This window comes from Callorhinus ursinus, unplaced genomic scaffold, assembly GCF_003265705.2.
Source record: "Callorhinus ursinus isolate GAN/ISIS: 27379988/994484 unplaced genomic scaffold, GSC_fseal_2.0 scaffold16, whole genome shotgun sequence".
NCBI lineage: Eukaryota > Metazoa > Chordata > Mammalia > Carnivora > Otariidae > Callorhinus > Callorhinus ursinus.
The window spans coordinates 24,624,593-24,754,307 of record NW_027397078.1 but is presented as its reverse complement, the minus strand read 5'-3'; the positions used below and the strand labels follow the sequence as shown (position 1 = coordinate 24,754,307).

The following is a 129,715-nucleotide window of genomic DNA, read 5'->3' as shown; positions in this document are numbered from 1 at the left end:
CACCATTGCTGTGGTTAGCTCTATCAGAAAAGGAAGGACATCTCATTAGGCCAAAAGACCTCATGCAATATATGAAGAATTTGGTTAAGTGTAAGTTCTGAGACTACTCGATAGGATCAGAATAAATCCAGAGAATGAATAGTCTCTGCAAATCTAAACCTAGCTCCATACCACCTCTTGATATGACCACCTTCCAAACTGTTCTCTAACACCTTCCAAACTGATCACATCAACTAATGTGATCTTGAAAATACAATTCTGTCATGGGCCACATACACCCCACCAAAAAAGCCACAAAAAACAAAACAAAAAACCCAAAAATCCTTCCATGTCACCCACTGGTCATAAGGTATAGCTCCTTAAAGTAGCCTGCAGGTGCTATCTGGTCTAGCTTCTGCCAACCTCTCCAACCCTGTCTTGCACCCCACTCACTTTCTCCCTGTGTGTTTCCCCAACAACAGCCTTCTTTCAGTCTCTCATATTCTCCACGCTCCTTGTTACCTCAGGGCCTTTGCATATGATGCTCCTTCTAACTAGAATGGTCTCTTCATCCCACCCTTCACCTAGTTGATTGCTACTCATTCTCTAGTCCTTGGCCCCTATTTGAGACAAGTCATCCTTCATCTCCCTGATTGCCTTAACTCTCCCTATTACAAGCTCAGGTACCTCTTCTCCATGGCACTTGTACATATATCGTCTTGACTATTTGATTAATATATGTCAGGTCCTGAGACATAAAGACTAGAATTTTGTTTATTTTGCTGACTTTGTGTACACAGTCCAAAGAACACTTGTCGACTCATAGTAAGGGCTTCACAAATATCCAGGGTATGAATAAAGCGTTTCATGGAGCTTGTTAGTTCCTATGAGTCTTTGGTTAGCCTATCACTATGCTTCCATGTCACTCGCATAAGAACCAGGTATAAATAAATATATATTTTAAATAACAGTATATTATATTCCTGCAAGAAGCATAAAGGAAGGCAAACAAAAGTTGAGGATGACTTGCTACTCTAGTCATATAGCATATTCTAATCATCTTGGTTACTTTGAAGTACAGTCCAGTCCAAAGTCTTCCAGTGGAAATGAGAAGGAAATAGATATTTAGCTGCCTTAACCTAATGTTGGTCAAACAATTATCATATCTATAACTGCATGTGGTGCTTCTTTTATTTAAACCTAATGTGTTTGAAGAATGTTTTTCCCTGACAGGAGAAAACACTAAGTTCTTGCTATAAAGTACGAAGAAAGCAAAAGAAGAGTGGTATTCCAGAAGGGGCTTTGCTGCTGATAATTTATATTTTAGACTAGTGTTTGTTTTTCTCTTTTATAAAATTAAACATAATTATCTGTACGCTCTACCTGTCCCATTGGGAGTTTGGAGGAATTAATGAGATGATATTTGTGGAGTGCCTGGGGCCCCTTGGATACATTATTATTAGAACTGTTAGGCAAAACATTGCTTTTGGTAACCCATGGGGTGACATCCAGATGAACAAGGCTGACACCAGAAAAAAATGGTAAAGTGAAACGTTAAAGACAAATCGCTATTTGATGACTTCTCAGGGACGAAAATCATCCTTTCTTTCTGAACTTCTAACAGCACTCTCCCACTAGCCACCTATAGGCATTTAATTGAAAGTGAGAAACTGAATTTTAAATAGCTTCACATGGCCAGTGGCTTCCTCATTGGATAGTGAAGATACAGAGCATTTCCATCAGCAAAAAGAAAAAAAAATTCCAATGGACAGAATAAATCTTGGAGGGTCCTTTCCTGTTGACGCTCCGCCTGCGAATCCTGTTATGTGACACTTTTAAACCCTCAACCACGTAGGGGTTTGGAATTTTATCAGCTAGGAGAAAAATTACTCACAGAACTGAAGATACATTGCTCTTAAAAAAACAAATGGTTTCCTTTCAAACTCATTTGTTTTGCCTTTCATGTGCTGCCTTTGCCGGGTTAATGCTAAGAACGCGGGCACTGCAGAAGGGGCTAAATTGTTCTCGTTTTTCCCTGTGTCCTGTTTCTCAGTGTCCTGTCTACATATAAGCACTAAAGTCTGGGCAGACAGTAGAGTAAACCCATCGGAGTGACCATGAAAACAGAGTTTCGTAGCTAAAAACTGCTACATCCACTTGTCCCGAAGATAAAACATAGGTCATTAATATATTCTCATAGGGAATAAACCCCCTCTGATATGAAACACTGCTGCATCTCATTTTTCTCTTTATACTATTTTAATCTTGTTGGATTGGGGGTAGGGTGGGGAACAGAAATGAGCCCAGTGCATTCTAACTTTGTGTGGGTGTCTCCCCGGCTTGGTTACCAAAGAAACCATTATGTTCCATACTATTCAAATAATGGCTCTACTAGAGCTCTAAATACTTTCTTCTTTTCTAACCTGACTTCACTGCAGATTTAGAGCCACCATCTGTTGGCCAGCAGAAGAGAAGGGTTTCTGGAAATGCCATGGCCCTTCCCACACTGTTTTAAGCCTCGGTCTCAAGATTTCAACCCAAGAAGTCTGCTTCCAAGGCCAGTATTTCCCGAGCAGAGCCTGGATGCTGTCTCCATGCACCACTGCACCGCCAAGCTGCATAAGTGGAAGGCATTCGCAGACAGCCCGGGAGGCTGCCAAAAGCCTCCTGCCGCCCCGTGCTGTGAGGCTTCGCTCTTGCTGCAGTTGCGAGGGCACTGCTGCTCCAGCCCTGAAGCGTGGTGGGGAATCTGGCTGAGAGGAGCGCCAGCCTGTCATCCTGGGCGCCGGAGTGCATCATGTCCCCCTCCCGTGGACGCCCACCGCTGATCTCTAGAGCAATGAATACAGCAGCTGGGACCACCTGTTTCCACGGCTGCCTGGTCGGGCTGTGTCTTCCAGAGAAAAACTCTCACTCCAAAGAAAACCCAGGAGCCCAGGATGCTAATGTCCCTATGGAGGTTTTCTAGAAAAGGACTCGGTTTTCACCCCCTACTGACATTTGCCAGCCCCTGCCTGCTTTTTTCCTGACTTTATTGAGGTATTACTGATATATAACATTTGTAAGTTTAGAGTATACGATGTGATGATGTGATACACATATACATTGCAAAATGATTACACAGTAAGGTTAGCTAACACCTCTATCACCTCACATAATTAGCGTGTGTGTGTGTGTGTGTGTGTGTGTGGTGAGAACATTTAAGATCTCTCTTACCAACTTTCAAGTATATAATATAGTACTGTTAGCTATCGTCCCCATGCTACACATGAGATCCCTAGGACACATTCATTTTATGACTGAAAGTTTGCACCCTATGACCAACTCCTCTTGTGTACGCAGAGGCACGACGCACTTGGCAAGTTCCCCGTGAATCTGAGGCAGCCAGGAACGAAGGAATGAGGTCTTTCTGTAAACTTTCAGGTCCCTTTAACAAAGGGTTCCGAGCTAATCTCTCAAGCAGTGTGGCTACTCTTTTGGAGTTCTTACAAGTTAAAGAGCTTCCAGATTTCTCTCTTATAGGCATCTAAGTATAAATCTGGTAAAATTTTGCAATCTGTTCAACCACAAGAATGTTACTGATTGCAACTTAAGAACAAGCAGTTATTCTTAAAGCTAATAGTTGCTTCCACCAAGACAAACCCACACCCCTGCTTATAAGCGAGGGACCTCCAAACTATTCGGATCAAGCAAGCATCCTACCCAAATAAGAGATTTCTGCATACCCCTGAATATATGTACATTTGCTTATAAAGCACATGCATGTTCTATTACACTACTATGTTATCACACTACAAAACATGCTCCCAAAATTGAAATATTAAAAACATTAAAAATGAAAATGCAATATTTTTGAAATTATGCTTAATTTTGTTTCATTTATTAGAGGTACAAAAGTTACTCTTGCTCTCACTGGCAAAATATGAAATTTTTGAGAGCAGTGTGATCAAACATTTCTTCTTTTCTTAATTTAGTTTAGTTCAAAAGTTGGGCTAAGTTCCATTAATGCTGATTCTTGGTTTTCCAAGTTATGTCAGCTCACAGAGAGAGAGAGAGCCTACAGAAATACATAGATCCAAATGGAAGAAGTAAGGGTCATTTAAGAACCCAGTAATACCTGCTGTAAAAATCTAATCTTTAAAACTTAATATCTATCATGATAATATGTTTTAAAAATAGATAATATTTATAACTCCTTAACAAGGTACATGTAAACTTTAGTAAGTGGCAACTCCCTGAAAACCCATACATGAGCTATGGGACCACTGCCAATACCTCTTCTCCCTCAGGATGTATGATAGGAGACCAAGTAACATAGAGACTGAGGGTGGGCATTGGTGTCCATCTGGATATTAAATACTAGCAGAGTCACCATATTGTGAAAATAAAAGTACTGGATGCCTAATTAAATTTGAATTTCAAATACATGACAAATACTACGTTATGCCAATGGGGCATACTTATACTTCAAAACTGTTGTTTATGTGAAACTCAAATTTAAGTATGTATCCTGTATTTTATCTGGCGACACTAAATATTAGAAGCGCTTAATTTGTTTCTTCCCTTTTTTCCTTTTTTTAAAACCAAAAGTAAATATAGATTGAAGTTCTAATATTTCCTTCCTGCATGCTCAGCAGTGGAGACCCCTTCTAGAAAGCTATCACCAGCGTCCCTGGACAAACCAGTACCCTTCTCAAATAGCTAACACAGCCAATGCTGATTAAAAACACACCCCCTATCACTTCAATTCCTTAAACTATTCCCCCCCCGAACCTCTCACTATGCTTTAGTAGCATCCCAAGTCAATGCTATGAATGACTGATACCAAACCTTTCTTTTTCTGGCCAAGAAGTGTATTCACGGGCAGAGGGAAACTTACAAGTAAAGCAGAAAGAGGTTTGGGCCACAGGTATGGGTGTGGGTGTGAACTCACCCATCCCTGCTCCACCTCTGGTTTCCAGGGATAGCAGTGGGCACACTTTACGCTTCCCACCACCACCAATGACACCCAGTACGCCGCTGATCGACATTCAGAAATGCAGTGATTATGGCCTAAGGAGTTCAAGAGGACACATGGTTGGAAGACGTGTCTTTGTGCATGAACACTATAAAATTCTGAGAGGTAAATTTAACAGGACCCCTAAAATGACTTATCATTCACACTGTCCTGCATACTTTGTCCAGCATCAACAAAGCATGGGAAACAAGCTCTGGGAAAATCCGCGGCAGCCCGTCTTCGTGGCAGCGTGACGGCTGAGGCAGTATCACGGGTAATGAAATAGCCAGCATTAAATACAGGGTTCCAGGGAAAGGTAGGGCAAGAAGATCTAGGTTGTTCCAATATAAACAGGTTCCAGAGTCATGGCATTGTGAGTCTATCTCTCTCTCCTGAAGGAAGCAAGGGATGCTAGGTGACATTAGCCAGGAATGGTGCACTTGACAATAAAGAACACTAATTAAGTGGTACCCGGATCTGAACGAGAAGAGATGATGGCTAGACACAACAAAGAACCTTCACGTGTAGTGACCTGACAATAAACAAATACATAAACGGCACATCTCTGCTCATCCACTACCGTAAATCTTCATCAGTAAAATGCTATACCTCACATGCATCCATGAATTTTTATAATACATTTTTTTATTGAACTGCTTACATAGAGGCCACACACAAAATATTTGTCAGGTGCCCCCACACATTTTAGGGGCAATCCCAAAGTTCTCCCGTGCAGCTGTAATATGCAATTTCAAAATGGTGCATAGCCTCAGGATATTTTCACGCTCAAGGTCATTCTCTACATTATAAGGGACAATTACTGAGTTCCAGCTCTGTGCCTGATACCGTGTGCGGGGCTATGCACACATTATCTCATTTTATACTCACAGTAGGCCATGAGAAATAGTAAGCTGCTTTGTTTTAAGCCACCGCATCTGAGGATACTGTGTTAAGCACCAATATATCATTGAAAGAGGTTAATCTGAGCTTTCTGTTTTATTCATTTGCCCGGAGCTGCTGTGGAACAAGCAGATCTCAGATCTTTTCATCTCCCGTTTACAATGGCAGAACTTAAGTCCCAGGAAGGAACAGGAAAGACACTGGCAAGAGAAGGCCGGCAGATTTCCCATAAGGAGGGATGAAGACTGTAGAGCCAGAACAAGAGGCCTTGGACCCCAGACTAGATCCAGACCCTGCCTTTGGATGACCATCTTGTCTCACTAACAAACAGGGGAAGTTCTGCAGTGACCTGACTGCCCAGGGCCCCGCAGCCCCTTAAATGTGCCCTTAAATGTGCCCAGACCAGGAAAGCAGGTCTTCCTTGCCCTACAGCTGGACATGTAATGTCCCGGCCGGGATCATCTGTCAACTCTATGATGCCCCCTGTATCATCGAGCAAACGTTCATTCTTGTTTTTTCATGCCATATAGAGGCAAGAAAATAACAGAGTGAGTCTGGGCACTGCAAAAGCATCTAGGCCAACTAACATGGAACCGGGTGCAGGTGACGTGAACAGCGAGATCCTTGCAAGCTTCTTCGTGCATTCCCCCCAAGATCTCAATGCTACTTACTGCCAGCTCCCTGTGGCTAAGAATGCTGGATGGAGCCTTTCTCCCCTCTCATGTGACCTCAACCGAGACAATCCAAGAAGGTCATCATTGGTGCCTGGTGCCAGAAAATGGGGACTGCTTCCCAACAAGTTCACATCACACAAAAAGCTCCAGCATGACAAGAGACAGGGGAATATTAGGAACTTTGTTCTTTCTCCTCCTTGCCAATAAGTGTTTGACCTTTATTTCTAAGGTGTGTTTTTGATTCAGTAAGACACAGGCCAAAGAGAATGGAAGCCAACTTATAATAACAATGTACATGTATAGTGTGTGTGCGTGTGTGTGTGTGTGAGAGAGAGAGAGAGAGAGAGAGAGAATGAATATAGGCTAAAGGAGGAAAAGAAGTACCAGTCACTATTGGTTTCCCTGTTCATTTTCTACAAACTGAATTGTTTAGGAGGAATCAGAAGATCAGAGGATACAGCAGGGAATGAAACAGACAAAAATCCTCACAGAGCTTACCTTAGAACTGTGGGGAGAAGTGCAGGAGATACACAACAGATAAAACACAGAAATCATATGGTATGTTAGACACTGATAAGTGACTTGGAGAAAAATAAAGCAGGAAGCGAGGAGTGAGGACTACAGGTGGGGGATGTATTTTTAAATAGGGCAGTTAAGGAAGGACTTAGTGAGGACAGAGCATGCAGCATGTACCCAAGTTCTTTGCCCAAGGAAAGTGGCGCAGAGTAGCTCACAGAAATTAGGAGACGCCCCTTTGAAAAGTAGTTTCAGCTGGGGAGAAGTGTACCAATTAGAAATTGTATTTGGCTGCTAGAAAGTAAAGTATCAGTGGTTTCAATAAGACAAGAGCTTTTTCTTTCGCATAGAAGAAGCATGAGGATAGGCACCTCAGAGACATGGGATGTCTCCATGTTGTCATACGGGACTTGGGTCCTTGTACCTTTCTGCCTCACCCTCCTGAGTTCCTGGCTGCCATTTCTTTCTTTCTTTCTTTAGATTTTATTTATTTATTTGAGAGAGAGAGAGAGCTAGTGCACAACGGGGAGCAGCAGGCAGAGGGAGAGGGAGAAGCAGGCTCCCCGATGATGAGCAGGGAGCCTGACAAGGTGCTCGAACCCAGGACCCTGGGATCATGACCTGAGCCGAAGGCAGACGCTTAACTGACTGAGCCACCCAGGGGCCCCTGGCTGCCCTTTCCAAGCAGGCTTCAGGCCAAAGCAGTTGCTTTATCGCCAACCATCACACCTGTGTTCCAAGCAGACCTGAGTCTCTTACACTGTCTTCCCCTAAGTCCCATCCAGCATGTTTGGCCTACGTGTCATTGGCCACCCCAAGTTAGAAGGGAAGCTGAGAATGTATTTTAGCCAGAATGTAACTTCTCATAATAAGATTAAGCTTTTTTTTTAACTAAGGAAAAAGAATGGCTGTTAGCCTTATGACTCAGGAAAGGAGGGTAGGGTGGAAGGAGTGTTACAATCTACAAAACAACGGCTTTCTATTCTAACACAGCGGATAGCACCACCTCCCAAAGACCAGGCCTGTAGCTGCAGAGCCCACGGTACCTGCGGGAGCCTGTGCTTAAGGCTTCGTGGCACAGAGCCTCCCGGAACAAAATCACCACACCCCCATCCCCTGGGCCGGCGCCCCACCCAGCTCCTGTTTTGTCCCGCATCAAATCACTGGCCTTTAAGTTTTAAAGAACTGGAAAGCTCACCTGGATCAACCCCCTACACTTAAATCTTCCCTCAGGATTCCACAAACACTTACTCCCAGCAGTTCATACCAAAAACCTAGGAGTAATCGGGATTCCTCTTCTCTAACAACACCCTCTTAGGGTACCCAATCTCCATCAAAGATCCATCACCCTTTTTGACCGTCTTACCCCAGCCAGTTTCTATAAGCAGCAGCATCCTTCCCCTGGTGGCCAGCAGCCCAGCCCTGGTCTCTCTGGCTCCACCCTTGCACCCCTACATTCCATGCCCCACACAGCGGCCAGGATGCCATTTTAATCATGGTAACCTGGCCATGTCATTTTCCTCCTTAAAACTCTCTACGGGCTTCTCACGACTCTGAGAGCAAAATCCAAACACCATGACCTGGACGCTCCCTATCTCTTCCCCTCTTTGCCAACACCCTCCCCAACCCCTGCTCTGCTCAGGCACTTAAGCCACACTGGCCTTCTTGTTACATGAACACACCAAAGTCCTTCCCATCTTGGGGTTTTTACTGGAATGTTCTTCCCCACAAGGCTGGATCCTTCTCACCATTCAGATCTCCACTAAAACATCCCACCTCCTCAGAAAGACCTTCCCTGACTTACTCTAATGACATTCCATCCCTACTAGACACTCCCTAGCACTTCACTTTATTTTCTTCAAGAATATACACTAGTTAAACTTAACATGCTCATACATTTGTTTTCTTGTTCATTATCACCATTACTAAGTTCCATGAAGGCAGAAACACTGGTTCTTTTGTTCTCCTCCTATCTCTAGCACCATAGTGAATGGCTCATGGTAGGCCCTCAACAGTGCTGAAGGAATAATGTCATTTAAAATGCCCTCACTCTCCTAGTCACTCTTCCCTGGACACTCCGCAGTTTACCATAAGCCCTCAAACAGGCTCCAAGAAATACAGCTCAATTCTTAGAATTGTACCAGGAGTGAAGAACAGCAAAGCACTTTTGGGCATTACATAATGTCCCCTGCCCTGGTTCACTGGTTGATTTAGAAAATGAGTTTTTGATGAGGTGCCTGGGTGGCTCAGTCAGTTAAGTGTCTGCCTTTGGCTCAGGTCATGATTTTGGGGTCCTGGGATCGAGCCCTATGTTGGGGTCCCTGCTCAGTGGGGAACCTGCTTCTCCCTCTCCCTCTGCCCCTCCCCCTGGCTCGTTCTCTCTCTCTCTCAAATAAGTAAATAAAATCTTTAAAAAAAATGAATTTTTTCATATGGATTCATGGATCCATTTTGAGAATTTTCAGGGGTCAGAAACCCAGGTCAGGTATCACTGCCCCATATCCTGTCCTTTAATGATATCTGATTATGGGTCAAATCTCCAACAGCGCAGCAACTGAGAGAGTCTCCCTAAACCCAGCTTGAGATACACAGGTGTATACTGGGGGGATACCTCAAAGCCAAAATTCTTACCATATAACCATTCTTCTGATTTTAATGTTGACTTTTTATTTTTAGAAGTAATCTAGATTTTAGACTTTTTATTGCATATTATTACAATTTTTTGAGGTGCTACAAAGACTTCTATGCATTCACAATACATCATTTCTCTTCTTCCTAGGCATATAGCTAGATTACAGACAGGAGGGGCCCTGTCATTGAGTTCTAGCTAACAAAATGTGGGTGGAAGTGATCTATACCACATGATGGAAGGGGACTGGGTCCCTGAATGATTGCATGGAACAGAGTCACCCACATCCCCTACCTGAGTTGGAATGTGACATCAGTGAAAAATAAACTCTCATTGTACTAAACCACGGAGATTTTTTGAATAGTTTGTTATGACACTTATCCTACCCTGATTTACACAGAGGAATAAAATAAAGACCCTGTGATAATAATCATGTTAAATTTTCAAAGAGAAAACAATTCAGCATTTTACAATCTCAGCCATTGGGATTGTTAGAAATAATGTAGTTTTTACATCAATGGGTGATGAGCAGAAAGCTTGTGGCTTCTCAGATGACATAAACATAGGGTATTTGCTTTTCAGGTGCCGGAAATGTGTCTGACTAACACATGAAAGAAATATTTTAAAAGAGTGACTTGGGAAAATGCTCAACATGGAGAGAACAAATTTTTTCCAAAAAGGGAAACAACTCAATCCAGTCCCAAAGCCTTCCCCAGGCTCTCACAGAGGGACATCAAAAGTGAAATAAAATGCCTGCACTTGGGGCACCTGGGTGGCTCAGTCATTAAGCGTCTGCCTTCGGCTCAGGTCATGATCCCAGGGTCCTGGGATCGAGCCCCACATCGGGCTCCCTGCTCCTCAGGAAGCCTGCTTCTCCCTCTCCCCCTTTCCCCCTGCTGGTGTTCCCGCTCTCGCTGTGTCTCTCTCTGTCAAATAAATAAATAAAATCTTCAAAAAAAAAAATGCCTGCATTTATTCTGAAGTTTAAGGAAAATTTTCTCATAAAGGTAGGATGCTATGTAGTTATCATTTAATTTAATTTATTTTTCTAAAGTGATGTTTTTTTGGGGGGAGGAAGGGCAGAGGAAGAGGGAGAGAGATAGAGAATCTCAAGCAGGCTCAACGCCCAGTGCAGAGCCTGATGCAGGGCTCAATCCCACGACCCTGAGATCATGACCTGAGCAGAAATCAAGAGTCAGAACCTTAACCAACTGAGCCACCCAGGCACCCCAAGTGATTTTCTTTAATCAAGGAAACTGTCTGAAGTCTTTATCCTGAACTCTTTGGGGTTCATAGGATCCAGCTGAATCACTCTTCTGTATGACCATCACCCTTCAAATATTATTGCTGTCTAACACTATATATTCAAGCCATTAGATCTTCCTGCAAATCAGGAAATATTATGCAATTTCAGTTTTTCCTACAGACTTCTTACCTCTCCTTATATTTAGTAAGAATAATAGCAATGAACAGTAATAATACCAGCATCTGCACTGCACATCAGAGTTGACAAAAAGCTTTCAAGTCCATTATCAAGTTATAATACTTGGTAATATTCTACATAATCCATTTCTTTCTGTTTTCCATGTGTGGCATTTGTAAAACTGTAATTTCCTAACTTTGTAATGTTTCCTGGACTACCACAGCCCTACTCAGTAATTATATGCAGTAGTTAGTATGCATTATAATTTTATTCATAAAATATGGATGTATTTTACCAGAAGAGCAAAAGCATCAATTATCTCCATCAAAAATTTAACTTGCAATGTTTTTCTAAAAATATACTCACCGCATTTCTACAGTTTCCTTCTTCAAAGACTTTGTTTCTCTTATCATTTTCAATATGCCCCATTCTCTTGTCCAGTAGTATCAAGTTTCCAGGTTTCTGGCCTCTGTTGTGAAGTCCATGGCCTGCAAATGTTTTAAATAAAGCAGAACTATAGAAAAAATGATTACATGAATACAGACAAGAGGGCTATCTTTGGGTGGTGTGATTGCTTTCTGACTTATGTTCATTTGGGTTTTCCAAGGTTTTTTTTTTTTTTTTTTTTTTCATTGAGCATAAAACTCATTTTGTAAGTAGAGAAAAAGTAAAAAATAATTAACCATAAAGCACTTCTTTGAGCCATTTAGCTTTACTACATCATTACATATCAGAACTGGTTTGGGTTCATTCTGGTCTTAGTTGTCTCTTGTCCTAAACTTCATACCGGAAAGAACTGATACAGCAAAATGCACTGTCTCCAGCAGAATTCTCTCCCCTCCAAAGAAGACTGTTTGGAAATGAAAATTTTTTGAGGCACCTGCTTCCTTTCAATGGGGATGACAGATAAAGATTGATTGAGAGAAATGCCAATCGTGTCATGAGGCAGATGAATTAACTTTCTAATATTTCTTTCCTGACAGTAAATCTCAAGTTTTACTCTTATGCTTAGAAAAATATTTTTAGAAATATTGTTTGTTCAATAGAGATGATGCATTTTACTACTTTTTAGAGCAAACCATTGATCCCTATCACCGTGGCATTAGGTAGCCTCACAAATCATCCCAGCATCTGCCCTCAGCCTCAAATAAATCACTGACAGAGTGGGAAAGCAAAGGGAAATGCCAATCAGAACTAAGGAGCCAAGAGGAAAAGATTGTGCAGTATCTCTATTTATGAAATTTCCTTTCTCTTAAAGTCTTTGGGTATTCTAATTTCTTTTGCAATTTCCTCTTGAGAACTTCTCTCATGAAATATATTTTAGCATAGTACAAATTTTCCCAGCAGGTATTTTTGGGTTCTTTAAAAATTCTATACGGACTCACACTAACTATCACCCAGAGTGAATCTTTACATAATAGGTCAAGCAACAATCAACAGAATGTATGGACCTCACATATATGTGTGTGTACACATACACACATCATTATTTAGTGGCTCAATTTTAAAGTTCCTATCTTTAAAAATTATCCATTCTCCAACTGAAAACTTCTCATCTACTTTGTTTACATTCATTTTATTATCAGGGAGGCCTGGATGAAAATCTTTAAACACAGATGAACTCCCTTCAAGCTCCTTAAGATTATCGCTCAATTGCTGGAGACTTCCTTCCTGAGCAAAGTAACTTTCTCCCCATTTTCTCCCACTTTATTCCACACAGTTTTTCTCTCCTGAGACCAGGGGAACATACTTCCAGGGCTTTCTTAGCACAAAAAGAAAGAACAGGGAGAGGGGCTGGCCCTCAAACCCAGGACCCATGATTAGACAGCCCTGTCAGGGTCAGTCTCAGTTCTACAGTGGTCTCTGTTCCTAATCATAGAGATTTCTAGCTACCAATAACAATATCTTGCCTTGAGAAAGTCTGGCTAGAGCAAAAAAGGATTAGAACCCAATTCTAATAATTTCACTCAAATACAATTATTTTCTGTTATATTTCCACAGAATCCCACAGTAACTTTATTCCCAGCCACAAAAAGAAAGGTGGAAAAGAGAAAAAGAAATCAACACAAGTGTGATCCACAAATCAAAAAAGAAACAAAATTCTGATTAGTAAAGGGAAAAGTCCTACTGCAGTGGTATTTGAACTAGGGTAGGATAAACTGCTGTCATAAATAGTCCCCCAGACACATCATGGTTCAAACACAATAGAAGTTTACTTCTTCCTCACAGAATAGTCCCAACTATGTTTCCTGGTCAGTTGGTGGCTTCTCCCTCACATGGAAATTCAGAAATTCAGACTCCTTTTATCTGTGGCTCTGGAATCCCCAGGGCTTTGCAGTTATCTGCATCCAGCTGACAAGGAAAGAGAGTATGTTGGAGTTGCCTAAGGGCGGAAGTAACAAGTATCTTCTACTCACACTCCATGGGTGAGAACTAGTCATATGACCAAACTTAACTGCAAGGGAAGCTGGGAAATGTAATCGAGCTGTGTGCTCTAGAAGAAATGGAAATATAATTTGGTAAACAGCCAGCAATCTCTGATATAACTGGTCCTCATCCACCTGTTTTATTCATTTATTTCTATTTTTCATTATTCATTTATTCATTCTGGGATCCCTAACATTTTTGCTCAATACCTAACAGGGCAGACATTTGATAAAATGCTTGATGAATGTTGCGAGTCAGGAAATAAATCACTGTGATAGTTCGTTCTATTATTTATATTTTAAATATAGTATGTTATGTTTTCTTTTTATATAATTTTATATATTTAATATTTAATATTAATCTACTATTAAGACAGTCTAAAACTTAGCCTTCCCTATTTTAAAATTCCAATCTCATATTTGATTCAGTCTTCTTCCCAACCAAGCCGATTAGTGGCTCCGGAGACTTGGATTGGGGGAGGTGGTTCAGACCAAAGTGAGGGGAACTGCTCTCTCACACACTGCCTTCTTCCCTCCTGAGGGATGAGGTAGTGGGGTGGAGGGAGAAGAGAAAGAAGAATTCTTTTCATGCCTTCCCTCTGCCTTGTCGGTTATAATTACAGTTCCCTTTTGTGGTGAGGTGAGGTCACCGTCACTTTTCTATTGGTGTCACTATTATGCTGTATAACCCTGACTACCCTGAGTTCCCTCTGTGAGGCAGGAATTTAAAATGCTGGCTCTCTGAAGAGAGAAAGCACATTGGTTCTTCAGAGGACCCCATGGGAGGTCTCCCCTGAACAGTGCCCTAGAGTGGAAGATCCAACTAAGGTTGGCCTCTTTCTCACCCGTGCTGGGGCCCTCCCCATAGTGACTTGTTTATGGGACCCCTTCACTGAGGTGACAGCCCTCTGGAGGGGGTGGGGGCACACAAACAAGAGAGTTGATGTTCTCGCCACCTTCCATGGCATCCACCCAGGCACATCCAAGTCCCACACTCTTGCCATGCCAAAGGGGTAAGGCTGGCTGTGCCTGGCACTCTGCCTCTTAATTCTGACTTCTCCTCCCTGCCATTACCCTGTGCCCCAGAATCATCATCCCAGGAGGATGGGATGCAGCAAGCCCTCTGCTGGCTCGGGGGCTCAGACATCTTGATAGAGAAGATGATCTTACTCTCAGAATTGGAATGGGGAGGTTGTGGCAGTTCTGCTACCCTCAGTCTTGTAGAAGGAACAGACAAATTAAATGCTCCATGGCAGGGTGGGGGGCAGTGGTTGCCACTGCATGAATCTCTATTTGCCCCCCAAAAAGATGGCCTCCCATCCTATAGCCACATTTTGCCTGATGGAGGGCAAGTAAGCAAAGAGAGGCAGGCATCGGTGCCTGCTCTGCTGCAATGGAGCCTCTCAGCAGGCAGACTCTGGAGGAGGTGGCTGCTCATATGGATTGGTAATTCTGTGAACTTAAAATTCAGAGGATTTGGTGCCTTTTGTTCTCAGATGTGAGTTCTAGTCAAAATTCCAGGAAAAAGCCTGCTTTGCACTTCACACCATGACTCTGAAATGATTTCTTTGTCAACTGAAGCTTTGACATTTTGGAGCACTGAATGTGATTTCTGGCTGTCTAATCTGTGGGGTACCTCCAAGCAAAAGATAGCAGTCCCTTGTCGAAAAACGTAACTATTCTGTACAGATCATTCCTGCCATCCATCCAGAAAAATTGCTGACCTTTGGACATACAGCCCTGCAGAAAGCAAAATCTAGAGCATTTCCACTCACGATGCTTTATCTAGGATAAACATAGAAACGTCTATGTGTAATCCACCTAGCACATGCTTAGAAAATATCACTGAATTGGCCCAAATTATTAGGAAGAAATGAAGCTTTTAATTGCTGCATGTAATTTGACTATGAACGCTCTTCCCTTTAATCCCTTGGGAAGACACTTGCTTAAAAAAAAAAAAAAAAAAAAAAAGTGTTAAAACTTTGCTCCAAAATCAGTTCTGGGAAACCCCAAATGAGAGCCACAATTTGAGAATCTAATCAGAAATTGCTTTGGGAAATAACCATTTTGTAGAGCAACATAGAATGGGCTAGACAAACACACCCCTCACAGACATACATACACATACACACTATATATATATATATAGTTAGAATAGTTCTAGACAAACACATCCCTCCCATACACACACACACACACACACACATACACACACACACACACACACACACACACTATATATAGTTCTGTAAGTATGGAGTTCTATTTCAAATTTTTCTTTGTACTGCTGCATATCTTAACAAATTTCTACAATGAATATATATTAATAATAAGATTAATGATAACATTAATTAAAATCTTACATCTGCCAGTCACTATGATACATTTCCTTACATATACCTCATTTAAACCTCAAAACAGGACAATAAAGTAGGAACTAGGATTAACCCCATTCTATCGATGGGAAAACTACAACTTGGAGATTTTTCATTGCACAGCTGGTAAAGTGGAACAGCTCACACATGGCAAAGCCAATATAGGAGTACACATCTATCTGACTCTGCGTTTGTATTCTTTTCACTCTGCCATGTGACATAACCCATGTGGGAGAACTTTAGTTGGAGCGCAGATCAGAAATGGCTCAACCAGGATCAATATGTCCAGGTTTATCCTCATGAGATGAAATGAAAAATAGTGCTCTCCACCTGAAGGCAGAATAGGAGATAAGCAGAGAGGATGCAAACTAGGTGTCTGCAAAGTTGGCTCTCTTTCCACTACAAACCATATAAAGCAACATGGAGTGAAGGGAGATGAGTGATTTGGGTCCACGCTCAAGACTACACTAAAGCACAGCTGTTGATGGGAAGCCAACAATTCAGGAAAACCTCACCTAACCAGAGGTCCAACTTGCAGCAGCCTCAACCAGTTGTAACCAATGGGACCCCCAAGTTAAGGGACTTTTGTGCAGCAAAGATGCACCCAAAAGCTATTAACTTAATAATATTATAAATATGTGGAGAGACTGCTGGTCTCCTCCAGATGACCATGTGTGTGAAAGACAGTGCTGGATTAGATACAGAACACATCCACCTTAGCTAAAGAATGTCTACCGGGGTGAGGAACACAAGACCAACACTGCAGGGGGAAGCGTTCAGGCAAAGCAGCTGGGTGTGGGGGGACATTCTGTGAATGGACCCTGTGAGTTCTCCAACTTTCCATAGCAGCTAAAGACATCGCTTCATGGCAGCACAATAAAGGACCAATATGCGAAGCAGAAAGGATACTGGAGGTGACCGGAGGTCAGCTTGACTCCTCCTTATCTTACAGTTGAGTTGATGAAGTAACAAACTATTGCTGCTCGTAATGACAGTCCTGAGTCTTTAAGAGGCAGTAATGATTCTATCAAAAACCTATGTTGATAAAGGGACGCCTGGGTGGCTCAGTTGGTTAACTGTCTGCTTTCAGATCAGATCATGATCCCAGGGTCCTGGGATCGAGTCCCGCATCAGGATCCTTGCTCAGTGGGGAGCCTGCTTCTCCCTCTGTCTGCCACTCCCCCTGCTTGTACTCTCATGCTCTCTCTCTCGCTTTCTCTCTCCCTCCCTGGCAAATAAATAAAAAAAAAATCTTGGGAACTACAGAACACTCATGAAAGAAATTGAAGAAGACACAAAAAGATGGAAAAACATTCCATGCTCATGGATCGGAAGAATAAACATTGTTAAAATGTCTATGCTACTCAGAACAAACTATACCTTGAATGCCAACCTGATCAAAATTCCAATGGCATTTTTCAAAGTGCTGGAACAAACAATCCTAAAATTTGTATGGAATCAGAAAAGACCCCGAATTGCCAAGGAAATGTTGAAAAAGAAAAACAAAGCTGGGGGCATCATGTTGCCCCATTTCAAGCTATATTACAAAGCAGTGATCACCAAGACAGCATGGTACTGGCACAAAAACAGACATATAGACCAATGGAACAGAATAGAGAGCCCAGATATGGACCCTCAACTCTATGGTCAAATAATCTTCCACAAAGCAGGAAAAAATATGCAATGGAAAAAGACAGGCTCTTCAATAAATGGTGCTGGGAAAATTGGACAGCCACATGCAGAAGAATGAAACTGGACCATTCTCTAACACCATACACAAAGATAAACTCAAAATGGATGAAAGACCTCAATGTGAGACAGGAATCCATCAAAATCCTTGAGTAGAACATAGGCAATAACCTCTTTGACATTGGCCACAGTAACTTCTTTCAAGATACATCTCCAAAAGCTAGTGAAACAAAAGCAAAAATGAACTTTTGGGACTTCATCAAGATAAAAAGCTTTTGCACAGCAAAGGAAACAGTCAACAAAACCAAAAGACAACCGACAGAATGGGAGAAGATATTTGCAAATGACATATCAGATAAAGGGCTAGTATCCAAAATCTATAAAGAACTTATCAAACTCACCCAAAGAACAAATAATCCAATCAAGAAATGGGCAGAAGACATGAACAGACATTTTTCCAAAGAAGACATCCAAATGGCCTACAGACACATGAAAAGGTGCTCAACATCGCTCAGCATCAGGGAAATCCAAATCAAAACATCAGTGAGATACCACCTCACACCAGTCAGAATGGCTAAAATGAACAAGTCAGGAAACGACAGATGTTCTCTGGGATGTGGAGAAAGGGAAACCCTCTTACACTTTTGGTGGGAATGCAAGTTGGTACAGCCACTTTGGAAAACAGTGTGGAGGTTCCTCAAAAAATTAAAAATAGAGCTACCCTATGACCCAGCAATTGCACTACTGAGTATTTACCCCAAAGACACAGATGTAGTGAAAAGAAGGGGCACATGCACCGCAATGTTCATAGCAGCAATGTCCACAATAGCCAAACTGTGGAAAGAGCCGAGATGCCCTTCAACAGACGAATGGATAAAGAAGATGTGATCCATATATACAATGGAATATTACTCAGCCATCAGAAAGGATGAATACCCAACTTTTACACCAACATGGATGGGACTGGAGGAGATTATGCTAAGTGAAATAAGTCAAGCAGAGAAAGTCAGTTATCATATGGTTTCACTTATTTGTGGAACATAAGGAATAGCAAGGAGGACATTAGGAGAAGGGAAAAATGAAGGGGGGAATCCGAGGGGGAGACGAACCATGAGAGACTATGGACTCTGAGAAACAAACTGAGGGCTCTAGAGGGGAGGGGGGTGGGGGATGGGTTAGCCTGGTGATGGGTATTGAAGAGGGCACGTATTGAATGGAGCCCTGGGTGTTATACGCAAACAATGAATCATGGAACACCACATCAAAAACTAATGATGTAATGTATGGTGATTAACATAACATAATAAAATAAAATTTAAAAAAAACTATGTTGATGAATGCTACAGAAAGGTAAAAATAAATATAATGACATTTACACACAGAAACTGAGATGTCCTGAAAAAAATAGGCTTTTGTGAAATATCGCATTGTCTGATGAGGTCAGATCTATTGGTCATTATAGTAGAACCTGATAATAATGTTAGCAGAGGACATTGAGCTTTTGAAAAGTCCACCAGCGCTTTTCATCTTCACACCCTTCCTGTGAAATTACCAGGATATGTATTTGGTACAATTATCCTCACTTTATAGATCTGTCTCACTGAAGCCACTGAAGTTTGACAGAGCCACTGTTAAAACCTCAGTCTCCTAAGGGCTCCAGGTATCTTCTTCCAGGTTTCCTTGCCTGATAGCTTCTTCAGAAAAGTGATGCCAGAAAAAGAAAAAGGTACCTAAGAACAGTTGGCCATGCGATGACGTTTATGCCTTCATTCTTTCGCAAGTAATCATTAAGCATCTGAATCAGTTAGTCGTTGCCACAAAAATACTACAAAAACCACGTCAAATTAAATGGCTTTAAACAACCGCGGCTATGCTCTCCCAAATCTATGCGTTAGTTGAAGGGCAGATGACTCAGGCTGGGTCCCAGGGGCACCTCCACGGGTCTCCACTGCAGGCTGACTTATTTGGCCAGGGCTTAGCTGTGGGGGGTACAGCTCTGCTCCATATGTCTCTCATCCTCTTCCTGGGGCTGGAGAGGGAGCCTAGGCAGGTACTTCTCATGGCAACAACAGAGGTATAAGATAAGCCTCATTTTCAAGTGCTTTCCAAGCTTCTGGTCTGCCCTCCAAGCCTTTGGCCACTTAATATTCCATTGACCAAAGCAAGCCATATAGCCAAACTCAAAGCCAAGGGGCAGAAAAATAGATTCTGCCTCTTTAATGGGACAATCTGCAAAGTCAGATGGCAAAGGATGTGGATACAGGAAGAATGGAGATTGGGCCCATTAATGCAGTCTACAACAGCACCTACCATATTCCAGGCACTGTGCCACGCACTGGGGATACTGTGCTGATATCACACAAGCTGGCCTCCTGGAGCTTACACTCAAAACCTGAAGATTAAACTCCCACCCCCATGAACTCCCCTGCAGCCTGTTACAACTGTAACCAAAATTTAATAATGAAGGTGAGTCCGCTACCCCTTGTGGCATTTTGCATTTCTGGGAGGAATAAGTGCTTTGAGGGATTATCTATTATTCTGAACTCCTTTCACCACTGCTTCCCGTGTCTTGCCATGCATTATCAAGATGGTCTCCACTGATAGATACATTCAAGTGAATAACTAAATTTATTTGGAGAACCAGTCCAATAGCCCTTCTCGGCTCTTTTGGCAATGGGTCCGTGTGGTGAATCCTTGGGTAGGAGGGAAAAAGCCTGCCTTTAAGAAGCTGAAGATCTACATTCCAGGGCTCCACCCTTTAAGCGTCCTGTTTGCATCACAAAGTTGTTACTTAATTCAAAGACATTTCCTGAGGCCGAGCCCTCTTTGTACCAGGCTCAGCGATCAGGGTTTTTCCATCTAAAGATTCTTCTAATTCTCCTGATAACGTTGTGAGTAAAACTAGTGCAAGATTTATCGCATATTCAACAAATGGTTATTAAAGCACTAATTATATGCCCGGCACTGGGCCTGCCAGATGAGAAATATATATATTTCTGGCCATCCAGGAGCTCACTTTCTATTAAGAGTGACAGACCTGTGAACAATACAATTAAAATATAATGAGGTAAGAGTCTTTTTAGGAGACAATGCACTTTAGAACATTATGCAAATATAAGGTATTATAATTAAGCATAGCTGTAGGTCTCAAAGACCTCATCCTGTTTTCAGAAGTGCCTAATTTATCTACAAAGAAATCTGTGGTACTGAGACAATTTAAAGCCGATGGAGAAATAACCTGACCCAAAACCATATGCCACCACCGTTTCCATCTTTCTGAGAAAATATAATCAAAAGGAAAAAAAAAAATAGCATGATGCTTGCCAGCTCAGCGGATAAGTGACAATCTTTGGGGAGTCAAGAGAAGACTGAAGAAACGTATGTACACAGGACAGGGAATAAGAAAAGAGGAGGAGAAATTTCAGAAATCCCATAGATTGAGGGAACTCAGGGCATAAACCTAACAAATGAAAGTAAAGCATGGATTGATGTCATCTAGCTGTTAGTTCTAATTGCTTGATATGAAATCAAAGTCTGTGAGCTGCAGACACAGAAAAGTGTGTGTTTATCAGCTCCAGCACTTCACAAACAACCATTTAAACAAATAACCAACCCAAATATTTCTCCTTCTCCCTATAAACTTTCTCTCGACTTCTTTCATTCCTTCCCCAAGTACTTCCTAAAGTAAAGCATGCTAATTGATGCAAGGTACAGGAGGACATCAGCCACTGACTCAGCTGATCTTATCAAAAACTGTTACTGAAAAATAGGAAATGTTTTTAATAAAGCACATACCCTTAGACATAAACGGAGTTATTTATCACAGACTTAAAAACCCTATAAAGCGCAATCACTGGTGGTTAGAGATGTTACTTAGAATATCAGTGCTACCATCTCAGTACTGCTTTTTATTAAATGACTTTGCCAAAGTTATGAAACCTTCATAACTCCATGAAAAATGGGCGTCTCTAACAATACCATGTATAATTAAGCATATATTGCTGTGCGGTTGGAAAATTCCATTGTCACCTGCATCAGCCTCGAAGATCAATTTGCATACACTGATCAAAGGGAACCTTACAGCTTGCTGGTTCATTTAAAAGTGAACAAGGATGATTTTAAGACCTTATTAAATCCCTCAAATTCATCAGAATAAGAGTGTTTTGACTTGTAAACAGCCAAGTATTTTCGAAGGATTATGAGGGAGACGCATTCATCCACTGCTTCGGTTGAACTCTTCTGATGTGTTCATTTTTAATTCCTTGTCTCTCTCAGGCCTCAATATCCTTGGATCTTGTTCAAATTAATGATATATTTTCAAGTCAAATCAAAAGTCTATTGTTCCGTTCAGTCTAACATGCGTGGCTGCAGGAGGTCCTGTAGACGGGCCAGAGCGGAGAAAATAGTGAGGCTGTGCAGTAGGGACCAAGCCTCCTTAACTTCATTTCGTGCAACATCCTTCCGGGAGGCCAAGCAAGGGCCCGGCCAGGCTGGGGAGTTCTTCACGGAGAAGATAGAAGGATGGAAGGCAAAGCACGGAGCAGAGGAAAAGACAAAGGCCCACTCCTGTTGGTGACAGACGATCACCGTGACTGGCCTATACTACTACCGACCTACCTCCCCACCTTGCCGTGAGCCTGGAGCAGGGACTCTGCAAGCCGCGATGCCCCAGTGCCCGTGCTGGCCGGCCTCCTGTCCAGTTCCACCAGTGGGACACTGGACACGGAGGGTCTCCCAGAGGAAAGTGGAATGTGGGAAAGGAGGAGAGGGACTTCACCCTTCTTTCCCAGTTGCTGTCAGCATCATTCTGTCAGCAGCCTCCCCTTGCACCATCAGAGGTGCCAGAGGATCAGTCAGAGGACCAGCCATCGGCACTCTCTCACTCACGGGGCCATGTCACCTAGGCCTTCACAGGATCCACCGCACCGCCTCCTTATTGGCCCCCGGGCCCTGCAGCGGGGCACCTGCGCCACAGAGGTCCAAGCACCAACCCCCACACACTCCTTCCTGCTTTTGTCCTCCCAGTCGAGGGTGGGAACTGCTTCCAGCTACTACTCCTCTCGGGCTTCCCAAGACTTCCCCCATTTGCTCTCGGGCCTTGTGCCACCTGTGTGACAAGTTCCTGTAATGTCTCCCTTCCACTTACATTCCTAGTGTGGTTTTACTTTTCCTAAGTAGACCCTCGCTGATATGCTCACCAAGGCAGCGACGGTCAATGAAGGAAGAAAGTGGATTTTTCCATTGCAGATGAGGGATTTGGGAAAGATCAATCCCTTATTTTTAGAAGCTGTAGAGGTGATTTGGATGGCATCACCATCCCCACCATGATTCTCTCTGCCTTTCTTCCTCCTTCAACTGTAATGTAGTTTCCAGGCCATCTTACTGTGGACATCTAAAGGTGGCTCCAATGGAAGAGATATAGGGGAGTCTTCAAGGAGTCCCTTTACCCAACAAGCCCCTCGGTCAATCCACCCAGCGCACACATGTCGACAGTAGAGATTTGTAATGACATTAGACCATGTACGACCATATGTCCCTCACTAGTCCTCTCAAAGGCTGTCCGCACCTGCCAGTCGTGGCAGGGGCATAGGAGGTACTAACCCTCCCAGAAACCAGAGACCACACGTGTAATCAAGCCTATACTCGGCCACGAGGACACAGTCGACCCCACAGAGAAGAACACGAAACAGAACCTTAGCACAGGGCTTAGGAAAAGGTTCCCAGCCCTGATAGTTGACAACCCCATCCGTAAATGCACTTTCAAAAAATGGACAGAACACCTTCCACACTGGCATAGAACAGAGCCCAGAAATGAATTCAAGCTGAAAGAATCATTTAGAAAACTGAAGACTCTTTAGTATTGGTTTTTACACATGAATGCCATAATTATGTTGTATCTGTAGCATATCTTTATTTCTCTAGTGTTTTGGTCATGTTGTACTTTGAATATTAACCAACAAATATGTCAAGAAATGTAGGAAGATGATTCCCTAAATAAATAACTTTGGTTTTAAAAAAGATCCCATCTAAAAATTATTAATGCAGTGAATCGAGGTGAGCAATTCAAAACTAAGCTCAGGCAGATGTTGACTGCAGCATTTAGCTTCCCTTTCCGAGCGTCACTGAGCCCCTCATGCCCAGAGCTAATATGACCTCAACAAAATGAAGCCAGTCTTTGGCTCAGTGATTTAGAGCAGTGGGGGGAGTTGGGAATAAAGGCTAATGGTTTTCAGTCAAAACCAAAGCACGATACAAGCCAGCCAAAGTCAATATTTTTTTTTTTTTTGTATGCCACATATTTGTGGCAGGATAAGGCCTTACTGGGATAAATAATTTTTTGAATTAACGGCCCCTGCTTTGGCTTACCTTTTCATAGGGGGAAAACATATAAAGGAAAGAGAATAGAAGACAAATGTTTCATAGTGGTTCTATCTTATTTACCAGTTGCTTAAGCTAGCTGCTGGTTCATCTTCAGTTCTTGTCTTTACCTCAACCTGCCTCCAACATACATACACCCAGAGCTCTGCACATCAACATTTCCTCCATTATTTACCACTCTTCTTCTCAACTCTTCTTCATTATATGTCTTTCAAGGAGAGCTAGTACTATAAACCTTAATCTGTAGGACAACATTAGGTGTAACAGCTCTTTGACTTGTACGAAGCAGGAAGAAAAAATATTTTTGATAAGTTTATCAGTTTAAATGCACTCATATTGTCCCTAACAATTGGTGGAAAGTTGTACCGAAAGTATATAAATGTAAGGATGCATATTTTTCTGACAACTGTTTTGTAATGTCTTTGAGATTTCTTAAATCTGCCCCACACCCCCAAACCCTGCAAGTTTATGTGCAGAATGAGAACAGGGCTAGGGTCGACCGGTGTAACATACCAGTTTGTATTCAGGGTACATTCCTTCTCCATTTGTCTACGGGTTTGTACTTGCTGAAGATGTGCGTATGTCCTGAACATTTACTATATATTATATGTCCTGTATATCTGTCAGAGTCATCATCTATCTGAACTCATAAGCCTCCAGCAAAATGGTTAACTTTTTCGCCCCCCCTCCCAGCAATGTGGTACACACGCAGAGATGCTCAGTATCGCAGACACAGCAGAAGCTGCTGGTACCCCGTCCCTGTCCTCTTTGCCGTTCATTATTCTCCTACACACCCATGGCTTTCCCGACAAGCCCCTGGGGCAGCCTACCTAAAAGCCTGTTTTAGCCACAGGAGCATGCTCTGTCCACACGTGGGGGAGGCCGGAAGGGCCCGGAGCTAACACTCCCCCAGAGGCTGTCAACCAATGAAGGATGGGAGTGGGTGTATACACAGCCCTGCTTCCTCCTGGCTCAGGTAGAACAACTCTGAGCCAGGCTGCACACAGTCTCCCAGAGGCCCACAGGACTTTGGGGCAGCAACCCACAACTGCACCCTAACACCATCATTAACTTGTGTCTGTACAGGCTCCCTTCTCTCCCTGGTCTCACTCTGCCCCTCCCCTACCGGTGCTTCCTGGGACCACTCCCAAAGAGACTACTTGCATCCATAGCTCACCTCAAGGTCTCCTTATGAGGGACCCCATACTAAAACCACTCGACATGGGAGAATCAACATTGTGAAGATGTCAATGCTACCTAGAGCAATCTACACATTCAATGCAATCCCCATCAAAATACCATCCACTTTTTTCAAAGAAATGGAACAAATAATCCTAAAATTTGTATGGAACCAGAAGAGACCCCGAATAGCCAGAGGAATACTGAAAAAGAAAAGCAAAGCTGGCGGCATCACAATTCCGGACTTCCAGCTCTATTACAAAGCTGTCATCATCAAGACAGTATGGTACTGGCACAAAACCAGGCGCATAGATCAATGGAACAGAATCGAGAGCCCAGAAATGGACCCTCAACTCTATGGTCAACTTATTTTTGACAAAGCAGGAAAGAATGTCCAATGGCAAAAAGACAGTCTCTTCAACAAATGGTGTTGGGAAAATTGGACAGCCACATGCAGAAGAATGAAACTGGACCATTTCCTTACACCTCACACAAAAATAGACTCCAAATGGTTGAAAGACCTAAACGTGAGACAGGAGTCCATCCAAATCCTAAAGGAGAACACAGGTAGCAACCTTTTCGACCTCAGCCGCAGGAACTTCTTCCTAGAAACATCGCCAAAGGCATGGGAAGCCAGGGCAAAAATGAACTATTGGGATTTCATCAAGATAAAGAGCTTTTGCACAGCAAAAGAAACAGTCCACAAAACCAAAAGACAACCAACAGAATGGGAGAAAATATTTGCAAACGACATATCAGATAAAGGGCTAGTATCCAAAATCTATAAAGAACTTATCAAACTCAACACCCAAAGAACAAATAACCCAATCAAGAAATGGGCAGAAGACATGAACAGACATTTCTCCAAAGAAGACATCCAAATGGCCAACAGGCACATGAAAAAGTGCTCAACATCACTCGGCATCAGGGAAATCCAAATCAAAACCTCAATGAGATACCACCTCACACCCGTCAGAATGGCTAAAATTAACAAGTCAGGGAACGACAGATGTTGGCGGGGATGTGGAGAAAGGGGAACCCTCCTACACTGTTGGTGGGAATGCAAGCTGGTGCAACCCCTCTGGAAAACAGTATGGAGGTTCCTCAAACAGTTGAAATTAGAGCTACCGTTCGATCCAGCAATTGCACTACTGGGTATTTACCACAAAGATACAAATGTAGGGACCCGAAGGGGTACATGTACCCCAATGTTTATAGCAGCAATGTCCACAATAGCCAAACTGTGGAAAGAGCCAAGATGCCCATCGACAGATGAATGGATAAAGAAGAAGTGGTATATATACACAATGGAATATTATGCAGCCATCAAAAGGAATGAGATCTTGCCATTTGCAACGACGTGGATGGAACTGGAGGGTGTTATGCTGAGTGAAATAAGTCAATTAGAGAAAGACATGTATCACATGACCTCACTGATATGAGGAATTCTTAATCTCAGGAAACAAACTGAGTGTTACTGGAGTGGTTGGGGGTGGGAGGGATGGGATGGCTGGGTGATAGACATTGGGGAGGGTATGTGCTACGGTGAGCGCTGTGAATTGTGCAAGACTGTTGAATCACAGACCTGTACCTCTGAAACAAATAACGCAACATATTTTAAGAAAAAAGGAAAAGAAGAAGATAACAGGAGAGGAAGAAAAGGGGAGTATGTCAGAGGGGGAGACGAACCATGAGAGATGATGGACTCTGAAAAACAAACTGAGGGTTCTAGAGGGGAGGGGGGTGGGGGGATGGGTTAGCCTGGTGATGGGTATTGAGGAGGGCACGTTCTGCATGGAGCACTGGGTGTTATGAACAAACAATGAATCATGGAACACTGCATCAAAAACTAATGATGTAATATATGGTGATTAACATAACAATAAAAAAATTAAAAAAATAAAAAATAAAACCACTCGACAAATGCTTTCAGTGAGATGCATGGCCTTTCTGCCCTACAAACACAAAAGATGAAAGGTTTCATATTTAGGATTGGGGGGGTAAAAATGACCTTGGAGCTTTGGTTTCTAAATACGCCACTCATTCCTCCACAGGAAGTGTAGCCAGGTACCAAAATCATACTGTGTATAACTACTAATATAATCATGCTTCTGACCCATAGGCCACTACGAAACACCTCAACTAAATGGGGGCTTGGGCCAGTGGAGTGGAGTCAAGCCCCTAGCACAGACATTGGTAATACTGCCTGGACAAATTGTCCCAGCCCTTCAGCCCTTGTATCAATTCAGAGCCAGGAATTTACACGGAAGCTATACAGAGTCTCTTAGAAAGAGCAGTCCAACATTCCAACCCTTTCTGTGTCAGGTTCAACATTATTAAAACCACTTGGTGGTCTCGGCCAAGGCCAGATAACAGAAAAGTGCACTGAAGTCACGAGGGGGGCTGAGAGTCACCAACTGACTGGATCAGGCACCAAGGGCCCAGTTTGGAAGACGACAGTCTCGGAGTCCTTTGGGAAGCTGGCACTGGAATGTCTCTACCCACAGTGTGCTCCTGATTGAGTCTAACACTGAGGGAAGAAGTGTTCGCCACTGCACTTACTCAACATATATTGTCGTACTGGGCTGGGCACTGAGGACTCAATGGAGAACAAAACAGACCTATCCCTGCTTTTGTGAACTTACGGTAGAGTATGGAAGACAGATATTCAACAAGCAGGCAAACAGGTAGATAGATACCTACAAAAGGAATACCAAAACAGTATCAGGAGTCAGAGTTTCAGGGCAAAGGGGATGTGAAGGGGGCTGGTTGGAGGAAGTAACATGTGTGAAGGCCCTGAGGGGGCAGAGAAGGTGGGATCTTTCAGGGAATAGAAAAAAAAGCCAATGTAGCTAAGGTGAGAGTGAGACAGAAACAGAGATGGGAAGAGAGAGAGGGCCCTTGTTCAAGTTTGTGCTCTTCAAGCTAAGTGCTATAGGAAGCCACTTGAACAGGTCTTCAGTCTGGGACTTCCATGTAGAGGGATGCAGGACCCAGGAAGAAGTCCTCGCCAAGGCCAGCCACAGGACTGAAGCACGCAGATGAGTCTGAATCACAATTCCATGGATTTCCCAAATTTTAGGGGATGATACACACCAATATAGAGAGAGAAGAATATGGGGGGGATGGAGAGAGAGAGAGAAAGAGAGAGAATTTTGAACACTGTCTGACACATTGACACAGAAGTATGCAACAAATATTAGCTATCGAGGGACTCTTAATAGAAAAGCCCTTGTTTCCTCAAGTGAAAACACCAGCTTGGGGTACATCTTTACAACCCCTACCATTTTTCTAGAAACACTAGTGGCTACTTGATGATCATTAATTAAATTATAACTGTCCATCAATTTAACAGGAGTTCTCAAACATAACTGCTTGCTAGAAACACCTAGGGAGCTTTTAAAAATAATGATCCTTTGACACCCCGAACCAATCAAATCAGAAACCCTAAGGAGGTGGGGTATGGGTTTGAGTATTTTTTTGAACTCGTCAGTTGCTTTTATGTGGGGCCAGCTTGGAGAACCAGGGCAATATCTCCACATGATTTGGTTTATTAGTGAACATCTAGCCAGGCTGTCACCAAGCCAGGACCCAAATAGAATATGAGAGAGGTAAATTGAAATTGAAGTCGGGACAAGTTAGCTCAGAGCCTGCTCTGGGCTGGGCGCTTTTCATTCATTGTGTTATTCAGTCTTCAAAGAACTCTAAGAGGTTAACTCTTTTCATCCCATTTCATAGATGACAAACAACTGATATTCAGAAGCAAGTTGCCCAGGTGACACAAGTCAATGAGGGGGCCAGGATTCAAGCTCTAGTCCTTTTGTGTTCCAGACCCTACCCTCTCTCTACAACCCTTAAGCTTTGTACTGCTTTCTAAGAAAGAGATATATGCTTACAACCCTTGAGAAGCCAAAAAAGAAAATGGAGACCTAGAAGGTAGTGGTATTGAAAAGGGTCATGGAGGGGAAGTCCCAGAAGACACAAGACGAACCCTACAGAACTCACCATTTTTCCCATGGACACTGCTGCCAGTTATGGCAGACCTCTCGGTAGCCTTCCCTTGCTCAGAAACTTCTCCCCACGTTTCTGAGGAGTCATCCCTGATACCACTCTTCCTCTCATGCGTCAAATCTAATTTGACGCTATGTCTTATTGTCTATGCCTCTAAAAATATCTCCAGAATCTGGGCACTTCTCACTGTCTGCACAGCTACAACGCTAGTCCAAGGGGCCCCGACTCCCCATCAGGAGACTGTGGTCTGCCTCGTTCGCACTCTTGACTTTGACAGTCTGGGTAAGGACCCACTGGCCAGAGCTACGGTGAGAATCAGAAGTCAGAGTGTGCTGATCAAGCAGGCTGCTCTGCTTAAAAACCCTCCAGAGGCTTCCCATTTCAAGCTGGACACAATCCCTACTCCTCACGGTGACCTCCGGAGCCCTCCCAGCTCTGCACCTGCCTATCCCTCTGGCTGCAACTCCTGCAATGCTCCCTCTCACTCACAGTGGCCTTCCACCTGTCCCTGTCTGCCAGCATGGGCTACGCTCTTGGGGCACTGCTACAGGCCATTCCCTGTGTTTGGAGCACTTTTACCCTGATCTTTGTATGGCTGCTGCTTTTCCTCACTGGGCTTTCAACGACAATGTCACCTCCTCAGAGAGGCCATGCCTGACCATCACAGCTGAAGAGGCCCCCATCCCCACCTTGCTGGTCATGTGCCATGCATTCAATAATTACTTGCTTACTGGTGGACATGCTTTTAAAAGTGTAACTAACTGCATCCATGGCCAGAAGGATTGTGATTCTTTGGTTGGAAATTCTATTCATCACACTCTGTTTGTCATGCTCCTCAGCCTTGAACTCATCGCCAGTCCTCATTCTCAGTTTGCAAAATGAGAATAATGATTAACATGAGTCTTGAGGTGACCTTCTGACTGAGGACTCGATGTGTATTAGCAATTAGACTCCTAGTGCCATATTCAGAAAGAGGGACAACCCAAAGCCAAATCTTTTTCTTGCACCTTTCCCTTTGTGTTTGATGTTGGCTTTTCATTTGCATTTAGCACATTCAGGGAGGAGGCAAATAAACATTACATGGGCTGACACTGTGAACGCTTCAGATCCAGTCAAGGCAGGAAGCCTGAGAGCAAACCTTCACCAGAAGCCCTCCCAGGCTTGGAGCAGATGTTAAGTCCATTAATCTCCCGCAAGATAACCAAGTACACTGCCAATAAAAAATGAGCAGCGCCATTTCCTGGACTTGGCATGATCTGCGCGTCCAAACAGACCCAGAAAATGGAGTCCAGCTTCTACTCCAGGCCATTCGTGGAAGGATGGATAGCGCCCCCGTGGCTTCAGTGTGGTCTTCTGCACTGCCTCCTTAATTGTAGCATTAACCTGCCACTGTGTCATCTCCTCTTCCCTCCTCTCTGTAGCTGGGAGTTCTAAACCTGTGCACCCCCATGAGGTCTATGGGTAGAATTCAGGAGGCCCATGAGTTGGATGGGAAATTTTTACCTTTTGGGTTTCAACCCCTAACCAAAATTTGGCACTTCCTTCCATCCAACATAGGCAGGAAACTTCAGAAGTCCTAACAGTGCCTGTGACTTCGTCCCCAATAAAGCTCACAGTTGTTCTCACATTTCACGTCTTAGTTGTTGCAGACATCTCAAAACACTGTTAACACTCATCACCGTTTCAAAATTACAGCAGTTGTTAGAACTGTTGCTCGATCTTGCCATTTAACATGTGAATAAAGAAGCACATGTATCTGTCTATCACAGACCTGGGTATTTTTTTTAAATTTTGATATCCGTATTTCAATATAGTTGATTTTTTTGTTGTTGTCCTACATATTTTATTTTACACATGTAATATCAATTTTTGAGATGGACTTCAGAGGCTTCACCAGACTTCCAAAGCCTAGTTCCCCCAGTAGGTCACACATTAAAGCAGCCAAATCCTCTCACTGATACTCCAGGGAAGTTTTCGTCTAAGGCAACTTTGCATCGACGATCAGGTCTGTCTTGTCTCCATGTGATTCCCTGCTCTGTGTCACTGTCCCTAGCAGTGTTTCTTGGCCTTTGTGGGCCATGCTACCTTTTCATAAACATTCATGCCCACCTTTAATATTCTCTAAAATGCAAAATAAACAATGTGATTAAAAACTACTCCAGGGGGCAAAGTGCTGCTTGGTTTTAACCATCACATGCCAACTTCGCCAGAAATTCTGATTCCCTCATCTCGCCAGTGACCCTGGTTGAGAGTCCCTCCTAAAGGAATGCCCTTATGAGAGGACAGTAGAAACCACCCTTGTCCTTGGCTACATCCTCCATGGTATTAACCTAACTAACCACCTTATTCTTACCCGAATCTCAGGCTAGGACAAATTGGCCTCTCTCATTCCTGGCTGGGGAGGTAAGGAAGGGGGTCTCCTTGATGTGATGTGGGCAATTCCTTTTTTCTTTTCATTCTGAGATGATAAGGATGGGGTTTCTGGAAAAGTATGCCAAGAAACTAACAGGAAAGGCAGAAACCATGAAGAAAATGCCTAAGTCCAGAATCAAACTTGTCTTCAGAGAACAGATTTCTTATCCCAGGTGACGACAGTCTGGCTTCCCACTGACTGGCCTGGCACTGATCATTGGGCATTCGAACCCCTGTTATTTTCCTCCTCTCTGGCTGGCTGGGATTCGAGGCTTGGCAAATCCAAACCTTACCCAGAGGGAGCTCATGGTTGGCACAGCTTCTAGGCCTGGCAGGAGTCTCAGGCCCTGCTAATGTCGGTTTCCTGACTTCTCTCCAGGTGTGTGCAGAGTGAGAAGAGAAAGAGGCCAATGACAGCATCGAAGTAAAAGCCAACATCTGAGAGAAAGGGCGAGGATCTGGATTCAGGGCAGAGGTAAAGAAGCAATGATGGTGGAGAGGAGAGACCCAAAAAGTCATGAAATGAGCATTGTGTGGGGGCCCAGCCGCGTGTCCTTCCCTTTGGTTCCCCCTTGAGGCCTCTACTGGTACTGCACCTGGTCCCTGTACCCCAGCTCAGGCCACAAGTAGCCCTAGCAACTCCCCATGCATCCCCAGCCCCCCAACACACATATCCTAGTTCTTGCTTGGTCCTCCCAACACTCATTTACAATCTCCTTCTCCCCTTTCTGACAAGCTAAAAATCCTAAACTCTTTCTCAACCTCTCCTGATTTTAGGAGTGGCCATGTGCTAGAGGTCTAGCCATGAAGACATAAGGGGAAATCTCCTGGGGTGCTTCTGAAGAAAATATTACTTTCCTTATTAAAGGAACAGATATAACTTCCCCCCTTTTTCCTGCCCGAAGTGCATATCTGATGTCTAGAATTGTGAATGTTCTATTTCAAGCATGAGGCAACAAACTTGAAGGGAAGGCTCAGAGAATGGGAGAGATGCCATGTCTGACATTCTTGAACCACTAAATCAATGCCCCAGTGGCTAACTCCAGATTCTGAATTATGCAGGAAAAAAATCAGTCCTTTTCTTGTTAAAGTCATTCTTAGTTAGGTTTTGTCACTTGCAGACAAAAGCATTCCTAACTCATAGACCACAATAAATAGCCCCCTTCTTCCAATATCCATCCATTACTCCAGGTAACCACCCTGTTCTATTCCCAAACCCATCTGCTGTGAGGCCTACCCTTCCCCACCAACCCTTGAACCTACACAAATACTGATGACACCGGTGATAGCTCATGGCTAGCACTGCTAGCTGGGCTCAGATTCAATGTCAAATCCATCTCTTCTAGCTCTAACCTGTACAGCATCCCAGGCTTGTCTTATCACCCAACTCCCCACACAGACTTTCCACAATGCACAGTAGTGGAGTGGCCAGATATGTACAGTTCTTGACCTTAACCTACACAGTTTATCTCAAACCCCACTCCATGAAGTCACCCCTTGTCACCCCAGCATGATGTGAGCTCCCCAGCTTTGAATGCCACTTACACCTGCACCACCAACTGAGTGTAGAACACTGATGGAACATTGGTCTTAGTTATGTTCCACCTCCAGGAAGCCTGCCTGACCCTCTCAGTCTGAGTTAAACACCTCTAACACCAACTCTTGCCAATGCTCTCTTTGTTCCTCTATTAAAGTCTCCACCAGACTTTTTTCACCTTCTGTCAACCTCTCTACACCCTCCAATAAGCTGTGATCTTTCACATAGGATGATATCTTACAACCTATGCCAGTTCTCAAATTGGACCTACACATTTGTTTAAAATTTTTTTCCCGAATGAATGAATAATCATATCTCCCCACTAAGATATCAAGCTCGTTGAGAATAGGTATCTGGATTTTTGCCTCCTAGCAATCCCCCACCAGTAATGCATACAGTGGGCTTATAATATATATTTTGTCACTAATCTGTATAGAGAGACATCCAGATTTTACTTCAATAACTTCTACTTGACAACTAAGCAGCATGATCTTGTTTGTATATGCACATATATAAACATCTAATCATGAACTATGTAGGTATAAACATATACAACACTTAGCCTAAAGGTGCCAAATGAAAGCTTGGCCTGATGATTCTTTCCCACCAAACTGCCCAGTGGTTTAACTCAACCCTCCAGCTGGTCCTACAGCATGCATACATAGCTGCTATTATTGTCTTACTAAAAGCTTTGCAACAAAAATCATCAACAATTAAGAGGAGCTCCTTCTGAAGAAGTTTTCAGATGAAGCAGAGCAAGATAAGACGGTTTGTCACAGCTAAGAGAAAGGTGCCTTCGAAGGCCAGTTTAACACCGACATAAACATCCTCTGACGTTACTCACCGAAAGTCCAAGGCACTGCTGGAGATGTTCTCAGGAAAGAGAGAGCTTTGCAAACCACAACCCATCACTACGCCAAGGGCTGACCTCTCAGACATGATGGTTCTAACCAAGGTGTTTAGGATATTTAAGAGGATGCTCACCATACCCTTTCTTCCAGGTGGAAAACGCTAGCCAAGTAATTCTCTGAAATTCAAGGAGAAAGCCCCGCAATGGTGAAGATGGGGTGGAGCCGGCCATGGTGTTGGCTGGTGGAGGGGAGGGGGCAGGGAAACTGGGGCACCTGTTTTCAAATACAGTAGAAGGAAGGACTCTGAGAGCCCCTGTTAGGTTAAGAATATTAAAATTCTTGGGGAGAATACCTCCTGTGGGAGAGAGTAATTTTATAAAAAGTAAAAAAAGAAAATACCCATGAATCTTCAAAACTTCAAGCTAGCCTGTAAAACATAAGAAACACGCTAAGGAAGAATATTGGATTATGATCTTCAAGCCAAGGGGAGACCTGAAGTACCCTCAGAAAATGTGAGAGATTCACCAAGTTCAAGCTTCTCTTGGACCTCAAATGTTAAAGCAACTTTTAGTCCCAGTCCTCTCAAATGTGGAGAGGAAGTATAGAAGGGCATTAAGTGGGGGGGGAAAAAGGATTAAATGATCCTAGCATCCAGTTGACAGTAGATTTCTACTTTGCCCTTATCTTTACCCAAAAGCATCCAATCAGAGATGACCCTTGCCAGAGCTTACAGAGACCCCTGGGCCTCTGGGGAGGTGCTATTAATCGCTTACCAGATGTTCTGGCCTGAATTGTATCCCCCCTTCCAAAATTCATATGTTGGAAGTCCTAACCCCCAGGACCTTCTTTAGAAGTAGGGTCATTGCAGATGTAATTAGTTAAGATGAGGTCATACTGGAGAAGAGTGGGCCACTAACTAAACCAATATAACTGATGTCCTCATAAAAGAGGAGAAATTTAGAGACAGACAAACAGGAGAACACCACGTGAACCTGATGAGTCTCCACTAAGGAAAGCCAGATGTTGACAGCAAATGACCAGAAGCTAGAAGAGAGGCCTGGAACATATTCCCCTTCACAGTCCTCAAAAGGAATCAACCCCGCTGACATGTTGATCTTGGACTTCTAGCCTCCCAAACTATGAGACCATAAATTTCCATTGTTTAAGCCCCCCAGTCTTGGGAATTTCGTTAAGGAAACCCTTGGAAACTAATATACCAGATTAATCCTTGCAGCCTCCAATGTTCAAATTGCCAAGTGTCATCTCCTCCGATCGTACCACCGCTAAAGAATTACCACTGTCTCGGTTTTCAGAGTTATCTTTAGGTTGCCTTCTGCCTCTGGCCCCTTCTTACGTGTTTACTTCTTTCTACAGTTAGAAAAATCTGTGTTTACTAATTTCTAAGATGGGATTGATGCAAAGCCATCTGCTTAATGAGAAAAATTCCTGTATATATGAGATAATCAACAAATATGGCTCCAATTAATGATTTTTCAAATTGCTATTTAAATATTGACTTGGACTGTGCCCATATGATGTCAAAATAACTGATTTGCATGTGAATATTTCAGTCAAACCACTAGCTGTTTTGTCTACATAGCTCCGAATAATGTGGTTGATTGTTGTTCTATTACCAAATTAGATTGACCGGTGATTTTTGGCATCATAAAGCATAGCCTAGATTCCTTTATGAGTACCAGGAGATCAAGCCAGAGAAATAAAAAGGTATTTCTTTTCTTTAAACTTCCAAGGACTGTTAATAATGAAATATTACAGTGGAGGGAATTTTCACTAAGAAGTATCACCTAATAACATTAGTTAATAGTCCTTCCTGTGGGATTTTGTCACCACCTTATTTCACCTTTATTGTTCTATAGGGTAGTTCATTACCACGGCTTAGGTGATTCTACTGCTTTATAGAGATCAAAGTGTTAGTGCTTCAGGTGCGGCAAATTAAACAGAACACCTACCAGACTGATAATAAATAGGGAGGTGAAGAAGTGGGGGAAGTGTCATGAACACATATGTTCTCACTTTTCTTTTTCCCATTCCCCAATTTTCCTCACTACCCAATGGCCAGAGTGATGGGGAATGGATGGATAAATGTAGGGTGGAACTGGAAGGAGTAAACTGGGGAGAGTGGTCTGAACTGGAGAAGGGGAAGAAGTGAAATGAGCAAGCTTCCAAGGTCCAAACAAGACCCACTATTGTACCTTGGGCACTGGCCCTCTGCTAAGGTCAAAGCTGTAACGATAGTCAGCACATTACATCTTCATGGCCTTACCCAATTCCCTCTCAGTCTTTCACCTACTTTTGGCCCTCCTTCCTTTCTTTCTTCTTTTCAGTGTAAAATGAGAGACCATCATAGTGGTCCCCATATTCCATCTTTGCTGTTCCACAGGTTAAATGAATCTGCCTTTGGGGTGGGGGGAGGCGGTGCCTGGGTGGCTCAGTTGGTTAAGCATCTGACTCTTGATCTCAGCTCAGGTCCTGATCTCAGGGTCATGACTTCAAGCCCCATGTTGGGCGCCACATTGGGTGTGGAGCCTACTTAAAAAAGAAAAAAATCCCCCCAAGCTGGAGACTCTATGGAAGATTTGGGTTTCCACAGCAAGATGTGGACATCACAATCTGAAATTCAGAATCCCCAAACAATGAGCTAAGTAATACACTGGTCCAATCTAGTATAATTTCTAGATAATCTCATTATCCTAATTCTTACTAAGTTAATATGGGGATTTTCAAGTAACATTCTAAGATATTTAAAAAAAAAGTGTTTCACCAAAAAGAATTTAAAAGGAAGACAAATCAAGAAAGAGGGGCGCCTGGGTGGCTCAGTCGTTGAGCATCTGCCTTCAGCTTAGGTCATAATCCCAGGGTCTTGGGATCGAGCCCCACATCGGGCTCCCTGCTCAGCAGGAAGCCTGCTTCTCCCTCTCCCACTCCCCCTGCTTGTGCTCTCTCTCTCGCTGTGTCTCTGTCAAATAAATAAATAAAATCTTTAAAAAAAAAAACAAGAAAGAGATTGTAAAGGCTTTGTGAAACTAACATCTAACAATAAGTAGAGAAAAAACGATTACATATAATGATTAAAACAAACAAGCAAACAAACAGAAAACATTGCTGGTAAGAATGTAAAATGGGTGAGGCCCTTTGTAAAACAGTTCAGCAGTTCCTCAAAACGTGAAGCATAGAGTTACCATGGGACCCAGCTCTTCCAGCGGTAGTTACATAGCCAAGAGAAACAAAAACATATATCCACACAAAAACTTGTGATAAATGTTAATAGCAGCATAATTTATAATAGGACTAAAAATATTTCACTAAAATGGTCTCCCATTTACAGTGCCCCACACAGGTGTCAAAGAATGAGTGTCTAATACTGTAAAATATCGGTGCCTATTTTCTTCAATGTGATTGCTAATTGTGTCAGTTAAAGCACACAGATGTGAAATGTGTGTGTGTGACCTAACAATGTATAAGCTGCCACCAGAAATGGGGCCTTATGTATAGAGTATGTTCTTCGGTCACCTTCAGGGATGGGTCCTAGAGAGTCAGCAGAGGGGAAATCACAGGTATGCATTATAAAGATGAAGCGAATTGAGATGAAACAAAGAGGGAGGTTTCTGGGGACTCTCACCCATGAAAGCCACCATTTCATTTTCCCAACCCCCGTTTCTCATTGATCTCCTTTCCTTCTCCTCTAGATGAAACTGCCTTATGTAAGCAAAAGCCCTAAGGTATAACTCAATTCCCTTTGAAGAAGGACATTCATCAATCCATGTGAATCACCATATTATGAATTTGACCTGATCAGTTTTCACCTCCACCTTGTAAACTCCTCCAGGCCACTGACCTCTCTTGTCCAGCTCTCATGTCCAAACGTTTACATTCAACCCCCATTTGTTGTAGCTTAGAGCTTGACACAGTCTCCCCATTCCTTCTCCCTCACCCTGACAAGAGGCTCCGATCTCCAGTGGAATTTGGTAAAAATGCGCTAATACCTCTGGGGTGGCGTATGGTTTAGCGTAGCTCTTTGGAACAACACTGTGTCTTCAGAAATCTTGAGGCAGTATCTTAGCTCCATTCTGCAGTCATCTAAGTCCTGCCAGTTCTATCTTCCGAAAAACCTACCAACCCTTCCCTTTCCATCACGCTGGCCTCTACCTTGCTTCAGGCCCTAATCTCTTCTCATCCTAATTGTTATCATGACCTCCTAATTGGTCTCTTTGTCTCTAGTCTCGCCCTTCCTTTATCCACCTTCCATGTGGCCATTGGAGTAACTTTATAGAACATAAGCCTGGCCATAACCCCCCCCCCCGCCCCGATTCAAAGCCCTGAAATGGCTTCCCATCACCTTCAGAATGAACACCCAGCTCCTTATCTAGGCTTGTAAGTCCCTTTTTAACCCAGCGCCTGTCTTCTTTTCCCAACTATTGCCTATCCATCCTGAACTACTCATAGTTCCCAAAACAAGCTAAGCTCTCTATCTATCCCATCCTTAGAATTTCAAACGATATTTCCTTTGCCTTGAATACTCCAAGTAGCCTTGAATATTCTTTCCCTCCATGGGGGTTAGCTAATTCTCTTCTTTTTCAAACAGCTTTACTGATGCATAATTTACACACCATTAAATTCACTAGGCTAGACTAACTACTAACCTTTGAGACTCCATTTGGATGTCATCTCTTGTTTTTGATTGGACTCCCTCAAAAACAGATCTTGAAACAAAGGTGTGGGTGCAAGTGGTTTACGTAGGAAGGGATTCCCAAAGAGCAAAGTGAGGGCATAGAGATGGGAGATGGAGAGGAGAGAAAAGCCAACAAAGGGTGTGTTCAAGAGTGGGTTACTGCTGTGGGCAACTAGGGCAGTCAACTCTGCTGGGAAGTCATCGAGAGCCTGCGTGAAACACATCTCTGAGTTGTCCCACAGAGAGGCAAAGAAATTTGGGTACTTATTTTCCTGTTCCTCATTAATTGAGAGTCACTCCCAGAGCTGCTAGCCCACTGGCACTTCCAGCCTACCCCACGGCCAAAGAATTATCTCAAACAGAGAAAGGCAGGAAGCCGTTAGTGTATATAGGAACAACCTAGAGTGAACTTCTAAGCCAAGACGGTGAGGATGGAGCACCAGACAGCATCTCCACGCATTCTCTCCAAAGCTTTTCCAAATCCTACCTCTACTTTTCAGGTTGGGTTAGGGAAACATTCTCACTGGTCCCATTGCACCAATGTCCTTGCCACACTCCACAATTTTGTGGTTTCATCTCTTGGCCTCAGTCCACTACACTGTGGACTCCTCAAAGGCAAGGACTTTATATGCCTTCATGCACCACATTTAACAAAGTGCCTTGGACCTTCTACCTAGCCCAATAACATGTGAGGTTGTTTCAAAGCACTTTACATTCATTATTGTCTTTCATATCTGAAAATCCCCTTACCAGGGAGATAGCATCATCATCTTTAATCATTCTGATTTTATGGACAGAAAGCTAAAATACAGTGATGAGACAGAGCTAGATGAAGGACCACATTTGCTGATGGCTAGGCCAGTGGCCAAACTAGTTTCTGCTCCTTGGTGCACTACAGGAGGTAATAGCATTCACCTGAGGCTAAATCTTTCAACCCATGGCAGAACAGACTATTCCATATCTAGAATAATCTGCTTTACAATATTCAGAAGATGCCTGAAGGTGGAAGCAAAGCAGGCCTAGAAATGCCAAGTCCTATGCTATATCTGAAAAAGGAACCTTTGATTTTTTTTTCTCCTCTCACTTAACCTCTCCAAGGAACTGCCTCCCAATGTAATTTTTCTACAATTCTAATATCTGTGAATATGTAAATCAGATTTTACTATTAATTAATTCACCAACATAACGCCATTCACTGGAAGGAAGTGATCAGCCATGGGGAACACAATGCCTTGTAGCTCTGTCATTTTTAAAAGTCAAAGCAAGAAGTACACAGTTCTAATAACAGAAGGGATGAAGTGCTTTGTTCTTAGGTTATGCTCTGGAGTACAATTTTTAAAGGGATTAAATATATAAACATCAAAGAAAGACTGCCCTGAAGCTAAGAGTTGTATCAGGAAACCCCCTGCTTTTTTATGTCCCCTATGTTCAAACATAAGACAATGGATCTGGTGATTATAATGGTCTCTACTCACTTTACACAGGAAAGTAAAGGAAAAGAATTAAAGAATTTTTCCCTCTGCAGTATAATGACTGTTGGTGAACCACTAAAAAATGGAAGAATTTCAACAGGCATAAGGTCAGTCTATTTGGTAGCTTTTTTCATTATGTATTTTTGAACCACTTGACAGTTTTCCATTTTAACATTCTGAGGGATTTTTCTTGGTAGAAAAATCTAGACAAGTACTGCAGAAGTTTTACCATCTGCAAAAAGAGTGGGTTGTATTAGATCAGCAAACACTGTGGGCTCCATAACAATATTTTGTTGGTCCACAGAACTCCTCTGAGGAATACCAACATCAGAAATGAATCCAAACACTGAAAAACTGATTAATGGACAGGAGGTCACAAAATTGCCACTTTACAACACTATTATATGAACAGCAAATACAGAAATAGCATTAAATTGTTTATAATATTCATAGCATATTATGTTATCTGATTAAGATGTTTTTGATGTATTATGATACCCAGTCAAGGCATTTTATTTTATTTTATTTTATTTTATTTTTAAAGATTTTATTTATTTGAGAGAGAGAGAATGAGAGATAGCAAGCACGAGAGGGAAGAGGGTCAGAGGGAGAAGCAGACTCCCTGCTGAGCAGGGAGCCCAATGCGGGACTCGATCCCGGGACTCCAGGATCATGACCTGAGCCGAAGGCAGTCGCTTAACCAACTGAGCCACCCAGGCGCCCCAGTCAAGGCATTTTAGAAAAGGAATTAAGTCAATTGTGCTGAGAAGAAGAATGAGTGAACAGAAAAACATAGATTTTGATATCAGATAGGCCTAGATTCTATTTATACTTCTATTGCAGTGTAACCCTGCACAAGATATTTAATCTCCTTAATCCTCAGTCTCCTCTCTCTTTAAAATGGGTATCACAATTCTTAATAGCCCATGGTAATTTTGCAAATTACAAAGGTAAGATATGGGAAAGTGCCTAGGGCTAAACTTAGCACATAAAATGCTATAAATGTTCTTTCCCCCATGTTCTATTATTTCTGTAAGTTGTCTGCACAATTACTCCTAAAATTCAAGAGATTATTTTTTAGAGTCAGTTCTAATGTATCCCTGTAAATGTTTCCCTGCCCATACAAACACATCACAAAGGCATACAAGTATTGGGCACAATTTTAAGTATGATTCTATTGGATTTAGTGTTCCACCAATTTAAATATATTTCCATTTTAATTGGCCTGGCTTAGAAAAAAACTGTCGATCCCCTGGATTATATTATTCTAAAGAATCTCTTTAGCTCTAATTTTTCTCTAAAAACGGTTTAGAAGCGATGGGGGCTGGAAGGGGGAGGAGCACCTAGGTTTAAGTGGATCTGTCCCTGGTGCTGAAAGTGAAAAATGTACCTAAAAGCTCCTCATTTAGGTGCGGTGGACGGAAAGCTAGTTTAACTAAATGAAAAAACCTGAGCTACACTTAGTTTGATATCAAGAAAGTGGCATTACCCAGGACGTCCCAAAACTTTAAGATGATCCCAAGGGAAGAGAGAAGGGATCCTCTAGCAGCTCAGCCAAGTGATCAAAGGGCTATAAAAAAAACTGACACATAATATCATTAACATGTAGATATCTATAACATTAGATAACAAAGACACTCAAATCAGCAAGATGCTAATTCTAGACTAAAGGCCTTCTAAAACTAGAGACTAACCAGATATCATCTATGCCTTTTTTTGAGACCCACACCATTGTTGTGACCTCTCCTCTGACATTTCCCTTACTCAGGTTCATATTTTAATCTTCGGTACATGTATCAGTAACTCTATTAAACTAAAAATTTGTTGAGAGCAGGGAATCCCTTGCTCTATTTCTCCTAGTTGTTGAATACAGTAGAAACTTACTGCTAATTGGAATAAAATTACTCAATCGAGTTAAAATAATCAATGTTGGTGTGCCAAAGAAAGCTTATTAGACATGTGAGCTAGGATTTTAAGAGAACCTTGAAGTATGGAAAGGTTTTGGAACGCGATGAGAAGGTAAGGTCATGCTTTATGTTAGGAGAAAAAAGTAAAGCACAGATTTGGACCTGGGTGAGCACAGACACCCAGCTAGTGTGTTCCAAAATGTCTCTTCCTGAGAGGGAACTAAGCCGTAAGAGATAGAGAACAAACTGAGGGTTGCTGGACGGGAGGTGGGTGGGGGATGGGCTAGATGGGTGATGGGTATTAAGGAGGGCACTTGTTGTGATGAGCACTGGGTGTTGTATGTAAGTCATGAGTCACTGAATTCTACTCCTGAAACCAATATTGCACTGTATTTTAACTACCTAAAATTTAAACAAATAAAATAAAAATAAAGAAAGAAAGAAGAGAGAGAAAGAAAGAAATTTTTTAAATCCCATTTACAAAAAAACAAAAACAAAACAAAAACCCAAAAATGTCTCTCCCTGAGTCAGTGCATGAAATATCCGTCTCTCTTAGCCCTGAGTCCTATGTTTATTCAGGAAAATGATTCTGCATGACTTTTTTCCTTATGTCATGATAGATCACTTTTTTAAAAGACTCATGATGATACTGACTGAGTTGGCAGAATACCCTGAAAAACACAGATATCCAATTAGCACACTTTCCTTTAGGATAGCAGAAACACCCAACACTTAAAAAATATAAGTGTTACTGAGATTGGAATAGTATAAAGGAGTGATAAGCACACTATCCTAAGTGCTACCCTAAACTGTAGCTGCCCAAATATCCTTTGCATGATCCTGCTATGCATAGTGACTTCATGGTTGACATTGAACTGTTTAGATTTGACATATATACATGAAAATATTTTGTTGTTTCTCTGGCAGAAAATGGTGGTGTGATTATTGAAAGCTAGTGAGTGACACACTTGTTACACAAGAGTAGACCCCTGTTTCTAACCTTATCAAACCAAATACGCTTTTCTTTTGAGTCGCCACTCCCTCCACACCATGATTAATCCCTCTGGCATCTCTGAGCAAGACTGAGCCAAGAGACTTACTCCAAATGTAACAGATGATAGGAATCCCCTCCCAAGTGAGAATACTTCATTAGTTTTATCAACAAATTTAATTCCCATGAAGTAATGCCCTTGTCCCTTCCAATTTAACAATAATTAGAAAGTCATCTCTAAGGAGCAGTCTACTTAAAGAGTAGTGATGGATATTTGACCCTAATAGAGATGTAGTCACAGATTTATGTAAAGGATGTTCATCTCAGTGTTATTTATAACAGTAAAAATTTATTTATTTGTTTGTTTGTTTGTTTTTAGAGGGGCAGAGGGGCAGATAGAAAGAGAGAATCTTAGGCAGGTTCCTTGTCCAGCACACAGCCCAGATGCGGGGCTAGACCTCACAACCCTGAGGTCATAACCTGAGCCAAAATCAGCAGTCAGATGCTTAACCAACTGAGCTACCCAGGCACCCCAACAGTAAAAATTAAAAAAAGAAAACCTAAATGCCCCAAAATAGAATATAAGTTAAATAAATCCAGTTTTAGCCATTTGATGGAATCCTATGCAGCCATTAAAATGTTTTATAACAATATTAATCAACATGAGAAAAAGCTTACGATCTATTTAACAGGAAAAAAATGTTTACCAAACAGAACCTTTACCCTGACTTTCAATTTCAGAAAAAGTGTATAAACATTTCATATACATTGCCTAAGCCCTCCTGCCAAAGACCACCAGGAACACACCAGTAGTTGAATGAGCTGGGTTTATTTTTTGTTGCAGTGAAGGAGAACATGCACCATGGGGAACTGAGGGGCACCTCAATAAGAAGGGTTTGTGTTTGTGTTAAGTAATTTGGGGGAAAGTTTAAGGCAGCGGGGCTTGCTGTAGATCGGGTGCCGTCAGGAAGTAGGGGTAGTTTTATGATTGGGTGTTTTAACAAATCTGTATCTAAAAGAGCAGACTAGACCAAAGCTAGAGCTGGAATTTGTTTAAAAATAAAAAACACAATAATCACTCCTATTAGCCAGGATAGGGACTTGTTTGGTCATTTTTGGGATTTGGACAACGCTCATGCTTCTTCATCTGTGTTCAGACATGATTATGGAGTGATCCTAATTTTGTCTGGATCCATCACAGTTACCAAATGACCTTATCTGACAGCGTTCTGGAGAATAGTTTTTATTCAAAAGGAGAACACGGAAGCTTAGTTGTGAGTACCAGGGCAGCTCCTAGCAATACCAAGTCCCAAATGATAATACCAGGCCAGCTCCTGGATGGCAGGGACTGATTTTCTTTTCCACACACACATATTCAAGAAAGACTAGAATTATGACAGATAATCATTAACTAGGTGTTTGTGATATTCCAGGCACTGTTTTAAGTGCCTTATATCTTTTAAGCAATTTATCCCTGCAGCGACTTTATGAGATAGGTACTATTAATTATTCCCATTTTCCAGAACAGGAAAGTATGGCATAAGGAGGTGAAGTTACTCACCCAACTTATCATAGTAAGTAGTGGAGCATGGATTCAACTTAGTGGCTATGGAACCAGCAGCCCAAACCTCTGCATTATATTGTCTATGTGTACAATAAATTATCACCGGTGGCTACCTTTGAAAGGTAGTGAGAGTTAACAGGGCTACAGAGTCGTTCTGTTTCCTTCTTTTTCTAGTTCTTATTTTCTAAATTTTCTACGATTAAAGTGTATCAATTTTTAATCAGAAAAAGGAATAATTTACAAATGTACTGATGGAAGCTCTATTCCCAAGGTCATTGTCCCAAATGCAAACCCAGGTCTTTGGTGGTGGTAACGCTCCCCTGAACATCTGAATCAAGAGAAGAAAAATCAAATCAGGAGGAGGCAACACCCCACCCTCTTGCTCCAACTCAATTTAGGTAATACTAACGGAATTTCCCGCAATATAAAGTGGCAGCAAGATCCACTCTGAGGCCATTCAGTGTCTTTGAACTAAAGGAGGCAGGGTGGAAGCTGTCCCAAATATACATCGAGACGATTAGGAATAGAGTTGGAAGAACTAGAAGCAAAATGCCTGGGTCTCAAAGGAAAGGCCTTTCCGTGTAGGAGGACAACAGTCCCACCCGGGCCAGCTGACCAACGCTGGGTGTCTCCAGCTCTCAGATTCAGCCCAGGCGCTGAGAAAGGGGTTGCCTACTCTTCAGCCTGCGTGAGGGCTCACATTAACAGACCGGAAATTCTCAGGTCGCGAGTGAACCAAGGTTAGGAGGGAACCATTTGGAGGGACAAAGACTTCAGAATGAAAAGAGCTTCGCCAAAATGTTAAAGGCTCCCAAGGAGACCTGTCGGTTGGTTTCCCTTCTCTTACTTTTGTCGCTGAGCTGGCGTCAGGGCATACAAAACATCTCTGTTCGCTCCGCGCGCAAAGAACGACTTTAGTTAGGCCTCCTGAGAGGTGCCCACCCACCAGCTGCCGCCAGCTCAGCGGCAAAGAACTGGGCTCACAGTATTTCCCACTGCCACCGCACACACACACACACACACACACACACACCCCGCCCTTTCCGCCTTTCCTTCTGTCCCGGCTGAGAGCCACGCAGGGCATCCACCCTGCCATTTAGCACCTCGGCTGCACAGTGGTGGGTGGTTTCCCAAAGCGTGTGCCCTCGCAGCCACTTGCGCTTGCCTCGCCAGTTGCAGGGGCACAAGTCAAAGAGGCTTTTCCCTCCGCGATCATCGTGAATCAGCAAAGCGCTGCAGAGCAGCGGCGTCTCCTCGAGCAGAAATTACGATGCTGGGGGAAGGGCACAAGTGGAGTGTTGCAGGGGAATTTCTAGCCCCTCCCAACGTGGCCCTCCCGGGGACAACGATACTGGGGTGGGGGTGGGGGAGGTGTTGGCTGGAAGCTCCTGTTTGAACCTAGGCGCCCCGGGGGAGCCTTTGGAAACAGAGATCGGTGTGGGGGAATAGCAAGGGTGAGCCGGGAAAGTGGACTAGAGTGGATGGGTAGAAGGGGCTAGGGAGCAGGCAGAGCAGAGCGGGTGCGCCCCCGGGGTGGGCAGCGCAGCAGTTGCAGGTACTGCTGAGGGACTGTAGGAAGGAGGGTCTGGTGTGGGGGAAGGGAAGAGAGAAACCAAAAAAGGAGGATTTCCCAGCCCAGGACTTCCTGTTTCTAATGTGCAAGTTCCCAAGTTCAGTTTGAGAAGTGAAGGGCCGTTTGGCATTGGGGAGTCTGGAATGGGAACGTTAGGGGAATACCTCCCTAAATCGCATTCTCCCACCCATTTCTCTCTCCCTCTCCTCTTGTCCTCTCCTCCTCCTCCCCTCAGTCCTCCTCCTCTTCCTCTCCCTATTCCGTCTTCCTTCAGCTTCAGTATGCTTGTCCATGCTCTGTAGTACGGACTACACTCCAGCGACCGCGCCTCCAGTCGCCACAGCCTCTCCTTTGACCTGGGCACTGGGAGGCCAAGCGGGAGCGATAGGAGGCGTGCAACGGAAAAACCGAGCGCTCCGAGCGCAAAACCTTGCGACCCCTCACCGCGCACCAGTCCCCACCCCCTTAGCCGGACCGAGCGCCTCAGTGGCCCAGACTCCGAGATCTGGTTCGGTTTGAGTTGCAATGGATGGACCCCGGGGCTTAGAGCGCACAACGAAACGCGCTAAATTGTACCTGTGCGTGGCCGTTCCCGCCGCCGCCGCAGGTCTATCCCGGGCCGGAAGCCGGCGCCCGCCTTCTCGGGAAATTCTCTGGAGGGGGAGTGCGAGGGGAACCACAGTGACTGCCTGGTAGCTCAAGGCTGGCGCGCACACGCACACGCCCAACTTTGCAGAGACGTCGGCGCCCCCCGGGCTCCCCCGCGCCCCCTGCGGCTCGGCATGCTCGGAGACCAGTATCTCTCCAGGTCTGAGAAAATGTGTCCCCCACTCCCACACTTGCGTCTTTGAGAATGAGAGGGCGGGTGTTGGAGAGAAGGGGAGTAACGCTCCGGATTCCCGGTTCACAAACACTCTACGCCCGCCCGCAGGGGCGCCCGCTCCAGCCCCGCCGCACCAGGTCCCCCAGACCCGCCTGTGACGACAGAGGGAGGAGGAGGAGGCAGGGCGGAGAGCCGGGAGTCCGGGCGGAGAGCCGGGAGTCCGGGAGCTCCACCGACTGACCATCAGTACCAGCACTTTTGCTACTGGGGGACGGGGTGGGCGCGCAGGTTGAGGGGCGCGCAGCACAACTGCCCAACCCCAATACACTCTGGAGCGACCCTAAATAAGGGCGAGAAGAAAGATTCTCCACAGACGCCTTTTGCGTGGACGTGCCCCAGACGCACACTCGGACCCCGTGGTCCCGCGGCAGCTGCAGTGTTGGGGATAATTTAAATGGCTCTTACTTGAGAGGAGGCGTGATTTCCACGTTCGAGCGTCTTCGCTCCCCACCCCCTCTCCGCACCAGCCAGTGCGCGCCACCACCTGAGCCTGGCGAGAGCCGGGGCGCACGCAGTCTTCAGCCTCCTCCTTTCCGCCTCTGGGGGTACTTGGCTCTGAGCGGGTCCACCCGACGCCCCCCGGGAGAACTCTTTACTTTCTGTTTGGAAAATAGGGGCCATTTCTTTATTCATCTCTGGGTCTCCCCGGAGGAGGACAGGGGAGGGGACGGCGTTCGAGGCGGGCCGGGCCGGGGGAGGGGAGCGCGGGGAGGGGAGGGGACTGGGTGTAGCCTGGAATTCTCCGTCCTCGTGTTCCTAGGCTGGCGCGCAGAGTCTCCCCGAGATAGCGCCGCCGCCGCTCCCCGCGCCACCCCGTCGTTGGCCTTGGGGGTCGGGTGAGTGGGGTCATGACGCGCCGCGGGGGCTGCTCCGGGCCCCTCCCGCGCTGAGCCGGGACGCGGCCCCGCCGCGCGGAGCCCCTCGGGCTGGGAGGCGGCGGGGGGTGGGGAGGGCGCACGGGGTAGGGCGGGGTGGGGGCGGCGCGGAGGCCGCCAGGCTGGGGGGCTCTCTGGGCCGGCGCGGCCGCGGGCAGGAGGGCGTGTCTCCGGCCCGAGGGGACCCTCCCGAGGCGCGGCGCGGGACTCCCCGATGGTGGTGCCGCGGCTCCGGGAGAGCTCCGGGTCTCGCCTCCGCCGCCGCCGCCGCCGCCGCCGTCGCCGCCGCGGGCGCCACCACCGCCGCCGCCGCCGCCGCCGCCGCCCGAGCCCGCGCCGAGCGTGCGCCTCGCCCTCCTCCCGCGCCCGCTCTGCTCTAGGATGCTGCGGCAGGTTCTGCACAGGGGCTTGAGGACGTGTTTCTCCCGGCTCGGCCACTTCATTGCCAGTCACCCGGTCTTCTTCGCCTCGGCGCCCGTGCTCATCTCCATCCTGCTCGGCGCCAGCTTCAGCCGCTACCAGGTCGAGGAGAGCGTGGAGCACCTGCTGGCGCCCCAGCACAGCCTCGCCAAGATCGAGCGCAACCTCGTCAACAGCCTCTTCCCAGTCAACCGCTCCAAGCACCGACTCTACTCGGACCTGCAGACCCCCGGGCGCTACGGTCGGGTCATCGTCACCTCCTTCCAGAAAGCAAACATGCTGGACCAGCATCACACCGACCTGATCTTAAAGGTGAGAGGGGGGCGGGCGCGGGCAGCCTCCGCCGGCGCTGCTGCCGCGGCTGGGCTGGCTCTGCGCGGGGGTCCGGGCTGAGAGCGCCGCCTCTCCCATCCCAGGCGGCTGCCGCAGGGGCTCCCCTGCACCGCGCGCCCCTCGGAGGCCGCCCGGAGCCTCCTAGCCTCCTGGGCGGGGAGCGTCCGGGTCCGGGCCCGGCCCTGCCCTCGCCGCTGTCGCCGCCACCCCGGCAGCTGCTGCAACAGTTGGGGCGGCGGCAGCCACGGTGCTGTGGTCCGTGCGCTTGTTTTGGTCGCAGTGGTCTTGGGGGTGGGGAGGCTTGGGGGTAACTGGGCCAAGAAGGAGCAGAACAAGAGAAGTCATTGTAGAAAGTCCTGGTACTTGAAAACAAAATACTACGCTTGGGGGGCGGGGAAGGATTCAGAGACCCCTCTTCCCTGTCCCCATTCTTTACCCCCGTCCTCTGACCTTTGGAGTGATTTCAGAAAGGCTGCTCGGAGGGGCCGGGGCCGTGAGGGGGCAAAGGAATGTGAGGCGGGATGGTGAGGAAAATGTCTCCTACCCACCCAGAAAGAAGTGTGGTCCCTGGCTAGGACGCGGGGCTGCCCTGCTGCCCTCTTCCCAGAGCGAGGTGGCCATCTCTGTCTTTCGGGGTAGGAAATGGTGTCTGTCGTTCGCAGTTATTTTGTGTTGCACAAGTAGCTCCCTTCTTCCGAAATGCAAAAACTTCTTTGGGAAAACAGGGATTCGACTAATCCACTTTTGTTTGGGTTCATTTGGGCGTGAGGCTGAGGGGCAGAGCCAGAAGGGTGAGGACAGAAGCCCAGCTGTGTGGCCCTAAGAAAAGCACAGGAAACCAAGCAGCTGGTTAGAGGGGGACGTTCGTGGAAACAGGTTGTGCCGTCAGGCTGAGGTGGAAATTTGATGTGAAAAGTGAGGTTAATGGTGATAACTTTCAGGAAGTTCCTAAGAAAAGCAGAGGAGTGAGGACTAGAGATGGAAAAGTGGAGACCTTCAGAGAGAAAAGCAAAAACAGGTGAGAATGTTCCATCCAAGTCCCTGGTGGGAATTGTAGGGCTTGTTTACTTAAGGTGCCCCTCTGCAGAGGGCAGGGGACAACCAGTCCCAGCTGGAGCCCTGGGGCGGAGGCATAAAAGGGGATGGTTTTGTGAGGGTCTCCAGTCCAGATCTGCGATTAGAGTTTGGTTAGATTTCTAGTCCACTTATGCCATGGGGAGTCAGCCAGTGAACCTGGGGAACTCTCTCCTCTTACCCTCTACAGGTACCCTCTATATCCCTGGAGACCAGCTAATTTTCCTGTGTTATTTCCCTCCCTCTCTCTGTCGATGTGTTACCTATGGGCAATTAGTAATGAGGGGAACCCGACTAGGGACTCAGTGGAATTAGGACCTTCCCACGTTGAGTGGCTTGTGATATTTTAAATGGCACACACATCATCATAGAACCTTAGTAACAGTGGTCTGGAAATACTTGCTTTTCTCATGATTATGCTTCCAACATCGAAGTGAGGGGTTTTTTGTTGTTGTTGTTGTTTTTATTTTTTTTTTTGTCTCAATACTCCAGTGAACATATTCTGACACAGAAAAATACTGCCCCAAATGCTTCCCCAAGAAAACACATAGTAGTTTCATCACAGGCTTAAGGAAACTATAATTTAGCCAGTCCTGACAGCTGGAAAGCTGCCCCACGTTTTGATAGATGATCTACTAAATGATGTTTCTCTTTGTATTTTTTTTTCCAAGGTGATGTTTCTACTGGCTTTTTCCCCCCCTAACAAACCGTCACGCCACTGTGACGGGCACTCACCAGTTACATTCACTCTCAAGGTTAATGAGACATCAACAGGCACATCAGACCTCTTTTCAACAGGATTGTTTCTCTTCTATTTGATTTTGATCTGTTTAGGACACAAAACCATATTATCAGAGAAAGTTGGGACTGGAGAGAAAGGGAGGCTGTCTTTGCCTCCATGGCTAAAGGGCAACTTTAAAGGACAGCTGTCTTGTCAGTAAATTGTTTTCAGATTCAAGATGGTTTTTCATGTGCTAGGTGTCTGGGGAAAATCAAAACCAAGTCAAATAGTGGTCAGAAGCCATTTCAAGCTGATGGCTCTCTGGCCAAATGAATTCATACAATTTATAAAAACTCAGACCTAGGAAACTGAGGGAATTGCCTCAATTTTATATATCTATTTTTTTCTTTCTACATCTAACTCTTATGTCTGGACGGTTCGGAGCTGGGGGACAGAAAAATGGACCTCCAGTAGTCATGGTAATGTGAAGTGGGGAAATGAGCACTTATCATCATTTGTCTTTCTTCCCATGAGCTGAAGATGTGTCCTTTACAAAAGGTGTCAGGGGTTAGAGTCACTGTTTCTGCCCGTACTTGTGTTATCCTGATACTTTGCTGCTGGAATCTAGGATAGCCCTGACAGCTAACATTGCACACAGCACCATCCAGCTCCTGTCTATTTGATGGCATCACATTTGAAACGAAGTGGACAAAACATAAGCAGAAATTATGAAGGCTTTCTCAGGCCCCATTACAAAACCAGAGGAAGTACCTGGCAGGGCTGTGTCATTTACTCCTCATGGTGCTCTGCGGTTGTACCCATTTTATGAAGGAGATCTTTCTTGGGATATTAGTCCAGCTATTTTCTCAGCAAAAATAGACTGGGAAGGGATGACAACAGAATATACAAACCCAGGTTGATTTTTTTTTTTAATACAATTGAGAGTAACACCAAGAAAAAAAATCTACACTGGTCTCATTCGGAGAAGCTTTCTCAAATTTGTGCAGGTGACATGGTTGCCATACTCAGAGTGTGCAGTGTAGATTTCCACCGCAAACTATGAGAGGGGTGACTGTCCCTAGCAATGGTTTCCTCTGAGGTCTGTGGGGCAAAGAGGTAATTTGGGGTGAAGGGGGTGGGACCTGATGGTGCTGATAAAGGATCAACCATTAATTTCTGGACATCTTTAAAAGTCTTCGTTTCACTAGAAGATTAAATTTAGCTCATTATTATATTTTAACAGAAAATCCATGATGTTCATCTTGGAGCAAATTTCAGAGTAGCCCCTCATGAGCTTGTCTAAACCTGTTTCTTCTTGATCACCAAAAATGAAGTGTAAGGAGGTCTTGTTGGTAATTGATCCGGGCGGTGACCAGAACACTACTTGATTTATCCCAGAATCATCCCTAGAATGAAGAACCAGTTTAGCCCAGTCCTTACAAGAATACCACACACAGTACGTTTAAACACAGCAAATGCCTCAGGGTAAAAGTGCTGTGATCCCATTTTACGGAGGGGAAATCTGCTCCTTAAACATTCACTGACTTGTCCGTGGCAAGAAGATGAGGACAGGGACAGAACAGGGTTTTGACTTCCCATCCAGCACCCTACACTCGAATTTACTGCCTCGCATATGATAAACTACTCGAATGACTTAAAATGTACATTTTTTAAATCCAAACGAAGTATATTTGACTAAAGTCTCATTCTCGTCTCACAGTGTTGTCTTGACAGTGGTAGCTGGATGGTGAGGACATTTTCTTGACTGATTCTGTCCGTGAAAATCCCCAGAGAGAAACTCTAAATGCCCAAAGTAAAGCATAAGATGTGTGGAATTAGCAATACACAAAGATAGAAAGATAAAATGTTTTACTGGAAAAATCTCTGGATGATTGTGTGAAGTTACTTCCTACTTGAGCAGTGTTCACCGTCCAGGTGGAGTCAACCCCGGTGCCTCACACAGTCGCTGGCACACTGTAAACCCTCACTAACTACTTGTAACATGGACCTGCCCTAGTTTATTCAGACATTTATGTGAGGGGTAAAGAAAACTCCATAGAAACTACCTTGAAACGTATTTTCAAAATGACATGTTTTTATTTTTGCAGTTTCTAGGTTTCTCTTTTTCCATGATACCATTCTTCCTTCCTTGATAACCTCTGTAGTCCTATTAAAACATATTTCAGTTTTCAAATTGTGTGGGGGCATTTACTTTGTACAACTTCTTCCTCTTTGAAGGAAGCTCCTAGGATATTTTATTCCAAACCAATGGAAAGACACATCCTCACTATGCAGACATTCTTCCAATTAGGGGGAATCTCATTTTGTTCAAATACTGAGTTTCAATTTAAAAAAAAAAAAACTTTTTACACTTAAATACGCTAAAGAGAACTCAGTTGCAAAACAAGAGTAACAGCATTTAACTTGGAGTTCATTAATTCGGGCTTTCCAAGAAGGGCAGCCGAACTGCTGCCTCCGGGTCATGAAGACCTTGTAGCTGGATCCAGATGCCAGTTGTTTCCAAATACTGTCCCAGCACTTGTAGCCACTGTGGGAAGAGCCATCGTTCCTCTCTCTGCAGTCTAAGGGTGGGCCAATTCCAGCTGACTTTTGAGCTCAGAAGGTGTTTTTATATTTTTAAAATATTGTAACAAAACAAAAACAAAGAATATGAGGCAGAGATGGCATGTGGCTCTCAGAGCCTAAATCTATTTACCCTTTGGTCCTTTACATCAAGAAGTTCCCGTACTGTCTTCCAAACCCCTTTACTGGAGCAATTTCCAGAAGTGAGCACTGTTAAGTCAAGTGGAAGGCAGTGGTTCTCGCCAAGGGGTGGTTTTGCCCCCAAGGCGACACTTGGCGACGGCTGGACACATTTTTCACTGTCAGTACTGGGGGGGGGGGCGGCTGCTGGCATCTGGTGGGTGGAGGTCATGGATGCTGTTAAACATCCTGCAGGCACAGGACAGCGCCCCATAGCAGAGAATTATCTGGCCCCAAACCCTGCTTCAAGGGTTTGTGTTTTGTGTTTCTCTGGCTTTGTTAGGGCTTTTTTTTTTTTTCAGCTGCACTGATTACGTAAAATGAAAAAATGCCAAAGAGAAGTTCACATCTTACAGAACTTTGGCTGGAGACAAATACTATGACCTCTTGAGGAGATGCTTTTTGAGGGCAGTTGGGCAGAGATCAGATTCTCCAGTGTAATCTTCCCCAAGATACAGTCCTCTTGCTCTCCCTCCCACCTCTGTCCTTTATAGTCTAAACCCTGCTGTAGAGGAACCCAAGAAACCCAAAGCAGTGTAGCTGCCTGAATGGCAAAGCTGCTCCATTGACGCTGGCCTTGAGACCGGTTGGGATGGCTGTAGCCGGCAGGCCGGACCCACAGCTCTAACAGTCGTCTGCTAGGCCAGGCGCCTCCCGACAGCGTGTAAGGCCCCACTGGGAGCCGTGACCTGCTGAGGAGGCGGGAAGCTGTGCTTTGTTGCCTGGTCCAACTGCTTGGCTTTTCAGAACACAAAACGAAAAAAGAGCTTGCATCCAAGGAACAGTGGGCCAAAGACCCCTGGGTTTGGAGGCCACCTTAAAGGTCATCTTTGCAGATGCTGACACTGGAATCTGCTCTTAGCATCTCAGGGTGCTTTTTCTGGTGATAGGTGCCATGGCCACTGGAGCAGCCCAGTCCCTTCGGTGAGCTACATGAGTGGCAGGTACTCTTAGAAAAGATGGAGCCTGAGCCTGAAAGGGCAGCGTTTGTTCATCTCCTGGGCCAGCCACGGGCCTTTTGCATTTTATCCGTGCACTAGGGGAAAATTAAGGAGAGACCGAGATCACTATTCATTCTCCTTATATTTCATAGATGGTGCATCCCAGTAATCCAAGCACGATATCATGCTAGGGTTGTCTGCCTTCACTGTACATTTCAGTGGTGTGAGTGGTATCCTCGAATGGCCACCCTGCTTGTCTCCTTTAGACTTGGGGAGCAATCTCTTACTTCCCCATGCAGATGACCACTGGGGGCAAATTTGGATAAACTGTTCATTTAAACTGAAATGTAAAAATAAAGCCATAGCGGGATAGGAAGCCCACCTTTTTAATGATGCATAGTATCTTGATAGATGCTCTATTAGAGTAAGAGAAGCCTGATCTTAAAAAATTAACACAAAAACTGAACCTCTCACGACTCACCAGACTTACAAACCTCGCAAAAAGAACAGATGAGCATTTAACGGGTGACTCCTTGCACTAAGAGAAGGAGAAGGAAGCTAAAAGAAGTTCTTTGATTCCTGCCTGAGAGGGCGCAGCATCCCTTGGCACGGGAGCTAGGGAGGTGCAAGGTGCTGGGGAATCTGATCAACTTTGACTTTGTGAGATGCGCCATCTGGTAGCCCCAAATGATACTTGAGATAGGCTTGAAGCAGACCTTTGAAGTCACCTGCTTGGTAGCACATCACAGCAAGCAGGCCTGTCTGCGGGGCTGCCTGTGCCGCCGCCACATGCCCGGAAGGCCGCAGAACTTCCGAGGACTCCTGCCAGACTGATTTAATGACCAGCAGGGGAGGTGAGTAATAGCTAACCTTTAGAAGACAAAAAAAAAAAAGGAAATCAACACTAGTTGTTATTTCATACGGGAAGCCCTGAATAATATGTCGTGCCTTCAACTTCAGAATTCATATTTTGAACAAAAGGAGGCAATGAGGGAAGAGGGAAGCTATTTTTATCTTCTTGCTCTCTAAGAAATCCTCCTGAGAATATTGTTTCTGATATTTTGAAAGATCCCCATTGTTAGGTCTTCCACTTTAAGTTTAACTTGTGGGTTCCAAGTAGAGTCGAGATGAGGATTTTCATGCAAGCAGATACCTTGGGAGGTGATATACAAAAATCCCGGTAAGAATGTGGGGACATGAAACGGGGTGGCGGGCAGCCAGTCAGGGGAGCCAGGTGTCCACTATGGGCACCCGGGGCTCAGTGTGGCTGGGGAGCTCTGAGACACACTGGGGCACACACGTCCAAGTTTCCCACCTGTGGGTGAAGACGCCAGCTATTTATTCCCCAACTCTCCAGCCACCATCAGTCGATCGAGCTGCATCTGGGGCACTGAATAAGCCTCTGACAATTCCAGATGCTCTATGTGCCCCCTAGAATCAGAACTGTCCTTGTTGCATTATGAAAGCCTCAGGCGAAGAGCTGCAGGTGTTTCTAGTAAGAGGATTTGTAATGCGGAGGGGAGGGGGCCCTGAGAGCGTCCGCCCCACAGGTCTGACCCCCATCTAGGGTTACATGTCTCGGAGCTTAGGGCTCACATTCCTAGGCCATGTTCCTCCCTTCACTCAACAAAATGGCCATGACTGCATCTCCATGAAGCTACAGCCAAGAATGATCCAGCAGAGCTGTTTCGTTACTCTTGAATTCGAAAACCCGTTTTCATTTTCAGGTCCGCCACTGGATGTTGGTAAAGATGATTCCCAACAGGGCTTGGACACCACCAGGACTGGGGGTTTTCTATGCCAAACCCCCAGGTCTGAGGGGCCCCGATCCAGCCCCTCTTCATGAATACAAGTCCGCAGGCTGCTTCTCATAGCTCCATCTGCACACAGGGACTCTTGTTGCTCTCCTCCCTAGAAATGCATTCACTCCTTACTTCGGGTCCAACTCACATGCTTCCTACTTTGTGAGGCCTTCCCACATTCATGGCTCCCCCCTCCCGTAAATCTATCTGGCTTTCAGTCATGTCCACATTCCTTAATACTTAACTATACATTATTATATAATCCACTGTATTGTCACCTGATATATTCTCTTAAATAAGACCATAAGCTCTTCAAGAGCAGGAACAATGTCTCATATTCCCAAATTTCTCCCAGAACCTAGCATAATGTGGAGTGTACAGCAGGTAGTTAATAAATTATTGCCAGTTGATGGTTTATAGGATGGAAAATGTGCTCTCCCTTCCCTATTGATTTATTTTGGTCACACTAGAACTGCTAATTTCTCAGCATTAAAGGTGAGATTCCTTTGCCCATTTTTCCATGGGCACCACGACTTTGCCAAATACCACAGCTGTGCCAAATCCTAATTGTCTCAAGGGAAAAAAATGCATCTTGGCTATAGGATGATCACTATAAGCACTCAAAAAAAATATTTGTGATAATACCTTACTTTTGTGAGGTTCGCCTTATCGCCTCATTTTTGTTCTTGTTTCGGTTTGGCATCTAGGCGAGTGGTCATACTGAGTAAAAGAGGAATTGCTCTTGGACTCTTTAAGAGTCCAGTCACCTGGACACCTTGTGAAAATATAGGTCCTGCTTCAGCCCGGGGTGGGGCCGGCAAGTCTGGATTTCTAACAAGCTCTCAGGCAACGCTGCTGGGCAGTAGAGCGCATGCTGAGTAGCAAGGCTCGGACTTAGCTGTTGTGAACAGAACGCTGGATTTGGAGTCAGGGAAATCAAGCTCAAGTCCCAATTTCCAGAACTCCGTGACTTGAGTAAGTTGCCGACCCTCCCGGAGAAGCAGGTTCCTCACCCACACTGAGTGTAATCGCGTCCTCTGCACCCACTTATGGTAAGGACACACTGAGATAAGGTACCTGACGGCTCTGTGTAACCACAGCCTTCTGTAGGGGATGTGATCATTATTGCTCTTGGCCTTGAAAGTGACTGTCATTCCTTCCTAAGTGCCAACTCCCCCAGAGCCATTGTCGCCTGTTGAGTAAATAACACATCTAAACTTTTTTCCCCCTTTGATCCAGCAGGCCATAATGGGTGCTCAATCTCCATTCTTAATACTCAGATTGGCAATTTGTTGGTTTTTAATGACTCCATTTGGGTTGTAACAGATGACTGGATTCATCCTACTGCTGAACATGCAGCTCCTAAGTTCTTAGGCAGGCAGAGCTGTCGATTGGGTGGACTGCATTTTGCCTCTTCGAGGTGGTTTCTCGGGGTTCAGAACCTCATCTTCATGCTTGACAGGGCTTCACACACAAAGGAAGCCTTCACTTCCCGCCCAGGGAAGTGTCTTTGGAATTATAAGCTCTGGGAGGCTGTGGGCTCCCGCTTCAAGGTTCCCTTCACCACTCCTCACAGCATGCCAGACAGGGATTCTCCAGCTATTTAGGTGAGAGAGTTGATAACTCTCCTCTCTCACGTAATTTACATCACTACAGTGTTTCCCTGAGAAATCTTGCCCACATAAGTAGATCTACAAGCACTTCAAAGGGAAAGTGCCCTCAGAATTGCCAGAGATCAGGAGAACCAGGCAAAGTGATAATTGTAAAGCCCTTTGAAACTGTGAAATGTAAAATTTTGCTGACTGGGGGTTTTAATCATTTAGGTCAGTGCATTTCCCCACCTTCCCCTTTCTAAAATTTCTTTTTATGGGGTTATAAAAGAAATCTATAATTATTTAGGATCAAAATCAAATCCACCAAAGAAAATCCCCCCTGCCTACCTGGTTCTCTTTGCCAGAACTCTTCAAATGGAACTAACCTCAGTGTAAGTGAGGATTAGCACTTCTTCTTAAATTTGAATATGCTTTCAAATTCCCTGGGAATTTTGTTAACATGCATGTTCTGATTCAGAGTAGGTCTGAGACAGCAGGCCTAAGATCCTACACTTCTAACAAGCTCCCAGGGCTGCTGCTGCTGGTTTGAGAACCATGCTGACTACAGCAGTGGCTTAGTGGACCCGAGGAACCTTTCTGTATCCTGACTAATTACTCAGTGCCATTGAATTGCTTCCATACTGTAAGGGAGTGGCTCTCCAGCTTGAGCAGGTATCCCCTGGAGGGCTTGTTCCAACACGGATTCTGGGTCTCACCCGAGTTTTCTGATTCTGTAGGTTGAGGTGGGGCCTGAGAATTTGCATTTCTAACAAGTTCCCAAGGTGATGCTGTTCCCATTGGCCCAGGGAACACACTCCAAGAGCCACTTCTATAAAGCATCTTGGTAATTAGCTGCCAGGTCTAATTCCAAAAATACAGTCTCCCTCTCTGTAGAACCCGGCCAACAGGTATAAGCAGGGTGCAAGATATATTTGCTCAGCAGTTAATTCTGAATGATGCTGCAGCAGCTATTGTGCAAATGCTACTTCGTAAGTGTGAACCTTTTAAGTTTGCAATTTAAGGCAAGCGTATTGGACAGAGAGACCAGCTCTGCTGCCTGTCTGGGGTTTTTGGAAAAGGGCTGAGAAGAAGAAAGGACAGTCTGAGATGGAGTGGGGGCAGGGGAGACATAAGCCCCATACCTGCACATACGCTGTAGATGTTGTTGCTACCATCACCATGTGATTGCTGAAGTTTCCTTTTTCCAGAGACTTCCCACACAGGGTCACCTGCCATTTGCTTTTGCAGAAACTTTCTTTTACATCAAACCAGAAGGCACAGTGGGTACAAACAGGAGCTGCATGTTGTGTTTTTGAGGCAAGGACCCAGCTCTGTAGTTGCCAGAGGCGAGGTGTCCCCAGGGAGGGCCCGACAGCTACTATTCAGTTTCAGCTACTGTCTGATGTCAGTGCTGTTAAAGAGATGTAAAGTAGAGCTGGAGTGAACTTCAGTAAGTACTGGTTTGGGCACAGTGGAATGAGCACTGCAGAGCCCCCAGGTTCTGTGTTTGAGGCTGTGAACCATTAATGTGTCCTTGATCAAATCACTTAACCTCTCTGGGGTCTCAATTTTCTCACCCATGAAATGGGATCAGCAACATCATCATCACAGGATTGGAAGATGAAAGGAGACAGGTGTATGAACAAAATTCATCAAGTGAAATATGCCTAAGGCCACACTAATCTCACAATTCCTGCACTGAATACACATGTTTGTCCAGGGCAAGAGAACAAGCCTCTGGGGATTCCTAAGGGAAAAGAGTAAGTACCTTAGTTGGTTGACATGTTTCATATGACCATTTCCTTTTGTAAAAAGTACCTGTAGAGTCAGTAACTACCTTTTATGAAGCAGAAGCTTTGCTGACATGGCCTCATACTCTTAGATAGTGTAATACTGCATTGGTCTATATTTTTACTTTGAAAGACCCAAGGAGAATAAAAAATAGCCTGTCTGTTCATCCACTGTTGACACTTCTAAAGCCTTAGACCTGCACTGTCCAATTCAGAAGCTACTGGCCACATGTGGCTACTTGACTTAAATTTAAGTTAATATAATTAGAAATTCATTCCCTTAGTTGCAGTAGCCACTTTCCAAATGCCCCAGAGCCACATGTGCCTGTAATGGACAGAACAGGTAAAGAACATTTTCACCATCAGAGAAACTTCTATCCAATACTGCTGCTTTTCACAGATAAAATAACTGATACATCCTATGGCTTAACTAATAAGCAGGGGAATCAGGATTCAAACACAGGACTGGCTTGTAAAACATCATTTAAAAACAACTATACCAGATTGCCTCCATGAAATACAGAAATAGATGAGTGAGGCATGACCTCAGTGTCTGATGGCCTTGAGGCAGTATTTCAAACAGTAACAGAGTAAGGGGGAGAACCTTCAGTTTCCGCTTCAACATGTTAAGAGTTTGGAAGTTGTCACTCCCATCTATACACTAAGAAAAACATAGACAAACTGAAAATCAATGACTTCTCTTAGACACATCAGAGAACTAAGGTCACAGGGAAACTGTCATCCCACAATCTGTACAGGCAGGCACATCCATACAGACATAGACATAATCTGCTTACCTGAAGCAGAAGGCTCCGGTAGAAACACTTAAATGGTAATTTTGATAAATTGATGGAGCCTGAGTGTGGACTAGCATGAGAGTGAGAGACTCCTGGGAACTGCAGTCACTGTCTTTATAGGGGAAGGAATCAGGAGGCTCACATCTTCTTGGGCTTCATCTCCAGAAACCCCACCAGATTCCCAAGGTGAAGATGTGGCAGGGAGAGGTGGAAGAATAATCACTGTGAAATCCACCCAGTCTTCTCCATAACAAAGACCTACTCTCTAAAGAAAAGGATGTTGCTAGAGTGCAATTCTGAAACTTTGTCCTAGGTTCCTCCCCACTGAAGCCCCCTTCAGCCTTCCTGTCTCACCTAAGTGGGGGGAAAAGAGTCCACAGATGTCAAGACTTCAAGGAAATAGACTAGAAGTGCTACATCCAGGGAAGGAAGTGGGGGGGGGAGCTATACCACTGGAGAAATATTTGTGGAAGTCATAGCCCCAAAGCATAGGCCCACTTAAAGACTGAGATTTCATCAGGAGATTATTATATAGCATTTCCCCTCCCTAAATCTTACCACCATATCCATAAGGTTCCAGTATAATAATAGTGGATTACAGCTGCAAGATATAAACTCTCTCTGAGAAGGAGTACTTAGGGAAGCCCAAAGTCAAGAGGATAAACAAAAACAATGACAGTGGAGGAATTTGAAGCTTCTGGTACATATAGCCCCAACAAACATTAAATACACCCCAACTCCTAGAGTAACGTAAGTCCTCATTGTAAAGGCCCATTCACCTCAGTTAGTATTAACTGATAAAACATCCCCAGCTTTGGAAAAGAAAATTACAAGGATGCCAAAAGAAAATAAATACAGTCTGAAGAGACAAAGGAGCACTGGTACCATACTCAGATATGACACAGATGTTAGAATTATCAGACAGGAAATTTAAAATAGCTATAATTAATGTGTTATGGGCTTTAATGGAAAAAGGAGACATTAAGAACAAATAGATGATAGAAGTAGAGAGATAGAAACCCTCAGGATGAATCAAAAGGAAATGCTAGAAACTGAAACTGTAGCAGAAATGAAGAATGGTTTTGATGGAATTATCAGTAGATTCAATCCAGTCCAGGAAGGAATCAGTGAGCTTGAGTATAAAGTAATAGAAACTTCACAAACTGAAGGACAGAGATACAAGAGTGAAAACACCCCAGAACATACAAGACTTGTAGGATAATATCAAAAGGCATAATATACACACAATTAGACTGTCAAAAGGAGAAGAGAGAATGCAGCAGAAAAAATATTTGAAGTAATAATGACCAAGAACTTCCCAAAATTAATGGACACTAAATTACAGATCCAAGTAGCTCAGAGAACACTAAGGAGGATAAGTACCCATAAAACCACTCTTAGGCATATCATATTCAAACTAGAAAAGAACAAAAACAAAGAGGAAATCTTGAGAGAAGCCTGGTGTGGGGGGCAGGGGAGGAGACACTGTACATACAGAGAAACAAAAATAAGAATTATATCAGACTTCTCATCAGAGACCACACAAGCAGGAACACAGTGGGGTGAAATATTTATAAAGAGTTGAAAGAAAAAAATCTCACCAACCTAAAATTCTATATCCAGCAAAACTATGCTTCAAAGTGCAGGAGATACAAAAAAATTCTCAGATAAACAAAAACTGAAAGAATTCACTGCCTGCAGACCTGTCCTGCAAGAAATGTTCTTTAGGCAGAAGAAAAATTACATGGGTCCAAAACTCCTATCTACTAAAGAAGAGTGTTAGAGAAGGAATAAAAGGTGAAATAAAGTCTTTTTAGTTTTCTTTTTCTTAATCTAAAAGATGACTATTTAAAGCAATAATAGTAATAACATATTACGTGATTATAACATAGAGATTAAGTGGAATGAATGTCAGCCATGTCACCAGGGACAGGAGGGAGGAATTGGAAATACTCTATTATAACCCAACTGTACTACACATAAAGCATTACAGTATTATTTGAAGATGAGCTTAGATTAGGTATAAATACATAGTGTTAAGTACTAGAGCAACCACTAACATTTTTTTGAAAGTAGTAAAGTTGATATACCAAGGGAGGAGACAATACAGAATAACTTAAAATTCTCAATTAAAACCAGATAAGGCAGAAAAAGAAGGGGAAAAATAAACAAAGAACAAATGCAACAAAGAGAAAACAGCTACAACCACGGTATATATTAATCCAATTATATCAGTAGTTACTTTAAATGTGAATGGTGTTAAATATGCCAATTAAAAGACAGTGACTCAGAGGGGACCAAGAAAAAACAAGACCCAACTCTATCTTGCCTATAAGAAACCCACTTTAAATATAAAGACTGAGACAGGTTAAGAATAAATGGATAGAGGAAGCTATACCATGTTAACGCTAATCAGAACAAAGCTGGAATAGCTATATTAATTTCAGATGTGGCTGACTTTGGAGCAAGGAAAATTATCAGGAATAAAGAGGGCATTACATAATGATAAAGGGATCAATTCTCCAAGAAGATATTAAATCCTAAACATGTATGCACCTAACAACAGAGCATTAAAATACATGAGGCAAGAACTGATAGAACTGAAAGGAGAAAGAGACCCACTCTTATAGTTGGAGCCTTCAGCGTTCCTGTCAGTAACTGACAGGGCAAACAGGCAGAAAGTCAGTAAGTATACAGATGACTTGGACAGAAGGAAGCGGCAGGATGTTTAATAATCTGGGGAGAGTCATGATTTAATTTTTATAAGGATAGCTCTTATAGAATTGTAGGGGTTAAGTTGGAGAAGCAAGATATTGGAGATAGGGAGATCGCCTCCTCCACCCAGAGAACTTTCACTTCAAGTCTGTAAGCAAGAGGCTTTGAATAGGATAGCTATAGGAGAAAAAAGGAGCTAGATTAGACCACCATTTTCCAAAATGTGTTTTAGGAAAGTTTCCTTTGATGTTGCAAAAAAAAATTTGGGTTCTGTGACAAAATAACATTGGGAAACAATGTTTATGGTATCTACATATCAGAACCCCCATAGTGAGTGCACATTAACATATCAAAGGCTTTCAAAGGAAATCTATTTAACTCTGTCCAGCTCAGCATCTCTTAAGTTTATTTGGTCATGGATACTTTTTACTTTTTTGGTGACCCCTATTAACATCCCAAGGAACTAATATGCTTCAAAACACATGGAAAATACTATCCCTAAAATAGGGAGGTGGAATTAATAGGACTTGAGGTTCACTGGATGTGTGAGTAAACAAAGGGAAAAAGGTGACAGTGGCCTAGAGGTTCCCCACCTGGGTGAGTAGAAAGAGGACGCTGTAAACCATAATAAGAAGCAGGTGGGGGAAAAATCTGGAAGAAAAGCTTCTCCTGTTGGATATATACCAGTTGGAGAGGTGAGGCACTGATGTGAACCAGTGATTGGACAGCATAAATGTGACAAGCCAAACCATGGCAGCGGAATTCATTGCCTAAGAAGAGTGCATTCGAATGTGAAAAAAATCAGAAGTGCCAGAGACAGAATCTTGAGTAATATCAGATGTACAAGGTAGGCAAAGGTAGAGGAGTCAGACCAACGCTGGATAGCCAGGTTAAGAGGTAGGAGGAGAGGAGAAAGTCGTGTCATGGAATTCATCATGGCAGAGAGGTAGAGTTTAGGTCAAACCACACATATTTATTGAGCACCTTCGTTTGCCAGGCATATAGTACAGGATGCAGCAGGGAAGAAATCACACCCATGCTTTAATGGAGCCGACTGGATTCCCCTTGAAAATCTCAACATGCTTAATCATCTTAGATATTTTTAAAGTATTACTTTGACCCCACATTATTGCCTTAACTGTATCTGCTGGGAGTTTAGGTAAGTGAGGACTGAAAAGTAGCCATTGGATGTACATGCTTAGAAGTCATTGTTGAGTTTTGGTTGAGTGCTGGGCTAGAGTCTAGTCTGGAGTGGTTTGAGAAGTGAGTGGGAGGTGAGGAAATGAAGTTAGCAAGCATGAATCACTCTCTGAAGTGTAGTTGGAGATAAAAAATGTAAAGAGCTCTTTACAGAAGGGGAGATGTGGCAGAAGCTGGAAGTGAAGTGGGGTCACCGAGGCCTTGTTTTTTTTTTTTTTTAACATGGGAAAGACATGAGTGTATCTCAAAGCTCATGCGAAGGAACTAGTAGAAACAGAGGGCATGGGGCGCCTGGGTGGCCCAGTCGTTAAGCGTCTGCCTTCGGCTCAGTTCATGATCCCAGGGTCCTGGGATCAAGCCCCGCATCGGGCTCCCTGCTCGGCAGGAGGCCTGCTTCTCCCTCTCCCACTCCCCCTGCTTGGGTTCCTTCTCTCGCTGTGTCTCTCTCTGTCAAATAAACAAATAAAATCTTAAAAAAAAAAGAAAAGAAACAGAGGGCATGTTAGAGGAGATTAATAAGACTGGGAAGAAGGAAAGGAAAGCCAGAACCCAGTGGAAGAAATGGATCTTAGAGGGAGGATCATGGGCCTTGATTTCCACAGGGTGAGAGAATAGAAACAGATAGATGTGGATATTTGTATGTGGTGATAGCAAGGTGAAGGCAATTTCTAAATGATGGCTTGGGGTTTTCTCAGCAAGACGGAAAACAAGGTCGGTAGCCGAAAGTGCATCTTGTCAAGTGCTAAAGAAAGTAAGCATTTGTCTATTATCTATGGGCGTGGAGGGCAATTGACAAGGCAATGAGGTAGTAACTGGTAGTAAATTAGAAGCCATCTCTTTAGCAGAATTTGGGTTTGAAAACGGAAGAGTCTCACCTTCCCTTTTGTCTCAAGATGGGCAAAGTATAGAGAAGAAATTGAAGTGAAAGGCAAGTTGAGAGAGTTCACACTGGATACTTCTAAATTTCAGAAAAACAATGTGGGTTATGTAGAAAGAAGGGTTTCTTTTTTTAAAAAAGTTTTTTATTTATTTGAGAGAGAGATTGAGAGAATGAGTGGGAGGAGGGGCAGAGGGAGAAGCAGACACGCTGCAGAGCAGGGAGCCCAATGCACGACTCAATCCCAGGACCCTGGGATCATGACCTGAGCCGAAGGCAGACGCCTAACTGACCAAGCCATCCAAGTGCCTGAAAGAAGGATTTCTTAACTCCAAAAGTTGGTTGGCATTTGGATGACTCATCAGAGGAGACTGACATGACCTAGAATGGTTCGAATACGGGTTGGGACTGTGAACTCCAAGGGTGACATAGTCTTCAAATTCCATCGCATACCTAAGTGGTTGTCAAGCCTGACTCCATGGTAGAATCACTGGAGGGATTCACATATACCATGCCTCGGTCTCACTCCCATAGATTCTCATTCTTTGTGTCTGGAAACAGGGTAGCCTCCTCCACATGTGGTCCACAGACTGGCAGCAACAGCAGCTGCATCGCCTGGCAGAATCCCAGGCTCCACCGAGACCTACTAGATCAGGGTCTGCATTTTTACAACATCCCCAATTGATTCGTGTACACGTGAAAATCTGATAAATGCCGAACTAAAGCATGGTCTAGAGTGGGGCCAGACATGGGCACTTTTTTAAAGGTCCCCCAGGAACTTCTGTGCAACCACAGTTAAGAACTGCTGCTACATAGAAAAAGATATTTTTAAACTGTATTTAACCCATGTGATAAACGTCATCACATTCTATGTGCGTGCCCACACATACAAACCTGGAGAAATCGAAATAAGACCTGTAGTTAGTAGTATTGTACCAAAGCCAGTTTCATGGTTTTGATCATGTGCTATAGTTATTTAAGAAATTATCATTAGGGGAAGCTGGGTGATGGATACATGGGAACTCTGATCTATATTGGCATCTTCTTGCGAGTCTTAAATTATTTTAAAATATAAAGTTAAAAAGAAAGCATTTTAAGCTAAGAGAGAGCCTGCCTAGGATGAGGAACAGCTGTTTTCCATCATCATCTAAGAAATAAACAGGCTCCGTCATTCACTCGGAAGGGAGCCATTGGAGGATTTAAAGCAGAGATGACAGGTTTGAATTTGTGTTTTGGAAAAATAAATCTGGTGGCAGTTTGGAGGACTGACTAAAAGCAAAAAAAAAAAAAAAATGAGTTAGGAAGCCATGTCTGTTGTCCAGATAGATTATCAGGGCCAGAACCAAATCAGGAGCAATATAAATGGAACACAAGAGGATGGATCTGCGAGTTTGGGGAGGTGAAATCAACAGGATTTGTTGAGCGACTCAAGAATTGTCAACATTGGCTGCCTGTATAGGCCCCTGGGAAGCTCTTTACAATACAGATGCCTGAGACCTGGCCAAGAGATTCGGATTCCAAGGGGTGAGGCTGGGCCCAGGCTTCTGAGTTCCTAGCGCTCCACAGGTGGTCCCCAGTGAGCAGGGTTGAGAGCAGCCAGCTCCGGCTGAGGAGGCGGCGGGAAGCGCAGGGGAAACCTCACAGGTTTTCTATCCAGTCGTGCCGCTCACCAGCAGAGAGGGGGAGGAGGCAGCCAAGAGACAGCAGGATAAATCAGGGAGGTAGCCCTTCCTCTTCCACTTGCTGTATGTTGAGTAAAATTGTAAAACTTTCGAGTTAAAGTGTATAAATCCATAATCCTTGCAACCTAGCTATCTTCTCGTCTCGTGGCTTATCTAAACAAATCTATTTTTAAATGAAAATAAAACCTTAGTTCAGTTGTTTGTGTCATCTAAACATCACATCAGCTTATTAAAAACAACTTTCTGTTAACGCCAAATTTTGAAACATTTATATAAGTAAAGAAATCTTCCGGAGGCTGGGGCTAAATGCTTTGGGAACAAGGTGAAATTCCTTGTTTTTACTGCTCCTGGTCCCTCTGCAGATTCTGGAAAGCCCCTCCCAACCTCTCTCCTTCATCCACCCAGGTACTTTTTCCATCTTCCTCCACCCAAGTCTTTGATATTGGGTTGGTTGGTTTTTGCTCCTGGGACGCTGTGTTTTGGAATCCATCCAAACTCTGCAACAGGTGCGGAGTGTGGTCCTTGGCCCCACTGTCCTGGGGCAGCAGGCACACTGAAGTCAGGGGGCCTCTGAAGTCAACACTCTCTGCTAATAAAGCCCCAGATGGCATGGAAGGTGTTCTGGGAGCCTGCACCATGCTTTCAGAGCCACAAGTGGGAAGCAGCCGATGGCTAATGGATTGTCTTTTACAGGGTGACCTGCCAAAGCCACCAGTCTCCGTTCATAAAAACAATCTGGGGTTTCCCTACTGAGAGTTGCTTGCTGCCTATTGGGAGCTGTCTTTATAAAGTTGTGTGCAAAGCACCGTGAAAATGCTTCCATTTCAAAATGGTCTGCTCTTTAGCATTTCAATTTTCCCCTTTAAGTGCAGTTTTGCCCATTTTTTAACTTAAAAAGAGAAGTTACAAAACCTGATCATAACCATTATAAAATCACATAAGCACATCGCAGACTTTGATTCTTTTAAATGGTTAATGTGAAAAAAATGTTAAGGTGGGGGCACCTGGGTGGCCCAGTAGTTAAGGGTCTGCCTTCGGCTCAGGTCATGATCCCAGGGTCCTAGGATCGAGCCCCGCATCGGGCTCCCTGCTCAGCAGGAAGCCTGCTTCTCCCTCTCCCACTCCCCCTGCTTGTGTTCCCTCTCTCGTTGTGTCTCTCTCTTTCAAATAAATAAATAAAATCTTTTAAAAAAATGTTAAGGTGGCATTTACAAGGATACTTCTCTGTTCCAGGTTCTTCTATTCCACCTCAGCTTCTACTAGCGATGTTATTTACAAGGTAACAGAGTAACATCTAAGCTCATCCACTTCTTAAATGAATCTAAACTTAGTTTGCAATCTGCAGGCTTGTTTTTATAGATTCTGATAAAGCTACTAAAGCTTGGAAAAGGAGAGTGGAAATGACAGACTGAGAGTTTAAAAATCTCTTTTTTCCTAATTCTAATGTCTTGTTCTTTCAGGAGCTACATATATTAATATCAGCCTGTGTATTCCCCTGAAGGCTGGGCTGGAAAAGCATTGCTATGCTATTTGGTTTTGTGTGTAAATTGCCACAACATCTTTAACTTTTGACATAAAAGTACATATATACTCATTGTAACGGTCATCTTTTTCAACCTGTTCCAGTTCCCCCTTGTTTGTCTGCCTTTTTGTTTGGGTTGCTTTTTTTCCCCCAAGTCTTCACAAACCAGCTAGTACTGCTGCTCAGTCCAGTCAGTCACAGTCCTTAAGCAGGTTTCAGGACACAGATGCATGCCGGTGATGGCAAGGTGACTGGACGAGAGTTTGTTGGCTTGTCCAGAACTCTGTCTTGAGTACTGTGTGCTACACGGTGCTGGGAGGAGGGAATGTAACAAAGAATAAGGCTCAAAGAGCTGAAAGAAGACGTCCTTATAATGTGGCTTGTGATGACAGATGTGTCCCCATACAGGGGACCAGGGAGGACCTCATCTGCTTTTCCAGGGCAGGCTTCCTGGAGAAGGTGATGCGTGAGCCAGGCCCATCACTCCTCACAAGTCCTAACTCCTGAAAGGGAGGGCTGGGGACCGAGACTGGACTGCTCATTTGGCAGCCCTTCCCAACACAGCCCGCTTCTTAGGGCTGCTGGCTTACAGCCGCTTCTCCTCAAATAGAAGATGGGCCTCTAAAAAGTGCCCTGCAGATCCTCCCTGCCTCACATCAAATAAGGCATGACAGAATGTCGTGATAGCAAACCTTGCTGTTGCACCTCCCACAAAAAGACACATGCTGCCTCTCACAAAGAATGAAACCCTCACATCAAGAGACAGGCAGTTGCTCTATGACAAGAACACCACTAGTCAGCCAGGAAGAATATGGGCTTTCCAGGCATTAAATGAAAACCATCGTGTGTCTCATGAATAGCAACCCATGGGCGAAAGTGCCAGCTACACTTTCCGACTGAGGTGGGGAGAGGTTCCACCATTTACTAAGAACCTGTCATGTGCTCTTCTGCCAGGCGCGCTCTCTCCATTGTCTCATTCAGAACTCACGGACTCTTCTAGGTAGTAATGCCATTTTGTTGAGGAGGAAACAGGCTCAAGAAGGGGAATCTGGGGGCGCCTGGGTGGCTCAGTTGTTAAGTGGCTGCCTTCGGTTCAGGTCATGATCCTGGGGTCCTGGGATCAAGCCCCGCATCGGGCTCCCTGCTCCGCGAGAAGCCTGCTTCTCCCTCTCCCACTCCCCCTGCTTGTGTTCCCTCTCTCGCTGTGTCTCTGTCAAATAAAATCTTAAAAAAAAAGGGGGGGGGAATCTGCTCAAGGTTACCAGGTGGTCACTGACTTAGTTCTCTATGAACACAAGTCTGTATGACCCCAGTGTCAGGTTCTTTCTAGCATGCCAGGCTGCCTCTGGAGCGCTTCTTTCTGGAAGTCCTTCCAGTCAGTCCCAATTGTCTTGATTTAGATCTTCTTCTACAAATCAACAAGGAAAAGACAAAACAAACCCACCATCCGAAGGGGCAGAAGGCTGGAAAAGAGGATAGCCACAGGGCTCATGTGCTTGTGCAAAGGAGCTTCGCTTCAGGCATCGTGGAAACACAAATCAAAACCAAAATGAGATACCGGTACACACTGTCCAGAATGGTGAAAATTTCAAAGACAAAGTGTTGCTGAGGATATGGGGCAACTAGGACTTTCACCCATTGCTGGTGGGAATGTAAAATGGTACAATCACTTTGGAAAACTTTAAATACATGCTTACTCTCTGATCCCCAAATTCCACTCCTGGGCCTGTCTACCCACCCAGTGGTATCCTGAGGCTAGCGCCCCCTACTGGCTCCTGGCATATCTCTTCCTAACTCACGTCCCCTAGGGAGCTTGAAATCGGCCATCAGAGCTGTTTTTGTTAGAGAATTTACTGTTAAACACGTAGCAACGCGACTATATACCTGAAAGAAACGACCGTGTATGTCCACCAAAGGATTTGCACAAGAATGTTCACAGCAGTTTTATTTATAAAAACCCCAAACTGGAAACCACCCAAAAGGTCCTCCAACAGGAAAGAACAATAAATTCTGGTATCCTTCATGCAATGAAATACTATACAGCAAAAAGAAAAAAACTACTGATAAACACGACATGGATGAATCTCACGAGCTGTGGGTTGAGTAAAAGGCAGAAGACACAAAACAGTACCTACGGCATGGTTGCATTGATCAGAAGCTCAGGAATAAGCAAAGCTAATCGGCGTTGTTAGAAATCCAAATAATTTTGCCCTGGGGGTGGTGGGGGTATTGACTGTGAAAGGAAATGAGGGAGCCTTCAGGGGGTCAGGGGGCTGGTTGTCCCGTCTTGATCCGAGCAATACTTATAGAGGTATGTGCACATAAAATTCATTGAGCTGTACGCTTAAGATTTGTATACTTTATAAATGTTATACCTCAATAATGAAGAGTATACTCACATACATTCTATTTAGTGATCCTGCGAATAAGGTGGAAGAGTTAGGCTACCATCCTAGCAGTGCAGAGCAGCCAGCGGTGGTAAGGAACGACAAGAAAGACAGCCTGAATCTTGGCAGACAAGTCAGCTCAGTTTTCCTGACATCGGACACACTGCCATCATAGAACCTTTCCACACCTGTACCGGCAGCAGGGCTGACACATGAAGAATCTGCCTCCATCAGCACATACTCCCCAGGCACATCACTGCCTGGGAAGGAATCCAGTGAACACATCAGCTGTCTCTCCCACACACCAACCGCCATAACAGCAGAAACCCAGAAATGTAAAGATAGGGACTCTCATCCAACTTGGGCAATATTCCAGGATTTGCTGTCAACAGAAAACACCGAAGCCTGAGACCTTACCTGCTGACATACTCCAGAAGGATGCAAAGAGGCTGCTGTGTCTCTGGGTAGTTTTTTTTTTTTTTTCCAAATAAAGTAAAAGCCAAAGAAATGCCTGCTTCATCATCATCAAGAAGAAAGATGAGAGATCATGTCATCTCACAGTTCCCTGTTCCCGGCAGCATGCAGGCCTAAGCCCTTCTTGAGGAGTTATGGTGCCTTCTTGTCATCAGTGTACCTTGGACCCAACATGTGATTAGCTTTAAACTTGAATGAAAAGACTGGACTATATCCCAAATGAGGGAGAAGTGCTGCTGATAGCATCAGCCATCTGTATTCATGAACTTTTCAGAGCCACTTGAGAAATATTTGTTACGTACCTACTGTATGCAAGTGGGCACCATCCCCAAACGTGTCCACCATCAAAAGATTGAGTATAAAGAGGAGCTCGAAAGATCCTAACTTTGCTCCCTATGGGTTGTTTTATTTTGACATAACCATATTTAGGTTTTGAGGGGTTTTTTGGGTGGGGGGCTCTAAATACTTACTTTTTTTCTAATTTAAATTCCAGTTAGTTAACATACAGTGTAATATGCGTTTCAGGTGTACAATATAGTGATTCAACACTTCCATACATCATCCGGTGCTCATCACAACACGTGCCCTCCTTAATCCCCTTCACCTGTTTCACCCAATCCGCCCACCCACCTCCCCTCCAGCAACCATCAGTTTGTTCTCTAGAGTTAAGAGTCTGTTTCTTTTGACATGAACATATTTGAATACACAGGAAACTAGCAGTTGGTTTTAGAATGCTTTAGTGTTTTGAGAACAGTAGGAAACTCCAATTCCAGAGGCTTTGACCATGGTTACACATTTTCTTAGTTTGGGTTCCCACAGAAACTGACCTTGAAACAAGAAACCAAGTAAAGGTAGTTTGTTTGGGAGGTGAAGGGCAACCAGAAGTGGGGTGGGAACAAGGTAGCAAGACAGAAAGGGGAAGGAGCCTAAAAGGGTGTGTGATCAGGCAGGCCATGGCTGGAAACAAATGGAGCACACCCCCACTGGGGAAGCTCTGGGAACCAATTTAAAACACACTCCCCCATGAATAGTCCCACCCATGGGGAGGGAAACTGGGTATTTCCATGCCAACTCCCATCTGTCATTGGTTGAAGTCTGTTCCCAGGGGGTGTTAATGCCCCAGAACTTATGGTCTGCCAAGCAGATGGCAAAGTGGGCTCTCTGACAAAGAAGCATGGGTGCTGGCATTTGCAGTGGGGCAGGTGTGCTCTCAAGAGGTAAGCACTAGAGGATACGAGCAGGATGCCAAGTGCATCTGCTACAGAGGAACTTAAAGCAATTGGCCAAGAACTTCTGTACTTGTGTGATCTATGACTGTACTTTAGAAGCGGACATATAGAAAAGTGCGAGGCCGCACATGAGTTAGATCTGCACAATAATAAATCCACAATTGATAGATGACACATTAAGACCCAAACCTAGGAAATGCAGCTCAAATGTTAAATCGGTACCATGGATCTAAACATTGTCATCAAATTTGAGTACGTGGCTTACTCCCTGGGCTAAGGCCATCCCGATCTCTAAAAAGGTAGAGACATCAGTGTTCTGCCTCCTTCCTGCCAATATGTGCACTGTGGTTCAGACCTTCTTTTCCATCTCCCTGCCTCTGCTCTCCAGCCTTCCCAGGCTGTCTACCACATGGCAGAGAGAGTAATCTGCCCACAGTTCTGATCATCTTATCCCCTACTTGAAACTCTTCATTGGCTCCCAGTTACCAGCGGGACAAAGTCTTTCTCTCAAGTTTAGGAGACAAGGCCCTGTGTGATTTGGACTTTGTTTGCCTCTGGCTCCCCCGTGTTCTCCCACCAGCCCGAACCACTTCTGCTTCCCCTGACATCCATTTTGTGCCTCTCAGACTTTGCCCAAATTGTCACCACTGGTTCCATACCCCCATGCCAAGCCTCTGCCTGTGGTTAATTTCTCTTCATTCTTCAGGTGCCAATTTTTAAGTCACTTCCTCCAAGAAGTCTTCCCTGGTGCCAGCAAGGTTGCCAGAGATGCCCTTTCCCACTTCTCCCATCTTAGAACTTCATGCAAATCTTGTAATTGCCTTGTTGGTATATCTCTCAGAGTTTGAATGCTCTGTGAAGGCAGAGCCCTATCTGTCTTGTTCACACAGCTTGATGTAAGATTTACTAATAGCTACTAAGAAATATTCCTCGAATGGGTGAATGGGAAGATCTTCCCTCATCTGGCCCCATTTCGGCTCCAACTTTGCATTTCACCGTGCCCCTCCCACTGCTACACACATGCTGTGTGCGTGCGCTTGTACACACACACATGCCAACATACTAGTCTCCCCGTAGCCCCATTACACCCTTTAGCTACTTCTATCATGGAACTGTAACACTTTACTTCATTTTGTGGTTTGCATGTGCTAATCAATTCTGAGACTCTGCCTGAAGTCCTTCTGCTAGATTCTTAAGTTTCTTGAGGGTAAAACTCTCTTGATGTTCTTTATCTTCCCAGGGCTTATTAATAACCAACATAGTGTAGACATTTAATAAATGTTGAGTAAATGGTTCATTGCTATAATTGGCGAGGAAATGGAGAAGACTTTCTCGCAACAAAGCAAAAATGCTCTGGCCTTCCACCTGCTGCCTCTCTCAGACCAATCAAAGACTTTACATGTGCGAGCCTTGAAAACCTTAATCAGCCAAATCTGTGAGCCATTGCCAGCCCTAAAGCAAGACAGAATCACCCAGAGTGACATCTTTGGACATGAAAGCAATCTTTGCTCCTGGCTGGGTGAAGCCACGTCACTGAGACAACTAAGTGGAAGCCATCTGTCAATTCCAGCAGGGCTGGTGTGCTTAGGGGCAAGTAGATGGAATGTTCTGAGGATGCTATAGATGCACTCCACCTCCGCATTAAAGAGCAGAACTGGGCTACATGAGAGCTGAATTCTGCAAAACATCAGAGCCTTACCATGGAAGGCAGTTGCAATGGCGGGAGAGTAGGAAGTAGTTAGAGACAGAAGTAGTTTTCCCAGATTCCTTTCCCAGAGGACTGTCTGATGACAGGTTAGTGTCACCTGTAGTAAAAGTCTAGGTTCCATCAGCAGCGATGGGTCTGCAAACCAAAGGACTGCCATCTCATGCCCACTGTGAGACATAAATGGATGAAGTCACATCAGTGCTCACATCCTCTGAGACATTCATAGATAAGGACAGTATCGTGCTTTGCTTGTGACGGTCCCACATTATGCCTGGTGTTTCTGTGAAATTAACAGTGCCCTCCTGGGGGCGCCTGGGTGGCTCAGTCATTAAGCAGCTGCCTTCAACTCAGGGTATGATCCCAGGGTCCTGGGATCAAGCCCCGCATCAGGCTCCCTGCTCAGCGGGAAGCCTGCTTCTCCCTCTCCCGCTCCCCCTGCTTGTGTTCCCTCTCTCACTGTGTCTCTCTCTGTCAAATAAATAAATTCTTTAAAAAAAAAAAAAAACAGTGCCCTCCTGCACTCTAAAAAGTATTCCAGTCTGGATGATAAATTATATGATCAACCTACCCACCGACAGCATTAACATGGGGGGGGTGGGCAGAATCTTCAAATAGAATGACACTAGATGTAGGTACTTGAGCATTTTTATATTAGTCTCTAAACATTTCTGTATTTAAAAAGAATTCCCCTCAAAAACAGAAATCAAACAAATACACAATAAAACTTCAAACTACTCTATAATGAAGTATAATACATAATTAGTCCAGTTACCAATCTCCTACCTAAAGTGCTTCTCTGCTCTTATATTTTTTAGATTATAGTCTAACCATATCCATTTATCTAATGAGATCAGCCATTTGTCTGCAGTGTGTAAGCGACAGGACTAAATTCAATGTCATCTGTTTATTTAAGATGGAAATGATATGCATGTAGCACAGTAGCCTTTGGGTACAAATGAAGTATCATTCAGTGTCACCAGAGAAAATGTAAATCAGCAAGAAGGAACAAACACAGAAAGTTCAGTCAGTACATCTTTGTTGGGCTTCCCGTCTGTGTCAGGGATACGGGATGGAGTGAAAGAGAGTCCTTGCCCTCATGGAACATATATATTCTGGTGTTAAACAGCCTTGGGGGAGGGATGATACCTGCATCCTATAGCATCCCCAACTTCAGCCTAGTGTTTTGCAATAAATTCCGAAGTTGCTAGCCCTTTCCACTAGTATGTTCTGTAAAGCACTTTTTTCCCTTTTTCCTTCGGTGTGTGCATGGGGTGGGAGGCGGGCAGTCACACAGGAAACATGCAAGACAGAAAGGATGTTATTTGGACTGATGAAAGTCTCATCTCTTTACACATCTGTCTTCTTCATCTCCAGTGGGTCGTACATGCCTGTCATTGGTAACAGGGTTGTGGCTTCTCCCTGAGGTTTCTGTTGTAAATATCCGGCATTGGTTGGGCCTCAGTGTTCAGTACTTGAATCTTGCTGCTTCTGCTAGGCTGCTTTGTCATGTTCGGCCCCTTGACTTTGCTACATCACCACTCCTTTCAATTCATGACTGATGCTAAACATCTCTCGTTGTGGCTGGACTGGGCTGAAGCCCAGTACCCAAATACAGGTTCATCACTATCCCAGTGGCCAAGGCACAGAGATCAGAGTGTGAAGTCTTTACTCTGCCAAAGGAACTCCCATGAGGGAACAATGTTCCAAGCCCAGGATTTAAATGTAGACTGATCTACATCCTCAATCTGTGACCAGGGGCAAGTTATTTAAGCTCCTTGTGGCTCAGTTTCCCCACCCGCCAATGTGAATGTACCATATACCTCCCTGAGTTGTCACAAGGATAAATGAGGTAACAGATGCAGCATTCTCTGCACAAAGCCCAGCATGCAGTAGGCACTTCAAACCTTTTAGTTTCCTCCTTTTGCCCCCCACCCCACGGTTCCCTGCCTGGTCTAATGTGCATGGTAATCAAAGTAGGCAGCTCACCTGGAAAAGGTGGGATGGTGTCAGGCCGTAGCTGATCCTGGAATGAGGGAGTGCCAGTTTTTACACACATACAACCCAGCTGTTCTCTTCAAATCTGTGTACTGAGGCAGGCATCTACCCCTTAGTCCCTCAGGGAAGATGTGAACACAAATAGGTCACTTTTACATCCCACTGAATATGCTTTTCAAGAACAACTGAGAAACAGTTGTTCAGTTAAAGGAAAAAGACATTATGGGGGACAAGGCAAAGGAGAGGATAGAAATGGGGCATTTTGTTTTTGCTAACAAACCTATACTGGGTACCACTCGTGCGTCAGAGACAGTATCGAGCAGTTCACACGCAGTTTCTCACTTACCCTCCGGCAGTCCTACTACGTAGGTACTCCTCATAGTCCCCTCCAGGCCCCACTTTACACATGAGGAAAGTGAGGCACAAAGAGCTGCTACAGCTTTGTGGCCAGGATCACACAATTCCCAAGTGCCCGAGCCAGCATTCAACGTCCGCCAAGCCAAAGTAGGCCACCAGCAGTAGCACTTCCCGAAGGGTCAAGGCCCCGGGCACGTTGAATCACAGACACCATCACACCCTTGGCTATTTGCTCCATAGGCCTCTGCAGATCTGGAAAAGGAGGGCACTGGCGGGATCACTCCTGTGATTCTTAAGGGCAGTAGTTTTGTTAGAGAAGCTTGATAACAAAACCAAAAACAGCATTATTTCCAGTGGAAAAAATGCAGCATCAGGTAACACACTCGTTTATGAACTGCATCACGTGCTCAGCCTCAGAAAGCTCACGGTCCATCGTTCAGGATGGCCATTACCACGTCATCAGGTGGAGCTTTTTTTCTTGTTTCTTCTTTTATCAGCCATATAATTTACACTGTGCTCAAACTCAGTGCTCATGAGAAACTTAGTAAATTGTTGAAAGGAAAAAAAAATTGCCAAAGAGTTCATCTGATGGTGACACTTTTTCATAATTTTGTAGATTTAACATTATTATTAATTATTGCAGTTTCAAGTATTTCAGGGATGTGGGTTATATGATGTTTTACATTTTTTTTCTTAAGCCGAAACTGCTACACGTGTGAATTCCAGCTGCATGCAGGGGCTCATTGTGCAGTCTTGTTTGTGGATGTGTGAGACATTTCTCAGCCCAGAACTCTTGTCTTTTTCCTAAAAGCCGGTCCTGGTACCACCAAACTATACCTTGGAAACCAAATAAGATTGTCTGGTGCTCCAACGAGGGTAGCCCCGGTTCTGTCAGGACTCTTGGAAAGGAAGAGGGGCCAAGAGGGGGGAAAGAACAGACCCTCACTGAAGGTCAGTTTGCTGAACTACACAAAATTGCCAACACCGAACCACTTTGTTCCCTACACAAATGGCGATTCCATATGGCTTACTGCATAATAAATGCCAGGGCAGACACCTTTTCTATCTTCTCACACTCGATCCTCCTAATGACCCTATGACCCCACTTTACAGATAATGAAATGGAATTAAATACCTAAAGTCATTGTTTTAGTTTGGGTTCCTCCAAAGGTTGACCCAGAGTCAAGGACTCCATACGAGCAGTCTATCTGGAAGACAATCCCAGGAAACACTGGTCAGAGAGTGGCAACAAGCAACAGGGAAAGCAAGCGGTCAGTTACAAGGTCCTTGTCAAGCTAGTTTACCCCCTCCTCCCCCCCGGGGAACGGCAGCCTAATCCTGCCGGGGAACTCTGGGAAATGGTGAGGAACACGTGCCCCGGAGTCATCCCACCTTGGGGACCGGGAGCTGGGGTATTTATACACGAACTGTTTTTAGTCATAGCTCCAGGCTGCTAGGGACTAAGAGAGTATGTTAATGCCCCTGTATTCCTGCATCAGGCTGGAAGGAAGGCCAGTTTGCACCGAAGTCGTGAGAGGACAAGGGCAGGGCCCAGCCGTGTCTGCTGTGGTCCCATAGGTAGCACCAACAGAGGCAGGATTTGAACTTGCGGCATCTGACCTCATAACCCATGTCCCTCCCACTAAAGCACAAGATATTGTCAAAACCCAGGAAAGATCAGGGCCTGCAGGATGATCAGGAATCAACTCTAGGTCATATGTGGACAGCTGTAAGACACTTTTCCCACAAGAAATACCACCCTGTGCTTCCCTGCTGTAGAATAACTGCAGTCACCTTTGCATAGCCCTCTAAAGTTTACAAAATGTACACACTCTATCATTTCATTTGGCCCGCCTCTTGCACATGACACAGACTAAAATCCATTCATGCACAAGATTATTATATTCATATGTCTACTCCGTAACTACTGAGCATATGTGGTAGGAACTGTTCTAGGTAGCGAAGATCTACATAGAAGTAGACCCAATAGACAGACACACCGGCGTGGCTTAACTCGTGTTCTAGCGGGGGCAGCAGAATAAAGAAACAAAAAGAGATGCATAATATAACATCATATCACAGCTAGTGCCATGAAAAACTTTAAGTGAGAAAAAATGATGGTGATGACGAGGGATACTGTTTTTTAAAATGGGGGGTGGGGTCAGGGAAGCCAATTACATCTGAGCAGGGAAGTGAAGGAAGCAAGGCTGTGTGGAGGCAGGACATTCCTGGCAGAACTAAGAGAGGGATGGGCCATGTGACTAGCGGATGGTGAGACGTGAGTCCCCAGATGTCAGCAAGGACAGTGTACCATCTTGTTGGTTACAGTCAGGACTTAGGTGTTGGCTCTCAGTGCTGGGAGGAACCACTGCAGGATTTAGAACACGGAAGTGGCATGATATATGTTCTTAAAGGCCCATTTTTTAAAAATTTCTAACTCATGTGATCAGCAAGACATAAAACCAGGATTTAAATTCCAGTCTTCTGACCCCTGATGCAGTGCTTTTCCCACTCGGGTTCATGGTCATTTTCAGACTTGGATGTCCTTGGTACTCTGTTTTTCTGGTCCCTTGAAGAGTTATTTGTGTTCTCCTGACCAAATCTTAAAACTGCTGTTGCATATTCCCCAGGCATGTGGCTCTTTGGGACTTTTCTTTGCCTCTTGGCCAATCAGCTTTAACATTCTCCCATTTCGGAGGGCATCCTGTCCTCTTAGAGATATTCAGCAAAACTCATGACCCACTAACTTGCTCTACCAGAGCTTACTCCTGACCGTGCAAGTCAAGTGAGGACAATGGGATTAAAAGATAACCACTCTAATCAGAAAGTTTAACATAACACATTTCCAGGGGTCTTCATGATATCAAGGAATTTTTTTAATTAAGACCACATGAAAATTTCCCCCAGACTATGCAAATAGAGGTTACGGGACCTCTGCCTCACCACATAGTCTTTCTCCTCCAGACCAATGTGGAATTGGGCCAAAGTTGCAAGGAGATATTATACTTGCCTTTTCCTCCATCATTACTGTTTTTTATTTCTAAAATCTCAGATTTATTCGCTTCAGATCGAAAGCTGCATTGCTTTTTCAGCCGAGGCTGCAAAGACAAACAGCCTGTTTGGGGAATTACAATGTGGGGCTCTCTTGGCTGCTTTTTAGTGTCAACATCAGCAGCAAGAGTGTTTACCCCCTGGCGGGAAAGCAAGGAGAACAACAGACACATGCCACTCTCCCAGAGCTCCACTACACAACAGTATTGACAGAGGCACCCATTTGTCTTGTGACACTAGAGCGGGTCAGGCCAACACTGGGCACACATGTACAGAAGAAGCGTGTAGACAGATAGTCACTTGTTTGGCTACATCCACAGCTTAAATTTGGTGTCCTCCAAACATGTAATGTTTCAAAGGCAGAATGATATTTCTGTTCACTTATTAAGGGATGACTAACTTGCTTTTGGCTGCACTACAAATGAATCACGGTAACAATCCCCAACTTGCGACTTCTGGTGTTCTGATGTAATGCATTTCTATTAAAAGAAGAGGAAAGAGAGTGGGTGAGAGTGAGATCATGCAAAGACAGAACATAACACCAAGGGAGCTAGTGTAATTGATGAACTGCCGAGACCAGGTCCATCCACTTCAAGGTGTTTTCTCGTGTCCTGGGTGAGGATCCCTTGCCAGTCGGTTCCTGCCCATTTACAGCTGCAGAATATAGACCCAGATTAAGACGTGGAATTTGGAGGGATTCAACGAAGAAAAGATTTCATTTGGGGGTGAAAACCAGATATTCCTTGAAAGCATTTTTAAAGCAATTTTGATTTAGTGTCACTTTGAAGGTAATTACTTGGGGGCAAATGATGTAAGTTAGAAAGGCTAACTAACGACCTCCCTTTTTAAAGTGTTTTAATGGGGGTGCCCGGCTGGCTGGCTCAGCAGGCAGAGCAAGCAACTCTTGATCTCAGGGTTGTAAGTTCAAGCTCCAGGTTAGGTGTAGAGATTACTTCAAAATAAAATCTTTAAAAAAATGTTTTAACGAGTGCAACTTATTTGTGACAGTCAGAAGGAGGGGGTAGGAAGGCGAGGCAAGGAAAGGAAGGCAGCTGATAAAGACCGACTCCCCCTAGGGAGCTGGGGGCCCTCACCTCCTGCTGCTCTCTCCTCACAGGCGAGGTTGCTGGGGAAAGCTTGACGCTGCTCCCAGAGCCAGTTAATTGCCCTGCCTGGCAGAGCGGCCGTCTGGCCTTGACTCTACCCTTTGTCAATAAAAAACAAATACAAAGAGGAGCTGAAAGGTTTTGTAGAAGATCCTGTGAACCCACAGGTATTTTTCCTATGTTAATCATCACTCAGGAGCAGACACTTCCTTCCTCCCAGATCCCTTCTGTACTCTCTACAAGGTGCCCCTGCTGTCTTCTGAGGAAGATCTGAGTGTGCCAAGGAGAGGCAGAGAGGAAATTAGACTCTGGCCTGTCGTGACCGGCAGCCTACACTGGCTTTGTCCCAGGCTCTGGCAGAAGGGGATTAGAAGAGCCAGTGCCTCCCCATTAACGGGAAATCACTCAGAGAAGGGAGTCTTTTTTTTTTTCAGTAAACCTATTTTCCCTACCCTGTGGTTTTCTTTCTGGGTTTCATCTACTATCAGATCTGTCATTGACCTAAAAAGAACTTCAGTGTGTTGGAAAAGCATACTTCAAGCTGCTATAATAAATCTCAAATTGATATTTATGAAGTTAACTTTCTCTCACCTTGCATCTGATCGTATAGTATGTGGATGTCACTCATCTTAGAATTATGTCGTGTTAGAACCAAAAGGGTCTGTCCGTAAAGATTAGCTAAACCAACCTCCTGTTTTTTACTGATAAATCTGAGACCTGAAGGAATGACATTCCTAGGGTCTCTGACATTCCCACGGAAGCAGTGGAAGCAGCGGAAGCCAGACTTGAAGCCAAAACTTCTTATTACTGGATTCCATTGTGTCCCACAGCCTTTCTTCTTGGTAAGCCTGTCTGTGAAAAGTTTTATCTGGCAACTACAGAGGCTGGACAGAGAATAAGAAAAGTCAGGAAGCTCCAAGCCCATCCCCTTTGCTACCTATTAGTATTGCCACGTAATGCTGCCATCTACAGATGAGGTTCGGCTGTTTGGATTACGTGTGGTCTCTCTTAATGGACCCCAGATCCCCAAGTATGGCCATCCCACAGCTCAATCACAGCCATGGCCAGTCATGTGAACCTGGTGAGCTGACAGCGCTTCACCCCTCCCCAAATCCTCTTAGTCCTCATTCAAAGTTGTGCTGGGCTAGGGCCACGCATCCCGCTACCCCCAAGATCCTACCTCTGCCCTTTACTCACTGGGTCAGTGTAGGTGACCTATTGACATCCTTGAGGCCTCAACTGCTCCGGCTATAAAATGAGGATAATCCTTTAATCATTTCCATTGAGTCTTATATTGAATAAATTGTTAAAACTGTAAAGAGTACTTAGCAGTACTAGTACTGCTAGTGCTTAGCAGAGTAGTACTATTACTGTTATCATTCTTAACCTGAGGGGTGATGAGAACAAAGAAGCTAACAACTGAAATGGTATGTTCAGAGCCTGGGAATGAATCTCAATTTAACATTCAGTTCTGGCCTCTTTGGCAGCAAATACAGAATAGAAAATATTGTGATCAGGATCGACATTGGATTGGGCTTTATTAGTACAAAGTGTTTGGCATTGTCCACTGTTAGAATATTCCCTTTGTTTCGAATGCTGTATCTTTTCTGTGATTTTCCATGTGTGAGCATGAGCACACTAAATTCAGGGAAATTATCCTATTATTGACAACACGGTAGATTTGATGAGTATTTATTGAATGTGTGTTGAGTGAATAATCTAGAATCTATACATAGTTATGGAAACATGGATTATGTGTTGATTCACATGACAGATTCAGACTGTATTAAGGGTCAGGACTATTGCTTTGTCTCACTTTCCCTTGTTTTTTCTGAGGGTCTCTTACCAAACTCAATAATAAGCTTGTGTGGGGGCGCCTGGGTGGCTCAGTCAGTTAAGCGGCTGCCTTCGGCTCAGGTCATGATCCCAGAGTCCTGGGATCGAGCCCCACATCAGGCTCCCTACTCAGTGGGGAGCCTGCTTCTCCCTCTCCCTCTGCCTACCTCTCTGCCTACTTGTGCTCTCTCTCCAACTCTCTGTCAAATAAATAAATAAAATCTTTAAAAAAAAACAAGCTTGTGTGGCTGGAGGTTGTCCGTTTCGTGGACAGAGGTGTCTTAGTCACCATTTCACTATCATGCTTTCATGTTTTCCTGGCTTGCTTTCCCCTTTCTGGCCCCAAGAGAAAACATTAATTTAAAGACAAAGATGAAGTCACCATAAATTAACCTGTCATCATTTTCATCTTCCTTTCCCAGTGCGGAAATTTAAAGTAAGTATACAGGAAAAAAAGAGAGAGAGAGAGCATAGCTCAATCTCTGGCTTCCCTTTTTCCCTGGGAATATATCTAAGAATGCCTACTAATGTGTCTGCTGTCCTAAGTGGGGATCCCTTAGGAAAGTAAATCAGGGCATTCTAAAACCCTAACAGGGTGATATCCAGGTAGCATGTGCAGCGTACCTGCCGAAGGCTATGCAGGCAGCCAAGAATACATCGTGTGCGTGCTTGATACGCAGTCATAAGAACCAAAGATCAGAACTGAGGAGTTCCGGTTCTTCTGCATGCCTCTTATTATCCTCTCATCTCTTATCCCACAGTAGAATCCCACAGATGCCTCCTGCCAGGTGGGTGGCCACAGCCAACACTCCCTCTATGGATGCTTCTGCCACTCAGAAGCAAGAGTGACACACGCTCTACCCACCTCTCCATTGGCAATTCAAAGCAGCTGCGTCTCACGGCAGCTGTGGTGCTGAGAATTAAGAAACGTTCCTTCTCAAACTTTACTAAGGTCTGCTTTCCCAAGTCTCCCTCCTATGATCTGGTGGTACAGGAGTTAACAGGGTGTCTGCTTTCTTTGGTCTGTGGTCCCAAGGATCGGAGCAGCAGATCTGCAGAGTTGGCAGATCACTAAATAGTTTATAACTCCCCACCCAGCAGGGCATGGTCGCCTTAGAGAATGGATGGAAAATATCCCCTTGCTATAACTGGGTTTGGCCCTGTGGCTTAACACCATCTTATTTGGCAATCTTTCTCTTGACATATTTAGTAATCACTCTAAGGGAGATTTATTAGACTGTTCATAGGAACAAACAATGCACTAAATATTACACATATGCATGCTTTCAATACCACTCCTTTTCTAGCCTATTCTGAATCTTTCCCCAAAGTCTTTCTTTCAACACTTAATCAAAACTCTCTCTTGTCTTTAAATTCCTCTCGTTTCTTCTCTCCCCTAAAATAACTTTATATTTGGGATTTTTTTTTTGTAGTTAGAAGTTCTTTTAATCAAAATTCACTGGGCCATACTTAGAGAAGAATGGATAAAAAGACACAGAGTTTAAAATCATTGAAGACATTTTGTTCATCATTAATCCCAAAGCACCAAAGCAAAAATTAAGCAGATGGTAAGAGTTTTGTGAAAATAATCTCTTCGGTATCTCTGGGAGATCAAGAGTGTGTGTGTGTGTGTGTGTGTGTGTGTGTGTGTGTGTGTGTGAAGGAAAGAACTCAAAATTATTTCAGCCAAACATAATATGGTGAAGTGTTTCCTGAACCTGACGGTTGGTGCCCATGAGGAGATGTGGGGGAGGGTAGGCTGAGAATTAGGATTAACAACTCATGCTCTATGCTAACTAAAGGACTTTGCCAGCTGGTACCCCTCCGACATTTTCAAAAAGCATAATAAATATCCCACTCACCCTGGCACATGCACAGCAAAATGTCTTCACAAATAATCCATCTAGAGCAGATGTAAGAGAAAATATATCAGGGTCATGGAGACGCTCAGAAGGTTATGAGTTATAATGGCACAGTCACGGTGTAGAACTGGATGTTAAACTTCCTTCCCTTTGCATATGAAATGTTTTTCTTCATTCATTAGATACACAGTGGCTATCTCTGCTCCTGCGAGAGCCCACTCAGTGGGAGGCACAGGCACACTCATTTACTGAACACTCAATTACATGTCTACCGCTGGCCTCATGTTGCAGACTGGACTCATTTTACAGAGAAAAGGGCTTATTTTCTCACCTTAGACTGTAGAGTACATATACTCCTACATATCTGAACTTGAGCAATTGTGATTTTTTAGGCCACCTTAGCACTTGGGCAGGGCAAGCCCCAATTTAACCATTAGTTGCTAGCAAGAACTTTGACTCAACTCCCGGCATTGTTAGCCTAGAGGTCTGTGGTCAGGGGTTAGGAGCACAGGTGTTGGAGCCAGGCTGCCTGGGATAGCCTAGCTCTCTCTTTCTCTTACAATGTGTGCGACCTTGGGCAAGCAACCGTCTGTTTCCTCATCTGTAAAATGAGCCTAGTACTTGTACCCACATCGTAGTTTCTTGTAAGGGTGAAATGGGTTAATCTGCATAAAAGGCCTAGAATTGTGCCTGGCATATGGTAGGAGTTGTTAAATGAGCGCTTGTATTCCTAGTGTCCGCTTTGATCACAGGTGTATGGAGCCTGAACATGGCGAATCTGACTTGGGGTGAGGTGTATAGAATAAATCCCACTGTGCTCCTTTAGCGTGACCGCCATATAGCCCAGCCAGACTCTTGCAGTTACGTCTCCCCTCCCATATAAGCAGACAAGGAAAGCCAGAGAATATGAGGTCCCTCAAGGTGAGCCTCTTCTTTTATGGCACCAAGTGACTGAATTGGATGGGGAAGTCATTTAGGGGCCCTAGAAATTGGCAGCAGAGGATGGGCTTCCACAAGAAGTCGTACCTTAGTTCACCTGGTACATTACATCTTCAAGACGGTGGTCGTATGTGAGATTTTCAGACATTTATAGACCAACTGAGTCACAAATAAAGAAGAGAACATGTGGAAATAATGCTGGTGCTTTGACCCAGCTCTTCTCAAACTGTACCTTTATCAGAATCCTCTGGAGAGCTTGTGAAAACCCAGATTCCCGGGCCCCACCCCAGAGATTTCTGATTTACCAGGTCTGAGGTAGAGTCTGACAGTTTTCATCTCTGACAAGTTCCCAAGTTGTGCTGATGCTGGTTTTGCATCCTTACTACCTATTTCTATCATAAGGTTATAACATTTCATTTGAACTCTTCAACTTGGAGATGACCCAAGTGACTCCACCACCCCAAATAGAGATATTTGAATCCACAGAGCTAATATCATGCATTGATGTCTTATTTTTAATAATAAATTGACTTTCATTTTTTTTCTCCCATAGTTGCATGCTGCTGTGACCAGGATCCAGGTTCCAAGACCTGGTTTTAATTACACATTCGCCCACATATGTATCCTGAATAATGATAAGACTTGCATCGTGGATGACATAGTGCATGTTCTGGAGGAGCTAAAGAATGCTCGGGCCACCAACCGGACCAATTTTGCTATCACATACCCGATCACTCACTTAAAGGATGGGAGGGCAGTGTACAACGGACACCAGCTTGGAGGCGTCACTGTGCACAGCAAGGACCGGGTAAAATCCGCAGAGGCCGTCCAGCTCACCTACTACCTGCAGTCAATCAACAGTCTCAATGACATGGTGGCTGAGAGGTGGGAGTCCAGCTTCTGCGACACTGTCCGACTGTTCCAGAAATCCAATAGCAAAGTCAAAATGTACCCTTACACGTCCTCCTCACTGAGGGAAGATTTCCAGAAGACCAGCCGTGTATCGGAACGTTACCTGGTCACCAGCCTGATCCTGGTGGTCACCATGGCCATCCTGTGCTGCTCAATGCAGGACTGCGTCCGCAGCAAACCCTGGCTGGGCCTGCTCGGGTTGGTGACCATAACCCTGGCCACTCTCACCGCGGCCGGAATCATCAATCTTACTGGTGGGAAATACAATTCCACCTTCCTGGGAGTCCCTTTCGTCATGCTAGGTAATTACTGCCCTTCGTTTTGTTTTTATTTCCTCCTGCTGCTGGTGGTGACTGGTTCCCTAAAAGGCAAGGAGTAGCCATCTCACGACTTTGTTTTGTCTATCATGTCTTCTTTTTGCCCAAAAGTCCTGGGACCAATTCTATAATGTGCTGGCCATTGGCAAGGGGCAACCTCACTTGGTAAATATGCCCTAAGTCCCAAGCCCTGGGTCCCAGCCCTGGTTCTCCAGTAAGGAGTGGTGTGGCATTTAGCACATATTAATCTTCTCTGGTTCCCCAGTGTCTTAGGTGGGGCTTCCCCTGAAGCAGACCCTGAGACAAGGATTTAGATGTAAGTCGTTAATTTAGGAGGTGAGCCCAGGAAGCCCCTGCGTGGGAGTGAGAATGTGAGTCAGGGAAGGAAGACAATTCAGGCTATGTTAATGGGCAGGTTACTGCTTTAGGCTCTGGTGGCTCAATCCCACTGGGGACCTTTGGGAGACTTAACAGAACACACCTCAGAGAGGTCCTCCTTGAGGGGTGAGGAAGCTGCAAGCTGGGCCATGTACCCAGAAACCCTGTGTATGAGTCATTGACGGCTCTCCCCGGGGAAGACTGAACACATTCCTGCAGCTGCAAAAATCCCCCAGGTGGATGGTGTTTGTCGTGAGAAGCCTTCCCTGAGCTCCAGAATAGTGACTAGGAGGGCACACAGGTTGGGCACTGACAGGGTCTGCTACCCTCCATTTCCCCACCCTATGGATGGAATGGATGTGAATATCACAAAAAAGGGACATGATAAATGTACAAAAACTTTGAAAGCAACAAGTGAGAAATAAATAAGAAGGTATCTTTTTTCCTGTCCTTGCTATAAACTCAGGGGAATGTTTTAAAATGACGGTGTGAGAATCCCAGTGTATTCTCTCTTAGGGGCTGCAAGAATTTCCTGTTAGAGATAACGGTGAAAACAAAGCCAGTGTGGTTATAATACAGTGTCAGTTGCTCTGTTCATCTGGTATTGAAGATGGCATACCCAGCAAGCCTGATGGCAGGCTTCCTGTGGGCCAAGGGTTCCAGGGGCTCGCTTGTCCCTTTTCTGTGGCCACTTCTCATCAATTCCTTTAGCAAAATTAAAATGTCATTTGGAATCAGATACTGACATGACAAATGAAGTTGTATTTTTCATTGAATGAGATAAGAACTATGGTTGAGTTCATTAGAATGCCTAATGCCCTGTTTAGGGGTAGCAGAAAGAAAGAAAAGAATATACTCAGATCTCAGCTGCCTTTCAGTTAAATGATAAGCAGAGTGGCAGGGCTGCAAGGTCGCAGAATGACATGCTGCCCTCCAGGCTCTGAGGCCTGTGGGAATGCAGACCTGGGCAATAAAAACATATATGGTAGCTCCTGGGAAAGGGGGCGCTGTGGAGATGGAGCAAGTCCTACATTCACCAGGTAACTTTGCTCATCGCCGCCAAACACAACAGAGAAGGGGGCTGCCATACTTCCTCCTGAAGTCAGTCCCTTAAGAAGGAAGCATAAGAAGCCTCCTGAACCCCAAGACGATGTGCACTGATGGTGGGCTCCACGGCAGTTCCTTGAAGACTCAGTGCAACTGGGTAGTAGCTTCCATGGAGGCTTGAGTCAAGGTTTCTTTAAATGAAGATGTTTTGCCCATGATTAGTCCCATGCTTGGGTTTTATTTTTTAGCTTTTCATTTTAAAAATGCAGTGGTTTTTGTTGTGACTGTTTTTGCGGGAGGAAGAAAAAACAGGAATAAGGAAGGAGTGGGGGACTGAAGGGAGGCAGTGGGTTTTTAAGATCAAGAAGAAAGAATGTCAAATCTAGAAAAAGGACTATTGGCCCAGGTTTGATGACACTCCCAAGTTGTGACCAGTGAGCCCCAAGTATGATACAGTATTTAAAACTTCCTAAAAACTAACTGTGTTAAGTAAAATAAAACTTCAATATTTAGAGCTTCTTCAAATTATTTTCAAGTAAAACAACATAGCAATAGTCAAAACTTCTTAACATTAACCTCACAAAAAAATCAATTTCACCAAATAAAATGAAATAGAACATTCGAAACTTCTCTAAATTAATATTATTAAGTAAACTAAGTTATGATATTTAAGATTTCTTAAAACTTCTTTTTGTACTTCCTAAAGAAGTTTTAAACATCGTAAATCAAAGTCAGCACAAAAAGGAATATACCAGCTAGGACTGGTGCAAGGAAGGATGTAAGAGATTGGACGATGTTAGCCGAGAATTTGCTTTAGAAAACAAATCCAGAAATAGTAGCGCCGCAACTCCCCAGACACCGAGGATCACTGAACTTGACGTCAAAGTTCAATTCAGAAAAATCTGGCGTTCATGGTGAAAGAGACCAAGTGCCGCAGGTACCCAATACTCCCTTGTTTGCAATTTGTGAGGAAAGTTATATGCATTGATTTGATGGCAGTTTTCCCTGCTGACAATCAGTATGCAAACTTTCTGCACATTTTAGCCCAAAGAGATCTATTACTTAGTCACAACATGAAAGGAAGCTATGCATTTTAGTAGCTAGGGCCCATCTGCAATAAATACTTTGCACCATGTAATGGGTGCTTACTATGCTCAGAAAGCCAACAGTGCCTGGATTTAGGATGGTCACCCTTCTGTGTTTCACAAATAAACTCTTTGTTCTCAGAATTTGATTATAAAATGAAATATAGGCAAGAGCATGTTCATAAATGTTGCGTTTAGGGCCCACGTTTAATTCTGGATTTTTGATGACCAGTCCCAAAATACCAATAAATATTTCAAACGACAAAGAAGAAATGCAGTGCTAAGGGTTTTGCACTATGAGTCAATAAACTGTCCAGTTTTAAAATTTGTCTATGACATAAAATGGCTATGCCTAAACTAAGATTTAAGCAAAATGTCTTGATTTTCCATGTTATATAAATACAATATCAAATAAAAATTTAAAACTATATGGCCTCATTTAAAAGGAAAAGTATCTCAGAAAAAAGGCTCTAATACAGAGATTTCCTTGGCCAACAACAGGTCCATAATGTGATAAACATTATATTTAAAATTCAGCAAACTAAACATTCTCAGTGTGATGCCGGTCACATAAGGCCAGATCCAGCCAAATGCCAAAATGGCAGTAGATTTAGAATGGAAAATTTTAAGACCACGTGTGTCAAGCAGTATTAACCTGACAAAATTCCAGAATAGGAAAGAATTTGGAAAAACTCTGAGAGTACGCCATAATGGGATGTGACTATGTGTTTCTAGCCAAGACGATACGTGACATCTCTGGCAATAAGAATATATCCTACACAGATGAATCATTTTGGCAATGATGTAAGCATAGATACATCATGATTTAGAATGTTTTTAATCAGTGTCATGCATATTAGACAATCCCACTTCTGCCAAAACCCCGTCCATATGAGTCAGATCAGTTTATTTAGAGCTGAAATCCTTAAAGGTCTACCGCATTATAAATGCCCATTGACATTTTTTAGTTACTATAAACTTGGAGAAGAGCTTCTATCATCCCGTTATGCATAAAGTACTATCCTTTTTTTCCAAACTGTATTAATATCAGGTACTGAAGTACTTGAACTGCCATTTGTAAACACAGGACACTCATCATTTTAATCCATTATGGAACTTCCTTTAAAGGATGAGGATTTACACCATTGTCCTCCAGTTGGCTATGATTTAAGAAATTGGCAAAGATTTTGTGCATGCAAGCTCTCCTTAGAGGCTTACTATTTCCACAGCATTCCTGGTCAGACACAAATCAGGAAGGGAATGGAATGTTGAAGAATATAGAAGGGAACAGAAGGAAGAGTTCTTCCTTTTTCATCTGGAAGGTTTGTGGCTTCATGTACATTCTGACCAGCTGAAAGGGGAGAACCGAAGTTGTGGTGAAAGAGTTTCGATATTAGTTTGTAAGTGGTAATCTAATTTATAAGGGTTGCTTTGCATTTATCAAGATAAAAGAGCCATGGAGATCGGATGAGACGAAAAAATATTCTTCAAGAAAAATATTCTTCAAGCCCTTTCACAACACAGAGTGCTAACCACTATACGATCACAGTGAGCTACTGGGGATTTACAGCCCTTTCAAATGTTTGGGACTTTTGAGAGGGTCAAATACCACATCCAGGGTACCCTCTTCCTTCTGAATTATCAAGCCAGACCACTCAAATTCAAGGATGGGAAAGGAAGAAAGGATGTAATTAAGTGCTAGGAGAATAATAGCAGGGGCATTTGGTACCTTTCAGGTATATTCTAAGATTATCTGTATTTACCAGAAACCAGAAGATCAGGTTCAGTTTTCCAAGAATTTGTTCTCATTTGATGCCACCTGGAATATAATGCAGAATATGGAGCTCAGGCTTTGAAGAGGTGAAAGTTCTTGTGCAGGAAATTTAGTTCTGAGAAATCAGAACTCTTATTTTTGTTCTAAACTCAAGCAAACCTGAAAGGTTTTGTTTTCAGGTTGAGCTGGTATATTTCTTTTTTTTTTTTTTAAGTAATCCCTATGCCCATTGTGGGGCTCAAAACTCAGGACCCCCAAATTCAAGAGTCACATGCTCTACTGGCTGAGCCAGCCAGGCACCCCATTCTGGCATATTTCTAAAATTATGAGACACATAGGGCAGGGAAATCAGCCAGATAATAATAAAGTTCAAACCATAAGAAATTGCCAATATTCAACTATTTTTGACCTACAAAATTAGTACCAATATCTAGCCCTTTTTGAACTACAAAGCAGTAATTTCTTATGGGTCAACCTAATATGTTATTGTACAAGTCCGTTATTTGCAACAATATGACAGTCTACATAATGGAGCAGAATGCTGTGGAAATACTCTGCTTGGATATAAATCACTAATTGGTTCGGTAATTTCTGGAGAAAAAAACCATGGTTGATAAGGGTTTTATTGTTCTCAGTTTTGTTTACATCTGATTTAAAATAAGACAGTAATTCCATACAATATTTTCAAAGTTTTTTCCCTGGATATCTTTTTTGTAATGTCTGACGGTCATTTGGGGACTGATTTACAAGGAGATTGTGCAATCTAGTTTTGTGGGTAGTTTTCACCCTTTTATTATGCTCCACCAATCATATTCCAGTACGGGGTGGGTGGGGAGAAATAGGTCTGGGGAGATGGAGCAAAACGTGTTTTATTGTTCTATTCTTAACCATAAAGGAGGACAAGAATAGGACTGAGGGGGCAGGTCCATGCGGAGCTCAGTAAGGCAGAGGAAATGCAGTGACACTTCCTCCTTGACCCTGACCTCCGGGTATACTCTGGGTGGTCTAGCCCCACCTAGTCTAGGGACTGGTGGACCAGCAGATGTTACAAAGGTCAGGCAGCAAGAGGCAACGTCAGGACACTGAGCTGGTAAAAATAGACCATGAAGAAAAATACCTAGTTTGGTGTTGCATTTGGACCAGCATCTGAGAAAGTCACTGCTGGGACCAGGTAGTAATGACCAGATGGGTCTATAGGAGCTCACAATGCAAGCAGATATACAGTCATCCTCAAGGAAATCCTGCATTTCACCTAAGCTACTTCAGCAGCCAAGAACCAAAATGCAGATGGAACCTAAGAGAGGGATTCTAGCCTCTCCTCTGCACTGATAGTGTAGTAGCACTCGCATTTCTCTTCCTTACCAGTAAAATAACTTTCAAATCGGCCTACTATTCATTGTGTGTGTGTGTGTGTGTGTGTGTGCGCGCGTGCGCATGGTATATATGTAATATGTATTATGCAATAAGTTCATGTACATATATATGTATTTCATGTGTTTATAACATTATGTAACATATATTGTTTGCATATTTGAGTATAAATACTATATATTTCCCTATTATGTAGTATATATTCACACATTTTATATGTAAATATATAAAATATGTCTGAATAGGATATGACATATATGTATATATTTATATATTACATATGTCTCTTATATGTAAAGATATTGCATAGTGACCACAGCATATACTGTGGGCCCCATTTACAGACACTGATTTTATATAGTGCCCACACACACTCAGTATCTAAATACCTTTCTTTCAACAAGGAAGAGCTATTAGCATATTCATTTCTTGGACTCTTATTTGCAGCTCTCTGATGAGGGAAAAGCATTTCTCAGATTAAAATCCAATGCTATGATTAGAATTGCCAAACTGTGACAAGTCTCTGGTAGAAACCATAAGATGTGTGTATTTGCCCTGATGTGTGCATCCTTCTTAAATTAAGCAGAGTACACCTTCCTTTACTCTCACTCTTAACTGTGACACAAAACAGGCTGTGATAAACCAAACAATTCAGCATAGAAAATAAATGTTTATAACTAGCAAAGTGTAAATGTAACCCAATTAATGAACTTCTCCCTGAAAATAGATGTTACTCAACCCAGACATTCATACACTTCAAATTTCTTCCCAAAAAAACCAAAAATCATGAATTATGGGGATGTCACTGAAAGTAAAGCATTTTAAGAACATGAGCTACTTAGTGAAGCTCATCTAAGAGTAAAATATGTTTTAGCAGATTTTGCTCATGCATTCATTATACTATGGATCTTCTAGAAGAATGCAGTAATTTTATTTCCACATAAGAAATTTGGCACTGCCCAGGCATTCTATAAATGGCTTCATTGTCTCCTGATATTAAATGTTTTTGCACTGAAACTAAAAGATCATCCATTAGCAAGCCATCCCTTTTCACCTCCTCATCTTCTCAGCTACTCCTTGTGTTCTGGAACTCCAGATGAGGAAATCCTGCTAGTATGGAAAGGATGAAAATGTGAGTAGTGCCCAAAGGCATCAGCCTCTGTGCTATGTCACTGTGTGTTGGGGAAGGCAGGAGAATATGGGCCTGGAGAAAAATCTGCCTTACAGAATCCAGATGCACAAAATAGATCAATTTGCTTGTGATTATTCATTGACCAAAAAAATAAACAAATCACCCAGACTGCCTCTGATAGCAAAACCATTAAATACATTGAAAATATGATTCATTTCATGAACAGCTTTCCAGAAGCACATCTACTGGGAAAAGTTGGGTTAACTCTCAACTATTCGTTGGTGGATTCCTGCCTTAGTGGATTATAAACAACCCTGAAGGCTTTGGTCAGGCCCCAGAAAAGGGTCTGGGTGAGGATGAGATTTAATCTGTGAGTGTTCCTGAGCCTCACCCTAAGTGACTGGAGGATAGCCAGTTGAGGTTTTTCTACCATTAGTGTTATTTATCACTTGTGTTGCTTTTTCTCTTCATGGCTCCAAAGCCTGAAATTCATGTGCACATACAGATATAAAATCACTTGGAAAAGAAGGAAAACTATTAGCCTAAATTCTCTAGTATCTGATTTTACTAAATGACAGTCCCAAAGTCTACTGCTAATAAAACATTAATTGCACTCCTGGTACAAACTGTATCTGAACATTGGTGAAGAGCTCTACAGTCCTTATCCCAGGACCTGGCTAAAAGCCCCCACCGCTTCAAAGTGTTCACTCATGATTAATTAGAACTTGGGCCTGTACATGTGTCCTGACACATACTGACACCCATGGAACTATACAGACACGCAGTGTGCCAAAATAGAAACAAACATCTTGCATGTGCTTTTAAAAGACAAGTGAATACTTTAAAAGCTTCTTTATCTTAAGAATTTGATAGAATCAATATGTGGTGTTTAACAGTTCCCTTTGGCAACTCTTCAGCCTTGAACACTTTAACTGTAAGACAGGGAAGCTGTGGGATATTGATCAGTTCCTGGCGTGCTCAGGATAGTCTTTACTTCCGGGTCTTGAGCTATGGACCTGCCATTGGGATGTGGAGCCCTGGCTCCTATAACCACCACAGGGCCTCTGGTCACCAAAGGCTAAGTCTGTTTGGAACTTCAGGTTTGGGTAGCTCCCTATGTGAGTGCTGCTACGAGGGAGTGCTCGTGAACAGTCTTGCAACATTGGAGATGGATAATGGTCCCTTGCTGAAATAATGCTTTGCGCCAATGACATACGCCCCTTGGTCAGATTTAATAGAGAGGCTTACGGAGTTCCGACTTCGTAGAGAAAAATTTAAAAACTGAAGTGCAAAGAAGACAGCAATATTTTTGCTTTTAAAGCATCTTTTAAAAATAGGGGAAATGATAGCCAAACCTCTGAAAAGTATCTTCCATCCACATGCAGTATCTGTTTGCCTACATCTGTGAGATTGGCCTCAGAGTCCTGCTTACTGGACCTCAGCCCCAAAGCTAAGAGGTGATGGATGATGGTGACACTAAAGAAGGGAGGTACCTGCTAAGAGAGGAAAGTGGAGAGGAACGGAACCTACCAAAACCTTTCTCCCCTGCCTTTTCTTGATTTCACTGGCCCATTTCTGAAGTGGCTACAAGAGATAAGGCCAGGGCTGGCTGAAGGAAAAACTGCAAAGGATTTAGTCTCTGTGAAATCCACCTACCTATAATTTCCTCTTCACTGCCTCCCCATCTCCAGCCTCTGTCCCACCCCCCACCCCCAGACTGAAGGGAAGCTGCTTCAGTACACCACTGTCCCGGAGGGGTCTGCATTTATAAGAACACCCTCGAAGGCCAAAACCAAAGGTAATTTGGCTATAATTATGGGCAGAGTAGGCATTCTGGGGAGTTGTGGGAGCAGGCAGGGTATTCGTCATGTCCTAGGACTCCCAGAATATGACTCCCCTTGAGTCCAGGCCAGGAAACAGAGACCCCGTCGTTCAGCTTTCCTTTAGGGTAACAGACTGACCTCTTCAACATAATTACCCAGCTGTGAATCAGGTCTAGCTGCAGTGAGGCGCCCCAGGCTGTTAATCCCCAGGAGGCACCTCCAGCTCTGTTGGCACTCGTCCTTCTCTTGACTGACTGAACTGCAGGAAGGAGGCCCAGTTATGGTGTCCGCAGTTGTCCCTGAAATCCAAAGAGCTCTTCAAAGACACTGCACACCTCCAGTTTGGAATTTAGGGTATAGGCATCTATCTGCCAGAAAGGTGTGGCTTGAGAAACAAGAATTTGGCCTTATATCAGGAAGGATAGTGGGGGCCTTTGGAGGCAAGACCAACAATGACTAGCAACAAATTCTAAATGATCTGGTAGAATGTATTCTTTCTTGGGGCCTCCTCTTCTTGCCTCTACGAATGTCCACATGTACACCCCTGTAGGGAGAGGAGAGAAGGAAAGGCGTAGTTTCCAACAGCCCCTAAGAATGAAATAAAAATTCTCTCTGGAGCTGCCCCCAGAACCAAGAGCATAAGCAAAGAGAGTCAGGACTCAGTAAAAATGATCAAACTGTAGAAGGACAAGGCATTTAAGATGCAGCAACAGAACTCAGGAGATAAGCTCAAAGCCTATTTCCATCTTTCCTTGAGTTTGATTATTTTCATTCTGGACCCTCAAGCCTCACTCTCTTCACCTAATAGCTCTGTTAATTCCAATTCTTTTCATCACTTAGCCTCTAAGACTACTCAACAGCATGGTAAGAAATGGATTCTTAGGGTATTTTCCAACAAGAGTCAGGGTCAGATAATGTCGTATAACATCCCACCCAGCCCCCAACACCTTTTCTGGTGCCCCTCTAATGCACTGCACGACTAATTCTAATCCTGCTGTATGCCTTCTTATGTTCTTACCATATTTAATGACTCAGTACTAAAGCCCTGTTTTAAAACATTTTTCTTGTTTCTAGCATGTAAATACTATTAAAAAAATCTTCATTTGCCATTTTCAGGGAAACTTTAGTGTGTTTTATCCAAGAGAATTTAGTCTACTTGGCCCCAGATGAAATGGTCAGTATTGTTTGCCCAGGGTGCAGACACCTTGGAGATATTAATCCTCCTTTTATGCTCATTGTCCTGGAATTGGTTACTTTTAATAAAAGGTCTGTCAATCCTTCCTGAGAACAATGTGGAAACAAACTTAACAAATAGTCTTCCGTTCTGAGACTAGATGTTAACTTTCTAAAACATAATTAAGCAGATGCCAGTCAATGAGTGCACTTTTGACTTCAGGTCTGGGGAGTTTAGGTGCCTCCAATTTAGTAGGGGTCACAGTGCTAGTTATCTAATTGACAGTCTCTACCTGCCCTCTCAAGTGGCTGCAGAACGATGCTCAGTAAATTAAGATAAATGCCAAATCCTTCTGAGGAAACAGGTCTATATCACGACTATGGAATGGGCATTCAGGTTTGAGACTGAGCAAGACTTCACAATAAGGATATAAATACCAGCCTGGGCACAAGGGAAGATGTTCACCCAGTTATTGTACACACAAAATAACAGTGACTCACTTCACTCAGCATTACGCTTGGCCAGAGATTTTTAATTCCTTTTTAAAAACAAGACTATTGTACCACCGGGTAGAGATTTTATTATCCTCAATAATGGGATTGAATATGCCAAGGCATAGAAGGAGAAAATTAGATCTGCTGATCCCAGTGCCAAGATAGGGGTTACTGAAAGCCACAACAGGTCACTTCCAGTGGGCTTTTCAATGTCACAGTGGCCTGGAAACCCAGGAGAGCCAGGCAGAGTGTCTGCCTCCAAGCAGGAGAGGTGGGGGAAGTCTAGCTAGATCCAGCCTCAAGCACTAGAATGGAGTGAAAACATGGGCACTTAGCGTACCTCTGCTATTCCAGTGCTTCTGGAATACTAACCAAGGAGGCCAAGGCACTAAGTAGTTAAGGAAAAAGGTTATTGATCTGGCTCTCCTCGTCAGACGCCATTGCCAAATAGTGCAGAGAAGCCAGCAGAGTCAGCCCCTGCTTGATACATCATCTACGAACAAGCAAAATTGGTCAAACAGATCCCTGAAGACAAAATGCAAGCTATACACCTACAAGTGGAATTTTGATTTTTTTATCAGTTGCAGGGAGAGTTTGTGTGAATCGTGTTCCATCTTCCACATTTCCTATTCACTCAAACTCAGTGCTACTTATTGTGCTTCCCTCTATGTCTCAGATTTCTTGCTCCCTGGACTGATACTTGGTGGGGGCGGGGGGCATGGGGAAGAGGCTGTGATTTAGGTTCCCGTCAAGACTCAAATTAAATACAGTGCCTCCTTCTCCCTAAAGCCTTCCACTTGGCCAAACTTTAGAGGAGATGATGAGACATTAACTCAGAACCCTCTGCCCACTACCTTCCTCTGTGCTGACTTCCAGCCAGACTTGTGGGGATGACAAGCCAAGCGGTGAGTGGCCAGGAACCTTCTCTGGAGTGTTCCACCAACCAGGGGAAACACAAACTCTGCAAGCTGCATCCACAGCCCTAACCTCTCGCTGTATATAATCCCCAAGGGACAGACGCCAGTCTACTCGGCTTCCATAGGCAAAAGTCCACCCCGCATTCTTAAGCCAGAAGGGAGCATGAAGATCTTAGCCCCTTGATCTTCTCTTTCACTTGCCATTACCATTTAGGATTCACTAAAATACAGGGCTCTCTCCCACAGGAGAAATTCTTGGCATTTACAAACTGTCACCACCAAGGCTGGTTGTATTTCCCTTGACCCAGTAGTTGCCCATGACCAAGTTAGTTCCTCTCTTTCAAGAGGTTACTCCTTTCAAATTTTTGATCTGGTCTTTTTCTGCCCCCTCAGGTCATGGATTATATGGGACTTTTGAAATGTTATCCTCCTGGAGGAAAACTAGAGAAGACCAACATGTTAAAGAGAGAACTGCAGCAGTCTATGCAGACTCCATGCTCTCCTTTTCTCTCACCACTGCCATGTACCTGGTCACCTTTGGCATAGGGGCCAGCCCTTTCACGAACATTGAGGCAGCCAGGATTTTCTGCTGCAATTCCTGTATTGCAATCTTCTTCAACTACCTCTATGTACTCTCGTTTTATGGTTCCAGCCTGGTATTCACTGGCTACATAGAAAACAATTACCAGCATAGTATCTTCTGTAGAAAAGTCCCAAAGCCCGAGGCATTGCAGGAGAAGCCGGCATGGTACAGGTTTCTCCTGACAGCCAGATTCAGTGAGGACACAACCGACGGCGAGGAAGCGAACACTTACGAGAGTCACCTATTGGTATGTTTCCTCAAACGCTATTACTGTGACTGGATAACCAACACCTATGTCAAGCCTTTTGTAGTTCTCTTTTACCTTATTTATATTTCCTTTGCCTTAATGGGCTATCTGCAGGTCAGTGAAGGGTCAGACCTTAGTAACATCGTAGCAACTGCGACGCAAACCATTGAGTACACTACTGCCCAGCAAAAGTACTTTAGTAACTACAGTCCGGTGATTGGGTTTTATATATACGAGTCCATAGAATACTGGAACACTAGTGTCCAAGAAGATGTGCTAGAATACACCAAGGGGTTCGTGCGGATATCCTGGTTTGAGAGCTATTTAAATTACCTTCGGAAACTCAATGTGTCTACTGGCTTACCTAAGAAAAACTTCACAGACATGTTGAGGAATTCCTTCCTGAAAGCTCCCCAGTTTTCACATTTTCAAGAGGACATCATCTTCTCTAAAAAGTACAATGATGAGGTTGATGTAGTGGCCTCCAGAATGTTTCTGGTGGCCAAGACCATGGAAACTAACAGAGAAGAACTCTATGATCTCCTGGAGACCCTCAGGAGACTTTCTGTCACCTCCAAGGTGAAGTTCATTGTCTTCAACCCATCCTTCGTGTATATGGATCGATATGCCTCCTCTCTGGGAGCCCCCCTGCACAACTCCTGCATTAGTGCTTTGTTCCTGCTCTTCTTCTCGGCATTTCTGGTTGCAGATTCTCTGATTAATGTATGGCTCACTCTAACGGTTGTGTCCGTGGAGTTTGGAGTTATAGGTTTCATGACATTATGGAAAGTAGAACTGGACTGCATCTCTGTGCTATGCTTAATTTATGGAATTAACTACACAATTGACAATTGTGCTCCACTGTTATCCACATTCGTTCTGGGCAAGGATTTCACAAGAACTAAATGGGTAAAGAATGCCCTGGAAGTGCACGGGGTAGCTATTTTACAGAGCTACCTCTGCTATATCGTTGGTCTGATTCCTCTCGCAGCTGTGCCTTCAAATCTGACCTGTACACTGTTCAGGTGCTTGTTTTTAATAGCATTTGTCACCTTCTTTCACTGCTTTGCCATTTTACCTGTGATACTGACTTTCCTGCCACCCTCTAAGAAAAAAAGGAAAGAGAAGAAAAATCCTGAAAACCGGGAGGAAATTGAATGTGTGGAAATGGTGGATATTGACAGTACCCGAGTGGTTGACCAAATTACAACAGTGTGATAGAGTCTGCTTGTATATTTTCACCCTAGGTCTTATTGAGAGCAAAGAGATTATGTTAATGAAACAAATTCAAAGTTGTTCTTTCTTTTTTAAGATACAGACATTGCCAAAGTAAATGACAAGGGGGGAAATGGGCATTGCATATTTTCAGTCTTTAAAACAAAAGGATTGCTACCAGAAATAATTTACACACACACACACACACACACACACACACACACACACACGTCTCTTAAACTAAGATCAAATAGAAGAAAGCTTATTAGCAAGCAGAATCCTATTTTATTCACACTGCAGATGTTGCTGATATTGTGACAAAAACCTACTGATTGAAAGGTCAGCTGCCAAGGCAGAAATAGCTTTAAGCATTGTTCAAACAATAAAGCTTCCAGAACTTCTGCAGAGCAGTAGCTCCAGGCAGAGTCTGTGGTTTGAGATCTTAGCTGTCTCATCTAGCTCCCCAGCACCCCAAGGAGATGCTTTCAAAAATTCTGGCCAGGAAAGGCAAGCCACAGCCTTGGAAGTGACCCATGGTAGAGTGGCCATCACCTGTGGAATGAAATTGAGTGATCCCTAAATTCACCCAGGTGAATTTAGAATGAATCCATCATAGCCCCCCATCAGTATACTTTGAGCATTTGTATGATTTGGTGAATACACCTTTAAACCAATGACAGCCCCAGCACTGCAGAGTTGTAGCAATTCTATTTTGGAATATCTTGTTGCTTGTCACCAAACGGATCTGCTTTATTAGTTACAGCTCTTGGCAGGAGGCTCTGAGTACCCCAAACTGCAGAGCCAAACCCAAATACCTGGCAGGATTGAGGAAAAGCTGGTGTCAACTTGAACCCAGAGGCAGTGTCTCCATTTTAACAAAAAATACAGCCAGCTGGTACAGCTGTTTGTGGTTTGACCCTACATGCAGTTTTTGCGTGGATGCCCAGAAACAACATCTGCCTGTGCATAGCTGAGGAAGGAGAAATGAACACTGAAATGGTTATCTGCCATAGCTTTCAACTGGTAGAGCCTTTCTGCCTTCACTATGAGACATGGCTGCTCAGAGACACAGAGGAGAAAAGGAAGTTCTTTGGTGAGTGTTAAGTCCCGAAACTGAGAAACTTCGTAGAAGTGCCCGCAGGGAGATGAAGGACGGAAGTGGAGATAGATGGAAATGACTGGAAGATGTAATCACAAATACACAATTATCAATGATGGCAGTCAAACATTCCTGCTAAGCTGGCTGCACTTTCATCTTCCTGGTACCCCCCCAACCCCCAACACTTTTGCTGGTGCCCGTCTAATGCGCTGCATGGCCCTTCTGTACATTAACGAGCCTAGATGTTTATACTGTTGATTGCAGTATTTACAGGCTCTAAACGGAAACACTTTGATTGGAAGTGGCTGTGTATGCTGCCCTAGACCCCTGCATTTCTTTATGTCTATAAAAATGAAGCTAATTCCTGGTCACATTTGAGGCAAATGTCTACAGTATTTTTCCCTTTTAGAGGTGTAGCTTATTCAGACATCTATAGTGGTAAGCATTTCCCCAAAGCACCTTTGCTCTCTGGACCTTAGCGAATGTACTGTGCAACTCCCCCATCCTCCGCACAGGAGGAAACTGAGACCTAGGAGAATAAAGCGACTCAGCCAGGGTCACACCACTAGAGTGTTTCCATCATTTTAGCATGCCTAAGACAGGGCAGGCCACTTTAAGATTTTCCCTTAAGAGGGCTATTACTCCCTTCAAAGTACATTTCCAAGGAAAGAACATAGGACTTTATTGGCCACAAGGCAGACTTTTTTTTTTAATGTCTGGGTAATGTTTGGGATTTAGGTTTGCCATTGTCTTTCCAAACAGCAAAAATGCCCAAATGATTCAGATGTAACTGCACCAAGTGCAAACCTGTGCTTTCTATTTCCTGTACTGTTGTTCACACAGTTCTCAATACATAGCTAGTGCATTACACACTTGTTCAGTCTCTCCTGCAGACACACTAAGCGATCATACCAACGTGTTATGCACTCAACTAGAAGATAATGAGCTTTAATCTGAGGACAAGTACAGTCCTCGAAAAAGGGCAAGTTCGCATAATAGACCTGCAATCAATTCTCTCTCCAAGGGGCCTGCAACTAGGCTATTATTTATAAAACACAGCTGAAGAGGGGATTGGTTTTATTCTTAAATCATATGTTGCTAAATCATTTTCTGAACAGTGTGTTCTAAATCAGCCATTGATTTAGTGTCGGCCACGTGGAGCACCTCGGGTTAAAGCGACTCCACAACACTGATACAACACACACACCAATTAAATGGATTTTGTTGAGAATTTAATCATTCAATTTGGTCAACCAGAATGACTTGCTGTGGAACTTTGTTTTATGACAGATAGTAGTTTTCCAACTTGATTGAGTCTCTGTATACCTTGGAATATTGTATTTTTAAATGAAGGGCATTTTCAACCTTGTCAACTTCCCTTTTCAGCACTTGAAATCAAGGCTTATGGAATTCTGACTGTGGAATGATTTTTTTTTTTAACTAGGGGACTCTGCATGCCAAGATTTATTATTTATTGTTAGATCATTATTATTTACTTGTTAATGATTATTGCTCTGACAGCATCAGTTTAGCCCCACCATGGAGAAGACACTTCAGAAGCAACTCCAAATCACATTCCCATAAAATTTAAGTCTTTACTTCATGAAGTTTTACTTTTTCAATTGTTATAAAGAGGGAAGGAACAAGCCTAGAAAACACTTGCAAAAGTTTTATCTTTCAATTAATTCCAACCAAGACATTGATGTTCACTTTACCAAAGAAACTTATTTGGTTGGTTTTGAGTTGGTGTTTGTTTACCAAAGAAAACATTCCATTCATCAAAAATATTTCTCCTGGTCAACTAAAAAACTGTGACACTTGGGCGTTTTTGGCCAGTCATTGTGAAAAAAAGAAAAGTCAGGGTCAGGGTGATATTCTTTCACTGAACAGAACTCCGCAGAAAATGTAAATTCGCAAGAAACTTGGGGTTTGCAAGAAAGAAAATGATACCGGAACAGGGCATTATTGTTTAGCCCTATACCAATGGTACAACAAGTACCATGAGGGCTCTTCGGGCTAAAAGGAGGACAATTTTCTCCACAGAAAAAAATAAGACTAACCCTCATGAAGCTCCCTCTTCATTGTTCCAGCTCCTAAGTTTTGTTTTGGTTTGATTTTGGGTTTGGGGGTTTTGTTCTGCTTTGGTTTGGTTTGTAGTGTTTGTTTGTGTTTGCTTGTTCTGCTCCCGTCTTTCCTACCATTTTTACCCCCTCAATTTTCACTCAGAAAGGAGGTAATCAGATGCCATCCTCCATGGCTATGGCTATTTATGCAATATGCTGCTCTAAATGAGGCCCTTAATAACCCTGTTATTTTAACTAACCACCACCCAGTTGTTCTAAGTGGCACTCCAGGACCACGGCACCACTTTCCTCCAGCCCCCCGCAGTGGAGCGTGGCTGGGTCTATCTCAAGAACAGGTGGGTGGGGCAGCCACACTAGGGGTGTGGCAGAGGCAGAGCCTCTTGAACACAAATGGTATCCTCCTCAGAATGGCTTTATTCCTTTGGATCCTATTAAAGTAGCCCTGCAGCTTGTAGTAGTGTTTGAACTCTGTGACTCTGTTTTCTCATCTGCAAAATGGGAATGATAACAGTAACTATCTCTAAATTCAGCAAATACATACTGAGTGCCTAATATCACCCAGATATTGTTCTAGAGACTGGGGACAGAGCAGTGAACAGATCAGATAAAATATACCAGCCCTGGGAGAGTCTACATTTGAGTGATGTTGCAGATTTACTGTGAGGGGCAAGGGAGATGATATCCAGAAAGCGCTCATGGCAAGGGCTGGTGTAGAGAAGAAATTCAAGATATTATTTGTAATTTCTCTATCCCACACAGTAGCACTAGGGCCCATGATGTAAAGCTATAGAGAAGTACATTTTTTGCAGATTTGGGCACAGAATTAGGGCTATATGAAGATGCAATGAGTTCTCCTGTTCATTTCAGGACATTCAAAATTCAGCTGGATCACCATTCAGTGATAGGCCCTTGGAGATGAGAGTCGGGAGGGAAGGGCACATGCTATTTAATTACTATGCCTGACTTGATTGAAGATATTCGAACACTCTTGCTGGGTAGTTTGGTTTTAAGTTTGTGCTACACAAAAAGCACCAGGTATTTGAAGACAAAGTTCCCACTTTTTAAAAGCATGGTAAAGCTGTGACATGGAGGAAAATAATAAATTAGTACTAGTGGATTCTCTGGCAAAGACCTGAGGATGGCTGCAGCCAGCACATGGCAGAGTTCCTCCCCGTGGTGGTTACAACTGTTTATTTCTGTTTCATGCCAGTCCAGGAGAAAGCAAAGAGGAAACTGAATGAGCTAGAATCCGTTCACCCAAATAGGCAGTGTCATGATGTCTTCCCCAGCCTTGCCTCCCCCTGCCCCCCTTCTGCCCAGGTGATCTGTTTGAAGTCCTCTTTGATATCTAGTAGGGTACCATACAAGGAAGAAGAAGTGAGGCAACCAGAGAGCTATGACCTCTGTGCAGATTTTCAAGTTAGATTAAAATTAGCACCACAAGTGTTCAGAGGAGCCTACCTGGAAGGGAAAGAAGGCTTTTTTCAAAGTACAAAGAAAGCAATGTATACCAAGGAGGCAGCCCACAGAGGAACCTTGGTGGAAGGAATACTGTTCCTGTGGAATGTACCAGCCTCTTCTCCCTCCAGAATGTTCACACCAGTTGACTCTTTGGATAGAATTAAGCTTACTCCCTCATTTTTCACGTGAGAAAACTGAAACCCGGAGAAGTGAAGTTACGTGCACAGAGCTAGTTAGAAGCAGATACAGGACTATAATTCAAGTCTCCTAGCCTCAGTCCTTTCTCCATTCTGCCACTTTACTGCCAAATTCTATGTATCTAAATTATGGGGTCTTAACCTGGGGGCCATGAATAAGTTGGTGGGAGGGCAGGACTCTGAACTCCCCAAAATTAAATTATATGCAAAAATGTGTGTATATGTTTAATATGTGCATTTTCCTAAAAAGAGAGTTCATAGTTGTCATCAGATTCCAAAAGAGGTCTGTGACCCAAAAAGGGTGAAGAACCACTGTCCTAAATTAATAAAGACCTCACTGGGAGTGTGACTCTGGTGTCCTCATTTTGGCTACTAGGCAATCAAGAGTTCCTCAACCACCTTTTCTCCAAGAAACTAAAACTGCTTCTAAATATTGGTCCCTTCATGCCCAGCCAAGTGCCTACTTCCATTCATTTATTCCTCATTCATTCATCTGTTTATTTATTTTGCACATTTATGTCCTAGCACCAGCTGAACATACTCTCCAGGGCAAAACTGGGGAAAGGACCCCTCTGCACTGTGCTCTTCTTGGCAGGAAGAATACCAGGTTGCTACCACATTCTCACTGTTGCAGCAAAGTATATGTAGCCTCAAAATTACAGTAAGCACACCCCACACACATACATACACAGGGCATCCAACAAAGCCAACATATGAAAGAGGGTCCTGTTAAAGAACCAGGATCAGAACAGCCTACTTCCAAGTTATATAGGTACAAGCTGTGGGGCAGCAATATACCATGTGCTTGGAAGGGCTGTTCCCAGGCTATCCTGAGATGTCTACACAAGGCATGCATGCACACACTTGCAGCAGCTGACTCACCAACAAACGGGGAAAGGATGTGTCCCATTCATCATGATCATAATTGTAGTAGGCAAATAGGAAATCACGGCCATGGACATATGGTTACATTTAAGGACAGGTGTGTCTTGGACACAGATATGCAAATAGAAGCCCAGTTTTCTTGACTCCTAGCCATAAGCTAGATATAGTGTACACTGATGGAGGAAGTTGGAAAAGAAATGACTCTATTTGTACCTGTTGGTTGTGCTTTTTCTAGTATAACTTTAGGCACAAAGGCATGTACCTGGGTTGTCTTAATGGCATGGCTCAGGGAATCACTGCCTGGTCTTCCCTGAAGCACAAAGAAGGCAGTGGCAGCTGAACAGTGCCATTTATATGACACTCTGCCCAGGCATGACAAGGGAAGCCTTCTAGTGAGATGGAAGAATATTCATTCCATATTGTAGCATCTGATGTGAAGTGAGAAGACTTTGTTCATTGAGATCTATAAAGTGCTTTGTTTACTTTCTACAAAATGGCGAAGACTTGGCCCATTTCCATTACCCATTCCAGGCTCATCACTGGGAAAACCCAGGATCCTCTTTGGCAAAACAATGTACTTAATTTCCAGGATGAACCCTGAACATGTTTAACTCAGACTTTCAGATCTTTATTTTTTAAATTAACATCCTGCCAAAACTGACTTTGCCCCCTGTCCAGAATCACCAAGTCAGATCCCATGATGCCTCCCAGGACCATAGATGACTAGTCAAAACTGGTAATGACCCGTTGGCTCTGCTTTATACACACACACACACACACACACACACACACACACAGTGTATGTACACTTGACACACCCATAATACATGTACAACACATAAACACACATACATCCATGCACACACATAACACATGCACACTGCCTTTTACAACATACCTGACACATCTTAAGGCACATTAAAAAGCTTTAGCAGCCCCAGCCCTATGGTTCTGTGGGGTCTGGCAGACCAAGGTCTTCAGCTATCTGCAGGGAACCATAAAAAATACTATCTTTCCATTCTAGTTGTTTCCTGTGCAGGAGTATGTTTGAGACCAGCCACACAGTACACTTAAAAAAAAAGAAAACCAGGGAAGTGAATGTTTCTTGGAATTTACAAATTGCTATCAGTTCTATGGCAGGAAACTGCTGATGGAATTCCCTAAGTCATAGGTGAGAACAGCAGAGACCCAAAACCACAGAGATCACTCCCAAGGTCTGGAGTTATGGAAATTTATCTAAAATTTTTCTTTGTGATCAAGACAAGGGGAAAAGGACTGGAGAGGAAAGAGGAAGGGCATACCAGGTGGTCAACCCATCTTACCAATTCCCACTCTTAAGAAGGACTGGGCATTTTCTATTTATCCTTGGTTTGATAGGAAAGCCAGTACCTTTCACCCACCTCAAGGAAAGAAGGTGCCATCCAGGGAAACCTGGTAATAGGAAACACCAGTTTGGGAGAAAAGTCACCCAAGTAACAGAAAGAATTATTCAAGACCAGAAACTTACAGTGCACGTGCACACACGCAAACACTTGGGGAGTGGACATTAAGAGGAGTTGGGGAGAGGAACCCTAGCAGAATTCCTAAAATTTAGACAGAGTGTAGAAGGAAAAAAGTAGTGATTGGGAAGATGAAACAGATCAGATTTGTGCAGAAGGACTAAAAATATAAGCTGCAAATAGTGGAGTTGTTCAGGAATCTCTGCAAGACAAAAATACGGAGCCTGAATCTGTACTTTTTGAATAAAGTCAAAGGACTTCACATTTTCTTTTGCATTCTCAACCCATAATTCCTCTTTAGTAACTTGGTGAGGACACATTCACCAGGTTCTATTTCTATTGTCTATGATCCCATGTTCAACCACCCACTCCTGCTTGTGTATTCACACTCCAGTATAGAGCCAGTGAGCAGAATTATTGAATGCCAGGTCCAAACAAGGAAAGTTGCACAGCTTGGGTTTAATAACTCCTTGGTCAAATCTCTCTCATTTCTCTGAATGTGCAAATGTTTCAAAGCTGTAAAAAGTGTGTCTAGATAGCCAATGCATTTAACATTTTTAACATCAAAGATATCTCCTGCCAATAATTATTAACAATGACATAGTCCTAACAGTTAAATGTTCCTTTAGCCCAATTTTAGTGAGTGACTAAAAGGAAGAGAGCCCCTATCAAGTATTTAGTAATGTTAGAAAAGGTACTCATCTTAGACATAAAATAGTTTAAATAGCAAAATGTGGTCCCTCTCTTATTGTTATCACTGATGAAAGAAGCTCCTGAAATTGCATATTATTTTGTACAGTTTTAAGCTAAATTGCAATGAATTTCTAAGTTGTATCCATGGCGATTAGTCATAAGATCACATCTTGTCAATCAGCTTAATCACTAATACAGCATTTGGTAATCTGATCTTTTTCTCCAAAAGCCACCCCCCAGCATTATGTTATGTTTCCCAGTTTTCCAGTTGTGTTTCTTCACACAGGGCAAGTAGGTGATTTTGGGAGTAACAACCTGTTTTTTAAAAGATTTTATTTATTTATTTGAAAGAGAGTGTGAGAGAGAGCACAAGAGTGGGATGAGGGGCAGAGGGAAAAGCAGACTCCCTGATGAGCAGGGAGCCCGATGCGGGGCTCAATCCCAGGACTCTGGGACCATGACCTGAGCCGAAGGCAGATGCTTAACTGACTGAGCCACCCAGGTGCCCCTAGTAATAACCTGTTTTTAAACTAAGAAAGAATATCCAACTCCTAGAGTACATAATAGTTCCGGTTGGCCAGTTTTGAGACAGGTAAGCATTAAAATCTATTGGGAAAAATAGCACAGTTGCATCCCCACCTTGACAAAGCATGCTGTCACACCACCTTTGATCTGTGACAGGCAGCACCTGCTTGGGTGGAATCAAATGAAAATTGCCTAGAAAAATTTCCCACAAAGAGTTAAAACACTTGTCTAACAAGGAACATTAATAAACTGTACTTTTACTTAAAGTCAAGACATTTTAAAGATGTTTAAGGAAAGTCAATGTAACAAGTGACCAACTCTTTCAGGAAAAAAAAAATGATGCCCTGTATTTTGTACCACTTGAGTTTTTCTGACGCCTAAAATATGTATTTACATCATCCCACAGCTACACAAAAACAAAATCAGCAGGGAAAACTGTCCCTTGGCAATCCCACAGCTCCTCTCCATCTGACCAGCTTTCACCAGAGGGCAATATTTCAGGCTTGCACATGGAAATTATAGACTGCCGAAGCCCCTAAGCCACTTAGCATATTAAACCTTGAAAATGGCTCATGACAAATACATTGGCGTTCTTAGTTGACTTTCCTTTCATATTAAAATCCCATCTTCCAATGAAGCATCCTGTTTGCAATCTTGACATCCAATTCCAAGTGTAAAGAAGATTCCACATTTATTGCTTTTACTTTTTCATACATGTTTCTAATTCTCTGATAGACACACACCAAAGGGTGAAATGGCAATGAGCCAGGGGAATATCTTCACTTTTACTTTTTTCCTTTTCTTTCTTTTTCTCTTTTCTGGAAATAATCCAGATTATTTCAATATTCTTTAATAGCAAGTAGTATGTGTTCTTTCTTGTTGTATTATTTTTTCCAAATGAAGAGTCAAAAAGTTTGTGTGACTTAATGTCTTACAGATAAAGGTTTGGGTTTTTGTTTGTTTAGCCAGCAGATGTCTTTTTATACAACTTTGCAGATTGGCTTAAAGATCACAATATTACACCTCTGTCTCTAGAGAAAGAAAAAGTCCATTTCCTGGTCTTAGTTTAATATATGATCACAAACAGGGCACAAAACTTATAGCAGGAAGCACCCTATATACCTACATGCCTGAGCTTAAAGGATGGCAATAGAGGCCTAAGAAAATATGTTCAGCCTTTCTCTTCTGTAGCATTCTGGTCTTCTACAGGAATTTGGGGTTGAGGAGAGAGGAAATGCTGTATGTAATAGTCATATGTCAACACTGGTGCAGAGAGGGAAGAGAAAAGCCTGAGACAGGGGTAACAAAGCAGTATATATGAATGGGGTGTCCAATCAATTATTGGCGAGAGTAGCGGGTGGGTTTTCATTTTTACTTTCTTTCATAGGGCTAACTAAATGGATGCATGATTATCACTGTGACAAAGAAAGTTGGAATCCAAAATTACATGTCACAGGTACCAAATTATGCTATTGACTTCGTAATGTAAAGGATTGGAATGATTTCAGACTTTGTCTCAATAGTTCTGAGCTGGGAATAGCAAAGAAGTTGCACTCATACAACTCTCTGTTAAAATCCTTATTTAGCCCATTTCCATGGAAACTGAAATCACATCTCTCTCCCTTTCTCTCTCTCTCTCTCTCTCCCTTTCTCTCTCTCTCTCTCTCTCCCTTTCTCTCTCTCTCTCTCTCACATACGCACACACACACACAGAAAAAAAAAAAACCTGTATAGAGTTTGGTGTGTGCACACATGTGTTTGTGTCTGTGTGTGTGTGTGAGCACATGTAAACATCCACAGGAGAATTTCTGTGGGGACACATTGTCATCAGTGGTAACTCTCCCACAAATGGAAGAAATGCCAGCAGTGGAAGAAAGGCCAGACTGACTTCCTTTTTCAGAAGTCAGTCTGAAATGTAGATAAAAATCCCAGGTCAAAAAAATAAGCATATCACACCCAGGCCTTTGCTACCAATTCCTTGGAGAATTCCATTTCATAACTGCATGTTCATTTAATTTAGTTAACTTGGAAATATTTTATGGTAGAAAGTCATCCGCAGTAACTAAATTTAATCCCTTGGACTTTTGCCCACTTTGCTTTACTCTCAAGCATTTGACATTTCCCTAAATAGCCCAGAAAAATAAGGGCCAAGGGAAAAGAGAAAATGAATGAGTTCATTTTAATATTTCAACATATACTTGGTTAAGTTTCCATCCTAATGGCAAAATAATATGTGCACATTCCAGTTTTAGGGGGATATTTAGTCAATTATTCCATCGTTGTCCACAACTCCCTTGAAGATAGACCAACATTCAAATTACTGCCTATTAAAGGGCACTGCTAAAACCTATAGTAAGGTCTGAAAAAGAATGAATACTGCCCCTCTCCGTATTTCTTGAATGATGTCATCAGGCAACCTTCCTTCCTTCTATACATGGACAATTTTTGATGGGGGGAAATATTTTACTTTCTATTTCTGTTCCTTTTTTCCATAAGAAAAAACAGGATTCTTTTTAAAAGAAACTCATTTTAAAATGAATTGTAGATGATGATTTTGGATCTTAAATTAGATTCTCTTACCATACCCTTCTTCAGCAATGTTGGTGAGTTTTGCAACTCATGAGGTATTTAGCTTTTGCTAGAATCCAAAACAGAATGAAGAGCTATACATTTCAGCTGGCAAAGATCAACAGGGCAACAGGACAAAACTCATGTTTGATCTTAAACATGAGATTTTTGTTTTAAACATCACTGCAGCATATTCTCATTTGTGCTTACATAGGAATGAGAGTACAGACAATCTGTATTCAACCCCTGGGGAAGGGCAATGACTTTACTTTATAAAATGGAAAAGTCATTTCTTAGCATTGAAAAAAAAATCAAGCATGAAAAGTAATGGGTGGAAAAACTAAAATTTCTTTTATTTAAATAAAATTAGCCAACATATACTACATCATTAGTTTCAGATGTAGAGTTCAATGATTCATCAGTTGCATACAACACCCAGAGCTCATCACATCACGTGCCCTCCTTAATGCCCATCTCCAGCAACCCTCAGTTTGCTTCCTATAGTTAAGAGTCCATCATGGTTTGTCTCCCTCTCTGATGACTTCCCATTCAGTTTTCCCTCCCTTCCCCTATGATCCTCTGCGCTGTTTCTTATATTCCACATATGAGTGAAACCATATAATTATCTTTCTCTGATTGACTTATTTCACTCAGCATAGTACCCTCCAGTTCCATCCATGTTGACATAAATGGTAAGTATTCATCCTTTCTGTGGCTCAGTAATATTCCATTGTATACATATACCACATCTTCTTTATCCATTCCTCTGTTGATGGACATCTCAGCTCTTTCCACAGTTTGGCTACTGTGGACAATGCCGCTATAAACATTGGGTTGCAGGTGCCTCTTCAGATCACTACATTTGTATCTTTGGATAAATACCTTGCAGTGCAATTGCTGGGTGGTAGTGTAGCTCTATTTTTAACGTCTTGAGGAACCTCCATACTGTTTTCCAGAGTAGCTGCACCAGTTTGCATTCCCGCCAACAGGGTAAGAGGATTCCCCTTTCTCTGCATCCTCGCCAACATCTGTCATTTCCTGACTTGTTCATTTTAGCCATTCTGACTGGTGTGAGGTGGTACCTCATTGAGGTTTTGACTTGTATTTCCCTGATGCCAAGTGATGTGGAGCATTTTTTCATGTGTCTGTTGGCCATTTGTATGTCTTCTTTGGAGAAATGTTCTGTTTATGTCTTCTGCCCATTTATTGATTGGATTATTTGGTTTTTGGGTGTTCAGTTTGAGAAGTTCTTTATAGATCTTGGATACTATCCCTTTATCTGATAAGTCATGTACAAATATCTTCTCCCATTCTGTGGGTTGCCTTTTAGTTTTGTTGACTGTGTCCTTTGCTGTGCAGAAGGTTGCTTTTTATCTTGATGAAATCCCAATAGTTCCTTTTTGCCCTTGCTTCCCTTGCCTTTGGAGACGTGTCTAGCAAGAAGTTGCTGTGGCCGAGGTCAGAGGTTGCTGCCTGTGTTCCCCTCTAGGATTTTGATGGACTCCTGTCTCACATTTAGGTCTTTCATCCATTTTGAGTTTATCTTTGTGTATGGTGTAAGAAAATGGTCCAGTTTCATTCTTCTACATGTGGCTGTCCAATTTTCCCAGCACCACTTATTGAAGACACTGTCCTTTTTCCATTGGATATTCTTTCCTGCTTTGTCAAAGATGAGTTGACCATAGAATTGAGGGTCATTTCTAGGCTCTCTATTCTGTTCCACTGATCGATGTGTCTGTTTTTGTGCCAGTACCATACTGTCTTGATGATGACAGCTTTGTAATAGAGCTTGAAGTCTGGCATTGTGATGCCACCACCTTTGGTTTTCTTTTTTAACATTCCCCTGGCTATTTGGAGTATTTTCTGGTTCCATACAAATTTCAGGGTTATTTGTTCCAGCTCTGTGAAAAATGTTGATGGTACTTTGATAGGGATTGCACTGAATGTGTAAATTGCTCTGGGTAACATACACATTTTAACAATATTCATTCTTCCAATCCATGAGCATAGAATATTTTTCCATTTCTTTATGTCTTCCTCAGTTTCTTTCATAAGTGTTCTGTAGTTTTTAGAGTACAGATCCTTTACCTCTTTGGTTGGGTTTATTCCTAGGAATCTTATGGTTTTTGGTGCAATTGTAAATGGGATCAATGCCTTAATTTCTCCTTCTTCTGTTTCATTGTTAGTGTATAGAAATGCAACTGATTTCTGTGCATGGATTTTATATCCTGCCACATGGCTGAATTCCTGTATGAGTTCTAGCAATTTTGGGGTGCGATCTTTCAGGTTTTCCACATAGAGTATCATGTCATCTGCAAAAAGTGAGAGTTTGACTTCTTTGCCAATTTGAATTCCCTTTCTTTCTTTTTGTTGTCTGATTGCTGAGGCTAGGACTTCTAGTACTATGTTGAACAACAGTGGTGAGAGTGGGCATCCCTGTTGTGTTCCTGACCTTAGGGGAAAAGCTTTCAGTTATTCCCCACTGAGAATGATATTCACTGTGGGCTTTTCAAAACTAAAATTTCTTATCACCAAGGCATGGCTCAAGATGCCCAGGCTTCTCCCTCTCAGGTGCAAGTGTTATTTTATCTTCCCAAGCGTATCATACCGAGATGACATTTCATCATCTACATGAAAATCCTCATTTCTGCAGGGAGCATCACTGGTTCATAAGAACATAAAAAACAGAAATTCCCTTGAGTCATAGGGCTTAAGTCACCAAACTGAAAACATCATTTAGGAGAGGGAGCCCTAAAAATGTGTAACAAATACCCATCACAACAGCTTCAACATATATAGGAATACAGATATTGAATCTGTAAGAATGTTGAGTGTCATGAACTGGAGGCCATCAAACAAAAGATCCCATCCTGTCTGCATTTATATGAATTAAAAAATGTAAGGTTGTTAGCAAAAGGGCACACTTCTTTTTACTTCAGTTGACCTTGTGTTGTAGAAAATGATAAAAAAAAAAACACCCCAAAACCCTGGAAGTAGTACTGAATGTTGTCAGGCCATGGCAACTGACCTTCCATGGTTAAAAAGTAAATTTTAGAATCAGTGCTACTGAATAATTTTTATAAATATACATACTGAGTCCAATGCTTAAACTTGAAATAACTATAGTTATGGTATTCTGAGATTTGTATCCCTGCATGCCTTTTATGAATGTGAAAAAGAAAATCCTCTTCATCCCTTATACTTTTACTGTTTTAGATGTTTCAAAAATATCCCTAGACTTCAGCCAGAGTGGCTCAGAAGCTCTCCAAACAAACTTTTGCAAGTGTAAGCATGCAGGGGTTCCTCAAAAGGGTGGCTGATATAGCTTCCTGATGAACTGTATCTTAAAAGGTATAGAATTATGTACCAACAACTAAAGGACACAATTACAAGCTGAAATACTGTGACACATTGTGTAATGTCATACAGTCGATTGCAATGTTTAGTAAACATAAATTTTTTGTCATTTTGTATTTGTTTATACAGAATTAAAAATAAAGCACAGGACTAAAAACATATATGTGTCCTTTTTGCATTACTTTTATGATGGTAAAGGGAAAACACAACAAGCACCACTGAAAAAATAAAGTAGATGTCAAGCTGAACGCTTATTAGTATGTGATCTGCCAACCAAGAATCTTCTTATTTGGGTTTTAGAACTCAAGTGTTTTTCAGAATGTGGTTCATGTCTTCCAGTTTGTCACTGGCATAAAAATGACAGTGATTAATATCTTAGGTTGGGTCTTCCCCAGAATCAGACCCAGAGACAAGGATTACATGTGCAAGTAGTTTATTTAGGAGGTGATCCCAGGAGCACCTGCAGGGGACAGGAAAAGTGAACATGGACAGGAAGGAAGACAAGGGGGGTGGGTGTTGATAAACAGGTTACTTCTGGACAACCAGGGCCCAGTCCCACTAGGGACTTCTGGGAGATGACTGTGGAAATGTATCAAAGTTGGTCCACATGAGGAATGAGGAATCTGGGGTATTTAATTTCCAACTGCCATCAGTCAATGGATAAGGGCTTATTTTTATGGGGCATCAACTTCCTAGCCCCTCCACCCTGCTCCATCTGTGACCTGAAGAACAAACAGCCTTCAGGGAGTGAAGTGCAGGTATTCTGTAGGTGCTGTTGGCATATGCTAAAATGGTGAGTGCCAAAGGATATGGACAGAGCACCAGCAGTGTCTAATGCAATTAAAAATATTCAAGATATATACAGATAATGAACACAGAATCTTATTTAATTCTCTGAGAGATCATGGGTGTTGGAGCTTCAGGACCATGCCAGGACTGAAGGCAATTAAGGTGAAGGTCTCTGGTAGAGGAACACCACCAAAGGAAAACTAAAAACCAATTAAGGATACAGAAGAACTAAGGCAAGAGGTGTGCTCAGCACAGATAAGGATGATGGCTAATCAGGTACTCTGGAAGCTAGGTCATTCTGAGGTATGAACAGGATTAAGAAACTGAATGATTCCAGAAAAATCAGGTCTAGTGTTAGAACCAAGAAGAGTCCCAATTCTAGGTTTATCTTTGTGGGTTTTTTTTTTTTAGATTTTATTTATTTATTTTATTTTAGAGAAAGAGAGAGCAAACAGGGGAGGGGGCATAGGGAGAGGGAGAGAGAGAATCTCAAGCAGACTCTGTGCCGAGTGTGGAGCCTGACACAGGGCTCGATATCACGACCCTGAGATCATGATCTGAGCTGAAACCAAGAGTCAGACACTTAATCAACTGAGCCACTCAGGTGCCCCTAGGTTTATTTTTGTATATACAAGAAGCTTTGTATCCGGTGGTGTGCTTATAAACTTTAACAATTGGCTTTCTGGGGAAGTGGGGGCATGGCCAATTCCAAACCAGTCACAGTTTAATAACTGGCTCACAGAATTCCTAAAAAATTAACAATTGTCTCTCACAAACTGGCATGGGCTGGCTCTGGCACACCACTGCCGGTAGCTCTCCACCCAACATCCAACCACATGTTTGAGGTTTGAAGGGCTAATGGCTAACTACTCAAATATATTCAGTTCCTGATGTCAGAGGTTATGCCTGTAATGACTTCAGTACCTGTACGGGTGGATGATACTGTTGATTTGGGTCTTGGGGATACTCAGTAGAGGCTGTGGCCTCTTGATACCCTCTGATTCTCCTTCATTGTCATCTACCTTAGAGCCTTTGCAGCCCTTTGTGTCTGGACTGGAGATTCTGGCAGAAGTGCCTCTGGGTAAGACTCGGTCAGTCCTTTACTTGCACTTGCACGTTAGCAGACATCTATAATGTGTCTATTCCATTCCATGTCTTTTCCAACTAATACTCGCATCATGTGCATACAAGTAAAATCAAACTATACTCGTACCCAAAAGAAGAACCTGGAACTGTCATGAGTACTTAAGTTAATGAACATTCATTGTACCAAAGCCCTGTGGCTCAATCTTCTGGATATTATAGTTAATGCAGATTTTGTCTGCCCCAACCATGAACAAAAAGTTACACATGCAATTCAATAGAGAGGCATGTTCAGTTCATACAATATCTAGCTTCCTTCCCACCCAGAGTTCAGGGATCCCTTTCTCTCCCCATCACATCCTAAAAGAAGTCACTGTCAACTATACCTGTCAGAAGCCACCTCTTTTCTGCAAGAAATGGCTCAAATAGCTGCATACCACCAACTGGCATTCACCATAACCTTCCTATTTTTTAAATAATTATCGCCTTTCAAGTGATTTATATCACCTAAACCCTGTGTGTCTTTAACTATTAAATTCTATATTTTTATAAACTCTGGATTCATGCTGAATTGTATCCCAATTTCTTGGTTGTTTCTTCTGTGTTCAGAAAGAAATACAGATCTATTTTCAAAGTAAATATTCCCCTTCCCTGTCTTTCTCTGGTCTTACATAAGTTCAAATTTACTAAGACATCTCCCATGTACTTTTTAGATTTCTTTGCACCTCAGTAAATTCTCCCTACACCTCTTTGCTACTAAGGTGGCAAACTGGAGTTGAATTCTTTTGTTCCCCTGTTTTATGGCAAAAAAAAAAAAACCTCTTAATTATGTCCATTGGAGTATCAGAGGATAAAAGACTACAAAGTTCCAATTATTTGTACCTGGCTGCTCTGCATGTGCTAGTGTCCAGAAGGCATCTAAAGGAAGGAACTAACCAGGAGCTCACAATTCTTTATCTTTCTAGGGTTTCTTTTCATGGTAGCTGCCCCTAGGGTCTAATCAAGGCTATGATTTTAAAGTCCTTTGTATATACTTTTCTGCTCCCATCTGATGCCTAGTTGCAGAAAATAGCAATGTGAGTAACAAAAACTTTTCAATATAGTTCCAGTATTTCCAATACTCTATTCAAATCCAAGCATTTCTTTACTATTCTCTGGCAGATTTTCCTTCGGAGAAATTGTGATCTACAAAATATTTCATTTTCTGCCACATCTCTCCCATCCTTCTATCCACAGCAGCCAGATGGTATTTCTTATTAGTGGAAGAAATAATCAGACAAGAACAACTGGCCATTGAACAATTAGGAATACTGCCTGATACATGTTTTTCCAAGTACTCACTCTTGGTTTCTGGTAGCAAGAATGTGCTAGCTTTAACATTTACCAGCATCTTAAGTCCCAAGGCAACATTTCTAAACTCTCGGCCATCTCAAAACTAAACTGAGCTCCAGGGACAGTGACAGCATACAAGATGGCAGGCTGTCACTTAGGAAGCACCACTAGCTTAAAGACCTAGATGGGCAAGGTACTACGACATACAGGGTGGGAGTAGGAAGAGGGAGAGTGGAGAGCCTCATCTGTATTTAAATAAAATTCATTTCCTTAACACAGTATTTTTTATAGTATTTCTTCTTATCAGGTGCTTGGCTGTTTGGAGTTGTCATTTCTTGCTATCCTAGAACTGGTCAATGCTGGAAGCATATCTATTTTAAAAAAAAATCATAATATTATAAAAAGTTCTAGAGGAGAGGGGTGTAGGGGGATGGGTTAGCCTGGTGATGGGTATTAAAGAGGGCATGTATTGAATGGAGCACTGGGTATTAGACACCAACAATGAATCACGGAACACTGCATCAAAACCTAATGATGTGGGCACCTGGGTGGCTCAGTCGTTAAGCGTCTGCCTTCGGCTCAGGTCATGATCCCAACATCCTGGGATCAAGTCCCACATCAGGCTCCCTGCTCGGCGGGAAGCCTGCTTCTCTCTCTCCCACTCCCCCTGCTTGTGTTCCTGCTCTCACTCTCTCTCTCTCTCTCTCTCTGTCAAATAAATAAATAAATAAATAAATCTTAAAAAAAAGAATATCTATTTAAAAAAACTAATGATGTATTGTATGGTGACTAACATAACATAATAAAATTTAAAAAATGAAAAAAAAGATATCTAAATGGATTTTTTCTTTTGGAAACCCTGCTGATTTATATTATCATTCCAGAAAATTTTTTCTTGATTTCAAATTAATTTTCAATTAAGTTACTTTTTGGGTTTAAATTGTTCTGCCTACCAGCTTTTCAAGTAATAATTGCCAAACAAATTCCTTAATGAACTAAGGAAACTGCTATATCAAAGAACCCCTTGGTTAAATGGAATCAATACATATCACCACAAAAGAGAGGTTCTATAAAGTAAGGTTATTTCCCCCCAACTGACCAGGAGCTTGATTGAGTAAATAAATAAATGCTTTATTGATCTGATTATAAGTTTTATATATTTAATTGGTCCATGTGAAAAATGACATCTCTGGCAAAGTGGTCCTCTGCTAGGAATGAAATTAGTTATTAGCTGTTGCACATGAATCATAATTTTCTACTACTATTAATTTAAAATTCTTCTTAAACTCCTTGCATCCACTCACCTATCAAATATTCCAAACTCCTATAAAACAGTCACCTAAATTTCCCTCAAATCACCTATCAAAGAAAACACAGAGCATACTCAGAATCTATGACACAGGTGGAGAAATGCAGTGGGAAATTGGGTGGGATTTAAATACTTCTGCCCATACTGGCTTCTAATTCACTACTAAGGTAATAAGTTACTTCAGATGATGAAAAGTGAGAAATGATTCTCTGAAATCAAAGAAATTTTGATATCTTATGAAAATGGATATTTGTAAATTTTTGCCACTGCTGGAAAACTCAAGATTTAGCTCATTTAATTGCAATAATGTTAGCTTTTGTGTCTGCCATCATTTTTAATACATTTGTATATAGCTATGAAGCTAACACAAGAAATCAAAATAAATTTTAGGGCAAAGGAGTCGTTAACAGTTTTATTTAAATCCTGTGTAAAAGCTTTCTCTGTTGCATTTTGAAAATCATTTGTCTTATATAGAAATAAATTATTAAAAATTCAAACCACAAAGGGATTTTTTTGGATACCTATATAATTAAAGTCTTAAAATTATTGCTTACCTCTAACCTGGTGATTCCATAAAATAGATTACATTCATTGCAACGTTTAATTGGAGGCCTAATATAGTATCTGTTTTGGAAACGGATACCAAGTAGAGTTTTTGTTTTGTTTTGTTTTTAAAGATTTTATTTATTTATTTGACAAAGAGAGACACAGTGAGAGAGGGAACACCAGCAGGGGGAGTGGGAGAGGGAGAAGCAGGCTTCCTGCAGAGCAGGGAGTCCGATGCGGGGCTCAATCCCAGGACCCCGGGATCATGACCGGAGCCGAAGGCAGATGCCTAACCAACTGAGCCTCCCAGGCGCCCCTAAGTAAGAGTATTTTAAGGCAAGTCTACTTAGATCGACTGTTGGTCTTACGTTGTGATGGAAATGAATTCTGATGGGACCCATGCTGAGAACAAGAGGGTGTAAAGGGTAACATAGGACCCCCTTCCCCATGATAAACACATCTCAGTCACCTTCATGGCAGCAAGTATGTACTGCCAGCATCCTATAGGAGTGAACAGTGTGCCAGTGTTCTTGACTGGTTTTACAGAAAGTGAAAGTTCCCTGACACACACTCATTCAGGAATAATGAGTATATAGTACAAGTGACACTGAAAGATGCAGGGGTCAGTATAACTTAGAAAAGAATTAAAGAGGGCAAGAGAGTGACAAAACATTTTGGAGGCAACTGCAGCAAGAATGAAGGCTTAATTTGTGCTGCCTGCCCTTCCTCTGCTCTACGGCACTATCTGTTTTCTGTGTCCTGCAAGGGGTCATCACCCATAATCCCAAAGATGCACTCTTCACCAAAACGTCCAAATGACTCAGGATCTGATGGACTGTAGAAATATGACCTCCTTGTGACACTACTAAATTAACCAAGAAGCGAAGGGAGGAGGTGTACTTGTTTTCTCAGCAGCATAGCACTGCACTGGTTTCATTTCATTGTATCTGATTGTCATTGAGCATCTGCTCAATTATAGGCAGCTCTGGGAGAAGGTTAGCCTTCAGAGGAACCTATACCTAGACAGAAAAAGAAGATATGCACATCAAGTCTAACACCTAAGAGATTTATTCTTTTTTGACAGTGTCTTTCACCCACCTCTGAATGAATTCTACCACTCCTACTCTCCTCTGCTAATTTGGAAACATAGTGGAAATTTATCTTAATTTAACCACACCCCTCAAATACTATTTCCACTCACTGTATCATTAGGATGAATTAGGCTGCAAGTAATTGAAAAGCCAACTCAAAATAGCTCAAACAACAAAAGGCTTATGTAATTTGAAAGTCCAGTGTTAGGGTATGCAGGTTTCAGGGCATGTTTGATTCAGCAGTTCAACAGTGAGATTGAAGTCCTAGATTTTTTCCTTTATGTATCAACATTATCCTCAGGCTGTGTCCCCTATGTGGTCTCAAAATAGCTCTAGTGGCTTCCAGAGCTACATCCTCTTTAAGACAGGGAGATAGATAATCATTCTAGCTCTAAAAAACCTGGAAGCTTCTTTCCTAGGAATACATAGTACCATGTCACAAATCCATCCCTGAACCAGTATCTATGGCCAAGGAATGGAATTACTCTGAAGAGTCTAGGCCTAAGTGAGAGATCTCACCTCTAGTGCCATGGGTAGAGTCAGTTTCCCCAAAAGCAACTGAAGGAATAGAACCAAAATTCTCAAGGTCGAGGAAAAGCTATGCAGGAATGAACTTACTAGGTTACTAGGCTGGAGAAGACTGAAGAGAAGAAATCTTTCCCTACAAGGATAAGCCACCATCCATACTCTGTCCTTCCTCATCACTCTCGTCATACTCTAAGCATCAAGGAAGCCCAGACTAGGTGTTCTCTGTTTGGGAAGATAAGAAATATGTGAGGACATGGTACCTCTATCGGCCTGAGTTCAGAAATACTTTTCCTGTTTAACAAAATGAGCCACTTTTAAAGCTGGATCATTTTAGCCAACAGTGGGCCACAGACTAGACAGTGTCAGCAGGGACTGTAGCTACAACAGGAGTATGACTGACACATCCCACACACCAGACAATTCTACACACTAGTGATTTGGGGAGTATTGGCACACAGAAAGGAGCTGACCAATAGAATGGGCTGTCAAAGGACTCAAACATAGGACAGCTTGTTCTTTTTTTTTCCTATGTTCAGTTAGCCCACATACAGTAGTTCTATACAGCAGCCAAGGATAGAAAAGAACACCCTTAAGAATTAACTGGCAAAATGCATTGCTTGTCTAGGAACCCCACACTTTCCTCTGTGACCTTGATCCATTCTCCACTTTCCTGCCATTCTCACCTCTTCCTGCTCCTTAGGCTTTGCTCAGGAACAAGGAGGAAAAGAACACCCACATCAACCGAGTATGCATCTTCCTACTGCCCCTCTGCTCTCTCATCAGGCATGGCTCTACTTTAGATTTTGATTCCTAATACTCATTTTTCAAGCAAAAAGTGAAGGACCTCCAGGTGTCCTACTTTTTCGACAGATGAAGTAACTAAGGAGCAAGAAGCTGTAAAACAAATCATAGGACTATCTCATTAGCAAGAAGGTGAATCCAGCCCCTCTTGTGGTTTCTGCCCTGTCATTTCTCTAGGGCTCACAACGCATACCAGGCCTTGCTTCCAAAACACTTCCCTCTGAAAAGATTTAAGCCAGTTGGTAGTGAGTGTCTAAGCCATAATTTACACCTTTAACTCTATGCCCTAACACTGAAAACTCCTCAGATGGCCTGTCCTGGGGCACTGAGTGGATCACCAACAGTATCTCTCTATATGGAGGCCAACATGTTACAACGCCATAAAGGATTACTTCCTTTAGGGGATTTTTCCCCCTATGTTTTCTTGTCTGTGTCACTCCAGATCCTAGCTCTCCTTTCAAGCTTGATAAATGGAGGGGCTCATGATCAAAATAGTTATTGCTATTAGCAAAATTTAATAGCATCCAGTTAATTTATAGGAAACAACAGGCTTCATTAAATGCTGAAGTATGCCTGAAACACTGACCTCTGCAACAGAGGTGTGCTTGGCAGTTGATGTGTTGTTTTTGTTTTGGCTGCATTATGGCAGGCTGCCCTGACATTACATATTCTGCCAAAGGAGTAAAAGCTAATTCAAAAAGGATCTGCACCTTGGGGCGCCTGGGTGGCTCAGTTGGTTGAGCGACTGCCTTCAGCTCAGGTCATGATCCCCGGAGTCCCGGGATGGAGTCCCGCATCGGGCTCCCTGCTCAGCAGGGAGTCTGCTTCTCCCTCTGACCCTCTCCCCTCTCATGCTCTCTCTCTCTCTCTCTCAAATAAATAAATAAATAAATAAAATCTTTAAAAAGGATCTGCACCTTGGAAGTCCAGCATGCTGTGTATTTATTTGGTCTCACTCGGACTTATTTATCATTTCCAGTATATGAGGAAACATATTTATATGAAGAACTATAACTTCCAGATTACAACTTAACATGGATTTAAAGAGAAAACAACAGCACAAGTCATGTTTATGAGTACAATTAGTGATATAATCATAAAATACACCTGGCCATTATTGAGGACAGTGATTCTCAGGCTTACAAAGTTATGGCATCCTTTTGTTTGTTTCTAATGACTCCATATTCTGCCTGAGAGTGGTTTTTTAAATTATATTAAAATTTATTTTGTTTTGAGGGTTTTATTTTCTTTAGAATCCCATGAGAACCTTCAAAGTCACTGAAAGATAGTTCCAGGATTGTAATAAACTCCCAAGTAAAGAATCAGTTATCCAGGGTTTCAGGAATTAAACAATACAAAGTTAAACTAAGTCAACATTCTTCAAGTTTCCATGGCTAAAAACAGTGTTTTCCTTTTTCTTAAAGCTTTTGGTTTTTTTTTTAACAAGTCATCCTTTGACAAGATTCTGGAGGGTTGGGCCTCTCAGACTTTAGAATCACCTGGAGGGTTTGTTAAAACACAGATGAGTGGGCCTCACCCCCAGAGATTCTTTAGTAGGTCTGGGGTAGAAAGCAAGAATCTGCATTTCTAATGACCTCCCAGTTGATGCTGATGCAGACAGCCCACAGATCAGAGACTTTTATTAAAGGATTATTCACAAACCCGAGGTCCACATTAGGTGGCAAAGACAAATCTCTAAACTCCTTACCTTTCTTCATGGGGTATAATAAGGACTAAAGAAGCACCCTCGGTATTTGGATTCATTGTCATCATTACCATGAGAGCTATCGGGATGCAGCTAGACACAATGACCATACCACACTGAAGATGAAAGAACCAAGGCAAAATTAAAACCAGGTTCCATAATCAGCCATTTAGGTTAATGCCACAGCCCCAGGGAACAGCTGACCATTTAGTTCTGGTCAATTTTGACTACCTACTTTTCTGCCCCCAATTCACAAACACCTGTTCTTTTTAGTTTATTTTAAAGATCTGTTTATTTATTTTAGAGTGAGAGCACGAGCAGAGGGAGGGGCAGAGGGAGAGAGAGACACGCAGACTCCCCACTGGGCATGGAGCCTGGCATGGGGCTCAATCCCAGGACCCTGAGATCATGACCTGAGCCAAAATGAAGAGTTGGGACGCTCAACCAACTGAGCCACCCAGGCACCTCACAAACAACTATTCTTTAATTTAGAGCAGAAAATTCTGTAGACACCGGAATATTACCTGGGAATGTGAATGGGCCCTAGGAAGAAGTAAACAAATCTAGACAATAATGCAAGCAATGTGAACCCAGGTGGTTACAGCGTGAAAAATTCAACAGCTATGTGTTCACTCTCCAAGATACTGAATAGACAAGTTGATTAACTTTTTTTCTTTACCCAAGTTCCACTACATTAACTGATTAGCAAGAGTGAGAAAGTGAAGAGGAAAGACGGCATTAACTTGATTAAAATAAGCAATAGCTGTTTTTTGCTGACAAGTTAAGGAGGAAGGAAACAAACATTTGTCAGCAACTCCATGCACCAGCCTTGCATTCCTTCCATAAGCAGTTCATTCTAGAAGTTGGTATATTTATTATTCCCCCCATTTATTATAAGGAAATTAAGGCTCAGAAAGCTTAAGCAACATGCCCAAGGTCATTATGCTACTAAATTACAGATCTGGGTTGCAACAAAATCATGTCTTTTCCTAAACACATACTAGTCCTGCTGACAAGGCTTACCTTACTACGAGTAACTAACATTTACTGAATGTTTTCTGAGCATTTGATATATATTGTGTTCCAGTACTCACAAAAAAACCTGTAAGGTAGGCACTAATATTATTCTCATTTTACAGATGAAAAAGCTGAGAACTGAGACACTGAGAAGTTAAGTAACTCGCGCTGTCACACAGCTAATGAGTGGTAGAGCTGGGATTTGATCCTAAGCAGTCAGAATCCAGGCCCATGGATTATACTGCCACACTGGACAATAGAAAAGGCATGGCCTAGGAATTGTTAAAAATAACCATTTATCAATAATATACCATCAACTAAAGATGTGAGACTTAGGAGGACTCTAGGTTTGGTAGTGATGGAAGAGAGAAGGGATTAATCCTGGGAGACTTTCTGAAGAGCTAAGTTTTTGGCCAGGTTGTGAGAGAACAGAAGGACATGACGGGATAGGACAAGGCCCAAAGGCAGAGGATGGAGTACATCATATTTGGAGGAATATTGACAGGGTAAGGAACCATGGTTATAGAGGGAAGACAATTCTGAAAGGCATCTTGGCTTCATCAGAAGGGTACAAAGTGAACTAAAATACATTACTGCAGCATCTAGGAAGGAAATATTTTAGGACTACCAATTCACCTGAGGAAAAAAACATTTTGCATCCATTCCATTGAGGTATAGCCACTTTCTATACTGCAAAGTTACTTTTCAATATAAGCAATACTGGGAAAGATCAGACTCAACTTGTCTTTCTAGAGACTCTTTTTCTCTCTTTTCCTAAGGGGGCTTAGATGACTCTGCATATGTTAAGAATGTGCCACATTCTGTGTATGACTTGACAAAAGTGGACTCACACTAAATGTTCAAAGCTGCAAAGCAATTTGTCAGAAACAGCACCAGGTGTCATTGTCTATGTTTGGGACCTGTGTTTTGACTGTTGAGGAGCACAGATTTCTAATTTCCCTAAGTCATTTTATTCCAATTTGCCATCACTGTCCAATTTACACCTCAGGAAGGTGGTCTCTAATTTCATTTGAGTCCTCGTGGGACAATTATCTTTTCCCTTCACCTGCAATATTTGCATCCCTTCACCTGGAATGTCCGGCTTCAAGAAGCTCGAGACTTGATTACCATAGTCGTAAGGGGTTAAAGCAGAAAATCAACACTCAATATGGCAGAAGAAAGGATGGAAATATGATGCAATAAATACCCACGAAATAAAGATAGGGTGGGTAAGGCAGGTCAAACATGGAGGGAAGATACCTTGTTTAATGACAAGCCATTAACACTAGAATTCCACCTTTCCTCCAGTCTCACTCATGGTCCTTCCCCCATGCTAATTAATTCACCTGGTTTTCTCCTGCAGAACCTTATTTGCCTTGCCCTGAAACTGGCTTTTTCCCTTAAGAAAGCACATACAGACTTTTGGCCAGGGCAAAATTTGCCTTCATTTTATGATCTCCTTACCATAGTGTGAAGCTTCTGTCTTGACACCTTGCTTGCCTCCTTCTCTGGATCCTGTTCATTCCCCATTCCCTGATTGTCATTCCAAGTCACTTAAAATTTTCTTTACTTTTTTGGTAAGAACTATTTATAAAGTCCTGTGTTTCAATTATTTTGTCTTCATAGTCATAAGTTTTTGATTCTCTTCTTAAAGACCTCTTAAGTGGTTATTAATCTATCCATATTTTCTGTATTTTCTTCTCTTTAACCTTGTTCTGCTATTTTTCTAACCCAATTTTTATCATATTAAATAAGTAATTTTGAATTTAACTTTTTTCACTCAGAATTACAATGTAGGGGAGCCTGGGTGGCTCAGTTGGTTAAGCGTCCCTGCTCACCAGGAAGCCTGCTTCTCCCTCTCCCATTCCCCCTGCTTGTGTTCCCTCTCCCGCTGGGTCTCTCTGTCAAATAAATAAAATCTTTAAAAAAAAAAAGAATTACAATGTAAGCATTTTGCCATAATGATGGTTTTAAAATATGTCCACAAATTCTTTGATACTATTCCATTCAAAGGGTACAGCCTGACCATCCATTCCTCTAGGGTATAGGCTATACTTACAGACTTGCCTCCAAGGTATAGAATATGGCCCCCCCAAAAAGGCATATGACTTCTGAGACTAGGTCATAAAAGGCATTGTGGCTTCCTCTTTGCTCATTCTTTTACAACACTTGCTCTGGAGAGAGTCAGCTGCCATGTCTTAAAGACACTGAAGTAGCGCAATGGAGAAGTCTACTGACAATAACCAGCACTAACTTATGACCTACAGCATGAGAGAAGATATTTGCAAATGATACATCCAATAAGAGGTTAATATCCAAAATATATAAAGAACTTACACAACTCAACATCAAAAAACTCCAAATAATCCAATTAAAAAATGGGAAGAAGACATGAATAGACTTTTTTCCAAAGAAGACATCCAGATGGCCCACAGACACATAAAAAGATACTCAAAATCACTAATCATCAGGGAAATGCATATCAAAACCACAGTGAGATGTCACCTCACACCTGTCAAAAAAGCTAAAGTAGGGACGCCTGGGTGGCTCAGTCATTAAGCATCTGCCTTTGGCTCAGGTCGTGATCCTGGGGTCCTGGGATCAAGCACCACATGGGGCTCCCTGCTCTGTGGGAGGCCTGCTTCCCCTCTCCCACTCCCCCTGCTTGTGTTCCCTCTCTCGCTGTCTCTGTCAGATAAATAAATAAATAAGTCTTTAAAAAAAAAAAAAAAAGAAAAGCTAAAGTGAAAAACACAAGAAATAACAAGTGTTGGCAGGGATATGGAAAAAAAGGAACCCTCAGTGTACTACTGGTGGAAATGTAAATTAGTGAAGCCATTGCAGAAAACAGTATGGAGGTTTCTTAAAAGATTAAAAATAGAATTACCCCATGATCCAGCAATTCCACTACTGAGTATTTACCCAAAGAAAACAAGAGGCTCAGGTCATGGTCCTGGAGTCCCAGGATCGAGTCCCACATCGGGCTCCCTGCTCGGCAGGGGGTCTGCTTCTCCCTTTGGCCCTGTTCCCTCTCATGCTCTCTATCTCTTTCTCTCTCTCTCAAATAAATAAATAAAATCTTAAAAAAAAAAGAAAACAAGAACACTATTTCAAAAAGATACATGCCCTTATATATTTTTTGCAGCATTAATTACAATAGCCAAGATATGGAAGCAACATAAGTGTCCATCAATAGATGAATGGATAAATAAGATGTGGCATGCATATATATACATATATATACACATATATATGCATATATATTATATATATATGCATATATATTATATACATGCACACACACAATGAAATATTACTCAGTCATAATTCAAGAATGAAATCTTGCCATTTGCTACAATATGCATGGATCTAGAGGGTATAATGCTAAGTAAAATAAGTCAGAGAAAGATAAATACCATATGATTTCACCTATATGTGAAATTTAAGAAATGGAATATTATGCAGTCATCAAAAGGAATGAGATCTTGCCATTTGCAACGATGTGGATGGAACTGGAGGGTGTTATGCTGAGTGAAATAAGTCAATCAGAGAAAGACATGTATCATATGACCTTACTGATATGAGGAATTCTTAATCTCAGGAAACAAACTGAGGGTTGCTGGAGTGGTGGGGGGTGGGAGGGAGGGGGTGGCTGGGTGATAGACATTGGGGAGGGTATGTGCTATGGTGAGTGCTGTGAATTGTGCAAGACTGTTGAATCACAGATCTGTACCTCTGAAACAAATAATGCAATATGTGTTAAGAAAAAAAAAAGAAGATAGCAGGAGGGGAAGAATGAAGGGGGTAAATTGGAGGGGGAGATGAACGATGAGAGACGATGGACTCTGAAAAACAAACTGAGGGTTCTAGAGGGGAGGGGGATGGTGGGATGGGTTAGCCTGGTGATGGGTATTAAGGAGGGCACGTTCTGCGTGGAGCACTGGGTGTTATGCACAAACAATGAATCATGGAACACTACATCAAGAACTAATGATGTAATGTATGGTGATTAACATAAAAATAAAAAATTTTGAAGAGAAAAAAACAAATGAGGAAGAAAAAAAGACAAAAAAAAAAGACTTAACAATAGAGAACAAACTGGTGGTTGTGGCGGGGGGGGTGAAATAGGTGAACGGGAGTAAGAGTGTACTTATGACAAGCACTGAGTAATGTACAGAATTGTTGAATCACTATACCGTACACCTGCAATTAATATAACACGGTGTATTGATTATACTTGGATCAAATAAATTTTAAAAAGAAGACAGCCAGCACTAACTTGCTAGGCATGCAAGTGAACTATCTTGGAAATGCATCCTCTAACACCTCTCAGGTCTTCAGATGACTGTACCCCAGGCCAGTATATTGACTTCAACATCAAGACAGACCCTAAGTCAGAAGTACCCAGCTATACAGCTGCCAAGATTCTGGCCCACAGAAACTGGATCCAACAAAAAATGTGCACTGGTTTAAGCCACTAAGTTTTGGAGCTTTTTGTTATTCAGCAGTAGATAATGAACATAGCTATGTTATCAATTTTTCACAAACACTATTTTAATAACTGTGCCTTATATATGTTTTACATGTGCATGTAGGTATACATTATCAATCTGGACAAGAAGTTATCTATTTTGACAGGTGTAAGTAATGTCAACATGAAAAAGTTAAAGAAAGTCTCAGTTTTTTCCCTAATATGTTTTGTTTCTTCTTTAAATCAAAATACTGAAAAGGAATTAGATTTTAAAAACAAAGACTGTAATAAGAGATGAGGAAGGACACTATATCCTACTTAAAGGGTCTATCCAACAAGAAGATCTAACAATTGTAAATATCTATGCCCCTAACATGGGAGCAGCCAATTATATAAGGCAATTAATAACAAAAGCAAAGAAACACACTGACAACAATACAATAATAGTTGGGGACTTTAACACCCGCCTGACTGAAATGGACAGATCATCTAAGCAAAAGATCAACAAGGAAGTAAAGACTTTAAACGACACACTGGACCAAATGGACTTCACAGACATATTCAGAATATTCCATCCCAAAGCAACGGAATACACATTCTTCTCTAGTGCCCATGGAACATTCTCCAGAATTGATCACATCTTAGGTCACAAATCAGGTCTCAACCGGTACCAAAAGATTGGGATTATTCCCTGCATATTTTCAGACCACAGTGCTTTGAAACTAGAACTCAATCCCAAGAGAAAAGTCGGAAAGAACTCAAATACATGGAGGCTACAGAGCATCCTACTAAAGAATGAATGGGTCAACCAGGAAATTAAAGAAGAATTTAAAAAATTCATGGAAACCAATGAAAATGGAAACACAACTGTTCAAAATCTTTGGGATGCAGTAAAGGCAGTCCTGAGAGGAAAGTATATAGCAATACAAGCCTTTCTCAAGAAACAAGAAAGGTCTCAAATACACAACCTAACCCTACACCTAAAGGAACTAGAGAAAAAATAGTAAATAAAGCCTAAACCCAGCAGGAGAAGAGAAATAGTAAAGATCAGAGCAGAAATCAATGAAATAGAAACCAAAAGAACAGTAGAACAGATCAACGAG

At 43.0% G+C, this 129,715-nt stretch overlaps 1 protein-coding gene across 1 annotated transcript; it reads left to right on the top strand.

Annotated features, from left to right (window-relative positions):
• Nucleotides 1-48,311: 48,311 nt before the first annotated feature.
• Nucleotides 48,312-99,575, top strand: PTCHD1 (patched domain containing 1). Its single transcript, XM_025857351.2, has 3 exons — nt 48,312-48,662; nt 85,657-86,317; nt 97,921-99,575. The coding sequence occupies exons 1-3, from the start codon at nt 48,312-48,314 to the stop codon at nt 99,573-99,575; spliced, it is 2,667 nt and encodes an 888-aa protein (XP_025713136.1).
• Nucleotides 99,576-129,715: the final 30,140 nt, after the last annotated feature.

Coding starts and splice junctions, on each gene's coding strand:
- PTCHD1 (XM_025857351.2), top strand. CDS start 48,312: ATGCTGCGGCAGGTTCTGCACAGGGGCTTGAGGACGTGTTTCTCCCGG. Junction 48,663..85,656: donor ACACCGACCTGATCTTAAAG/GTGAGAGGGGGG, acceptor TTTCTCCCATAG/TTGCATGCTGCTGTGACCAG. Junction 86,318..97,920: donor AGTCCCTTTCGTCATGCTAG/GTAATTACTGCC, acceptor CTGCCCCCTCAG/GTCATGGATTATATGGGACT.